The following is a 126,463-nucleotide window of genomic DNA, read 5'->3' on the forward strand; positions in this document are numbered from 1 at the left end:
CTAGCATCTGGTTAAATCTTACTTTAGTCAGACACTCTTGATAGTGTTGATACTGTTATTGTATGTTTTACACATGTTGGTATGGGATGTTGTATTTGTTTTAAATGTTATATACTTATGTGGTATGTGACTTTTGTTGCCATGATGCCAGGTCTCTCTTGGAAATGAGATTTTTAATCTCAGATTTTTACCTGGATAAATAAAGGACTAATAAAATAGTCATTAACAAGCTTCTGGCATAAGTCTTGATATTACTCTTCTTGGGAGAGTTCATTTAAACTGGTTGGTTTCCAGCACAGCGCTGTACTCAGCATTGTAGTATTTTCTAAGTGATGTCTCCCCCATCTTTTTGGTTCATTTCTCTTTCTGAAGTTTCTCACTCTGTTCCTCTCCAGTAGTTACAAGTTTGCCCCTCAACCCTGAAATTTATCACGCTGGAAAGCTTGCAAGTACTCAGAAGCAATCTTTTGTTTTGTAATCATAAACAGCTTCTGTGGCGGGGGCGTGGTTTGCTGACCTGCTGCAGAGGAGGGGTGACACAGTGAGCTCTCTGGGCGGCGGGGAGGCAACAGGTGTACGGGACTGCGTTAATGAGGGAGATGTCTTTTTGTGTTCCCACAGTGAGATGGACCAGATGATGCTGGCAGGGAGACGGGGTGGCTGCGTCCGAGGCGGGTGCCAAAAAGCCGCAGATTATTGTCAAAATAAAAAAGACGCCATGCATAACCCGTGTGTGTGTGGGTCCTGTGTCACAGCTTCCTAATGGCTAAAATCAATAGTGACATTACATATAAGTTAGTATTATAGATCAAATTACCTGGTGAAGTAATTTGCCAAGCTCTGTTTCTACAGTACCATTAGCTGGGGCTGCATACGCTGAGGCTGGAGTGGAAAACAGGCAATGAGGCTCACGTACAAGCTCCACATCCTTTGAGTTTGAGCAGAAATCCAACCCAAGTACTTCACAGAAGTCATTCCACAGGCTGTTAGAGGCCACCACGAGAGCTTGGCAAGGCCTCATTTTCTTAGAATAGACTGCAACACACTCTGGCTTTGGGCAACAAAGTGATTTAATACAAAAGAGTGCTATAAAACATTTACAATAATCAAATGAGTGATTCAGCTGATGGTGAAGGTGGATCACCTGACAGGAGCCACGTTGACACGTTGTTCAGCATTACTGAACGATAGGAATGATTGAAATCTGTACACAGCAGTGAAAAACTGCGGTTCTAGTTCATTTTGCTCCATCGACCATGAAGGCCTCCTCCCCGTTGTCCCTGGGCAGAGCTGCACAGAGCCAACTGACAAGCCTTCAGCTGGATGCCCGATCTCATTTCACATGCAACGGAAAAATGGACACAGGCCTTGTTAAGAGTAATTAACTGCACGCGTGCGCCGCTCTGCATGTGGATATTAATGCAAAGTCAAATGTCAGAGGAACACAGCTCTGTGGCTTCAGAACAAACAAGCACTTATTTACTTGTTCTTGAGGAGCGTCGGGCAGTGCCAGTAGATGACATGCCCGACACGGTTCACTGGTTTGAGATTATTCTGTCAACATGGTTCTCGAGCAGCCTTGAGGGTCGCAGCTGACACGTTACTTCTGCTCTTCTCTGCCTGCTCATTAAACAGTTTTATCTATAAAGTCGCTGATGAGCTGTGCTTTATGTGGTTAGTATATTCTGCTTGTCTTCAAAACACAAGCACACAAATGCACTTGTGCTGTGCGTCTACTGTCACATATGTTGAGCTGCATCAACTCTTTTTATGTTAAAGTCAGTGTTTGCATCCAAACATCAGGTTTGGTGGTTAATGATATCAAGACTGGCGGGAAAATCCACATTAGGAATAACAAAACTGAAAATGGAAAACTGCTCTAGTTTTACCTCTAAAATTATTACTCGTCCTTATGAGACGTCAAAAAACCTTCATCAGTTTTTTGAAAGGGTAACATAGCAAAGTAAAACTGAGTCACAAAGGACAGGAGCCGATCCCAAACTGAGCGGAAGTCAAAGAGGTCTTTCAGAAGAAATGCTTGTCCTGAGATTAAAAACCTTGGTATTTTTTAAAGCTGCATTTGGTATCTGCACATCAGCTGCACATGTGAGCAGAGCAGGTAAACATTTCTGAGTCGGTGTCACGGAGATGACATGAGCAGGCAGTGTGCGACTTTAAGCACGAGCCCAAGGGAAGCTCAGAGAGGAGTCCTTGAATGTCATCAGCCTTCAGGTGGAAAGAGTCTCCTGCAAACAACGATACGGGGTGTCTGAAACGAGAGAAGAACTCACCTGGAGTCTGACAGATGATTTCTCTTGAACTTGTAGAAGTTTGATGTGGAAATAAACAAGAAGTGCTTCAACAGTCCTCTCACACTTATTTACCTTTAAAATATTTGGACTTATTACACCTCTGGTATTGGCAAAAGCATCAGTTCTGATACTTCAACCGTAAGATCATACAAAAAGTTCCTACCATGTGTGGAGCAGGGAAATTATTTTACTGCTATTGTTAAATAATAAATATAATCTGGAGTTTATATTGCATTCAGGGGTTGAACAGTGTGTGTCTTTCAGAAAGGCTAAAAGTAACAGGACAGGAAACAGGCTTGCAGAGAGTTTGCAGAAGCAGGAAGTTATTTTGAGCAGCAGGCTAAGACGAGGCTTTAACAATGTAACAGATAGCTTTAAGAAGGCCTTAAGATGTTATGCATACAGTTATTATGTTGACCTTGTATTTCAGGTGCAGTTATGACTATTTTATACACAATGCATATCTGTGCTTATTAAAGAGTTGGAGCTCGGTCAATTAATTGGGGGTTGGAAGCTTTGTTCGGCGCGATGTCCGGACAATCTATTGTGCAAGTGACTTGGAGCCATAGAAGGAATTGCAATACATGCTTACAAAACACTTATATATCAGGTCATTTCATATTAAGGTTTAAGTAGAGGTTCTTGGTTAAAACATTTATTTAGTAGAAAACATACATATAGTCTCAGTGAGCCTCTGGTCTGGTAAAAGGTCAGAAGTGCAACAGGTGAATTGAGAAAGAGCATGTGGGGTCAACACACACACACACATGAGTTAGATTTATTTAGAGGAGAGATTAGTCATGTCTCGGCAAGAAAGAGGAACAATTCACTTTAAGACAAGAACGGAAAGTACCAGCCATGAAAATAGAAGATGATCTTCTGGGTCAAAAGTCATTGTGGTGTTGATCTGATCTATGTATAAAATGTATCTGTGACGCATGAAGGGGCGTCAGTAAATCAAACCCTGATGCTATAAAATATCTGTTTATGCTTTGATTAAGTCGGAGATCACTTGCTGTCGGCGTACAGAGTGTTCTTCCCACACGTGTGTAGTCATTAAAATCATTGTTTGACCAAGACCTTCTGGACCATGGGTGGTTTGTACTCTCCTTCCTCAATTTTGAACCTTAACATTTGGGGGCTCGTCCGGTGGTTGAGGAGGGAGAATTGGAGGTGTAGATGGAGAAATTTGGTCTTAGGTGGTCTGACGGGCAGACATGAATTCCAGTGGTCGAAGTGAGTGGGCATAAGCCGGCTTATCCAAAAGGTAAGGCACTACCTGTTGAATTATTTCCAAAGTGTGCCAAATTGGACATGATAAAATTTAAGTCTACTCACTGAAGTTACTGGTGGATGTCTGTTTTGATTTTGATGAAAAATCTCATGAGTTGAAGCAGTTAGAGTTCTGCTAAGAAGAAATGAAAGCAGTTAAGAGTCTGATAAGAAAAGTTTAAATACTGGGTTGAAGTCCCAAAGAAATTGAGTTCGAGTCTCAAGTAGTTTGGTAGGGAATTGGTTATTTTGTTGGATAGAGTCCAAATTTGGTCATAAGAGTGGACCTGAGCGGTCAAATTGACCACTAGGTTGCATCTGCCTCAGTCATACACTTGTGTTGGGTGTTGATTGTTGTTTCAAAGTATTATAAATTATTCTAGGACGGCAGTTCGAGTCTGCTAGGAAGCGCAGTTCTCGGAGGTAATGCTCCCTCCCGGCCAAGGACGCTTGGCCCTGACCTATCGGCGAATAGGGTTAGTACGGTTGGCAACCGGGGAGAACTTGGGAACCTCCAAAATAGCTAGGAGTTAGAGTCTCCTTACCGTTTGGAACGGTAGTCTGCGCTTTTTTGGACAGGAGAAGTTGGACTTCGGGCGTGTAACTTTAACCTAACACTTCGGGGTAAGCCTTGGCTGTGAAACGCCAAAAATAGAGCTTCAGGCAAAGTTTGGGTTGGTTGACGCTTTTAAATTGTGTTAGGGATTTTAGAGATGAGGCCAGAAACTGTTGGACAGATACTGGTGAATTGGTCGCAAAAAACTCAGGGAGTTTATCCGCTGGGCGGTTATTTTAAATTTGTCGAAATTGTGTAGGCGCTAAAGCTGACAGATCTGACAGTGGTTGTAAATATAAGACGTCGTTGTAATATAGAATAAGAAAATTTGGTGTGAGAGATCTCTGTGTGTCGAGTCAGTAATGCACTGACTGCCTGCTGCTATTTTTAGATGTGTGTGTGTGAGTGTGAAAATGCAAATTAGTAAGCAGTGAACTGTTTAAGCCACAGTTGGTTTTACAAATACTGCTGCAAACATTGTTGAGTGTGTGTTTAAGATGCCATTTATGTTTATTAGAGGACTATAAATAAAGTTTTGAGTTGCCGTAGTGGATGTATAGTAATTGACTGAGTTTGGATGCAGATATATAAATATATTGAGTGCACTGTATATACTTAAGACTAACACATTACTTTCAGTAGTAACTTTTCTCCAGCATTAGTTGCTGGTGTGGTTTATTTTTTCAATTTCTTGTGTGTGCGGTGAGAATTAATGGAGGTTTCAATTTTTCGTTTGTTTTTTGTTTTTGACTTGCTCTTTCTGATTATGACAAGCATGTCTAAAATACTCTTAGGAAAGTGTGTTTTGAGTTATATTCCTCAACTCTAGTCACAGTTTAAGTGTGAATGCGGTGACTAGAAGGTTTTGAATGATGAATAAAGGTGTGAGAGGTATTTCTTTGGTGATGTAAAGTAGGATGTTTTAAAGTTTGAAAGTGTTTTTAATTTAAGAGATGCATGAGTGATGGTATAAGAGTTTAGTTTATTTAAAAGGTGTGTGTGAGAGGATTATGAAATCATTGTGTGAATGATGCTACATTTTAGATCAAAAGTTAGTAGAATTACAGAGGGTTTGTAGATTGTAAATACAAAATAAGTTTGATTAGCCTGCAGAAACAGAAAAGCAGCTTGAGCTGCTCTGAGAAGCTGTGTGTGTGTGACAGGAAGTTACATGCGCATAAAAGGAAGTGACTGTGACGAGTGAGCACCCAGAGAGAGAAACAGATGAGTTAAACTTTAGGCAGATAAAGCGAATGGAGGTTTTGAGAAAAGAAATGAAAAGGATATTAATTGTATGTTTTAGTGTGTCAACACAGATTACAGATAAATAAAGGTGGACTTCTCTCAACCTGGAATTTTGAGTACGGCGCCAAAACCACTAGAGTAGCATAATTGGGAGAAAACAGGCCAGATTTTGGCTTAAAATTTTACAGCTTGACCTCGCACTTGTCCCCATCCTGAGAAGAAGCTCAAAGGACAGTTAATCTCCTGATGAAGACCGACAGAACATCGTGGACTTCAAGAATTAACAGCAGCCAAAAGACAGTGCAACTGACTTGTTAACACTGAAACCAAACTGACGGGACCAGCAGCAGCATGGAAAAGCACACGGTGCAACATGTACTGTAAATTACAGGCGGGGCAGTTGAACAGTGGGATATTGAGCTGTGGAAAGCACTGGACATTGATTGTCAGATTTGCCATGCTTGGAGTAATCTTGAAAGAGATGACTGAGAGGATCAACAGGAAAGAAGAAACCACGTGATGAAACATGCACGGTGGACAGCAGGCTGGTAAGAACAGTGTGACATGACTGTTTAAAGGCACTGAATGTGGTATTTTGCCAGGCTGGGACTTGATCCAAAAGGAAAATACTGAAGAGAAACAGAGAAGAAACAGACTGTGTTTGCTGGAATTCAAGACAACAAAAGGACACTGAGAGAAGAGGACAGTGACCAGTGAGAGGCGAAGCCGGACGAGTTCGACTGTGAGAATACAGGGTGTAATTGGATTGAAATGAAAGCTTGAACTCATGATGGTTTAGAGATGTCCACCGTCACAAACAAAGAGGTAAACAATAATAGAAAACATACATAGACAAAGTGTTACATGTGAAATTATTTCTGGAAAGAATCAGAAGTGAGATAATTTTGAATTAAGAAATCAGGGAAAAGATGCATGAATTAAACCTGACTATAACATATAGAGGCAATGAAGAAAGCAGCTTACACTCACTGAACATTAACAAAATACATAGGAAAAGCAATGAAGACCTGCTTACACGTATATACATGACATAAGTTGGGATTTCTGACCAGAGAGAGGGAAACGGGTAGTTTAAGTACTTATGATAATAATGAAAATGTCTCAGTTGTGTTTCTTTAGGGGCGAAACAGATCTGGATCAATTTTCCACGTGCAGCGGTCGGAAGAAACCTGTAGGTTAACTTGACTGGACATGCCAAGGCAAGTTTCTGGTTGAATTGTTCACAGCGCCATGTCTCCATAAACCTGACAAGTGGGCCCTAACTTCTGGCTGAGGAGCAGGAATGCTGTTAACAAGGTGGGAACTTAAAATTTGGGTTAGCAAATTTGGGAAAGACAACTGACGGCTTGAGTGGAGAATTGTGCAGGAGTCTGACACACTGCAAAAGCAACATATGCAAATTCACATACACAAACAGAAAATGCATTAACCTTATGAAGACAAGACAAGCTCATGGAGATTAATGCATAGACACTGATTAAACCTGGCTAAGAACACAAACATATGCAATGAAGAACAGCTTGCTATTTTGTATGAATGATACAATGGTGTGAATGTTTAATAAAATGCATTTGAGTTTGTAATTGAGGAATAGAAGAAGCCATATGACAAAGGGAGTGAGTTATGTAAATAAAAGTGATTAAAGTAGTTTTAAAAGAGTGACTTAGGAGTGCTCTCTCGTACTGCGTGATCAAAACCAGTGATCACTGTAGAAAGAAATAACATAATTTAATAAGTTGGGAATGTTTAAACATATGTTTCTGTTGTTACAGCAACTCATTGAGAGATGACTCAGTATGCAAATTAGTTGGAGTGAGTGGTGACGAAGGAACTTCCTGTGTGTGTGTGACTGAGGAAGTGACTTTCAGAAGAGGAAGCATAGCAGAGAAGAGAAGTACAGATTTGGGTAGGAAATTTATAGTTTAGTGATATGTTGTTGTAAGGGGGGTTATGTTTTATGCTGAATTGAAGTATGTTACAGAGCATAAGGGGGTGATTTTTGTGTGCAAATTGTGTGGTTTTAATGAGACTTTCGGTGTATTGAGGAGGTGAAATTATGTGGTGGCAAAACTTTTGTGTGTTTAAGGTTGTTGAGGTTGTTGTGGTGATGGGTTGATTCTGTCAGTTAGGTTCGGGTTGTTGTTGTTTTTGTTTTTAATAGAGGGAGTTTTAGGAAACATGGACATGTCTAAAATTGGGCCCATTATTTTTAACAGTGCACTTAAAGAAAACCTGTCAGGTGATTTTGTTTTGTTTTTATGAGCTAACAATCAGCTCTATTTTTTCCATTTCTGTTTTAAGCAGGCCTGCAACAGTGAATAACGGCGCTGAAAATCATCGGGAGGAGCAAATATAAGGGGGCTTTCCAGATTTCAATTGGCTGAGGAGAAAGCTACCTGGGGACTATTCAGGTCGTAAGTCCCTGTAAAAAGGATTTTATGCGAGTCAATCCAGTCCAAAAGCATAAAGAAATATTTTCCTATGGAAAATAAAAAATGACTGAGCTCATTTTGCTGAGGGTGGAGAATCTGACGCGGGAAGCTCCACTATTAGCAAAAATATGGAGTAAATGTGTGAGTGAATGTGAGGATGAATAAATGTGGACAAACAATTTGCTTTTACCAGAGAAAATTTCTGTTTTGTTTTGTTGACTGGGGTTAGATTATGGGATTATAGTATATTGTTGGGAGAATGCCAAATGTTAAAGGGGAAACATTTTGATGTAACTCAGTTACCATTAATTGTAGAAACACATGACTGATAATTGTTCTGTTTTAAGTTTATTTTTATGATATAGGTTGGAACATGAGTGGGGAAAACTGAGCATTTTAAGTTTTGTATAGTATCTTTAGGGTTTATTAATTTAATTGTTTAATAATTTAGGATCATTTTAGGACTTTTGGGGTTTTTGATCATTTGGATATGGTAAAACTGAAACTGTTATTTTTATGTTAAGGTTAAAGGATTAAAGAACTGAATCCTGTTTAGAAGATACAATACCAGGGTTCAAAGCTGTGAATAAATCTTAGAGGGAAAATTAGTGAGGGTTGAAGGAGTAGAACAGGTTTGATTTCTTTTGATTTCTAGAAGTAGTGGTTATAATGTAAGCTTACACATACAGATATTACATAGATTTATTTTTAGGATAAAGGGGAGAGCTTATAAATAGAAATGATTTTTATACATATTGCATTTTTTGATATGAGTTATTGAAGTTATTGAAGGATTGCACACGCTTACAGACACAGAGTTAAGAAACACACATGACAGTATTGATTCCAGGCAAAAGGCCTCAAATTCATTTAGCTTTTTGACTGAACTTAAAGAAGGACCAAAGAGGAAGGAAAGCATATATTTTGGTTAAGTCTGATAAATTAGAATTAGAAGGTATTGTTACATTAAAGGGAGCAAATGAAATAAAAAGGCTATACCAAAAACGGGTTATAACATAGGAAATGTGAGGTTAAAATGAAGTTAACACATAGGAGTTGTTTTTAGGCAGCATTTAGCTATGATGAAATGTATACAGGAGTAATTGCTTATATGCTTAAACTTAATTGATTAAAGTGGTTGTTTTCTTTTGGATCTTTTAGAGTAGAGGAACTTGCAGCAGCGACAATTTGTGCACAGGATGTTGATGATCAGATAAGGGAAAAATAGAGCGAGCAACCGGACGTGAAAGCAGGGCTTAAAGAGTTTTAAAGTGATGAGTAACGTTGAAGAATATACATAAATACAAGTCAATAAGTTAAGAGCATAATTAGGATCAGGCTTTTGATTAAAGAGTCCCAAATAGGATAAGTTAGGGAGGTGCAGGAAAAGGTGTTTTGTTTCCTTTGCAGAAGATCGATCTCAACGACCACAGGGAGGTCCGAGGCCGCAAGAGAGGGACCGAGAAAACCAAAGCTTACACATGGAGTGTTCTCGAAGGGGAGCTGGTGTTTATTACTGGACCAAATAGATGACATGAGGTTGTCTGATTTGCTGAGCGAGGACACAATGTATTGCGACCTCTGGTGTTCCAGAGGTCGAGAGAGGGAGTGTGGAGCAGGGAAATTATTTTACTGCTATTGTTAAATAATAAATATAATCTGGAGTTTATATTGCATTCAGGGGTTGAACAGTGTGTGTCTTTCAGAAAGGCTAAAAGTAACAGGACAGGAAACAGGCTTGCAGAGAGTTTGCAGAAGCAGGAAGTTATTTTGAGCAGCAGGCTAAGACGAGGCTTTAACAATGTAACAGATAGCTTTAAGAAGGCCTTAAGATGTTATGCATACAGTTATTATGTTGACCTTGTATTTCAGGTGCAGTTATGACTATTTTATACACAATGCATATCTGTGCTTATTAAAGAGTTGGAGCTCGGTCAATTAATTGGGGGTCGGAAGCTTTGTTCGGCGCGATGTTCGGACAATCTATTGTGCAAGTGACTTGGAGCCATAGAAGGAATTGCAATACATGCTTACAAAACACTTATATATCAGGTCATTTCATATTAAGGTTTAAGTAGAGGTTCTTGGTTAAAACATTTATTTAGTAGAAAACATACATATAGTCTCAGTGAGCCTCTGGTCTGGTAAAAGGTCAGAAGTGCAACAGGTGAATTGAGAAAGAGCATGTGAGGTCAACACACACACACACATGAGTTAGATTTATTTAGAGGAGAGATTAGTCATGTCTCGGCAAGAAAGAGGAACAATTCACTTTAAGACAAGAACGGAAAGTACCAGCCATGAAAATAGAAGATGATCTTCTGGGTTAAAAGTCATTGTGGTGTTGATCTGATCTATGTATAAAATGTATCTGTGACGCATGAAGGGGCGTCAGTAAATCAAACCCTGATGCTATAAAATATCTGTTTATGCTTTGATTAAGTCGGAGATCACTTGCTGTCGGCGTACAGAGTGTTCTTCCCACACGTGTGTAGTCATTAAAATCATTGTTTGACCAAGACCTTCTGGACCATGGGTGGTTTGTACTCTCCTTCCTCAATTTTGAACCTTAACACATGTGAATAACATGTGCACAAACAACCCGCGGCAGGTCGAATAACACTGTAGAATAATGACATTTTAATGCCTGTTTCATTTAGGTCGGGTTTTTATCTTTTTCAGATCTGGAGATGTGTGAGCGGAGCATGCAGGAATAAGCAAATAAAAACTGGCAGCAATAATAATGAATGCAGAGAAAATGTGGAAGGTCAAAAAAAGTTTTAAAGCCATTAATTGAAAAAGCATAAGCCAGCCAATGTGCCTGAAGCAAAAGCTGACAACGGTATATTTGGTTCACAGTTAATCAGACTTGAATAAAGCCTTTCAAAAGCAAAGTTCAGAAACATGCACACATAAAGAAGGAAATGTTGAAACTTAAAAAGAGAACCTTTATTGGTGATGATAATCAAAGTTCTTCAGTTTTTTCTGTGCGTTTCTATTAAAGGTTCTCTGTCTGAGACCACCCACCCATCCCTCCATCAGTCTTCTTATCTAGCTCAGGGTTGAGGGGATGCTGCAGCCCACCAGCTGTGACGGGACGAGAGGATAGTCTATCTCAGAGCTCAGACTGCATCACTATTGTCATATTTTAATCTGAAATTACAATGTGATTGATTGTGAGGTAAATTTATTTGAAGAGACACTTAAAGTTCAAACTGGTTCTTTTCACTTTCCCAGCATGTTTCAGTTTTGTGGGACTTTTCTTCCAGAATATAATTTTTGTTGGGCTTTCCTAAACTCTCCAGTCACCTTGTGTGCTGCCAACACTTTCCACCAATATTTGTTGTTTTAAGTTGTTTTCTTTTGTTTTAACTAAAGTTACCTTTTGGCTCATCATTCCTGGCTGCAATATCCTGCAACCTGCCTTTGGGGTCTCATTTTGACCTTACTATAATGGATTGGTGTGTCCGTCCCCCGTGTTCACAAATAATGAGAATTACACTGAACTGCTAGAGTTATAAATCCACTCAGGAGGGATCTTATAAAGCACTTCAGTGTCCATGATTGGTGGGTAAACTTTATAATCCAATTCTATAAACCGAGCCCCGAGCAGAAACACGCAGCTGCTTCCCACAGCTCTAAAGAATAAGACTGTGTTGCACTTTAAACTTCATTGTTTTCTTCTGGATACCAATACTCAAACACTAAAAAAAACCATCTCTAAGAAACAACAGCTTCCAGTGGAAAAGCCCAAGTTTGAAGTAAAGAAGCAATTACCAGACATGACCAGGTTCTCACATGTTATCAGAGTTGAAATGAATTGGAGTCCAGTGCTGAAAAAGCATTAAAAGCTATTACACGTCTGTGGCTCATGCACACTGTATTCCAGTCATGGCAGCCATCAGTGACCTTTTCACCCAAAATCTGCGAGCTGACAGACTCAACAGTGCAGAGCCTGCAGCTGTAAGTACTCTAAGCTGTTGTACCTCCCTCAAGAACAATAGGAAAGATTGCAGTGTAGTTATCTACTCAGTCAGTAAGGCTGGTACTGGGCAAGTCTGTCAGATACCTCAACACAATCAGGTACAATTCAGGACGTTCAGCTGAAGTTACAAAACAGCTCGTCGTTTCAGACTCATCAAAATTATTTCAAGTAAATAACAAAACAAACACAAAGGAACAGAACAGGAGCAAATCAAAGACAGACAACAAAGACAACCGTGAGCTGATCATTCATTTATAGTATAACAAAATCTGGTTTAGAAGCACATAAGTAAAGTTCTTCATAGATGAGTACAAATGTGTACAGAGACCTGTCATCAGATTGAGTAACGTGGCAGTTTCACCAGTGGATGCTTAGAATAACAGTACCTGTTATATCTTTCAAACAGCTTCCCACGACCGTCCAACTCTTTCACATTATGATTTTTACAGCAGCTTTGTTTTCGAACGCTCCAGCAGAACCTGTTCACCTCGGAAATTATTCAACCATGAATGTGCGCTTGTATATTTGAATGGTCAGTCTGCCCCTGCTGATGTCACATTCTTTTAAAAGCAGATTTCTTGTGATTTTTAATTGTTTCACAGAACAAGATGGCAACAAATACTCAAACTGAGGCTTCAGAATGGGACTAAAAATTAGCTGGTAATGCTAATGGCTATGCCCACCTTTGGTTTACAGTCTTTGTGCAGCTATCTGGCCTCTCATGGAGTAGATTCACATCTCTGGTGCGACAGCAGATAGGAAGAATATTGTTAAATATTCGTTGACATGTCTGTTAAACGTCTGATAAACATGTGCATTGGCACTCTAATTGCTCTTATGTGGCTTAAACATGGCCAACTGTATAGCATTAATGCTAAATAGTAAATGAAAGTATGCTTTTTGTAACGACTTACTGAAAACTGAGCATAACGTTAGTGTGACACTGAGCTCAGTCCCAGACATCAGCTGATTTTGGCTGATACCCTTCTGCACATCCTTCTGGCAAATCTCATCGATCTGATCTCAGCTTCTTCAGCTGCCTGTAGTTTTGCTGCCTCTGCAAGCGGCTTTGCAACTCACCTTCTTTTCAAGCTAGCCCTGCGATTTCTGCCATAATCAGCACTCTCTGCTCTCACCTTTAAGGTCAACAATCCTGTTTTGAGGTAACATAGCTTTTGTTCTGTATGTTTAAAGATTAGGAAAAAAAACTATTGTGACCAGCTGTTTTACAAAAATAATGAGCTGTTGTAAACTACATTTGGGGGGGTGTTTTTACAGATTATCAGTGGTGCCAGTTAGCCACATCAGACTAAGTCTGATATACAATTATATGAGAGGCCGACTTCCAGATTTTGAGGCATTTAGTGACTATAAGTTATTTTGAAGAATCTGAAGAATATAATTTTTTCACTGACAAACATCAGATTTTTTTATTTGCAGTATACACAATAACACCACGGCTCAGATAGCTCCATAGCTATATATACTTAAAGCTCTTCTATCCATGAGGTTATGAAATTGTGAATTTTCGTGTGATGCCCCTGATTAGCCATTATGGCACGCACACTTTGCCCTTAATAGTGGTCTAATATCAGGCCTTGAACCGTTAAACCTACTACAGCAGAGCAGAGGAGATAAGACGAGAAGGGTCTGGCTGCAGCCACTGTGGAGCTCCACAGTGGCTGCAGCCAGATGCTCTTGGATAAGACCCCTAATTCCAGATAACGACACGTCTTTCATGTAGCCTGTCAATAAGTTAGTGTTTGAAGAGTATAGTAAGCAGCTATCTTCTAACAGCAGATTGTGATAAGAAGACAATTACAGAGCAAAGATGTTTTGCTTACAGGCTTAGTTCTTCAGTCTGAAAGTTAAAAGACTTTAAATCCTCAAAATAGTTAAGCTGAAAATAATTAATGAAGAAGTTCTCCTGGTCAGTGTATGTTTAGCAGGAAGGGTGCAAGAATTTCATGCAGCAATTATTACAGTATTTCAGGTTTTTTAAGCACGTTGGCACATGTGACAGGGTGATAACAGCTGACTATTCTAATATCTGCTGTCTGTGGATGGGAGGGAGAAAAAGGACATTTTCAAGTTTGGTGCTGCAGAGATAAGCTGATAATAGCTGCAGGTGTACTGTGTGGCAGACCTTCCCAAAGTGTGGGGCCCCATTGCCCCAGGGGGGGCGCGGTATGAAAAGGGAAAAAAACAAACAAAAAACGCTTGGACACTGCTGGCACGGGCGCCCACACAAACTCAGAGCAGGAGATGAAGCATCGCTGAATATGTTTCCAAACCAACTTCATTCTAAGCCAAAGACTAGAAAATATGGTGAAGCAACTCTTCCCTTTGGTTTCACCTGCACAGGTGCTGAGGTAGGTCTCCCTGCAGGATTGGTCTTTCCTGTGTCTGGAGCAGCGCTGGGCTGTTTAGATCACGGACAAACAGGATCCCACATTCTTGATTTTTAGTTCACAAACACTTGTTGTAATGACTATCTGCTCCTGACATGTTGGAGATGTTTGCTCTTTATACAGTAAAGTTACAGCTGGATACAAATAACATCAGGCTGATCCTGCCACGATTTGTCCGCCCCTGTCTAAATCAGAATCAGAATCAGAATCAGAATACTTTATTGATCCCTGGGGGAAATTATTTTTTGTTACAGTGCTCCATTATAAACCAACATTACGACAAGACAGACAATACACCAACTAAGAATAGTACAATATATACATATATATACATACATACATACATAAGTCACTCATAAATAAATAGCTGGAAAAGAAACATGTGTAGTTATACCATCAAATCACAGACTAACAGGATCCCACAGCTGTTTATGTTTTTAAACCCATTTTGAACAGAGAGGCGTTTTTTGAAAAATGTATTGACAGCAATGTTGAACATTATTACACAGGAAAAAACAACTACAGGTAAAATAATGACACCGTGACGCCTCTGCCTTTGTAAATGGAGGGACAGTAACTGCGTGTAAAACCTGCAGACAGTCAGATTAACAGTATTTCGTCTCTATCATTCTGCAATTCATCTCATGTAAACAATAACGTGGCCACAGCGTGACGTGAAAAAGGCACATACCTTTGATGTTGCCAGACGAACTCTGTATTCCTCGTAAAATGCAAAAAACAAGTTTTTAAAATCTCCGTTTTCGGTGATTGGAAACGCCGTTTACGTAGACGAAACAGCTGCGCTTTCAAAAATACCCGTGTAGGTGCGGACGCAGCGTAAAAGAGTTAGTAGTTTCTTTTATTACCACCTGTAATTTATTGCAGATTACTTGTATTTGCTTAATTGTTTACTAAATGTTTGAGGTGTGAAATAAATCGCAATGGATGAATATGGGCGTGTGTGGTTGGAGGATGTGTTAGTGCGGGGGGGTGTCACAGAGGAGAAGAGCCCAAATGTAGGCTGGAAATTAAAGATACATCTGTGCACTGTACAGGAGGTTGTCGAAATGTTTGGAGAAATGCGCCATTATTATTTCTCTTTTGTTTTTGTCAATTTTGAACAGAACATTTTGTGAAATGTGTTTTCACTTTTTGTTAAAGTTCTAATCGATAACCAAAGATAAACAGCTCGGCATAAATGTCAGTGCAAGAAAACAGAATTTATCCCAAACTGTAACCACCATCCCCAAGAAGTGAAATAGAGTTACAGACCGACCGAAGCACACAGACCAAGTTTGCAGCAGGCTGTCCGTCTACAAAGCCACATCATTGTAATTGATTTTTGTCGTTTCCTCTGCCACTGCGTTGCAGTTTGTCACTTTGCTGTTTTCGTTCAGTCAGCGTGATGGTCACTGTAGCTACAATGTTTTCCAGATTTCATGGCTTTAGGCTTATGAGATGCACAGAAGCAGAGTTACTGTTTGCACTGTTTATAGTAAGCAGTGCGTTTCAGCACTGGACAGCTGACAGGCTGACAGATGTTTAAAGCTGAGATTTGGACATAGTGAAGCAGGAGGTAACAGTTAGTGTGATTCCTGTAAAAAGTCATCACAGCAGCTGAGTCCAGCTCTTAAAATGAAACTTGCATTCAGCTAAAAGTTGATAAACCAACAGCGACATGGTACCCGGGATGTCCTTTAGTTTGTCTTCGTTTCTTCCTGTGCCTGTTGTGATGATTTTGTTTACCTTCTGTGTTACTTTGAAGGTTAGTTTTGTCATGTCTCACTTTAAGGTTTTGTTTTTTCTTTGCTTTTCAGTTTTAAACAGATTTTGAAGGATTTCTAAAATAATGTTTTTTTGTTTTTATGAAAGTTGGTTGTTAAGCACTGTAGTTTCAGCTGCCTCTCAGCCACTCTCTAATGTGTGTACGTAGTCCAGTCTTTGTCTTTGTCAGATTGTCTGGTTTGTGGGTCCACCTCTCAGTTAATGGGCTTCTTTTGCTTGTTTTATTCTTTGAATTTTCTGTATATTGTATTCTTTGGTCGCCCAATAACAGTTTGCTTTTCATTGTTTAACTTGCCTATGCTCTGCATTTGGGTCCTCTGATGTTTGACTGTTTTTATATGGCATATACTACAGTTTGAGTTTGACATGAGCCTTGAAACTCAATGTTAGCCACAACTAACTTAGCTAATTATAGGCCAATCTCCAACCTTCCTTTCATATCAAACATCCTTGAAAGAGTAGTTGTCAAACAGCTAACAGATCATCTGCAGAGGTTTATTTGAAGAGTTTCAGTCAGGTTTCAGAGCTCATCACAGCACAGAAACAGCTTTAGTGAAGGTTACAAATGATCTTCTTATGGCCTCTGACAGTGGACTCATCTCTGTGCTTGTCCTGCTAGACCTCAGTGCAGCGTTCGATACTGTCGACCATAATATCCTATTAGAGCGATTAGAACATGCTGTAGGTATTACAGGTACTGTGCTGCAGTGGTTTGTATCATATCTATCTCATAGACTCCAGTTTGTGCATGTAAATGGAGAGTCCTCTTCACACACTGAGGTTAATTATGGAGTTCCACAGGGTTCAGTGCTAGGACCAATTCTGTTTACATTATACATGCTTCCCTTAGGCAGCATCATTAGAAGACATAGCATACATTTACACTGCTATGCTGATGACACCCAGCTCTATCTGTCCATGAAGCCAGATAACACACACCAATGAGTTAAACTGCAGGAATGTCTTAAAGACATAAAGACCTGGATGGCCGCTAACTTTCTGCTTCTTAATTCAGATCAAACTGAGGTTATTGTACTCGGCCCTGAAAATCTTAGAAATATGGTATCTAAGCAGATTCTTACTCTGGATGGCATTACCTTGGCCTCCAGTAACGCTGTGAGGAACCTTGGAGTCATTTTTGACCAGGACATGTCCTTCAATGCACATATTAAACAAATATGTAAGACTGCTTTCTTCCATTTGCGCAACACTCTAAAGTTAGAAATATCCTGTCTCAGACTGACGCTGAAAAACTAGTTCATGCATTTATTACTTCCAGGCTGGACGACTGTAATTCATTATTATCAGGAAGTCCTAAAAACTCACTGAAAAGCCTTCAGCTGATCCAAAATGCTGCAGCAAGAGTCCTGACAGGGACTAGAAAGAGAGAGCAGATTTCTCCTGTAGTGGCTTCCTGTTAAATCCAGAATTCAAAATCCTGCTCCTCACATACAAGGTCTTAAATAATCAGGCCCCATCTTATCTTAATGACCTTGTAGTACCATATCACCCTATTAGAGCACTTCGCTCTCGCTCTGCAGGCCTACTTGTTGTTCCTAGAGTATTTAAAAGTAGAATGGGAGGCAGAGCCTTCAGTTTTCAGGCCCCTCTTCTGTGGAACCAGCTTCCAGTTTGGATTCAGGAGACAGACACTATCTCTACTTTCAAGATTAGGCTTCAAACTTTCCTTTTTGCTAAAGCATATAGTTAGGGCTGGACCAGGTGACCCTGAATCCTCCCTTAGTTATGCTGCAATAGACGTAGGCTGCCGGGGGATTCCCATGATGCATTGAGTTTTTCCTTTCCAGTCACCTTTCTCACTCACTATGTGTTAACAGACCTCTCTGCACTGAATCATATCTGTTATTAACCTCTGTCTCTCTTCCACAGCATGTCTTCATCCTGTCTTCCTTCTCTCACCCCAACCAATCACAGCAGATGGCCCCGCCCCTCCCTGAGCCTGGTTCTGCCGGAGGTTTCTTCCTGTTAAAAAGGAGTTTTCCCTTCCCACTGTCGCCAAAGTGCTGCTCATAGGGGGTCATATGACTGTTGGGTTTTTCTCTGTATCTATGAAGCGCCTTGAGGCGACTTATGTTGTGATTTGGTGCCATATAAATAAAAATTGAATTGAATTGAACTGTTGTTATGTTATGTTCAGCTTGGGTTCAGGACACTGGAGACATGAGACTGATAGGGCTGGGTCACATGACCTTAAGAAGTCCTTCATTTATGTTGCTATAGCTTCAATTTATCGGGAGAAATAATAAATAAATACAAAAAATTGAGCGTTTATCCTTCCTTCTTTTCACTCCTCTGTAGATTTGAATGCTACTATTGTCAGTAGTAGTACATATATCAATAACCATGATTAATCAGCTTATTTCAGCCAAAGGATAAACTGCAGGCAAAGCCCAGTAAAAGTGAAATAACAGCGACTTTTAACAGTAAATCATGCAAAGCTACTCTAGTATTAGAATAAAAATAATATGGAGCAGGAATGACTAGGATATATCCCCTTCAACTAATCCTATGGCTAATATTATTCAGCCTGCAGCTGGCTGCACTTGTAAATCTGCAGCTTCTAAACTTAGTGCTTGCAAACATAGCTGCCCCTCAGAAGTTGTCCTTCTCGTATAGGTTCTGTTTTAAAGCAGCCATGTCTCTACAGCGCCTTTGTGTGGGAGTACTTAGAGCCTGTCTGCTGTTCAGGGATCAAAGGTTCGTAAGAAACTCAGACACAAAGAGAAATGTAGCTTTGCAGCTCATTCCTCAAAATCACGAAGCTTTAAGAATTGAACTGGAACTGATCTGGAAAAATGTGTGACTCAATTCTTTGCTTAAAATACAGAAAATATTCATCACTGTGCTATCAAGCACAGAGAAGACCTCGTCGCAGTATATCTTGTCTGGGATATTCAAAAAGATTAAAGTGTAAAGCACCACTTATAGTCCCTCGAGGGCGCAGAGAAGATGACACCACTGAGGGCAGCACCTTTATGACAGATACAAAAATCATCAGTACAAAACAGATGAGTTGAAGCTTTGCTTTCCAGTTCATCTGAAAGAGTGTTTGGTTTGATTTCACTCTTGTTTTTTTTTCTTTTGATGTGGTCGTTTTTTTAACCTGAGTTATTTTATTTCCATTTCACCTTCTCTTGTGTGACAGTCCTGGATTGACAGGGTCAGGTCATGAACGCACACCTCTCACTGTTCTCAAACATGTTCTGCACCACCGTCGCATGCTTCGCCGCCACTCCTGACTTCTTAATGCAGTCCCACTATTTTTTTTTATAATTGAAGTCTTTATTTGTTTTTAACATTTCACAACACGAAAACAAACAAAACAACCAACAAACAACAACAGAAAAATATATATATATATATATAAAAAATATAATAATAATAAAAAAAATTAAATAAAAAAAAACCCTCAAATCAGTTAACTCAAATCTTTAAGTCATTCCCTTACTTAGTGCCTACACAAACAAACAGTGCAGCAAGCGTACAACATGACTAAAGATAATTGCCCTGACCAAATAAGTTCCAACCATCTCAGCCAAAAACACGTCCCCACGATTTGTCAAAACCCTCCCTATCATCATTAATCCTAGCCAAGAGTTTTTCATACGACACCATTTTCAGCATATTTTCTTTCCACCTATTATATTCTGGAGGAGACGGTTCCTTCCATACACTGAGAATAACTCGAGCCGCTGCGATCACCCCCACCTTTATAACCACAAAGTCATATTTTGAAACCCCAGGTAATACTGACCGATCCCCTAATAAGCACAGTCTTGGTGACAGGGGTATCATCAAACCAATCCACCTTCCTATTTTGTCCAATACTTTTTGCCAAAAGGGATAAACTTTCCCACATTCCCAAATAGCATGTATAAATGTCCCTGGATCTGAACTACATTTCCAGCATACATTACTGGGACTAATTCCCATTCTATAAAGTTTGGATGGAGTGAAGTACCACCTGTGTATTAATTTATACTGAGTAAATTTACCCCTGGCCTCTCTTATATATTTATCAGAGAATGACAAAATTCTGCGCCAGTCTTCTTTAGAAATTGCACAACCCAGATCCCTCTGCCATATAATCCTCAAGTTTTCACATATCTCTTTTTTTGGATTGTTAAACAGTTTGTAGAAAACCGCCGCCCTATGTGCTGTACTGGACAATTCTAAAAACTCCACCACCATATTCGAGCTTTGAGCAAATTTTCCTTTGGTAACACAATCCCTTATTTGTAAATATTTCCAAAAATTATTTTCTCTTATCAAACCGTATTTTCGGGTTATTTCAGCAAATGACATAAACACTCCCCCTGAGTAAAGATCACTTATCCTGCGTATGCCTTTGACAAGCCATTCCTTCCAGAACACAGTTTTCCGCCCAATCCTTACAGCAATATTGTTCCATAGCGAGGCATAAGGTTGTCTTAGATGAGATGCTCCACACAACTTGTGCACCTCCACCCAGACAGCTTTGGAATACCCGAGCACTGGGTTATCATGAGAGTCTTGTCCATTAGTTGCCGCGCCCTGCGAGAGAACATCCAAAGGTGTGAAGGGGCTCGCTAGTTCCTGTTCGATCTTCATCCAGCTCAGCTCAGAGCCCGATCCTGTCCAGTATTTGGCCAGTCTTGACAATTCAAAAGCTAAATTATACAACTTCACATTTGGGAGGGCCATTCCCCCAATGTCTTTAGAGGCCCACATTTTCTTTATATTCACTCTCGGCTTCTTGTTATTCCACAAAAAATCTTTGATTAACTTCTCAATTTGACCAAATATGTGCAAAGGAATCCGTACAGGTAACATCATGGAAACATAATTGAACTGTGGGACCACCATCATTTTAATCACATTAACTTTACCCCATAGTGTAAGATTCAATTTACCCCATTTATCCAGATTTGTTTTTATCTTTAGGAGGAGAGGTTCCACATTTGAAAGCATAATATCCTCCAAGTCGGGTTTTAATAATATTCCTAAATACTTCATACCTGAAGGTGAGTACTTAAAATTGAATGGAGTAACGCATCCAGAATGACATGATGCTGACAATGGCATGCCCTCTGACTTGTCCCAGTTTATCTTATAACCTGACAACCCTGAAAATGACTCAACACACGTGAGTAGCGCTGGTAGAGACTGCATGGGATCTGTCAATACTGCTAAGATGTCATCAGCATATAGAAACAACTTGTGTTCCATACCCCCTGCATGAACACCTCTGACACCCCTGTTTGCTCGAATAGCCAAGGCCAGCGGTTCCAGAAATATTGTAAAAAGCAACGGGGACAAAGGGCACCCCTGTCGGGTCCCGCGAGTAAGATGAAAAAACCCTGACACCAATCCATTTGTCAAAACCGCTGCCCTTGGACTTGCATATACAGTTTTGACCCAATTACAAAACCCAGGCCCAAACCCGAACCTTGCGAGGGTCGTCATAAGGAAGCCCCATTCCACCCGATCAAAGGCCTTCTCAGCATCTAGCGAAAAGGCCGCAACCGGGGTTAGGTTAGATTCGCTTCTGTGCATGAGATGAAGAAGTCTTCTAATGTTATCACCTGAGGACCTATTTTTAATAAAGCCAACCTGGTCACCATTAATGATATCTGGTAATATTTGATCCAGGCGGGAGGCCAAAACCTTTGTCAAAATTTTGCAATCAACGCCCAAAAGGCTTACAGGCCGGTAATTTGCTGGGTCCGACAGATCCCTATCCTTTTTAGGAATAAGGGAGATCAGTGCTTCATTAAACGTACTCGGCAAGGAACCTATCTCCAATGCCTCAAGGTAAACTTTATGCAGGACTGGGGCTAAAATATCGATATATTTCTTATAATACTCAATCGGGAAGCCATCCAAGCCTGGCGATTTCCCATTCTTCATTAATAAGATCGCAGCCCTGACCTCTTCTTCCGTTATAGGCTCATCCAGTCTCGTTTTCTGTTCCCCAGAGAGAGTAGGTAATTGTAGACCTGAAAAAAATGTCTCCACCTCCCCTTCATCAAGCGCACCAGCAGACGTATACAAATCTTGATAAAATAATTGGAAAACTGAGTTTATTTCCTTCGATGAGGTTATCACTTGGCCGTCCTTCTTAATCATAGATATATTATTCAAATTATCTTGCTGCTTCAGTTGTCTTGCCAATAGTCTTCCACTCTTTTCGCCACCTTCATAAAATTTTGTTTTGAGCCTAAATAAGGCATATTCCGCCTTTTTGTTATAAATGTCATTCAACTGGTATTTTAATTTACATATAGTCTGATATTTATAATTTGAATATTGACTCGCTAAGTCCTTCTCCAACTCCCGTATTTCTTTATCCAAGGTTTCTACCCGTTCTAGATCACTTTTCTTAACTTTTGATGCGTATGTAATCATCTTTCCTCTTATATATGCTTTAGACGCTTCCCAAACTGTGGCTACTTTGTCTGTGGAACCCATATTGATTTCGAAAAAATTTTTGAGATCCTTTGTTAACTCCTCACTAAAACTCTTGTTCTGCAACAACATCGTGTTAAGCCTCCAGCGGCCCCTCTTCGTTCTATCCGTGTTCAAGTCAATTTGCAACTCTACTGTGGCATGATCACTAATAGCAATGGCACCAATCTCACAGTCTACGACTGACTCGACCAGAGACTTTGATATTAAGGCGAAATCTATCCTCGAATATGTTTTATGACAGTTGGAGTAAAACGTGTATTCCCTTGAACTGGGATTAACTAACCTCCAAATGTCCGTTAAGCAAAGATCCTCTGTCAGTAAATGAACAGCCTCTCTGTCCCTGGGTGTAGACGTACCCCTGGGATTACTCTTATCAATTATCCCATCCATCACCTGGTTGAAATCCCCAGCCAATATCAGCTGCCCCACATGATCCCCTATTATCTTATTAATTTTGTGAAAAAAAAACTGGCTCTTCCTTATTAGGTGCATAAATATTGCACAAAACTGTTCGAACCCCATTAATTAAGGCCTCCAAGCATATAATGCGTCCTTCGTCATCATTATACTTCTTCAGCAACACGAAGCTTAATTTCTTATTAACAAGGATCAATACACCATTTCGTTTACTCGAATATGAACTATGAAAAACGGAGCCCACCCAGTCTCGTTTAAATTTTTTCGCCTCTTCTTCCCCCGCAACGTGGGATTCCTGAATAAACACTATATCTGCATTTTTAGATTTTAAGTATGTTAGAACCTTCCTCCTCTTGATTGGGTCCCCACATCCGTTTATGTTCCACGATATTATTTTAGTATACCTGTTCATCGCTTTCTAACAGAAATGTGGTAAGGCACACCTTGTGCGCTTTACAACACAACACAAATATATGCATAGGCACTCAATATTACAAAACCCATCTGGTCTTATCAAACTAGCCGTCATTAAAAAACAACAAAAAAACAAACAAACCTGAACAAAACCAACACCCTTCTTTGCATAGCAACTCTGAACAACGTTGCTAAGCGCCCCCTCCCTCCCCTCCCACCCAAGCCTAACTAACTTTAGCTTGAGACCCCAAACTGCTCGTGGTCCGTGAGACACGCTAATCATCCAACAGCAGCACCACCGCCGCAGCCCCATTGTGCCCATTGTTTGTTTGTTACCTTATTTTAAAATCCACATACACTACTCCGATCTGTTACATCATGTCCCGCATTCCTCTAAGTCGACTCCTGCAGAAATTTCTCGGCCTCTTTTCCGTCTTTGAATGCTTTCTTTTGTCCGTTCCACGTGAAAACGAGCGTTGCAGAATACATCAGCCTATGCTTCACTTGTAGCTCCCGAAGACGCCTCTTCACCGGATTGAATGCCTTCCTCTTCTCCGCCAGCTCCTTTGTAACATCTTCAAAGAAGGAAAGCTTGGAGCCTTGCCAATCGACTCCACGCCTCTCTCTGGCCACCCGAAGCACTTTCTCCCTAGCAGATGAACGTAGAAAGCGGACATGTATCACCCTGGGAGGCTCGGTAGGTTCCGGCATTGGTACCGGGGAACGGTGGGCACGTTCAATTTCAAATTCACTTCCAGAAAGCTCAAATGCTTTGGCCAGTATCTCCATCACATATTTGTCCACGTTCCCGGGTGTCTCCACACCTTCTTTGAGTCCAATGATCCGTACATTATTCCTCCTGCTACGGTTTTCAAGGTCCTCCACTCGCGACCACAACGCGTCCATCCTCTTCTGGAATTTGTCCACTTTTGCCTCGGTAAGCACGCTGGCATCTTCCATGTCTGATATACGTTGTTCCGCCTCCCCTAACCTCACTTTTATATCTTCCACCGAATCTTTCAATTCTTTAGTGGCCTCTTTAATAGTGGTGACATCTTTTGCTACGACCTGAAGAGTAGCGTTCATCTTCTTAATTTCTTCAAAAATGTCTTTTTTGCTCTCGCTCGCTATACCGTCCTCAACTACTGGAGAGGCGGCCTCAGATGCAGATGCACTTTCGGGTGGTTCCGGAGCGAGGCTAATGCTAGCTTGCTTCTTCCTCGTGGTAGCTCCCTTAAAAAAGTTTGCTTTGTTGTTACCTGCCATTTTCCAAAGACGGTAATCCTTGAAAAGCTTCAAAGTCCACAAAGGGTGTCCAATTTACGACTACAGCTGGAGTGTATGTTTCCAGATTCAGAACATTAATCAACAGGCTTTAGGAGCGCCTCTAGTGTGCGGCCATCTTCTTCGGCGGTCCCACGTGACTCCAATGCAGTCCCACTCTTGACACAAACGCATTTCTCTAGATCCATAGAGAAACAGTGCAATTTCTTCTGGCCTCCTCTGTACTGATGCTCACTAATTGTCACCTTTCCCATAGCATAACTGTGACTCATCATATGGTTTTATGCAGCTCTGCACATCACCCTTGTTCTTAAAAACTGGAACCAGTACACTTCTCTTCTCAGAAGAGTGCAGCTGCGCGTCATTTCGCGCCAGTTTGCTGCACAGTCGTTTTCTAAAGCAGAAGCTGTCGGACTCGCTGAAGCAGTGGCTGTTTTATGACATGGACATATTCCCGTCTCTTCACTTTTCTGAAACAAGCAGACACGAACATTACAGTAATATGTAAAAACTATCGGCTGCTGTTAACAGCAGCAGTAATCTACTGAAGCGCCTGACACAGAGCATAGACGAACACTTCTGAGTGATCCTTGTTCATCATCCATAACACCGCGCAACTCCCGCTAAGCAGCAAAACCTGATTTTACTTCAGCAGCACAGAAAGCGTCTGAAGGTGAGCTTAAAAATGACTGCAGGCTACACTGTGGAAGAGATGCTGCCGCTGCGTTCTGCAGAGTCTCCGTCTTTAAAAAAAATGTATTTATTATGTAAAGAGTTTAATTTCTATTGTTTGTCCACTCAAGGTTTAGAGGGATTTTAAGAAGTATTTAGTTAAATTACTTATTGAGTAATTAAGTTACTTTTCAGACACAGTAATTAGATAAGTATTTTAAATACAATATTGATTAAGTAATTAGTAATTAGTAATTAATTACTTTTTTAAAGTAATTTACCCAACACTGCTCGGTAGCATATTTCTATCTCTATCTCAGTCTGCTGCTTATCCAGCTCAGTCTCTTTACCGAGCAGTACTTAGAGTCCTTTGACTTTGCCACATTTCTCTTTGCCAAACTCCTACAGTAGCTTACTCGTACTGCTGTCTGCTTTGACAGACACTATCTCTACTTTCAAGATCAGGCTTCAAACTTTCCTTTTTGCTAAAGCATATAGTTAGGGCTGGACCAGGTGACCCTGAATCCTCCCTTAGTTATGCTGCAATAGGCTGCCGGGGATTCCCATGATGCACTGGGTGTTTCTTCTTCACTCACCATGTATTAACAGACCTCTCTGCATTGAATCATATCTGTTATTAACCTCTGTCTCTCTTCCACAGCATGTCTTTATCCTGTCTTCCTTCTCTCACCCCAACCGGTCGCAGCGGATGGCCCCGCCCCTCCCTGAGCCTGGTTCTGCCGGAGGTTTCTTCCTGTTAAAAGGGAGTTTTTCCTTCCCACTGTCGCCAAAGTGCTGCTCATAGGGGGTCATATGACTGTTGGGTTTTTCTCTGTATGTATTATTGTAGGGTCGACCTTACAATATGAAGCACCTTGAGGCGACTGTTGTTGTGATTTGTCGCTGTATAAATAAAATTGAATTGAATTGAATAACTGATTCAGAGCAGTGAAGGCAGAGCCAGTAGCAGCTTGTCTAGCATGCAAGTCTCCCATTAATCAAAGACAAGATCTTTATTCACAATACATTTGTGCAAACAGTCAGATAAAGCTGCTGGCCTCTCAGGATGTGTCAACGCAATCAGGAGAAGCTCCATATTTCAGTGAAATCAGAGGCTGCTTCCTGATACAAACTGCAGACAGTAGTAGTTTGAAGTGTGGATGCAATAGCAGCCATTAAGAAAAGCTTATGGCTCTTATCACCCTTTGAGGTGAACGGAGATGGATCGCCTTCATTTGATTTTCATTGATGCCTATGTTTAGATTTGATTGGACAAGCAGTGCTTGCCTTGCTTGTCCGCACTGATCACCACTGGGTTACTAATAAAGTTTGTGGCTAACCAGGCTTGCTTACATTATCTAATATCCCTCTGAGGCAGAAACATTCATGTAGAAACAACAATTTTTATATACAGCATATGATTGCAAGGTCAAGAGTTTAAAGCCTATGCTGCTAGTCTAATTTCATTGAAGCTGGCTTGCTAAATTAAAACTGGCAGTAAGGAGCTGAATATAAACAACTCTGAGGCACTTGCTGAAAGTAGATGCTGTGATGTTGAAATGACTGACATTTTAAGCAGGAAAAGCAGGTGGTTCAACCTGGCCATGCTGAAGACTATATGAATGTGAAACAGGGTGGTGTTAAAAGTATATACACATGCTGGCAAACACTGCATGAGTAAAAAGATTGTCAGCTCTTGAAACAAGCCTCTTGAACAGCATCCTGGGAGCTGATGATTGGGCAATTCTGCTTTCAAAGACCTTTACTGTGCAGAAAGCCACCAAATAACCTAACAGAGAAATCTGGACTCTCACGCATAAGAGCTCCTCAATTATTGGCACAAATGATGCCTTTGATCACAACAGGCAACAGTTTGCACTGCAGAGATCATCCAGGTAAAGTTGTGCTTGCTTTAAAATGGCTCCTCTGCTGTGATCCTGCTCGTTCTGAAGACACATCTGACACAAGAGCAGCGGTTTTTCACTGAGTGGTATTTTCTTTTTGGGATTTGTTATTCATATCCTCCTGAGACCCAGGGAAAAAAAGTATTTTGATTTTGATTTTTTTCAGATAAATCAAGTGTTGGGATGGCAAAAAACACATTACAAAAACAAAATTAATTTTAACTAATTTTATTTTAATTTTACAACATGTGCACTTCAGTGCACAAGGGGAGTTCATTGATCACGAATGTGAAACTAACAAAATTCAAGAGCTATTTAAGAAAATTAAATGCTCCACTGAATTTTTTGTAAGCAGGATATTAAAACTTATTTATATAACAAAATCATAAAAATGTCGATCAGGGGTCAACTTAGAAGTCACTGACACTTCACTAGCTGTAAGCCATTGGTTCAGGAACAAGTGATTGCACTGGGCTTTCTATTTCACAAAAGTCAATTCATTTATGATATCTGAGGAAGTAATGTGATTTTTTTATTTGGAGACACAAAGCAACATTTGGCACTTCCCACATGTGTTTTACTGTTGCACCCAACCATTCTACAAATGAAATGCCTTGGACTGTTAACCATTTCAGGCAAGTGGAGTGAACCATATTTTGTTACACTCTCATCTGGTTGGGGCCTCCTTTTCTTGATTTTTGGAGAGAACTCTTCATTACTGGTATTAATCAGGTCTTGATCACATGTTTGTACCTGGTTTCTCAGCCAAGAGGAGCTTGAACTCCAGATACTGTGAGTTCTTTTCGCACATTGAGATCATTGACAACTTTTAACAACGACGTGATCTTGTAGAAACAATCAGGTGTCATGGATTCATCTATAAATGCGACTCTTATTTTTTACTTTACTGGAAAACATTTCTGCATTTTACCCATATTTTATTTTTAACTCAAAATCAAAAATTCCAGATTCTCCTACATGTTGGTTTTGGACCAGATAGGACGACAGATTTCAGGTGGCCCTGTGTCTTTCTCTATTACATCTGCCACTGCATCTTGATAATCTTCGTGTGGCTCCTCCTCGGTTCTCACCCTCTCCTATCTGGCTCACATGACTCATCTTCTGAAGAATCTATGTTTGAATCTCCCTCAATGATTCTGTTAATAATTCTCTCCGCCTTTGTCAAAGAGTTGTCTACTAAAAAGTGAAATAAATATAAGTACAAAGTCCCGACGTGCACCAGAGTACACATTAATAAATTAGTCATTTCCTCTGTGAAACTAAATAAGCTTAATTCTTAAAAAACCCTCAAATTATTTACTAGATGTTTATTTTTGAAAATTACTCAAAATCTGATTTTAAAAAACATTTTAAATGTAAATATCATGCTTACCTTTCTTTCTTCCATAAAATATTCTTGTGGGCACGCCAGCCATTTTGAAAAGGTGGGAAAAAGACAATTGGCAAGGCCACACCCCCACACATGTGATATCATTTTAAAGGTACTGTTGTCCTCTCTAAGAAACATCAGGACTTAGAAGAGTGGCAAGTAGAGTATGAGAGGTACAAGCAAAAACTAAATGTGTACTACAGTGCACAAAAATGAATTACTGGGTCTCAGGAGGATATACAGCAGAATACTATGTTACGCGTACTATGTTTGTTTGTAATGAAACTGAACACAGAATTGCCAAAACCAAGTGTGCTGCCATAACCTCCTGTCTGAAACGCACAGAGCAGAAATAATCAGATTTAAAGTCTGGTATAAAAATGTTCCTTTGTTGTGTCAATTTTTAACTCACCTGTTTAAATTGTATGAGGGCTTGAATATGCATAATTAAAAGTATGGCATCTTTGAATGGCAGGTGGGCGCTGTCAAAGGGTGCTCTCTGTCAGGCATCACAGGAGCTAAATGGAGTCAACATCAGAAATCATCTTACAGCTCTGTTAAAAGCTCTGTTGTAGCTAATTTCACTCTTCATAACAACTGAAACTGAGTGGAATACATTAACAGTTCAGTCTGAAATCAGTCGAATGTGACTGGCAGATAATCTCCTTCTGAGCTCTTCATGCACTACCCAAAAACTCATCTATCTCTGTACGTCTGGGCTTAAAGCTCGGCGTGTGGGCTACATTAATTCAAGTCTGCAAACTGGTTCTTTCAACCATGCTTCATGTGTTTAAATTAATACACAGTTTGCAGCCTTTCCAAGAATTCTAGCTTTGGTGAGTGAGGTTCTAGCATTTATTAGTCTCTTTCTTAGCATTAATTAGCAGGTGTCTCTGTTTGTGCGTTACACCTGTACAGTCTATGTGTATGACAAGCAAACTGGCATTAGCTGATGACTAAGTAGCTCATAATATTGGTTTGTTATTGCTTTTGGTGGATTTAAGTCCTAAACAAGATCTTGAGTTTCACCTCATGTCACACCGTCCAAATACAGCCTGTCATAAGGTTTAATATAACCTCTATGTTAATGTAGGTTCTTGATATATTTTGGTCTCCAGCGAGACAAGCACACCTCTGTTGCTAACAGAGACTGGCATAGCAAAAGGAAAGCTGACAAGACAAGCAGGAGACACCTATTTTTACCGGCTCTAATATTTAGAATCAAAGAAATAAAAGGAAAAGTCTTTACATAAAATAAGAGACTGGACGTTGACGATTGGATGTCACATGAAATCATCCTTTTCTTGCCAAACTAGTGTAGAAAGAGTTCAGGAAGAGATTGTCTGTGACACATTAGGTTCAGCTGAAGGAACAATGAATTACACTTCAGTTTTCAGACTCTTCTCTAAACTCTTTCAGTGGGGAGCAGTGCTGTCTGCACAGCTGTGATATAGCATTACATTATATATTATATTCTAACATTATTGTCATTAATGATCAGACGTTAAGAAACCTAAAGGGAGCGTGTGGAGGACCCTGGAAACGATTTTGATTTATGGGCTCCAGAAACAGCAGCACAGCCCCCGTCTTTGATTTATAGGCTGAACCAGCTGAGGACTGAGGCCCATGTTTCCAGCTGCTGTATCACACAACACTAACCAGAGCGTTTACTTTGGAACCTACGAGAAATCAATGAATACACGGCGTTTGGTAAATATTGACACACACGTGTTGTTTATTAAGCAGTATAAATACTCTACAGCTGCTGTTACAATTACTTTCAACTTTAAAGTCATTAGATGAAGTGCTATAGACAAAACAGCTGTCAGTAATTATTCAGTTAACTGCCTGTAAGCTATACATGGCCGCCGGTCATAAGTTCAGTAATTTTTTGTTTAAAAACGACCGTTTAGAGAGAACAAAAAAGATGTTTGCAGACAACGGTGTTCTCGTTAGGACCTCATCAGATCTGTGATATTCTTTCACATACAGCAGTTTCTGTGCTGGGATGAGAAATAACTCCTCACTGCTGCTAACCTCAGTGTGACAGAACTTGTGTGTTAGCAGAATATTAATCCTCCTGGGTCGTGTGCTGTTAAGCCTCCAGAGGCACTCGCTGCTTCACCACTGTAACCTGCTTCTGTCAGGATATTTATTTCAGTTTGGCTTCAGCTACCCTCCTCTAACAAGTGTTTTACATGAATTTGCTGCTACATGAGGAATAAGGGAAGGTTTGCTGAAGAAAATAAAGACAGCATTTAATGCCACATTTTCTTTATCAAGGCTAAATGCTGCTCTGAAAACATTTGTCATGTTCTTATTTACATCTTGAGCTTCTTCAGAAGATGAGTGCAAAAATCGTATGTATAAATTTAAAAACTACATAGAAAGGGTGTACTAAAAAGCTAAGGCTCAAACTGCGACCTCAGTACGACAAACATCTTGTGTCTTTTAGTTTTTGATGACAGACTGGACCCTCTTGGGGATGGGTGATACCAATCTCTCACACAAGGTTTTGTTGCTCTGCTTTCCACTTTGAAAAACACCAGAAGTGTTCAGATTCAAGCCAAATGACAGGTCGCACGTTCCCTCCTTTTAAACAGTCTCAGCTGTTTCAGTGTTTTTGGGATCTTTGTAAAAAATGATGTTCCTCTTCTTTCAAGCTTCATGAAACTACGAGGGGTTTTCCCCATTTCTCCACCATGCAATCCCACGTAAGCACACTCCCACCCGATGCTTTGCACTCAGCACAGTCACTGCAGTAGTGCCAGTCAGGTACCCGTTTAAGTCCAAAGTATCCTTTTGGTTTAATCCAACCGATGGTTCTGCTGCTCCATCACATTTGCTTAATCATGCTCCTTCGTGAGCAGTGGTTGTCTTTAGCATTAAACTCCATCACATAGGTGACAATCATTAAACATCACATCTATAATGTCATGCGCAGGTAGGTCTGTAAGCTTTTGGACAGTGAAACATTTGTTTTTTAATTTAGTTTCTTTACACCACTACAGTCGCTTTTAAAACCAAGTAATGAACACGTGATTGAAGACTTTCAGCTGGAATTTAAGGGCTTTAAGATAAGATAAGATAAGATAAGATAAGATAAGATAACCTTTATTAGTCCCACACGTGGGAAATTTGTTTTGTCACAGCAGGAAGTGGACAGTGCAAAAGTTATGAGGCAAAAATTAGAATACAATAAGAATAAATACAGTACACAACTGTACAGAATAGAATAAAATAAAATACTATATACAGTAGAATAAAATAAAATAAATATACAATAAGATAAAAATAGAATACAAATACAAATACTATATACAACTGAGTAAAAATACAACGATGCCAGAAAAGATTATTGCACTTAGTATTATTGCATATGTATGGATGTGTGTGCTTGATCAGTTAAAGTCTTTGTTGTGGAGTCTGACAGCAGTGGGGAGGAAAGACCTGCGAAATCTCTCCGTCCCACACCGTGGGTGCCGCAGTCTCCCACTGAAGGAGCTGCTCAGTGCTGTCACAGTCTGCTGCATGGGGTGGGAGACGTTGTCCATCAGGGATGACAGCTTAGCCGCCGTTCTCCTGTCACTCACCACCTCCACTGGGTCCAGAGGGCATCCTAGAACAGAGCTGGCCCTTCGGATCACCCTGTTCAGTCTCTTCCTGTCCCCAGCAGAGATGCTGCCGCCCCAGCAGACCACGCCATAAAAGATAGCAGAAGCCACAACAGAGTCATAGAATTTCTTCAGGAGTGGGCCCTCCACTCCAAACGACCTGAGTCTCCGCAGCAGGTACAGCCTGCTCTGCCCTTTCCTGTAGAGGGCGTCTGAGTTATGAGTCCAGTCCAGTCTATTGTTCAGATGAACACCAAGGTACCTGTAGCTGTCCACAGCCTCAATGTCCATACCCTGGATGTTCAGTGGTTGCAGTGGAGAATGCTTGTGCCTGCGGAAGTCTACCACCAGCTCCTTGGTTTTACTGGCGTTGATCTGGAGGTAGTTCAGCTGGCACCAGTCCACAAAGTCTTGGGTCAGACCTCTGTACTCCTTGTCGTCCCCATCAGTGATGAGGCCGACTATTGCAGAGTCATCAGAGAACTTCTGCAGGAAGCACTGGGTGGAATTGTGGGAGAAGTCTGCAGTGTAGATGGTGAAGAGGAACGGAGCCAGAACCGTTCCCTGTGGGGCCCCCGTACTGCAGACGACCCTGTCCGACACACAGCCCTGAGTCCTCACATACTGTGGTCGGTCGGTGAGGTAGTCCAGGATCCAGGTAGTGAGGTGATGGTCCACTCCAGAGTTCTCCAGCTTGTCCTTCAGAACCGAGGGAAGAATAGTGTTGAAGGCACTGGAGAAATCAAAGAACATGATTCTCACAGTGCTTCCAGCGGTCTCCAGGTGAGCGAGGGAACGATGTAGGAGGTGAATGACGGCATCATCCGCTCCAATGCCAGGCTGGTAGGCAAACTGAAGTGGGTCCAGTGATGAGCTTGTTGGGCGCCGAAGCTGAGCCAGGACCAACCGCTCCAGGGTCTTCATCAGGTGGGATGTCAGAGCCACCGGCCTGTAGCTGTTGAGGTCCTTACCAAAAGTGATGGATTAACCGAATCACCTGATCCTGGGTCACACTGGGAGCTCCGCTGAACCGCTACCAGCTGCAGCGTCAACACTTGGAACCAACTGTAGCTCTTTTCTCTCCACATTTGTTATGAAATAACAAAAATAAGGTAACAGGCCTCACCTGTCCCACAAGAAAATGTGGGACCGTCTAAAAATGACTGTAATTACCACACAGTTAAGGTGGAACTTAAGTCGATTGTAATAAAGCAGAAAGTGATGTATAGAAGAAAAATAACAAAAACAATCCCGGTGTCCAAAAAAATAAACAACTGGATCGAACTGTAAACTGTGCCTTCTGTTATTAGCAGTGTAGCGCTCAGATAGACTATCAATAAAAGGTAGACATGGCAATCATGATGTCAGCCATTGATTAGTGAAGCTCAATTCTGAAACCTCGAGCTGAGGATTTTCATCATCACCTTCTGGGTATATTGATGTTGCATGGACACGATGAGCAATGTGCAGATCTGAATATGAAACAGGCAGAAACTTCAAGCTTACAGTGCACCAACATTTCCAGTCACACTAAAAACACAGTCGACTTTACTGCATTTCTTTACCTTCAATGTGAAAGTCATTTACGAAATGGAAATCATGTTATATCCAGTAACTTGAAACTAGCAAGTGACCGAATAAATTCATCAGGGAAGTTTTTACTGAGGTCACAGGTCAAGTGAGCAGCAGGGAAACTTTCTTGTAGGCGTCTATGCAATCATACTTTGTATAACTTCCAGAGAAGTCGTCCCTGCAAAAGAAAGATTGCAGGTATAAGGATTTGCAGACCTCTGGGATCTATCTACAGTGATGTGGAGAAAAATCTAGAGGAATTAAGAGTAAGAATAAAGGTGCAGTTAGTCAAACCCATTGACAGGTGTCCTTCACCTGTAGATGAAAAACGCAGCAATGTGACATGTCATCAGTTAATATTCTTACTAAATATTTTTTTGATACCTCATTAAGGATAAGGATACGCTTTATCTGTCAGTTGCAGTTGCCTGCAGCTGAGATGACAGACCCAGTCGACCATACAGACAATATACAGACTTACATTGGGGAGACAGGTCAGGCGAGGCAGCAAAAAAAGGGATAGACAGTGAAATATGTAACATATGGGGGCAAAGTCAGGAGAAAAAAAGGGTTCTGCCCATGATGACTTCCAACCAGTGAGTCATCATGAGGAGAAAACACAAAAACTCCATAGCACATAAAGAAGCACAGATATCATCACACTGTAACGCCATGAAACACAGACAAGCAACATAAGGGCGGGGGTACGCCGATGTACGCCTCCAGCTGAGCGGGTGTCTCCATCGGTTCAGCTTGAGAAAGTGTCCTGTAGCCAAGAGCCCTGTTATCATGGGTCCGAATAAGTAGATGTCTTCAATGTCTTCGATAGACAGTCTCACCAGGACACGCCACTTCTGCCACCTGTCCATCGTGTATCCAGCAAGTGACACTCGGGCTCTCCCGAACCCAGGCTTCTCGTCAAGAATAGAGTGTCAATTGCATTAAGGGACCAGTTGATCAAATCCATAGTTCTTCTTTAGTTTTAGAGAACAAGAGTGAGAAAGAGACTCTCTCAGGGTTAGAGTCAGACAAGACAAGGACATAGAAGCAGCAGCAGGGAAGATAAGGTTCAAGGTTCAAGGTTCAAGGTTCTTTATTACTTGTCACATGCATAGTTATACAAGTATAACACACAGTGAAATGTAGCCTGACACGCTCCTCGACATGTGCAAAAATTGGGGGGGGGGGGGTGTAGAGGAAGAACATATATATATATATATATACACATATAGTATATACACTGGGTGAATGTGCAGTAGTAGCAGCAAGCAGGTGAATTCTGTACATTAATATGAATAGACATCTGACTATTTTACAGGATAGACAATATAAACATATTTAAAATTAAAGGAATTGAAATGTACATTGTGCCTTGGTTTAGTGTCTGGAAGAGTCCTGTCTCAGTCAATTATAGATGATGTGAGCGGGCGGGTGTGTGTGTTTAGGGCCCGGATGGCTTGGGGATAGAAGCTCCTCTTGAGTCTCTCTGTCCTTGCCCGGAAGATGCGGAACCTTCTACCAGATTGCAGAGGTTGGAACAGTTTGTTGCCAGGATGGGACGGGTCCTTCAGTATCTGCGCTGCTCTAGTCCGGCATCTCCTGGTGTAGGTGTCCTGAAGCGGGGGGGGAGCAATCCTGCAGCAGCGTTCTGCTGTACGGATCACTCTCTGGAGAGCTTTTTGGTCCTTCACACAGCTGTTCCCAAACCACGATGTCATGTTCTGTGTGAGGATGCTCTCCACAGCGCCTGTATAGAAAATCCTGAGGATCTTTGGAGAGACCCTGAACTTCCTCAGTTGTCGTAGGTGATACAGGCGCTGCCTAGCCTTTTTGGTCTGGACCTGAAAGTGGGCAGCCCATGTCAGGTCTGAGGAGATGTGGACACCAAGATACTTGAAGGACTGCACCCTCTCCACTGGAGCTCCATTGATGATAATGGGCTTGTAGTCTCTGTGCTGACCCCTTCTGAAGTCCACCACCAGCTCCTTGGTCTTGCTGACGTTCAGCTGGAGGTGGTTGTCCTGGCACCACGATGCCAGATTCTTCACTTCATCCATGTAGGCCGCCTCATCGTTGTTGGAGATGGCACCCAACACCACTGTGTCGTCAGCAAACTTCACAATGGTGTTGGAGCCAGATAAGGGAAGGAGAGGGTGAAAGATGCGTCCGCCTCCTCCAAGAGCCAGAAGATATATAATATATATATTACACCTGCTTTTTTTCTTTTCTTTCACAAATGAACAAGCTGATATTTGACAAGAGACACCCAGACTGGCTAATTGATGTCTGAATCCCCAAGGATCCCCAGAAGGCCCTGTCCCATCCAACTACCAGCCAATAACCTGCCTCAGTACCACATGGAAGCTCCTGTCAGGTATCATAGTGGTATCCTGTAGCCAAGAGCCCTGTTATCATGGGTCCGAATAAGTGGATGTCTTCAATGTCTTCGATAGACAGTCTCGCCAGGACACGCCACTTCTGCCACCCGTCCATCGTGTATCCAGCAAGTGTCCCTCCGGGACACTCGGGCTCTCCCGAACCCAGGCTTCTCGTCAAGAATAGAGTGTCAATTGCATTAAGGGACCAGTTGATCAAATCCATAGTTCTTCTTTAGTTTTAGAGAACAAGAGTGAGAAAGAGACTCTCTCAGGGTTAGAGTCAGACAAGACAAGGACATAGAAGCAGCAGCAGGGAAGATAAGGGAAGGAGAGGGTGAAAGATGTGTCCGCCTCCTCCAAGAGCCAGAAGATATATAATATATATATTACACCTGCTTTTTTTCTTTTCTTTCACAAATGAACAAGCTGATATTTGACAAGAGACACCCAGACTGGCTAACTGATGTCTGGAGAGTCCTGATCCCCAAGGATCCCCAGAAGGCCCTGTCCCATCCAACTACCAGCCAATAACCTGCCTCAGTACCACATGGAAGCTCCTGTCAGGTATCATAGTGGCTAAGATGAACACACACGGCTCAGTGCATAAGCGGGGCGCAGAAAGGAGTTGGCAGGAATACCAGAGGGGTGAAAAATTGGACCAATGAAGAGGCCGCTGGGAAAGCCGCAACCACCCAAGACCTGCAGAGGGTCAGGCTGAGGAGTCAGCTGAATGGATAAAACAAGATCTAGGGAATCCACACCTACGCCCTGCTGCTGATCAAGCACCCTGCTAGGATAGTAAGATGACCAAAGGAGGCTATAGAGGCCACTGACATCAAGACAGGGAAGCTCCTGACCAATCATGGAGAATTTCACCCCAAATAAAGTACCCTGAGACTTCACACTGAGCAAAACCACTGCCCAAGATGAGAAAACAAACATCCATGAGGACATCAGGAAGATCACAGACGACCATGTGATTCATGAATACCTCAGGCAAGAGGAAGAACCATCATGGAAGGACAGGCCCCCTCATGCTATGTACCACCCGCAGATAGAAGAAGTGGCTGACATCCAGAAATCCTACCAGTGGCTGGAAAAGGTGGACTGAAAGACAGCACAGAGGCACTAATCATGGCAGCACAGGAACAGAGGAAGACGGCCATAGTGATAGATGTAGCTATACCAAGTGTTAGCAACGTGAGAAAGAAGGAATACAAGAAGCTGTACAAGTGCCAAGGGCTCAGAGAAGAGGTGCAGAAGCTGTAGAGAGTGAAGGTAAGTGTGGTCCCAGTGGTAATCGGAGCACTCGGTGCAGTGACCCCCCAGGTTATGGGAGTGGCTCCAGCAGATCCTGCAACAACATCTGAGACCTCTGTCCCGATACTGAAGAACCTCAAGCTCCCGGCGCTCTGGTAGAGGGCCTGAGCTTGAAGGATAAAAGAGCGCCCACAGGCTCACCATAGCGTGATCGCTCTGTACTCACTTTTTTTGCTTCTGTTTTTTTATATTGGGTAACATGAGCAGCTGCTTTAATGTTTACAATTTTATAAATTGCTGGTGAACAGTGGGAGCATTTAGCAGCTAACAAGAAAGATATTTCCCTGAGGACCAGGCAGAGACTAAACTAGCTCTGATGAACTAGGACATGTTGATGTTTTAAAAGATTTGACTTGGCATGACTGTGATGGGGGGGAACTATGGATAAAATAAGCAGCTACAGCTCATCAGGAGCTGTGTAACAGTCTGGCAGTCGTTTGGACTCACAATATTTTTTAAGTCAGTTCAAAGCAGCTGCCTCACTTGTGTGGATTGCTGACATTTGAGAGAATATGGAGTATATGGTGTAGACCAGCGTGCTTTCACTCTTTGGTTTCTTTATTTCATGACTTGTTTGGTGTGAGGGGACAATGATCCCTGGTGACAGCAGTGTTTACTGGAGTTGTCATTTGATGTTGAGTCCTTAAAATCAAAGCAGGTTACCATAGAGAAAAAAATCAGCAGCACAATTTGAACCATATGGGAACAAAATGTTCTAAAATTATAAATATTTAGAAAGTCTTTATTACTATTGATCTAACTAACATGATTTGCTGTGAAAATCTTCGTACTGCATGCATTCATTCATTGCCTTACAATATTTTGGAGGTGACTCATATCTGCATTCATGTTAAATTAAAGGGAGGAGTGTCAGCGCTCTCAGGGATACACCGATGAAGCACGGCACTGAGAGGATGTTTGGTCACATCTGGCGCTCTGAAACAGGTGCGTCATTCCTCTGAAACATTAACATCTTAAGGATGTTTCTGTATAACTATAGCTGTTACTTTGTGCCATATTCTCTTAGATTACAGGATATATATAATATAATATGTGTATGAATAAGCTGTTTAGTCATGCACAAGCAGTAAGAGCTTGGTGTGCACTGCTGACAATAACATAAACTAGAATCATGTTTCTGAATCTCACAGCAGATATTTTCCTGTTGGCTTTATTAAACAGTGATCACTGTTTGTAAGTCAGCCTGAAGGGTTTTTATTGAGAATGCTCTGAATTCACAGGGAATTCCCACCCTAGGTGGATGCCAAAGTATAAATAACACATCAGCAGCTAGAGCACCATTATCAGCTGCTGTCAGAGGTGCAATAATATTGGTTTTGCATGCATTAGCCTTAGTCAGCAGGACTGTCTGCTCAGAGATAATGAATGAAGGATACCTGTAAAGGTAAGCGGGAAGCCTAAAACAGGTCAGGCCTCTGATGACAGCCAAATATGGCTGCACTGAACAGCAGGCTCAGCAGATCAAGCACCAAGAGAAGTCCTTTAAAATTATACCAAAGGCTTTGTTTGGTCAGCCCTTCCAAAATGATACAGGGTAGTGTTTTCACTAGGACGGTGTATTCTGTGTCCCAAATAAAAAAAAAATTGTCTTATTTTTTGTTTTAAGAATCTATTTTACAAGTTTGGTAAGTTTCAGAAAAGCAGCATTAAGCCAATAAAATCATTTTTCATCTTTATAAATCTTGATATGAATAAATGGACCAGATTTTTGGTTGTAAGAGCGTTTCTGACTTCTGCTTTTCCTCTAATAACACATCACATTTGACTGCATGGAGATAAGGGTCATTCTCAGGGTCATTCTCAGCTGCAAAAGGGTATGGGGTATTGTTGTCAACCTGCCAGGCGGGGAGGTGGCATGGACACTTTTAAGTTGGGATAAGAATGAGGCGACGCAGGACTGATACTATAGGAGCATCTACTAGGAGCTGAGGGGTATACAGTGGTGTGAAAAAGTGTTTGTTCCCTTTTCTAGTTTTTTGCATTTGTCACACTTACATATTTCAGATCATCAAACAGATTTGAATATTACACAAAGATAACTCAAGTAAACACAAAACGCAGTTTTTGAATCAAGAAATCTCTTGAATGGTGCCTGTCCGACAAAGTGAAGCAGACTAACAGATCTCAGAAAGCAACACATCATACCACGATCTAAAGAAACCCCTGAGGACCAAAGTCACTGACATCTATCGGCCTGGGAAGGGTTACGAAGCCATTTTAAGGCTTTGAGACTCCAATTAATCATGGAGAGAGCCATTATCCACACTGAACAGGGGTGAACCTTCCCAGGAGTGACCAGCCGACCACAATTACTCCAAATTTAGTCCAGAAGGTAACTAATTCAGATGGTCACAAAAGAACCCAGAACAACATTAAAGAACCACAGGCTTTACATGTCTTAGTCACAGTCAGAGTTTATAATTTACCAATAAAAAAGAGACTTGGCAAAAATGGCCTGCATGGCAGAGTTCAATGAGAAAATCACTGCTGACCAAAAAGGACCTCATCTCACATTTGCCAAAAACATCTGGATGATCCCCAAAACCTTTAGGACTGACAAGACAAAAGTTTAATTTTTTGGAAGGTGTGTGGCTCATTACATCTGGCGTAAAATTAACACAACATTTCACAAAAGGAATATCATAACAATAGTCAAATATGGCGGTGGTGTGATGGTCTGCAGCTGTTTTGCTGCCTCAGGACCTGGAAGACTTCCTGTGCTAAACTGAACCATGTTATTCTGCTGACTGTCCGGCAGTTTGTTTGTGACCTCAAGCTGAAGCGCACTTGGATTCTGCAGCAGGACGATGATCCGAAACACACCAAGTCTACCTCTGAATGGCTTAGCAGAAACATGTATGTGCGACTTGTATGTGGAGTGACGTAGTCAAAGCCCTGACCTGAATCTGACTGAGATGCTGGGGCATGGCCTTGGAAATGCAGTCCATGCTTGAAAACACTCCAGTGTTGCTCAATTACAACAATGAGTTAAGCAAAGATGAGTTAGACAAAATTCCTCCATGGTGCTGTAAAGACTCATTGCCAGGGCAACATCACACGATGTTTCAAAGCGGTGACAGGACCGCACAGGTGAAAGAAGACACTAATATTATGTTCAACTTAAAGGACCAGTTCTAGTCAAAACACTATACATAAGGTTAATATCTGTATCCAGTTATTTACAACTGAGATAGCAGACCATGATTGTTTCTGAGCCTTTACAGTCTATTAATATGTTTTTAATGAGAAAGTAAGCTACTGTGAATTCAAGTTAAGATAACCCTGGTTTGTGCCTATCAGTAGGTGACAGGCCACAGATAAGCACCAATTCCTCTAAAAGATACAGATCTGCAGGGTTTGGAAAACCCAGAAGGTTGATATTGTTGCTGGATATCATATCTGGATTGAGAAAAAAACATTCAGCTCAGAGCACAACAAAAACTATATTTGTAACCCCAAGGTCCACCTCTGCTTCAGAATCAAACCACAGCTAGCAGCCTGCTGGAATCCAGGATGGGAAACACAGATGTAAGCTGAGAACTTACTAAAAGAGCCTTTTCACAATGGAAAAATGTCACATATGGATGATGTGAATAGCTGTTGTTAGCTAGAAGCCCATGTAAGAGCACAAACTGGGGATAAACTGAGCTGCCAAACCTCACAATCTGAAGGTTTCCAATGATAAACATGACAGATGTTTTATAACGAACCAAAACTGCTAAATGGAAAGAAAAAAGACTGAAATAAGTCAAACAATAAAGAATCAAATGAACCAGAGCAATAATGTATGATATCAGTTTTTTGTAAGTGTGTGGTAAGTAAATTAATGTACAGTTCAGTAATAGAGTTTTATTTCAAAAACAGTGTCCTGAAATACGTTTTTTTGCATTTGTGATTTGTCTTTAAATAAAACAAAAGAACAAACAAACAAGCAAAAAACGAACAAAGAAAAGAAAAGAAAGCAACAAGGAAAACATAAACATTGAGATGCTGGAGTTGAACATATTACATTAACACTGTTTTTAACTCATTATTGTTTTGGAGACAGTGTATTTTAAAACACTTAAAACTTTGGGAAAACAGTATTTTCCTACCTGAGATTACATTTATCCGCATACTTACAATCTTATTTAAAAGTCATTCTTTGCTGTACTTTTTCTTTAGTTTTTTATATTACATTTTTATTATTATTTTTGTATTATTTATACTTTAAGGTATAATTTTACAGTAAAATAAAGTAGAATAAAATGAACAAAGTAAAATAAAATAAGATTAAATAAAATTATAATCGTACTGGATTTAGAAAAACAAGCAAGGACGCACGCTGCCAATCACGTGACGATAACACCGGTCTCCTCTGACGTTCTAAGATTAACGTTTCCGGTTTTTTTTTCACAATAAAGGGCTCTAATTATTTCATGAATTTTGTTCGGCCCCGAATGGTTTTATGTGGTGTAAAACAATTGAATATCAATGGTGATTTGTTTTAATTATATTTTAGCTTTACGTCAGAACATTTTCAAGGAACTGTGTTCTATATACATAAAAATTCAAATAATATTTATTTTATTTTGAAAGGTTTGCTTTCCATTTCCGGTCCAGACCGACGGAAATGTAGCTAGCTTAGCGTAGCTCCTCCCTGTCTGTTAGCACGTAGAAAGTTCAGCTGGACGGCTGAACTCGGTCGTTGGCCTCGGAAGTTTAACAGAATGGCTCCACTGAAGTTCTGTGCGAATATTTCGTGGCTGTTCACAGAGCTTCCGGACTTCAGCCAGAGAATATTAGCAGCAGCCGCGGCTGGATTTCAGGCTGTGGAGGCAGCGTGGCTGTACGATTCGGATCTACAGGAGCTTCAGAGAGTCAGAAAGGCCACAGGGGTGGAGGTCGTCCTTATCAACACCCCGCCAGGTAGACACTAGAGGGGGTCGCACCGTTACACGCAGCTGTTCATGTTAACTACCAATGCTGAAGAATGGCGTGGAGAGCAACTTCCTCCCGGGTGGGAGTGCACAACAATAAAAGAAAAAACCCACGACCTTCTTAAAACGATAAATATTAATTGTTTTTCTTTTAATGACAAATATTCTTAAATAAGCCAATTTGAAAATTAAAAATACAAATTAAATCCAATACAAAGCCAGTCAGGCCTGTGTCAGGTAGTGCTACTGCTCCACTACTACTGGCATGTTTTACAAAGCCAAAAATACTACATTTGAGCTATTCTAATGTAACTAATGCAGTTTCAGTACAGGGTGAGTACAGGACGATAGCGCTGCATTGTGTTTGTGTCACAGTTTCAGTCTGTTTGAGGATTGTTCCACCCCTAGTCTTACCGCATCCATGCATCATCTGCTTATCCAGTTCAGGGTCACAGTTGGGCTGGAGCCTGTCCCACATGTCATTGAGGGGGAGGCAGGGTGGCCTTATAGTTGTGGCTCTCTGGCGAAACGTGTTAATGTTTCCTCTCAGCTGACTGAGAGGTGGTTAATAAAGGGAGAAACTGATCATTTAAAATAAATAAATAAAATCTGATTGAAGTGTAGACTTTAAGCTATAATTCAAGGGGTTAACAAAAGTATTGCATTTATTGTCTTCTTTCGATATGCTGGAGCAGCGGCTCTACTCCACACTATGCCTCCAGTCATCTGAGCTCTCACCCTTTCTCTAAGAATGAACCCAGCCACCATACTGTCATTTCAACTGCATGAGTTTGCGACCTTTTGGTCATTACCCAAATTCCATGAGAGTTGGGACGTAGATGGACTGTCTCAGTCTTTCAACTTGGTGCTCTCATCACCTTGACAATTCAATACAATACCTGCAATACTGCTGATGTTGCACCAATCTGCTGGTCCAATAAGATTTCAAAATGCTTGAACTCTCTTGCTTGAGGCAGCGTCTCTTCTCCAACACAGTGGGCGACTTCCACTGTTTTTGTGGCCTCAGACTTGTAGGACTCAGACTCTGACTCCGAGGTGCTGACTCTCCTGCATGTTGTAAGGAGCTAGTTGAGGTGACTTGGGCACTGGTTAAGATGTCTCCCAGGCACCTCCCTTTGGAGGTCTGGGAACCCCCCCCCCCCCGGAGGGAAAATGTGACTGGGGAGAAGGATGTATGGAATACCCTGCTGCCAGAGGTGTCCAAATTTGAAAGAGGGGAACATAATGGATGGATGCAATTGCATTAACTTGTTTTTTTATGCATAGTCCCAATTTGGTCAAAAGAGCAAATCTGAGATATGAACATGTGTGCATTTCAATTCTGAGCTGCCCTTTGCTGTCTCTTGAAAAGCAAAGTGGGCCAAAAACAAACGAGAGAAAAGCCGATCAGCTGATCATTGATCAGTTTCATGATTGAAGTAGCAGCAGGAGAGGGAGGGGGAGGCAGTCGCTCCATATATCGGTTGTTAAGCTTAACGCTGGAATGCTTTACAAACACTCAGAGATGGACTTACACACTTGCTTTACTTCTCTGGGATCACTTCCTCGGAGATGAAATGCTGGTTTGGTAGCGAGACTCAACCAGACCGCCGACAGGTCTCGCACCACAGCCGCTCTATCACGTGACCACACTGCTCCGACGTGCTACGGTTATGAGCAGAGTTAGGCCATGTGGCAAGTTTTGTGAGGTGCTCTTGTGATATTTAATGGATCGGATTACATTTTTTATTTCTCTCCGATATCCGATCCAGTAATTTAGGTCAGTATCGGACCGACACGTAATATCGGATCGGTCCATCTCTAGTGTAAACACAGTATATTGATTAGAACAAGGATATGTTGGGTAGGAATCTGCCAGCATAGACAAACAGTTTTCCCTATTTTCACGGCTCTGACAGTTTGTGAATAGTTTTGGTTTTGAAGTCCTCATTTCTTCCTCAGGGTTTTATTAAAAGTAACTGTCGTTCAAGATTATTAATCACCCAGAGCAACAAGATCATCAGTTTCACTTACGGAGGCAGAGCAATGAAGACGCATCATAAACACTAACAATGATGTCACCCACTACAGCAGGCATTCAACACACAGAAATTAAGCTTAAGAGTGGTGTGTGTGTGTGTGTGTGTGTGTGTGTGTGTGTGTGTGTGTGTTGCAGGAGATATAAAGGCAGGTGATCTCGGTCTTGGAGCAGTTCCTGGAAGAGAAGCAGAGTTCAGAGAGGGACTGGATCTAAGTGTGAAGTATGCCAGAGCTTTGGACTGTAAGAGGTAAATTGAAATCCATTTTTTATCCCCTAACCTCCAACCTGAGAAACAAAGAAATTGCATATATTATTAACAAGCGTGTAGTCATACGAACGCTTGCATTTGTCTTGTGCTGTGTAATAGGGCTGCATTGATTCTTCAAGTAATCAGAATAATTACAAAAGGGAAACCAAGAAGTAATGCAGTCTTATATGAAAGACATTTCATATCCACATACTCGCATACACAGAGGGCCTCCAACACTAAAGAGACGTCCCATACAGGGAAACGCATAGCAAGGGGAGGTGCACTTGCTCTCACCCTGTCTGCTGCTTAATAAGCCTCAATTGTAGAAAAAAAAATGCTTTTATCCAGCAGCTCCTGCAGGAATGTCGAAATGGATAACTGGGATGGTCCTGGCACCATTCCTCAAAGGCTGCCCATTTGTAAGCATATGAGGCTCCTGATTGCTGCTACCATGCTTGGGGGCAGACCCTTAGCTGTCAAATTGAACCTGTCATCATGATGAACTGAGGACATGCGGGGCCGATGTGCTCTCTCTAGAACTGGAGATACCCCTCCCTGCCTGTTTATATAAGAGACCATCCTGACTTGGATATTCTGGCTCCTCAGAATCAGACGAAAATGCTTGAGAGCTGAGAACACTGCTAGTAAGTGATCGATGTGCAGCCTGTGCTGTGGTCCAGATCCCTCTCACTGATGCGCCATCACACAGAGCTCCCCACCCCATCAGAGAAGCAGTGGTGGATACCACGTTGTGAAACAACACTGCCAGTCGGAGAGCCCTGGTGCAGCAGCCAGGGCTCCCTCCAGGGACAGAGAGCTAACATGCAAGCTGTGGTTACCGTCAGCATCCTCCAGCAAAAGCTATGTCGTCACCTCCTCTGTTTAGCAAGTTACGAGAGCCCAGTGGTCCAGATAAGATGCAAACACCCATCTCTCTGAGGGGTGCTAACGCTGCCAGTGTGTTCATGGGGAAATGCATCACCTGCCTGGCCTGGCTCACTCGCTTGCAGGCTGAGCATTTGAATAAGCATTTTTCATTGATTGTAACACAGGACCGTGTACATTAATACAGTTTGTTGGAGACACCTTGGTGGGGCACAGCAATGAAACACAGCAGGAACACTTGATTTGGTCACCTGAAAATTCAATATACCCAAACTTGGAGTTACAACCTGAGAAATTTCGTGTGCAGGGGGTTTGTGCTTCGTAGACGGTGGTAGAAAAGTGCAGTGTTGTCTGGGGCCGACAACCTAAACACAACTTAAGTGGTGCCTCTTGGACAGCAACAGAGAGGGAAAAGCAGCATTTCCCTGCCGCTGGACCCATTCTCCACTCGGTCCCAGAGATAGGAGGGCTGAGGCTTGTTGGGCCCGAGGGTTTGCTGGTGTGGAAGTCGATACGGAGGCTGTGCGCTCGCTGCAAGGTCACCCGCAGCAGCCGTGGGCGCCGCTCTCTCGCAGGTCGGCAGAGGAGTGGCAGGCCTGTGAGAGCTAGAGCTGCTTCTTCCTCAGATCAAATCCAGCCTGCATTGCTTCCAGTGATGGTCCGAATAGCCCAGCAGCAGACACTGGTTCGTCAAATACACAGCCTTGTCCCTGTCTGGGAAATCAAAGAGCGTCAGCCACAGGTACCTCTGTGCCACTCCCATCAACACCATCCCTCTGCCAAGGCAGTGCTGCATAGGGTGCAGCACTCCATACCACTACTGCATAGCGGGGCGCACGAAGGATCTAATCAGTGGCGATTATGACCTTGTTAAGGAGAAGTGCCAGCGGGCTGTCTGCAGGAACCAGCAGCCCGAGCACCACCAGGGACATCGCCTGGTACGTCTGGAGCACTGTGACGAAGCGGCAGTGCCTGAGCCCGATAAATCTTGTCCAGCTGCGCGTGCTGAAGCTGCAGTGCGTGAACGGCAGAGTTGTGGGGCAACCGTCACCGTGGTTGTGAGACGGGGGCAGATAAGCAGCCAGGGACAGCTCCAGCTAAGCCAGCCTCCTCAGCACCATCCAGGTCCACAGTGACACAGGTGACAGTATTTTGCTGCATGATGCGGTCAGCTCAGAGACCAAGTCGGGAACATGGGACGCCAGTTTTTGGCCGTCATGGGCTCCGGTGGGAGGATAAGAATTACAACGTGTCCTGAGCTGGCAGAGGAGAGGGTCAGTCCACGGGAAAAAGAGACACGTCGTTGTGGCCGGCCGACGCAGCAGTAGCGGCGCACTGCGATAGGCTCTCCTGCTCATCCCTCAACAAACCACACGTCCAGCACGTCCTCGTCTCCCTGGGGGGCGCTGGCCACCTGCGTGGTTCCGGCTCATCTCTGGTTAACCCGTCAACATATTCCATGTCGTCAGCTCAGCTAATTGCGGGGACATTGACCACATACTCCTCGTCTTTGGACTCAGAGGTTTGTTCTTCGCAGTGTGTAAACTCTGGCTCCATGTTAGACCATCATCATCTCTGCTGCTGTGGTGTTGTCAGTATTGGCGGGCTTAATAAACTTAATTAACTTAACCTTTTGTTTACTTGCTGCTCCTAAGTTGTATTACCTGTATTGCAGTTCTGTTCTCAGTGGCTCACATTTCCAGAGCCGTGTGTTAAACGAAGCAAAGAATTTGTGTCGAGAATTTTTTACGATGGAATTATTCAAATTACTCGCTGAATGTTTGCAGTCCAACTGCATCTGTTACTGTGTCACTGCTGTTATACTATGATGCTTCTGCTGGCAGCTTGTGACATTAAATTCACACTAACAGGTCGTCTGTCATCACTGACAGTAGTCATCAAAACCAAGGTTTGAATTTCAGTTTTAGTTTGCACCAATAATGCTGCTGTTCCCAGCTGTTCGTAGCTTTTTTCAACAGTATTTTTAAATATTGTAAATATAAAAATGGGACACTATCACCCCCCCTGCTCTCTGGGGTCAGCTGTCTCTCTCAGTGAGCTGTACTGAGTGATGCTGGTTGTTCCAGCAGTGAGTCCAGGCTCAGCACCAAAGCAGACTGTTTTACACAAATTGCTGAACTCGCTCCCGGTGGACTTCAGCTTTGTGTACAAGCTTGCCTTTATTTAGCTGGATCCATTTACATGGTTTAAATTGTTGTATCTGTGCGCTTTCTTTATAACACATTGTGAAGCACTTTGTGTGTTTTGTTCTTGAAAAGTGCGGCATAAATAAAATTAACTTACTTACAGTTGCAAGTCAACCAGGCTCAGACGTTTCTCGGGCCATGATAGTAGAGCAGCTAGAAGAAAGGCACTTTAGTAAGAGGCATGGCTGCCAGCAAGAGCCCAAACACTGTCTGCTGAACACCAGGCAACGTTTATGGCCTAGTAATACCACTCTGTAAATGTAAGTGCTCCTTCACTAAGTAAAACATTGTGCTCTCAGCAGCCGAAACACATTTACTTTAAAACACAAAGACTGCTTTCTCCACATGGTGCCCACTCATTCTGCCAAATGTTATACAAAGTATAAGAAAATCAAAGGTAATTTTCATTGTGCTGGCAGTGACACAACCGCAGCATTACTGGTACATGCTGCGGTTGCTTTGGCAGGTTCAGCCAGCAGGTGATTTACTGGTGGATGTGTTGAATTGTTTTTGCATTTTATTGCACAGCCCTCATTTCCTCGAGAGTTGTTGTCATTTGTCGCTCCGTTATGTTATCGTCTGATTAAGTCACGACACACCAGCTGGTACTTAATAAAAGTAAAGCTCAGCAATAGTTGAACTTAATTTCATTTGATATCTCTTCAGCACCGTGCACAGATGTTCTGGACACAGTCAAAGCAGTTGGTTTGTAACTTCCTGTTGATTTTCTGGTTCATCTTCAAAATTTGCATTGAAGATTTTCTGGTTACTGGAAGCTTTCAGTCACAGCTTTGCTGGTTTTTGTGACTTTTTCATAAAATGCATTAACTGCCTGATATCTTTTGGATGTGTTATAATGAAGTTAATCACACTTCTGGCATCTGAGGCTACAGATTTGCCAACATATGCTGTCTTCAGAGGCTGCAGAGATTTAGCGAACAGAAGCAGCTGTGTGCAGCAGACACCAGAGTCCACTGTGGTCGGGACCAAAGTACCACCAGGAAAAGTCAATTCAGTTCCTGTAAATAGGCGTGACGTCACAGCAATCAATAACTCCGCCCGTTGGCGTTGTCCCCTGATACAATCGGAGTAATTTACAGGAAATTTCAGCGTAAGGTTCTTGATGACCGCTCTGGGGCGGGCTAAGCCTCTTAATGGTGCTGTCTAATGGTGCGAGATTTTAGAGAGGTCCGCCGAGGTTCGCTGATGCTCCGTAGATGTAAAGCAGAAATTTCTACTTCATGTTGCAGTGCTCTGTTCAGTTTCCAAAGTTTTGTTTTTACCAGTTTTAGTGTTTTACGCGTTTGCAACGACAGCGTGTGTTAAATAAACGAGCAGCTGGATGAATGACTGTGGCTCCACCAGTGTGCGTTTCCTTTTTGTCTTATCCAGTTACGGGAGCGTCGCGTTTCCACTAAAGGTTAAGTGAAGACATTGTGTGTTGATCTGGACTTAAAGCGTACATCATCCCCACTGCTTTGTTCATGTAGAGGATGCTGGCTGACCTGTGACATGGCGTTATGGTTCCAGATCCTCACTGGACATCATTGCGTGTTAGACTGACCACAGTTGCAAACAAGGAGACATGTTGCCAAATGCGAGTCATAAAACAGCCCCTTGTGTCCGAGCGCCCGGCTGTTCCCTGGAACGTGCTGGAAACGTCTCTTTTCAACATCTGTCGGCTCATTTTTCTGTTTTGTTTCCGAGCAGCTGGCAACGTAAATTTGAAAAGCTTGTTTGTCTCTTAATTCTTGTAATTGCCGCCGAGTTATCTCATAATTTGAGCCAGTTTGATTAGATGGTTGATAAACCAAACAAACGCACCTTTTGGAGATCTTTGTGTGTCACTTTTGTTCTCAGGTGTGTAAAGCTGCCCTGCAGGTACAGAGTTGAACAAAGCCATGTTGATTTGGCACAGTGTGTGAAAAATACAAATCCATTTAGCTGCTGGTGTTGCTCGTGCAGACTCATTGTCACATTTCAGCAGAACGCAGGCATTGTTAATGACACCTGCTTTAACCAGACAACGTGTCTGCTGCGAAAAAGGTCGATTCAGACCAATTTGGGACAAGCTCAGCTCCCTTAATAAGTCAAGCTCAGCTCCCTTAATAAGTCTGGCACAAAAGCAGTCTTTATAAATGTGTTTTAAAAGCTAGAATAGAGTAATAGATGTTCCTGTGTGCCATCTTTTCTACATTTCCTTTCCAGGATTCACCTGATGGCTGGGAGAGTTCCCGTGGACTCTGACAGAGCGACGGTTGCTAAGGAAATGGAGGCGGTCTTTGTGCAGAACCTGAAATATGCCGCTGATATCCTTTCAAAGGTAAGTGACCTTCTCTGTCCAACATACCACTACTGTCACGGCAGTGCAGTCATAAATCTTTCATGAATGCATTCCCCTTTGGGCATGAAAAAGGATTTAATCCCTGCACTCGAGTAAAGGCAGAGTTTCAGAGTGCACGTGATGAGCACAGCAAAGGTAAATATATGTTTAATTGAGTGGGTTGAGCCTACGTGGAGGCGGTTTGGTGTCGTGGCTGAGAAAGAGGATCTCCACGCTAACAACTGGATCTGTTCCAGTGGTTGAAGCTGTCGCACAGAGATGAGCTAACGTGAGAGTCACTCAGTGCTCTGTAGCCGTTTGCTTCTCCACAAACTTCTGCTTGAGAGCCACGCCCACTGCGACATCAGTCAGTGACTTTCCACCTCAGCTGGCGTCCCTGTCACCGCTTCCCAGCCCTCCACTCTCCGGTGTCAGACACGGCTGCTTTTCAGCAAAATACTCTGAAAACCGCATGTGCATCCACGTGGACGAGCCCCGACACTGACCTGCGACAGCGTTTGAAGCACTTCTGTATCGTTTCTAGCTGCACTGTTGCCAGATATGAACAGAGATGGAGCTGGGTGTAATGGCCTGTGGACAATGATTTTAGGCTATACCACAATAGACAGTTTATATCTTGATATTTCAAATATTTCATGCTCAATTTATCCCTTTAATACATACAGTTGCACTCGTGTGGAGCTTCTAGAAGTCATTGCAAAATAGACCTACAATAAAACATAATTGAATCCATTCTAGGGCTGGCACTGGGACACATTGGCTTTTACCAACTGTTTGCTGAAAGTAAGGCCATGATGTGAGGCTGTATATGTGCTCGTATACTGTAATTTAATAGAGACCAAAGCTGGCACACACTAAAACTCCAGTTTTATTCTTGCTGTTTCTCTGCTGAAATCCTGATTCTAGTAGTTGCAGCATTATCTGGTAAAATCAGCGTAAAAGCCAACAGCTGTGATTGTATTTGTTCCTTTGGGGGGGGCGGCTGCTATAGTTTTGTGTAAAATGACTCAAAATGATGTGTTTTTGTTGAATTTTTGTTGAAACCTTTTCCACTCTGCACTTACTGAGCAGAGTAAAAGCAAAGATAGAAGCGCCTCTGACAGGACAGCAGGGTCTGTGCTCGGGGGCGATATTCTCGACTCTTCTGTGGACAGTGTGCAGGCTTTTCCCCAAACGTTTGGATTTCTCGGTAACTATTTTTGTCAACAGTCACTACTTTGGACACCTGTAGTACGTTGTGGTGAGCCAGGTCTGGGATGTTAGCTTGGGCAGCAAAATATGAGACGCCCAGAGTTTGAAACTGGCAACTAGTAACCTGAAGGTTGCTGGTTTGAGTCCCTGTTAGGTACTAAAATGTGTATAATGAATGAAAAATATGATTCAAGTTACACCAATCACACTATCGCTCTTAGGAAGGAATCACTGGACTGATTGAACCGATCAACACCAGGATTACAGACCCCGGGTATTTTCTGGACTCTCCTCATCAGGGTAAGCCCGCCCACTCTAAACACCCTTGAACTGACATCAAGAAACACGTTATGTTTACTTTTGCATATGAATGATCAAAACCGCTGACCTGACCAAACTATGAGTTCAGCTGGAGCTTCAAGTAAGAGTTGACTGGTTGACTAGAATGATGATAATATCAGGGCTCAGTCCAGGTGTCATACTCGTGACCTTTGACCCTCTGGATATCATGTTAGATGCGAGTGTATTATATGTCCTTCATGCAGACATGCTAACACTATTTTGCTCCTGCTGCTTTGCTGTGTCTGCCTACGTCTTTTCCTGTTACCTTAGTTACCAGTTTCACTACTTTTGTTCTCCAAAGAGTCATAAAAGTCTCAGACATCAAAATGAATAATGGCAGTGGTTGCACGTGCAACCTGTAGACTTTGGTAAAGTTTTAAAGACTTTCATCAGTTTGTTTTTTCCAAATTAACTCGTGAACGTAATGATGCAAAAGCCTGTTTCCAACAGCAGCAATGAAATCTTCCATCATCGCTGAGCTGGACCAACCAAATGCAGTGGTCTGATTGGTCAGATCGGTTTATTCCGAGCCGAAAAATCGAGCTTGGTTAAAAAGTGAAATTACAGCTGCTGCATTAACAATCGGTCCAAAAACTGCACAGTTTTTATGCATCTGGTGTGTGAAGGCCTTCAGACTGTGTCATTAAAATTAGTCAACAGCTAAAGCGGGAAAATCCCAACCTAAATGTGAGCTGGTATGTTTATTCATCAGTGACCCTGAACCATGAACGGCGCGATGTTGTAATGATGACGTTCAGTATGTCGTCTCATTTCCAGCACATGTAAATGCTTCTTTTTTCTGTCTGCAGCATCTGCAATCCTGGAGAAGGTTGGAAAGCCAAATATGAAACTGCAGATGGTGGGTTCTTTCAAAATGTGTCTAAAGTGGAGACAAATAACGTAACAGCCGTCTACACTGTTTCAGGACATCTTTCACTGGCAAATAATGGATGGAAACCTCACACAAAACATTCAAAAGTATATTCCTGTCATTGGTGAGTATGCAAATGTTCATCTGGTATTAAAAACTCAAATCAGTTATAGCAGTCAAGACCTCAAATCGAATCCTTCTGGGTTAATATCTGCAGAGGCTGCCTGTCTTTCCTTCTCTTCTTTATTAATTTCTGCCGTCACTCACACTTCCGGTCTCTTCTATTCTGAAAGTGCTCGAACTCGTGGGGGTGACGGCGTGGTGGCTTGAGTTAGAGCCAGGAAATGGCCATAATGCACAAAAACTGGATGTGCAGAGGGAACTGACTTACCCTGCTGATGATATGAATCTGCTGTGGATGTGCTTTGCCTTTAAACAGCAGCTACAGAGGAAACGAGGTCCATCAGGTCGTTTGCTTCATCAGCATCAGATACTGACTGTAGGCTGCCGTAAATGACATTTTAAAACTTGAACCTTGTTATCGAGCAGCATGCTTTTTTCTTTCTCAGAGGCAGACTAAAGGTATCTGTGTCTTATCACACAAGTGGCATTAAGGATGTTAATTAAAATCACCTTGCAGACCTCATAATCTTGATATGGACACTGACCTCTGTCAGCTGCACTCAGAGAGGCTGTGTCTGCACTGGGCAGAAGTCTTTCTGTCTAGTTTAGTTCTGTGTGCAGCGCGACTGAAGTGTAGAAGTAACAAATGCACGGGCTGATTTTCAGCATCACTCTGACACATCATTGCACAGATGAAAGAGTCCTACGTGTTTCTTTCGTGTCTGTATTGAAGGACAAAAGCACTCCCAGGTCCTCCGTGTTACTGGAGGTAATCCTATCCACAGTAGGTATCTGGTCAGGCGCTGACTTCTGCTCTTTATGTTGCCCAACACAAATTTGGGCAGTTTCACACATAAAACCTGGTTTTATGTTTCGTGTGAACACATCACAAGATGATAGGTTGCCACGTTTCTCAGGTCACGTCCAGATTGCTCAGGTTCCCAGCAGAAATGAGCCCGACAGCGCCGGAGAGCTCAGTTACAGCTACCTGTTCGACACACTGGAAAACATCGGCTACCAGGGTTATATCGGGTGTGAGTACAAGCCGCAAGGTGAGTGTTCGTGTGATTTAAGGAATGATTATGAAAAAGACTTAGAAAACAGCCGTAATTAACTCTCTCTTTGCACTGCAGGCTCCACAGACGAGGGTCTCGGCTGGATCAAAGAGTACTGGGCTCACAGAAAGTGCTGAGAGGAGGTGACGGAGCATAAAGCTGCCAGAGCCCGACGGACCTCCACCTGCAGCACGCGGACTTTGCACAGACTCCTGTGTCCTCCTCTCTGAATCTGTTTCCACACTGTAGAAAGAAGTGAATACACGACTTCCTCCTCATCGTTGCTGGGTTTGTGCTTCTTTCTTCATCGGTGCACTCAGTTCATTCACAGCAGTGATTCAGGATGGCAATGTTGTTCTTTAAAAGTTCAAATCATTTTTTCCATAAGTTTCTTCGTAGCATCAGGTGGAAGGAACGTAGGACGGAGCAGGCAGAGCTGCCGAAGGCTCAGAAGTAGAAAATACTGACTGTGAGAGGCAAGCTCGACATCAAAGGTGTTTCTTAAGAAAAAAATCTTAGAGTAGCAGCCTGATGGAGCAAATGATTAAGAATTCGTTTTTGAATGAAATATTTTGACTCCTGGTACGACATTTAAAACAAATAACTGCAACATAATGACATTTAATAATGAACTAATGAATGTTATATTTGAAGTTTTGGCGTCTGAGAAAATGACCTTCAGGGCTGAAAAGTTAAAGTGCTGAAGTGGGTTTTCTTTCCGAGACGTGTAGCCGAGATATTAGAAAAATAAACTTTCCTTCGATGTAAAATAGTATTTTCAGAAATGAATAAACTTTCCAGTTTGCCCCAAACTGCATTAAGGTCCTCTCATATTTACAGCTGATTAAGTGCTTTGCTACTAGAAGAAGTCCAAGTAATGAAGTGTAAACGATTTCCTGAACATTTAGCTGATGAATTTGACAAACTCAGAGTTGGGACAGATTTATATATTAAAACAAATTTCTGGTACTTTCATTAAGTTTATTGCTTAATGTAACAGAACCAGAGCGTTTATGCTGTGATGCGTTGCTCATACCGAGGCTTTGGCTCTAGCCACTTTGCTATTGTTAGCTCCTGTAAAATGTTCAGCTGTGTGAGTCATTTGAAGTGTCTGATCAGGTTTATTGTCCTGGCTACCTTCAGTTTATTTGGGCGAACTTGTTTACATTGAGGAGATCGTAAGAATAAAAGAAGGCAACTGTTTGTCCTGCTGTGAGGTTTAATGTATGAACGCTCAGTCTCTGAGGTTTGCTGATACACTCCACGCTGTAATATAGAAACATACAATCATTCCTGTGGCTTGAGGCTGGTGAGTCCGCGGTGGTCGATCATCTCCGAGATGCAGAATGTGGATCTGACTCCACGGGTTTCATGTTTCGTGGTCTCGTGGTTTCTTTCAGCTCGGAGTCCTAATTACAAACGACACCAAATCATTTTCCATTCTGTCTTCTGGTTTGCTTCAGCGCGCAGCTCATTAGTGTTCATCGTCCTGACCCTCGTGGCCTGTAGACTTTACACTGAGATGATTGCGTCCACAGCAGCTTTTGTACACTTAAGAAATATTTCCACACACGGAGCCACTGGACTGGTGCACATACTGATGAACACTCAGGTAAATGAATGGTTTAACCGTCCATCTCACATTTCAGATATGTATTGATTATTAACACGTTATGTTAATAATCGATATGCCTCCACATGGACGCATTTCAGCCTCTTCGCGTCGTAACTTACGCGACGTATTTATGGCGATGGCGTCCTGTCGACTGAACGGTGAACCTGCTGCTTTGCTTTTGCACTCAAAGTTGAGAAAATGTTTTTCACGTGTCGAGCAGTCAGGTGATGCTTTGACTGGCTGCTTGTGCAGTTCAGCATCAAAACGAAGGAAGAGTTGATCGTTGCAGTGAGCAGTCACTCAGCTGTGTACATGAGCTGAATCTGTAAGAGGCAGCTACCTCGGCTCGTGCCAAGTGCTAATTGAAGGTCAGCCAGGACCGCGTGAGCGATTTGTGTTGCTATGACAATTGCATCACCAGAGACACCCACCAGTCTTTATTTACTGGCGTTACTACGGTGCTCTTCCTCTTCCTCAGGTGTGAGTGACACGGACGTGACACAATCCACGAGCTTGTTTCTTTTTTTCATCTTTGAGGATTTTCTGGAGACTTTTTTCCTGTTGTTCTGCTGCACGAGTAGATTTGAGAGCTTGGTTGAAGGTTCTTGAAGATGTTCTGCATCTTATCCGAGGCGGTTCCCATAAAGTTATTCTGTTTATCTGGATGTGGCGTTTTCAGTGGGAGAAACGTTTCTCACTCATCCAGGTGGCTTCTGCAGCCCCAGCTGACTGCAGGTTTCCCCTTATAAACAGGACATTTGCATACTGGAACTGTTGCATCAGGATGGGCAGCTGGCGTAAACTGTTGGCCAGAACATGCTGCTCATTGTGCAGAGAGCAAGCATCCTCTTTAACCCTCTGATGCATGAATTATGAAAGCCTTGGTCAAGATTTTTTTCTTAAGTGCTTTTATTCTTCTCAGGACATGAAAAAAAATGTTCAACTCTTTTTTTCCCAAAAATATGTTTTTTTATAAAGTTATAAACTTGTCCACTCCAGTGGACTACATGCACCTGAGCACTTAGCATGAAATACTGTGAATTTACTATAAAAATTAATTACCTTGTGTTCTATTGTAAATATACAAACACTTGTTTGCTTGTATCCTTTGAAAAACATCTCAGCAATTTTTTTTGGAACTTTCAACTCATAAGGCCCCAATGTTTAGACGTAAATAACAAAACCAATCAACAGTCCTAGCTGTGAATCCTACACCTGAATATGGCAAACTATCTCCAACAAGAGAAACATTTTTGAGTCTACACAGTTCTATAACGATGCAGGACAGTATTACCAAGCCCTTAGTAGCATGCTGGAAGAAAACACAAACTGACATCTTAGTCTCTGCATCTCCAAACACTTCTGTGTTCATCACACCTAGGCTGTCCGTAGTTCCTATGTCTCTGTTCTGCTCTGGCAGCCACTCTCATCATCACTGGACTTATCAATGAAATCATCATCACTGGAGCTGGATGGAATTTCCTGGACTATTCTGTACGCTGCCTTATTCTTTGCTGCATTTGAAGTCTACAAAATATGATAAAATAATTATTATAGTAACTCAAACTACAGCTGATCTGCACAGAAATATATATTTTAAATGAGTAGCTTATAAATGTAACAATTATATGCTTACTTATAACCAAAACAGTCCCAAAAAACAGTGAGACAATTTATGACTTATGTTAAAAAAATATAGTGGGTAATGCATGATGTCCACTACAGTGGACACATGGTTAATCGTAGTTTTCTACATATTAGACATAACAATTTCTTATTCCAAACAGATAATATCCTTCCCTAGATGTTACTGCATATCATCATATTTTTTTTACCTGTTGGGCTCTTTTAGCATAGAAGGATTGACAGGATATGCCAGCAGTGGTCGGCAGGGGTGACAGTTTGTCTGCCATCTTTGATTCAGAGGAAATTTACTTGCAGTTGCACTAACTGAACACTGAATTGACCTCAATGGAGCATGGCAGCAGAGAGCACTCTAAAGGCTAATATGCAGTTCCACCATAGAAACCAATGCATTAAAGAGATATGTACGTTTTAGTAGCTGTCCACTCCAGTGACCACTATGCATCAGAGGGTTAAAACTCTTCCACGGTTTTCAGTGGACTGGTTATTTTTTGGTTGGATGCTGGACGGTGAGCACTGAGACCAGGACTGTGCTCATAATTGTGTGTGACATTAATGGGACTGTGACCGAGGTCATTCCCAGGGTGAAACTGTGCACGTGGGTAAATACTCAGCTTTTGCACTGACACAGGCTTTGATAAATGAGGTGGGTGCAAGCAGACTTTCCTCAGCGTGACTTCATCTTAAAAATGGAAATGAAGTCAGAGGATCATCAATTTGACGCACTGGAGGAGATCAAATATGTACTGCAGAGTCACGTCCGAGAGAAATTATTTTTTAAATCTGCGTTTTTTCCCCTTCATTGCAGTCTCTAAACAAAAACACTAATAGTGGTGAAAAACAAATCTGTTTGATCCTGTTCTAAAGGTTGCAGAGATGCGCGTGTGAAACCTGAAAGAAGCTTTTTCTATTTCATCCCAGCTGTTGCATTTTAACCCAATGACCTCTGATACACACCCTTAGTGAACACATTTAAAAATAACACAGACATGAAAATGTGACATGGATGGCATGAGTGTCAAAACCACTCTGGATTCATTCAGTGAGACCACAAATCAGTACGTTTTATAGACATGAGCCAGAATTTGAATTGTTTTCACAAACTGGTGTTGTGTTGTCACGCCTGACTGACTCATGCTGACTTTGGTATTAACGCCTTCATTAAATCTTTTACTTGCAGTGTTCCCAACTAGCTGCGCCTTTTTAAAATTATTCCCACTGACTGAACACCCGAACTATAATAAATACTCTGACACACTGTAATAACAAACGTTTTGTGCTTTATGCCGATGATTCTGGCGTCTGCAGGATTGAAGATGCTAAAACAGGGGCGTCCGACTCCAGGCCTCGAGGGCCGGTGTCCTGCAGGTTTTAGATCTCACCCTGGGTCAGCACACGTGAATCACATGAGTTCATTAGCAGCTTCTGGAGAACTTCACGGCATGTTGAGGAGGTCATCCAGCCGTTTGAATCAGCTGTGTTGGATCATCTGAGACCTGCGGGACTCCGGCCCTCGAGGCCTGGCGTTGGACAGTCCGGCACTAAAGTTTTGTCCGGAGCTTCTGTCACGACACGAAGCTGCACAGTGAAGAACAGTTCAGCACACTCTTACTCTGTAACTTGTTTATTTAACTTTACATACTGTATAAAGTGTTCTGTATATACACAATATACACGACACAGGTAGTGCAGGTTTTATTTTACAGGGCTGTCTGCTTACAGTTCACATTTTGCATGATGAATAATCCAGTGTTTAACATTCAGTCCTCTTCAGTTGGTGAAGCTCAGACCTGTTTGGTTCCCTCCCAGAACGGGTGCGACTCCTACAGGAGCCACACTGGACACGGAGCCTTCCTGTTGTGATGTAACAGTCCTGTGCCAGGCTGAGGTATGACTACCAGCCACACTGTGTGAGAGTACACACCACCACCCCAACATGCTTTGGAAACACTCGGCGCTGATGACATGTGGCATGTTATTATGCAAATCACCAAAGTTAATATGACCAATCTTCCTGCTTATGAAAGGCAATTTTTGTCACATTTCTCCAAACTGACTCAGGCACTTTCGCTGCATAACACCAGCAGTGTGTTTCCACACATCTCCTGCCAGAGCGACAACGGCGTCACTTCACAGGTTTGGGAATGAAAAAAGGGAAAAGGGAGAAAATAATAAACAGAGAAAGGCACTTGAGGGCAACAGACATGGCAGTGGGGTTCAAGTGGAAACAGGTTTGACGCATTTGAACATAAAAGCCTTCCCACTCTGCGCACCGGCATCTGGGCTGTCTCTTCTTGTTTTAACACTGATGTGGCGTGAAGCTAAATACTGTCAGAAGGCACGAGATCCAAACCGACGCTGAGACATTAGTGAAGATGTGGAGCTTCAAATTTGTGCAGAATGCATGTAAGTGCTGCCTTCTGACCACTGACTCAGGCTCAATGATGTCAAACAGCCGCTGCACGCTCACGATGTTTCTGTCCGTACATCGACGGCGTCCTCGCCGTGTCATATCCATCAGAATGTGTTAAAGAGCACCTTCCAGGTCGTCCACCCGTTCTACCTTTGTGCCTTTGAGCACCGAATGCTCCGAGTTGTTTCCAGATTGACAGATGGAGCTGCAGCAGCTTGTGGTGGTGAAGGTATGTCCTTACTCTCAGCTATGACACCAGCTTTGGTTGGTGACCAAAAGCATCCCATCAAAGCAGCAGAGCTCTTACGTCTGTGATGACGAGGTTCAGGTCGTCTCCTCTTCGGTGATGTTTTCTGGGCACGTCCAACCAGGAGGAGACCCCGTTGCAGACCCGGGACACAGCTGAGCTGTTCGGGAACGTCTCATTATCCTCACTTCCTGGAAGAACTGGAGGCAGCAAGGCATCATCAGTTTGTGGTGCCATGCTTACTAGTACCAGTACATTTTTAGGGAGGTGGAAATACGTGAAACTGGTTCTGGATTTGGCACGACGTTGGTGGAGGTTAAAGGTTAAAGATATGAGCCCTGAAAAGCTGCAGATCATCTCACCTACTCAGCTCAGACCGCCCCAAGTATTTGGACTGAGTAGGACTCAGTTTGATATATGCTACATATTAAATTATCAAACTTAATCTTATCAAGCACTGCAAATGACCGCAAGTTCCTCGAGGAACCAGGAGCCAGTGATGCTGCTTTGGCCAAATCTTCATCCTCAGCCCCTTTTTGAATCTGTTCCAGGATGTGAGATATTTGCTGACATGTCTCACCTGCTACAAAGATCTAAAACATCACTTTTTAAACAGGATTTTGTACGTTGTGATTTAAAGGGACTGTCCCAACCCATAAGTGCATACAGCCTGCAGTTCTCTTTATCTGGATGTTGATCGCCCATCTGACTCTTGACAATAGTGGTAAGGAAGGTGCTTTTGCTGTGGCGTGGTCACGGTGCTGTTTGAAGGCTCGTACAGTAACTGCGAGGGAACCCATCGTAGTGTCTGCTCAACTTTATGATCCTCAACATTTAAAACTGTTTCTTGCACATGAGTCCAGTATGTCGCTGCTCCCACTCAGTGAGCTCAGCGTTATGCAGAAAGCTTCTCTTCTCATTTCCATTTGTCTCGTGTTAAAGACACGACTCGGGTCCGGGTGCTATAGCAGTCCGGTCCACAGATTGTAGCACGCGGTGTTAATTACAGACTCCAGGTGATGATACATGGACACCAGCTGAGGAGGGGGGCTGCTGCCGGCCTGCGGCTGCAACGGCAGCGGCTCCCGAAACACGACCTTTAAACTCTGCGGGAGGAAGATGAAATCTGAGAACTTTGCATGACTTTATTATAAGAAAAAATAAGTCAGACGTGTATAAGAACTCACAGTTTTTCCAGCTTGGTTGTCCAGAAATACCAGAACGAAGCAGTCGGTGAACTTTTGGTTCAGAACAGCCTGAAGTACAAAGACACGAGTGGACGTTAGCTGGAACGAGGTGAACAGGTGTGTGCAACACAAACGTCACCGTTTTAAAGTCTGTCTCCACAGATACAGAAGAAATATGTGTTACTGCAGTTCATGTGTTGGAGCTCTCACTCTGAGCTCGATGCTCCATCCTCTCGCCTGTAAGTCACTCGAGGTCTCTTTTACACTCTGACTCGACTGATCTAACAATCGAGTCTGAACGCGAGTGAGACTAATCAGTGTCGCATTACGTGTTGCAGGTGTTTCTAGCTCGAGTCTGCTAAATGATCCCATTTGTGTCCAGAGAAATGCTACTAGAGACTAACGGAGCTGTGCTTAGAGATGACGTTTGGGGTCGTGTTTCCAATATTTTTTAAAGGGATCTCGATGACCCTGAGCATTAAAGGGAACGCCTTCATTTGGTTGTTGGCTGGTAACGTTTTGCTGCCCGTTTGTGAAGCCACAGCAGAGGGAAACTCATGGATACAGGGGCCTGTGGGTTTGCCACTTTGAACTCTTTTTTTCTCACCAGATACTGGATGCCGTTGTCGTCGAAGTGTCTGCAGCTCTGAGGGAAGCGACTGAGCAGGACCTTGATGAGACTCTGGTACCAGGCTGGACCCATGGTCAGGAAACAGTCCTGCAGCAACACGTTCACACTACAGTTACAACACTGACCATCAGAAACTTTCACTGGGTTTCACCTGCAAAGTCAAATATTCAAGCTGCAGATGTATCATTTAAAAGCTCCTCCTTTAACTAACAAAATCCTGAAGCCTCCTGATGTGTTAGGAACATTTACCTCCCATTCACAGCTCCTGCTAACATGTATGTGCGAGCTGATGTTTGATCTGCAGGTCACCTGCAGCTGGCTGAGGTCACAGCGAGAGCCTGATCACCTCCAAATGTTTCTCATACTGTGGGAGCACCGATGCTTAGCTGTGTGCTGGTGTTGCTTTGCGTTTCAAATGACAGGGTGTCGAGCTGCTGGCGGTTCATTTGTGTCGAGCTGTGGTCTTAGTAATCAAGGTGTTTGGTATTGCTGATGTTTGATGGTCATAACTGAATCTTGATTTTAAGGCTAAAATTAGAGTCTCACCAGCTGCGGGTCGATTTCCCCCACTGATCGGCTCTGCACAGCCTCCAGCAGCTCCTCCAGCTCGCTGAACGACAACTTGGCCAGCTTCAGTTTATCCAGGGCCACATGCTCGCCGTGGAACAGCCTCCTCCACAGGTTGTCCCTGCGGCAGTGACCCATGGCCTGCTCCACGCTGATCTGGATCTGTCTGCGGGCAGACGCCACCTCGTTGTTGAGAAGAGGGAACAGAGGGGAGGCGTAGAGGAGCCCCTGAGCCTCTGGTCCACCGCCTGTCAGAGGGTAAAACTCGTTGCCATCACTTGGAGCCAAGGGTGCTGAAGCTTCAGACGAACCCTCCTCCCAGAGGTCCTGCTCAGAACCACGTGACCCAGAAGCCTCTGCTCGATCCTGGGAGAGCCGTCCCCCCAGCTCTCCGGGATCACGGTGGATCTGAGGAAGCTTCTTAAAGCGGCGCATGTCTGCAGTGAGGCGTGGGAATAGCTCCCGCTGACTGGTCATGATCACGTAGAAGCGTAGCCTATGAAAGGGGACGAGATGAGACTCAGCAAAAGTTTATCCAGTGCCTTCAGTGATGTACTGTTAACACATTTGTTTGGCCCGTGAAACGTCCACCAGTCCTCTTTAGGTTGTGTCAGGACATGTCAGATAAGACAAACATGGTGTCAGCCCAGATATGAGTAACTATCACACAGCCTCTGTGCTGCAGTCTGTAGATCTTACCTGAGCAGATGCCTCTCCCCGTCTGACTGCTCCTCAAACGGAGCAGCGTTGTGACACACCACCAGGGAAACATCGAAGTCATCGTGGTGGGGCAGACCGTCCAGATCCTTGTAGGAGCCCGAACTAAAGCAAGAGGAGCCAACAAAGGTAAAGTTAAGCCGCAGATATGAGGAGAGAAGGTTTATTCTGAGGTCAGAGCTGTTTCTCCACCTGTTCCACAGAGCCACCAGGGCATACTCGTGAAGGTCAGGCATCGCCTTCTTGTTGTCAGTGGCGACCGCAGCCTTCGACATGCGGAGCGGCTTCATGCCATACGTGCTGGCGTGGTCGGTGATGTAGTTGTAGAGCTGGTGAGCCGTTATCATCCCCGTGGAGATGGAGAAGCTCCCTGATTTACACAAGAATGACAGACGCTCAGAAGGACAAACACAGTTGTTCCTGTGCACACACAGAGCCTGAGAAGCTCTGATGGAAAAACAAATATCTGCTCATCGATCCAGAACGGCTCAGAGAGCGCTGCTGGTGACGCCCGAACGGAGGCGGGACACAGAGGGACTGAACTCGTCTTTCAGTGAAACAATTTCAAATATTTACTCTGAATATCATTTCAGTTGGTTTGCACTGACCACCAGAGGGAGCTGGAGAAGACGCTAAACATGAACACAAATTCACCTGAGTAGACTTCCAGTACTCGTGCTAGCAGAGGTTAGCGAATAAACTCTGTGCTAAATCAACCACGGGGGGGGGGGGGGGTAAGAGGTGAGCTAAAGTTGTTTATTTCAGAACAAAAAAAAAAAATTCATGAACCATCACTGTGGATGATTCAGATTTACCTGTTTAGCTACAGGAGTTTAACCCAAACTTTGTTTGGAGTTTGGAATTTAATCCAGACCACTTCCTCCCAAAGGTCTCGGTGCACTTATTTTTTTCTGCACGTCTGCATAGTTTAAGCCAAGACAGCAGAGTTTGTTTTTTAAAATGACCACAACTTCCATAAACGTGCTGCGAATAACTTCAGTGAAGTCACAGCACACGGACACATTTTCAGATGCAAGTCTTTGTTAAATGAAGCTGGTGGAAAGACTTCATCTCATGTATCAGGGACCATTAGGTAAAAGGGGGAAAGTTGAAAGCCGGAGGCAAAGAATACAAATTAAAGTTATAACCTTGCACTTTTTAAGGTTGGATAAACCTAATCGCACCATAAAAATGGGGAATGCCATTCGCACTTTAGTGAGGACGTGCAGCTATATGGTGGATATAACTGGATCCTTAGTTTGTATTTCCCATCAGAACCAGTGTGTGTTTGTGTGGGCACTGACCCACAGTCCAAATGCTTCTAATCACATGATGATTTTTGGGCCTATTTTTCATTTGTCAGTTTGTTTTTTTCTGGTCTTTGTTTCTGGTGAATTCGAGTTTTGTTCCCTTTAGTAAATGCTCTGTATACCGTTCACTGTGTTGCCATCTTTTGTTTACTTTCACTGGCTGCTCTGGCGGCTGCTGTAAGTGTTGAAAAGCTAGAAATCATGGCAGAATCAAAAAAACATTATCATCATCATCACATGAGATTCGATGCAGTCAGCAACACCAGAATCACCTTGAAAGACGTGGTTGCGGCCGAACTTGGGGATGTCCGGGTGATGGGAGATGAAGTCGTCCAGGAAGTCGGTGAGCTGGTAGCCTTGCCGTAGCGTCATGTGGCAGCCGACCAGGTACTGGTGAACCACTCGCAGGTGGAAGTCGTAGCTGAAGGAGTGAACGTGCATGGTGTCCCTGACTTTATCACACTCCTCAGTGAAGAGCATGGAGAGCTGCAACAGAAGGTTGTGAGACGGTCATCACCAGGACAGCATGACTCACTGACACAGACGGGAAAAGAAGGAGGTACTCTAACTCCAAACTCAGTCAGTCTGAATACCTCTGCAAAACTGATCTGGCAGACAGCGCTAACTCTGAATGTCTATCTGTGCGATCAGCCATGTATGAAACTGTTTTGCATCTGAAGGGGAAGGACCTGCTGTTCCAGCCACTCCAACAGAGACTGCTTTGTACAGCACACCTTAAGGCCCTGCTGCACTGTGACTCCCATCGCTCCTTACTGAGAAGCTTTTGTAAGCAACTTTGATATCAATCAGATTCATAATAATATCCTTTTTAATTAAATCCAACATCAAAAGGGAGCTGACAAAAGCAATAATTGCAAATGCAAATGGCTGCAGTGAGAGGCTGTGCTGTGCAGTTAATTACAGCACAATAAGAGTTTACAAGGAGCTCTAATTGCTACTCCTGCTTTTACTTTGATCTGGACCATTTGCCTGGAACGTGCACAAAAGCAGCTTCATTATATCAAAGAGCCAAGAAAAGACTGCACAGTGTTCTGTAGCTACAGACTTTCATCTCTTCGCCGTCTGGAACCTTTTCCTGCCTCGACACTTGTCCAGAAACTGGCAAAAGGGCAGAAGACTTTCATCAGCACCCTCACCGCAGAGATAAGAATGAGGAAGAATATTCTTTTGCACACAGGAATGAAAAGATGAATATTAACTTTTCTCTCCCCAGCGGTGTTCCTGCAGTCTGGCAGACAAATTAAGTGTGACCTCCTGGCCTGTTATCTATGGAGCCTGGAAGCCAATGGGACTGCGCGGCTCTCCTCAGTTCATAGGTAGTTCCTGTGTGTGTGTGTGTGTGTCCTCCTTGCTATCACGCTAACATTTATTATTTCCTAACCTGTAATCCCAAATGGTTCATGTTCTAGTTAATTAAACACTCCGTGTAACTTTGACAAGAACAAATTGCCAGTTTGAGTCGTGGGGCTGCAGCTCGTCTCCTGTCAGCGGCACTCGGTGGAAGTGAAATTAATGACAGCGGCTGCATTGACGGGAGAAGCTGCAATCAGCGAGGTCATACAAGAAGAAGAAAAAGAAGAGAATACAAAGCAAGCTGATTGAAAGAAAAACAAGCAGAGCGACGAGAGGAAAGCTCTCAGACTGACATCCATCGATGCGTCCCTGTGAGGCTCTGCATTTTCACTCCTGGAAAAAAGACTCACATTTCTGCAGTGGTACTATCACAATGCAGTGATCTGAAACCCAACAGGAGTAACAGCAGTTATCCAGCTGTGATGTGTGTATTACAACTGCAAATATACACTCACAGCCACTTTACCAGGTACACCTTTCCCCCTTCAGCACTGCCGTAGTGCTTTGTGGCACAGATTCGACAAGGTGCTGGCACCATTCCTCGTGGTTCACACTGACATGATAGTGTCACACGCATGCTGTAGATTTGAAGTCTCCTGTTACATCACATCCTAAAGGTGCTGTGTGGGATCAACACTTTGAACCTTTGATTACAGCAGAATCAGGTTCAAGAATCCAGTTTCAGATCATGAGAGTTTCCTGACGTGCCATGCTCTCCAGCTGGAAGACGGGTACATGGAGGAGATTCATCAGAGCAGATAAGCTTCCAAACTGTCCACTATTGGCGAGGCTGTGGAAATCGTAAGCCGTGGTCTCCTGGTTTTACCTGCACGCAGCAGCACTCTGTGTGGTCTTCTGCTGCTGTAGAGCTTCTCACTTGGTGTTTTCAGGGATGCTGTTCTGCATACCTTGGTTGTAATGAGCAATTGACCGAGTTATTGTTGGCTTCCCATCAGCTAACAGGAGCTTGGCCAATCTCCTCTGACCACTGGCATTTACTGGACCATCCTCTGTAAAGCCTACAAGTGTCTGTGTTGAAAAATCGCACATTCATCACTTAAATAACATTTGCTGATGCTCGGATTGAACTTCGGGTCTTCTTGACTATGCCTACATGTCTACATGCATTGAGTTGCTGCCATGTGATTGGCCCATTAGTATTTGCAGTGTTGGTGTCTCTAATAAAGTGGCTGGTGAGTGTCTGATTCTCTGCTTATGTATTTAGTACCTGATTTTCTTAACCGTAACACCCTGAGGATATGTTAGTGTGAGTGTTGCAGTACGTTTGCTTTCTCTGGCTGCTTGGTCAGGTTTAGGCACAGAATAATTACATACATTACTAATAATTCAGAAGACCCTTATGAAGAGAACATCGAGGGAACAGTTTACCCTGCCCGGGATAGGGTTACCGGGGCCCCGCCCTGGAGCCAGGCCTGGGGAGGGTGCCCGAGGGCGAGCGTATGGTGGCCGGGCCTTAGTCCATGGGGCCCGGCCGGGCACAGCCCGAAGAGGAGACATGGGCCCATCCTCCCGCAGGCCCACCACCCGCAGGAGGCGCCATAGGGGTCGGGTGCATTGTGTGCCGGGTGGCGGCCAGGAGGGGAGGCCCTGGCGGACTGATCCCCGGCTGCCAAGACTGGCAATAAGGACATGGAATGTCACCTCTCTGGTGGGGAAGGAGCCTGAGTTAGTGCGTGAGGTTGAGAGGTACCGGCTAGATATAGTCGGGCTCACCTCTACGCATGGCTTGGGCTCTGGAACCAGTCTCCTGGAGAGGGGCTGGACTCTGTCTCAGTCTGGAGTTGGTATTCTAATATCCCCTCGGCTTGCTGCCGGTACGTTGGGGTTTTTCCCGGTGGATGAGAGGGTTTGTTCCCTGCTCCTTAGGGTCGGGGAACGGGCCTGACTGTCATCTGCGCTTATGCGCCGAGTGGCAGTTCAGAGTACCCAGCCTTCTTAGAGTCCCTGGGTGGGGTGCTGGAAGGTGCTCCACCTGGAGACTCTGTTGTCCTGCTGGGAGACTTCAATGCTCACGTGGGTAACGACATCGAGACCTGGAGGGGCGTGATTGGGAGGAATGGCCTCCCTGATCTGACCCCAAGCGGTGTTTTGTTATTGGACTTCTGTGCAAATCACAGTTTGGCCATAACGAACACCTTGTTCGAACATAAGAGTTTGTCCATAAGTGCACGTGGCACCAGGACGCTCTAGGCCGCAGGTTGATGATCGATTTTGTAATCGTATCACCAGACCTGCAACCATATGTTCTGGACACTCGGGTAAAGAGAGGGGCTGAGCTGTCAACTGATCACCACCTGGTGGTGAGTTGGATCAGGTGGCGGGGGAGGACGCTGGACAGACCCGGTGCACCTAAACGCATAGTGAGGGTGTGCTGGGAACGTCTAGCAGAGGCCCCAGTCCGCGAGATCTTCAACGCACACCTCCGGCAGAGCTTCAACAGCATTCTGAGGGAGACTGGGGACATTGAGTCCGAATGGACCATGTTCAGCGTCTCCATTGCCGAAGCTGCTGCATTGAGCTGCGGCCGCAAAGTGGTTGGTGCCTGCCGTGGTGGTAATCCCCGAACCAAATGGTGGACACCAGAGGTGAAGGGAGCCAACAGGTATTTACAGGCCAAGCGGAATGCGGCTCGGGCAGTGGCTGAAGCAAAAACTCGGGTGTGGGAGGAGTTCGGAGAGGGCATGGAAAAAGACTTTCGGACTGCCTCGAAGAGATTCTGGCAAACCGTCAGGATGGGAAAGAGGTGCTCTACCTGCACTGTGTATAGTGCTGGCGGAGCGCTGCTGACGTCGACTGAGAAAATTGTCAGGCGGTGGAAGGAATACTTCGAGGACCTCCTTAATCCCACTGACACGTCTTCCGAGGAGGAAGCAGAGTCTGGGGATGAGGGGAATGACCCGCCAATTTCCGGGGGCGAGGTCACTGAGGCAGTTAAACAACTCCTTGGTGGCAGAGCCCCTGGTGTGGATGAGGTCCGCCCAGAGTTCCTGAAGGCTCTGGACGTTGTAGGGCTGTCCTGGTTGACACGCCTCTACAATGTTGCGTGGAGATCAGGGGCAGTACTCCTGGACTGGCAAACTGGGGTGGTGGTCCCCATCTTTAAGAAGGGAGACCGGAGGGTGTGTTCCAAATACAAGGGGATCACACTCCTCAGCCTCCCTGGGAAAGTCTATGCCAGGGTGCTGGAAAGGAGAGTTCGTCCGCTAGTCGAACCTCGGATACAGGGGGAACAATGTGGTTTTCGTCCTGGTCGCGGAACACTGGACCAGCTCTTTATCCTCTCAAGGATACTCAAGGGCGCATGGGAGTTTGCCCAACCAGTCTACATGTGTTTTATGGACTTGGAGAAGGCATTCGACCGTGTCCCTCGGGGTGTCCTGTGGGAGGTGTTGCGGGAGTATGGGGTGTCTGGCCCATTGCTACGGGCCATTCGATCCCTATACAACCGTTGCAAGAGCTTGGTTTGCATTGCCGGCAATAAGTCGGATTTGTTCCTGGTGGGTGATGGGCTTCACCGGTTCTGTTCATAATTTTTATGGACAGGATTTCTAGGCGCAGCCAAGTGGCGGAGGGCTTTCGCTTTGGTGGCCTCAGAATCTCATCTCTGATTTTTGCGGATGATGTGGTTCTGTTGGCTTCATCGGTTCCTGCCCCAAGTGGAGGAGTTCAAGTATCTCGGGTTCTTGTTTGCGAGTGATGGGAGAAGGGAGCCGGAGATCGACAGACGGATTGGGGCTGCAGCTGCAGTAATGCGGACGCTGCACCGGTCCGTCGTGGTGAAGAGGGAGCTGAGTGTAAAAGCTCTCAATTTACCAGTCGATTCCGGCATGTCCCACCGGGAGGAGGCCCCGGGGCAGACCCAGGACACGCTGGAGAGATTATCTCTCGGCTGGCCTGGGAACGCCTTGGTGTTCCCCCGGATAAGCCGGAGGAGGTGGCTGGGGAGAGGGAGGTTTGGGCCTCTCTGCTCAGGCTGCTGCCCCCGCGACCCGGCCTCGGATAAAGATGGATGGATACTAATAATTATCAAATACTCAAACTTAAGACAGATCATTTCAAAATCTAAAAAAATCTTTTTCAGCTCACGATAACCTAATAATCACAATCTGGATGACCACACAAGCTTGTAAAGTTTGTGCACTTTCAGTGATTTATTTTCATCCTTTGACCTTTTTCTCCTATAAACTTTTTTTTAATGATTGTTTTAAAATCTAGAATATAATATTTAAACAAACTCCTTGTGGCCGCACCCTCACAGCCTGCACTTTGCAACCTACCATTATACTGTTAATTAATACTCGACTCAAGCTCATTTAGCTTTACATTACAAAGAAAATATATCAAAATAGTCTGAAAATATTAGAAGAAAAATCAATGAAATGAGTCATTGATGGCATGATTCAATTGTAGCTACCATCACGCTGCTAAACATGCAGCATTTAAGCAGAAGTGGCCCAATAACTGAGCCTTGGGGAACAACATATACTTACTCAGACATACAGTTATAAACACCCAGTGGTCACTAACAATTTAAATGAATTAATAGTTCTGTATAAATTCTGTATAATAGAAATTATACAGAATTTTCCAGTATTGTATCTGTAGCAGCGGAGCAGCAGAAGCAGCAGTTTACATTCTGTGTAATTCAAAGACTGAACCTTCACACATGAACACAGACCCTAGCTCCAATCACCACCTGGCTGCTAAAGAAGAGGAAGAAGAGGAAGGGCAAAAGAAAAACATGGTTGCATAAAAAATTAGCTCCAACACCCAAAACACCAAACCAACAACCACAGAGAAGACAGCCTGTTGAAAACAGAAAAGGAAAAGAAAATCATAGAGGTGCTTGGCCCTCACCTGATCCTCAACACAATCAGGTATAAATGCATCATTTTTATTGCATAACTTAAGTCTGAGTCCCTGCCTTAAGCTAAAGATGCGTTTTTACAGTCAAGCTGTAGTTTGCAGCAACAGTAGCTCCCACAGTGCACTTGATTTAACATTAAACCCAATCATTCCCACAGAGACAGGCAGGTAAACTTGAAAGGAAAGAGACCAGGACTGATGAGAGCAAGCATAGAGTGGCGAAGAGGGGTGGAGCCTGATTGTAGTGAGACACCCCTCCCTTGAGAATGGCTGGGACATACCGCACAGTCAGATACTGGTGTGGCATCTGGAAACGGCTTGCAACGAGGTTTGGTGAGGAGGCTGCCCTGATGGAGAGATGACATGAGGTGGGACTAGGCAGACACAGAGACACAGACAGATGGATGGAAAGGAAGACTGAAGATGTGCTAAGAGATCAAATAAAACCATTTCAGACTACAAATATCCACATTACATACACACTCTAGAACTGTGGACTTGGATGTGTTTATTGTTTTTAGTGTGACACTAACCAGCTAAACACTCAGCTAATCTGACTAGCTGATAGTCACAGTAATATGCATCTTGGTTAGTAGGAAACTACTTGTGGATAATACGACTTCAGTAAAGCATCATAAGACTGATATATCCATCGATCAGCCCCAACATTAAAACCACCATCCTGTGGTTAAGCTGCACATCCTTCTGTTGGCCTCAGGATCAGGTTAGTTCCCACAGATGCACCGTCAGACTGGGATAGGCGTGTTAGGAGGCCAGCTCAACGACCTGGGCTTGGACTTATAATAATCACATGATATGTGGTTCTAATGTTGGGCTGATCCATAGCTGTTAGCAAACTTTACGCTTCATTCATTAAGTTGGTGTCACTTCACTAACAAGCTGCCTGCTATTTCTCAGTATTTACCAGAACACTGTCAAAGCAGTAACACATTAAGTTTAATGCACGCTGCTGTAAACCCCAAATACTAATGCAACTAATTTGTGTTTATTTATAAAGACATTTTATACTGACAGCACTAACAAGTGCTAACGAATGAATTACCACAGTCCTCGTCCTGAACACCGTCTGAAACTTTGCATGTGTGCTGGGCAATTAAATTCACTGATGATCAGAGGAACACGAGAAACAATATTTGAACAAATTAAAGTAGAAAAAAATCTGCATCTTAAAATGGAAAAGATTCCACAGTATTTTCACATTTAGGAAAAACACGGAAGTGTTGCTATTAAAGGGGAAGAGTTCGTTTCTGCATGCAGCCTATTATGATGGCGTATTGAAACACTGTTCCAGACGCATTTTTCACCTCTTAGATCTGAATAAAAAGAATGAAACTATTTACTCTGATATTATTGTCTCAGGCACAGATCAAGCCCACCTTCCAATCAAATCTTTTTGCTTATGAGGGACATCCAATGAGGAGAAAGATGGGAGGTTTTGTCAGACGGATGATGAACTGAGGGGTTGCACTGATATTATTGATATTAACAAGGCTTATTCTGCAAATCATGCAAAGCTACTGTAACAGAGCCAAAGGACAAAGGCTGGAAATAAACAGGTCCCCTTTAATGTGGCCAGCATGAACATTCATTCTTTTTATATCTGTGTGTTTCTCACATGTCAACAAGTCTCCTGTTTAAAGTGTTTCAGCAACATCGTCATTTAAATGTAAATCATATTCTAAACTGTTTAAAATTATCTATTAATTAAGAAGCAATTCATTGCTTTTGTGTATAATGTTTGGGCCAATGTGAAGAGCCACTTCAGAACGTGCTCTCACCTGTAAATACTGACTGCAGTTATGACTCCCTCTCTAACACAGGGAACACATCTCTGGGCTTTACAGAGATAATTCATTTTAAACATAAAACACATTGTTTACGCTTAATTTACTCAATGTCAAGCTTTTTGTTGAGGATTTATGGACATCTTTAATTCACAATAGCTGCAGCGAATGCACCTTTCTTCCTTTCTCAACACTTAAACCCTTTGGCCTCCCCACTGTGCTTAGAGGCACAGTCAACCTCTCACATCACTTTGTAGACATCCTGACAACACCACCGGGAGGGAAACAAACAGCATGACATCTTTCAAAACATCTTTCTCTGCCTTCGTCACATCAAAGTGCACCGACCCCCTAATCTGAAAATGGATCAGTCACAAGTGGGAGAGATGTTCACCTAATATAGAAGCAGAACAAGGACCGAAGCTGCTGGCACTCGGGATAAGAGCTGAATCTTCAAGGTCGGAAATTCTTCAAAAATCCATAAACAGAAGTGAAAAAGCACCTCTGCTCATGCACAGAACAAACAATCGCAGCTTTGTGCACAAGGGAACACCATGAAGTTGTACTTTGGTACTTCCTGTGAGCCATCCTAAAGTAGAAATGGCATTTATACAAGATAGAGGACATTTCATTTAAGAAGTCTATATAAACAAAGTTTAGCAGAACTAATGGCTTACTAATTAGCTTATGTTGTCTTTTTTTATTGAATATTGCTGCGTCTAACTTGGCTTTAAAATTTATGCCTAAGCTACGAGGCAGATTAATGCAGGTCTCATTATTTCCCTTCATGTTTACACGTCCTGTTACTCGATATAAAAACTGATGGTTTGATTCATGACTCCACCCAGAAGTATTCTTGTAGGATTTTCATTTATTTATTTTTTTATCTCTGGTTGCCGCTGGTTACCTTTTCTTCATGTTTTCCTGCTCCTGTCTCCTTCACAGTTAAATTTTCCACTGACACCATTTCTGATCATGTAGTCTTGAATCCTCCATTTATCTAATTTCCTCAGTATTTTTAAGAACACACTGCACACCATGCCAGGCACCACCCCAGTGTGCGGTTTAAGCTGCAGCTGCTCTAAAACAGCACTATTGCTCATTAAAATCCTTTTTGACATATTTCTGTAATGGTTAGTCCACCACTATGTGCAAGTTCTTTCATCTAAATGATCATTTTTCACCAAAAAACAGAAAAAAATAGTGAAGTATATTATGATCTTTATAAGACGCCAAATTACAGATAAATACTTGATTAAATAACCATAAAGAAGTCCAGTGTGCTAGTTGTTATCTGCCTTAAAAAATAACATAATTGTTTGGTTTTAAGCTTTGATAAATTTCTAAAATATTTGCATTTTTTGATTTTATCACAGTGTTTGTTATTATGTAATAAATGCATTCGTATGCAGCTAACAGCTCTTTGGAAATCCATTTTTGGAACAAACCCCGCATGTTGCACAGATTCAGCTGCAGTAACAGCTGTACAAGTGTAAGGCAAGTTTATTTACAGCAAGGTGATTCAAAGCGCTTTACAGAGACATTAAAAAACAAAAACAAATAAAAAGCATGAAAAAAATGTAAGTTTTGAAATTTAAGCTTAAAAGTAAAACAGAGCAGATTTGGTGCTTTATTCAAATGCAGCTGAGAACAGGTGAGTCTTCAACCTGGATTTAAATAAACTGAGTGTTTCAGCTGATCTGAGGCTTTCTGGGAGTTTGTTCCAGATATAAGGAGCATAAAAGCTGAATGCAGCTTCTCCGTGTCTGGTTCTGACTCTGGGAACTGATAAAAGACCGGATCCAGATGACCTGAGGGATCTGGAAGGTTCATACTGGGTCAGGAGGTCATTGATGTATTTTGGTCCTAAACCATTCAGAGCTTCATAGACCAGCATCAGAACTTTAAAGTCTATCCTCTGACGGACAGGCAGCCAGTGTAAGGACCTCAGAGCTGGACTGATGTGGTCCACTTTTTTGGTCTTAGTGAGGACTCGAGCAGCAGAGTTCTGAATGAGCTGTAGTTGTCTGACTGATTTTTTAGGTAGACCTGTAAAGATGCTGTTACAGTAATCAAGCCTACTAAAGATGAATGCATGGACTAGTTTTTCCAGGTCCTGTTGAGACATCAGATCTTTGATCCTTGATATATTCTTGAGGTGATAGTAAGCTGACTTTGTTATTGTCTTAATGTGTTTTTCTAAGTTTAGGTCTGCATCCATCACTACACCCAAACTTCTTGCCTGGTTTGTGGTTTTTAGATGTATAGATTGAAGTTCTCTGGTGACCTGTAATCGTTTTTCTTTGGCGCCAAAGACTATTACCTCAGTTTTGTTTTTGTTTAGCTGGAGAAAATTGTGGCACAACCAGTCATTAATTTCCTCAATGCATTTACCAAGAGCCTGTACAGGGCCTCGGTCTCCTGGTGACATTGTGATATATATTTGTGTGTCATCTGCACAGCTGTTTATGTGATATGTCAAACAAACAACGCTGATTCATCCTTTGAGTTTAGTAACTTTTGTATGTTTGAATGATTTATAGTGAAGCTGCCAAAAACTAAAAGGATGCTCCTCTGACGCTGGACCAGTACAACAACTAATCAAAAGGCTGTTTGATCATCCTTTTGTTCCTAAAACTTGGAAAAGGTTCCACCTGAATTATTTCCAAAGTACTTTTGTTGTTACTTTGACTCTGGTTTCTTCAGGCTGTGTTGTAAGCATATTATTTTATGCATCAGACAATAATACATTTGATAAATAATGCATCTTTAGATTAAACCACGTGGAGTATGCTCTAACAGACGAGGTGAAATGAGATGGGAAGTGCAACATGGCTGATAGTAAAATACTGTCAGGGGGCCGAGCTGCAGGCTAAAGCCACACATTGTCAGAAACAGTCCACCAATGTTGAATTTGCTTTAACATATTTGGCGTCCAGATTGATGGCAGCAACTGTCACTCGTGCATGATCGGAGGAGACCTCACAGAGAGGAGAACTTGGACTTATTTCTCCCTTCAGCTAAACATCAGCAACTGTTAGAAACAGCGGGTCTGAAACTGGAGGCAAATTTAAATAAAAATAGAAATAAATAAAAACCAGCTGACTGTTTGCAGAACTAAACAGCTCTGCAAACAGTTGAATTAACGCCCACTTAGATTGAAATGGGCTTTTAAAAAGTTCCACTTCACTTTGTCGCTAAAAGCAGGCAGGCCATGTGTGCCTGTTCTAAAATACTTTTCCTCCTTGCAGTAATACATGTTCGGGATGCACAGCATGAAACAGCACGGAGCGGCAGACCCAATGAAATCTGAAAAGTGACACAGTGTGAAAAACACCCTGGATGGTGAAAGTACTGGAGCAAAGTGATTTTCTTTCCAGATGAACAGTCGCTGCTGGACAGCGTCAGGATTTCATCTTCACAGGCAGTTACTCAAAACATGTGAACTCAAAACAGAAAATATACACACCTATGGATGGAAACAACAAACAGCTGTTAGCTTTTATGTGCAGATCAAGAAAATGCGGATATATTTTTAAAAATCATTTGTGATTGAATCCTGTTTCAGAATTTTACAGCCGCTCTGTCTGTTCATAAATAAAACACATTTAAAACGAAGACAAGACTAAAGCTCGGGACTTGTAAGACACGAATGCTGTTATTAGGTCCGATTCTTTATCGATCGCCTCAATATTTCCAGATTCATGTTTCATTATCTGAGTCTCAACAGAAAGAAAAAAAGCTTCATTGTTGCTGCTTCTCCGACACCAGCTTGATGCCATTTTTATGCAAATATCAGAACATAACATGCCAGCACTGATAAAAGGAGTCGATAAGCTTGGAGGTGCACGAGTCTGCAGAACTGGAACATTTGGAGCAGTTTCTTGTTTCCTCCCTCTGTGGCTGAGAAGTTTAGTTTAGTTTCACGAGCCTAAAGGTGGGTTAGGCGAGTCCAGGAACATGTTTCTCATTTCACTGTGCTCCATGATGCTGTCCCTGCAGCTGAGACTGCCTGTGGTTGTCCTGTGACAGCACAGACAGCAGGATAAACGCAGGACAGCGGCACCATTTTTACTTAACACTACAACACAAATTTGTCCACTCAACTCAATTTAAAGTTGAGAGACTGCTGCTTACACAGGAAATAGTGGGACTTCCACAGAGAGTCTAAAACAACCAGACTGATTGGTCAGAAGTGCTCGACAGGATCACTTCCTGAACTGGCTGATGTCCTTGCTACTGTACTGTGTTTTGAATAAATGCCACTTTCACTGACCTGTTGCTCTTTTTGCTGACATTCTACTTTGGTTCTTGTGTCCACACATCCTCTGGAGGAAGCTTGTGTCGTGCTTTTTCGCAGACTCGCATTATTTTGCTCGTGGCCGTAGGCAAAGGTGTGATGCTGACTGCCATACAAATCTACAGTTCTGCCTTCATACTCTGTCTTTACCACAGGGTACGGTTCTACTCTACTCTACTATGTGAAGGCCTTGAAATACTACATCTCCTTCACAGGTGCAGCAACCTTCTGAGTGGGCTCTACCTGCTTCCAGCTGATGGCTGAATGATGCAGCGGTCCTCCACCCAGCCTGCAGACAGACATTATTGCCTACATGCTGTAGTTGTTTACTGTCACCAAGAGAAACGTGCCCCCTGCAGTCTCCCGTGTGAGCTTCTCCTGCTGTAGGTTTTTTAAATCTTAGGTGTTTTTGTTGTACTGCTGCACTGACACTCATTTTTTGTTCCAGCACATTTCCCATGAAACCAGCATTGAATCTACACACGTCATCATCCACATCAGGCTACATACTGTTGGGTCATTGGAAGCCAGCATGCCTGCATTTGTTACTTACCGCCATGATTAAGCTCTGCATACACAGATACCTACTACTGCCACAAATCCTGTACCATAAAAGGGATTGGAAATTTAGCACTTTCAAGTCTGAGGCCTCAGACTTGAAAGTGCTAAATTTCCAATCCTAGGATCCTCCCACTTAGAGGTCAATGAAACCAAGATAAGCAGGTCATCTGCTAAAAGCTAGCATAGATAGATGCTCTTCAACCTGCAGCTTCTGTCCATGAAAGCTATGAAGAGAAGTGATGTCAGAGAGCAGCTTTGGCTCCAACAACGAGTGTTTGAATAGCTGTAGCCTGTTTGGTCACTGCAGTGTAGTTTCTCATAGATGGTTACGGCCGACACTTTTAAGTTGCGCCACCTTATGATGACAAATTTACCCTAGTTGGACCTGACATGACTAGGAGATGTGAATTAACAGTGGAGGTTATTCTGTCTCAGCCAGAGGATTATTTTCAAATCTGTATCTGCTTCTTATTTATTAATAAGTGTGTTTCTGCTCACGGTGGATAAACAGACAAAGGGTGGAAATTACATCGGACGAGAAGTAAAGAAATGGGCGAACACGCTGTAAACCAGACTGAACAGCTGCTGTTGACCACGTGGCTCTTAAACTGCATCAGAGCAATAATAATATTCAACTGCAGCACGAACAGAAGAGGCAAAATAACACTAAACTACAGTAAAGCTAGCATAAAAGCTACGTGTGGTTCACCTCTTCCCATCATGCTGTCAGGAACTGGCTGCTTCAAATGATTATTTTATCTTATTTTTTATTTTGCTTTACTGCTAACAGCTGGGAAAATGTAGTCAGAGTGATAAAGTCTACATGTCGACTCACGTGAGGCACTAATGGTGTGAAGGGCTTCAAAAAATGTGGTTTTTAAACAACTCAGACTACAAGGAATTTATTCAGCATTTATATTGAAAGAGTTTAGGTGTTTTAAAAACGGCTTTAATTTCAAGTATATCAGTTCCTACAAAAACTGATTTAAACAAAGATTTAAGGATTTAAATTTGACTGAGCCCATGATCATAAAGAGCCCAGCAGCCCAACACCAGTCAGAACCCCAAACCTACATGATGCACACAGATCGGCACTCCTGCCCTCCCACTGTGATCATTTGTGTTCTGGTTTGTGTTTCCTTTTCACTCTTTTATGTTCTTGTTGAGGACACGGAGCTCAGTGTTGTGTGTCCACACAGCAGTGCAGATCAGTGTCAAGCATTTACCTGCGAGTTGACGGTCTGGCCCATGGGAATACGGGAACACTCCAGTGCATACTGCTTCACACAAAAGTAACAGCCCTGGTGGAGTGACACAAAGACCACAAGGTTACTCAACACCAGAGTAAAATAATCCGTAAGACTGCACACAGGGAGTCAATGTGCTGTTTTTCAGGAGAGCTGAAGGCTTGTATGTGGAAAAAATCTATCCTCACCATCACAACAAACAATATGTCGAAAGGTCAAAACGTTTCACGTGTAGCTAAGGATGAGCAAACGGCAAAAACAAACACATAGTGCCAGGATATCAGACCACACACACAGCACGGGGCCAAACGCACAGCGCTGCGACGACAACATCACAGCAGTGATTACCCACTCCTCCCACTCTCAGTAATAGGTTTTGGCAAACACTGTGGCTTATTTCACTCGTCTCACACCAGTTGTGTTATGTCTCGTTGTACGTTAAGTGTGGGACACAGTAAACAAAAAGGTTGCCATAACAACCTGGGAGGAAGACCTTAGCTGAACACGACTGAAGGCCTAACGAAAGATGCTAGTGTGGGAAACACCAGTTACTCAGTGGGACCCACGATGCAGGCTGATACTGATTCACTCTGAGTGTTTGCAGTGGCAGCGCTGCTGACACTGAGACACTGACCACAGGTACAAATGCTTTACTGGGGATGCTCGAGAGCACTCTGGCAGCACAGCGTTTCACTGTCTGACACACTCCTATGATACAGAAGTACCTGACACCAACTGCCTGCTGTAGACGCACTGCAAACAAAAAGTTCCTCCAAGCATTATTTCCCTTTCACTACTGTAAGAGTTTGGGGCTTTAAGCAGGTCATTACTGTTGAGTGCTACCAGTAGGATGTGGCTGTTGGTCAGTGTGTCGCGCTCTCCTTCGCAGGAATTTGACAGCAAGGTGAAAAGTGACACCAAGCTCAGCGTTTTTATCTGAAGTTGAACACTTTTCGACTTGCTCAGCACCTCTTCTCTTCTCACTGCTGCCTTTTTTAGCATCTTTCAACACTGCAGCAGAACCAACACGACTAGAAACAAAGTGTTAGAAATGCTGGCGTTCAGACCGGATCTCTCCAGGATGAACAGAATAACTGTGAACTTTGGAAACGATCCCCATCAGCGTCACATGGACCTCGTCTGAACAGCCAGTTGGCCGCTGATCGCTGTGACCCATCATCCCTTTAACTATTTAACATTTAACCATCACATTAGATTTTTAATCATTATCTAAACTAAACTGTTCGCCTGTCTCAAAGAACTGAAAGAATCATACCACTGTGATTTTAGCACATACAGTGTATTAGTGAGGACAGCGCTTCTCACCTGAAAAGCCAGTTCCATCAACACGATTCCTCCTGGCAGCGCCCTCTGCAGGTGATATGCGGTGGTCCCAGACGCCGCAGTCTGAAGGTCACAACAGTCACAGTTTGTAACTGTAACATTTTAAATGCGCACCACCTTTATGTGTAGCATAGTACTACTCCAGCACCCTCATCAACACTAATGTTATAATGGTAGATATTCTTTATTGTAACACAATATTGTTTCTAAAGATAAGATAAGATAAGATAAGATAAGATAACCTTTATTAGTCCCACACGTGGGAAATTTGTTTTGTCACAGCAGGAAGTGGACAGTGCAAAAGTTATGACGCAAAAATTAGAATACAATAAGAATAAATACAGTACACAGCTGTACAGAATAGAATAAAATAAAATACTATATACAGTAGAATAAAATAGAATAAAAATATACAATAAGATAAAAATAGAATACGAATGCTATATACAACTGAGTAAAAATACAACGATGACAGAAAAGATTATTGCACTTAGTATTATTGCATATGTATGGATGTGTGTGCTTGATCAGTTAAAGTCTTTGTTGTGGAGTCTGACAGCAGTGGGGAGGAAAGACCTGCGAAATCTCTCCGTCCCACACCGTGGGTGCCGCAGTCTCCCACTGAAGGAGCTGCTCAGTGCTGTCACAGTCTGCTGCATGGGGTGGGAGATGTTGTCCATCAGGGATGACAGCTTAGCCGCCGTTCTCCTGTCACTCACCACCTCCACTGGGTCCAGAGGGCATCCTAGAACAGAGCTGGCCCTTCGGATCACCCTGTTCAGTCTCTTCCTGTCCCCAGCAGAGATGCTGCCGCCCCAGCAGACCACACCATAAAAGATAGCAGAAGCCACAACAGAGTCATAGAAGGTCTTCAGGAGTGGGCCCTCCACTCCAAACGACCTGAGTCTCCGCAGCAGGTACAGCCTGCTCTGCCCTTTCCTGTAGAGGGCGTCTGAGTTATGAGTCCAGTCCAGTCTATTGTTCAGATGAACACCAAGGTACCTGTAGCTGTCCACAGCCTCAATGTCCATACCTTGGATGTTCAGTGGTTGCAGTGGAGAATGCTTGTGCCTGCGGAAGTCTACCACCAGTTCCTTGGTTTTACTGGCGTTGATCTGGAGGTAGTTCAGCTGGCACCAGTCCACAAATTCTTGGGTCAGACCTCTGTACTCCTTGTCGTCCCCATCAGTGATGAGGCCGACTATTGCAGAGTCATCAGAGAACTTCTGCAGGAAGCACTGGGTGGAATTGTGGGAGAAGTCTGCAGTGTAGATGGTGAAGAGGAACGGAGCCAGAACCGTTCCCTGTGGGGCCCCCGTACTGCAGACGACCCTGTCCGACACACAGCCCTGAGTCCTCACATACTGTGGTCGGTCGGTGAGGTAGTCCAAAATCCAGGTAGTGAGGTGATGGTCCACTCCAGAGTTCACCAGCTTGTCCTTCAGAACCGAGGGAAGAATGGTGTTGAAGGCACTGGAGAAATCAAAGAACATGATTCTCACAGTGCTTCCAGCGGTCTCCAGGTGAGCGAGGGAACGATGTAGGAGGTGAATGACGGCATCATCCGCTCCAATGCCAGGCTGGTAGGCAAACTGAAGTGGGTCCAGTGATGAGCTTGTTAGGCGCCGAAGCTGAGCCAGGACCAACCGCTCCAGGGTCTTCATCAGGTGGGATGTCAGAGCCACCGGCCTGTAGCTGTTGAGGTCCTTGGGGCGTGAAGTCTTTGGCACTGGTACAACACAGGAGGTTTTCCAGAGCTGTGGGACTCTTCCCAACCTCAGGCTCAGGTTGAAAGCAACAAACTGTTCCCGCTGTGTGGACTGACTGCTGTGCAGGTTTGGAAAGCAAAGGGAAGGACTGATATCAAAGCGAGGGCTGTCATCTCAGCCTAATGGGATTTAGGTCTTATTTATGCACATATGTGGTGTGGACCTCCATCTGTGCACAGAGGCTTTCATGGTCTCCGAAACACCAGGGCGCATCCAAACAAAGCATTCAGTGGAGGGGGGGGCAGCACCAAACATAGCTATGCTACCGAGCTCCTCGAAGCTGACGAACATGATTATTGTGCTCTTGCTTCCCACAGGTTTGAAGCCATCTGCCCGTCTCTCCGCTGTTTCACAGAAGGCTCATCTAACCTGTAGAGACGTCCGTCAGGTTCATGCTGCCCCAGTGGAGCCAACGTGCTTGCTGCAAGAAGCATGCGATGTCACAGGAGGCACACCTTCACTCCGCATTATGTTTTTGTTTGACAAAAACCCACCGGTGTTGGATTCGATCATTATCCAGTCAGACGTCCCTGCCGTGGATTAGCTCAGACATAAACAAAGCAAATAAACTTTCATGGCCTGATGTTGTGACATCACTCACAAGGAGACACTTAAAGGTCTTAATTTCTAATCTAAAAGCAAAGTTTTGTTTTAGCATCTCTGTAAATCTGCAGACATGGAGGGGGGCGACGAGTCAATAAATATGCAAACGAGTCCAAAGCTCTGTGTTGGACAGCATCACGGCACAGATTTGAAACTCCTGACTGATGCAGTGAGTGAAGGTCAGGTTGATCTTTGTGTGGCTGCAAAGCCAACAAACCATGCAGGTAACTTTCCAACTGCAGCACGTGAAAGGTCCAGTGCATAAGAGCAATTCAGACCTCAGCTTTGTAAATAAGAGACAGATGATCAGGCCTGTGGCTGATATTGTAAAATCTGCCACTGCGAATCTTTTTCATTTCTCTTTTTACGTAGCTGGCTGTGGTTTTCATGTTCAAATAGCAACGACATAGAAGGTGACGTCATTAAAAGCTGGGACAGAAGGGATCCGGATTTTCCGCCTGCTGTTGCAGGATCACAAGTGATGAAACTGAATTTTGTGATTTCTCACTGTGGCCTGTTTCAGGATGCAGGTGTGCATGTTAGTCTCACCCAGCAGGTAAACAGGTTTATATTTGCCCAATAAGACGTTACTGTGTCTGATTATGTGCAGCTGCTGGTGCCTAAACAGTGTGATTATTTACAATAAATACACACAATGAAAGGACAACATTTAAACCTGCGTCACATTTTGTTTCCTACTTTAAATCAGGCTGATGTTCCGTTAAATCGAGGAGAGCGTCCATATTTGCCAGGTGCTGAAGTTGTGCCACAGAGGAACTTTTTACACGCCATAACTCATTAAAGTTAGCAGCAATGAAAAGGTTACCACTGCCTGAGTACAAACAAAACAGCTTCTTGACCCCCTGAAGCAGCGCTGCAGTCTTTTTCCATTGTTGCATCATTACACACATGTTTACACCGTCTTTGGGAACTCGCATCTGTTTTTTAAAAATACAGAAAGATCTAAAACTGTCAACTTCTCAGCGTGCATGAGTACATGAGTCTTCCTCGAGTTTGCCTCACCACAGCTCAAACCATGGCTGTGGCAGCTCTTCAGTCAAATCTGATAAAAAAAGTTTAAATCAGACGTAGAGGAAATACCCGTCTCTGGAGATGCTGGAGACTTTAGTTTTACTGACACATTAGAAATTCACTGGACCCGTTTTCCCACAGCACAGTCTGACTTTATCCCCAAGTTTTGTGAATAAAAGAGCATTTTCAAGGTGAACACTAACCTTAGGGCTGTCCTCGCTCTTCTGCTTCACATAAGAAAAAGACATCCTGCCTTCTGATGACATAGAGTTCAACATGGCAGCACGAGCGCGGGCGATGCTGCAGGACAGGGGGTGGGGGTGGAGTGGGGGACAGGGGTCAGTAAAGATCTGCTTAAACTATAAAAAACCCAACAAAGGCTCATAGAGAGCCAGCAGCAAATATCCAAGCAGGAAGACAATTCAGTGCGAGTCACACACAGACTGAGAAAGTGACAGCAGGCAGGACGCTCAGGCTTCCTGCCTCAGTGGATGGAGGTCAAAGGTCAGAGGAGAATCAAAACATATGCGATTAGATGACTAATAGACAAGTATGACACACGACAGTGCGAGAGAAGACTGGAGGTTAATGATTCCTGATTGTCTTACATTTTACACACTAAAGGGAGAGAAAAAAACACCCGTTTACTAATTAAACAGTTTATGAAACTTGTTTATTCTTATCTAATAAACATAAATATGGACTTACACATGAAAGCCTTTATTTTAACTGCTGCCATTAGACATGCCCCAGTTTAGATGCAATCACTCACAAGACACTTAAACATGTGCCCAACCCTGGACATTACATTTCTTTCATTACCATTTAATACTCGTACAGCTGCTTTTGTTCCATATTTCTTCATATTCTCTTATATATTTTCTATATTGTGTATTTTGTTGTACAGTTATTTTATTTTTAACTTTAATTTTTATATTTTACTTTATTCTTTCCTAGTTAAATTTACCCTTTATTTTCATATTTATTTCCTATCCTATTCATAGTCGTTTATTTTAGGTCACGAGCAGTTGTTGTGGGGATTCAGAGATTCTTTTATTGCTACCATATAATCTGCCTTATGAAGAATGTATTAATAACATGTTTCACAGTATCATTTATCAGTAATATTTCCTGCAGGGTTTATAAAATTGCATTGAATATGTCTGTCATCACATTGACCTTTCTATTTTTACAGGTTGAGTTCATTTTATACACAATGCATAAATGTGCTTGGTTAGAGTTGATGTTCCATTCTAGAAGGTTTTAAGCTTCACTGGTGAGAGTGTCCAGATGATACATGCTGAGGGGAGATGAGAACATAGCAGGTTAATTGCATGCACGCTTACGATACACATATTAATCTAGTAGCAGGTTTGAGTGAAGGCCTAAGCGTCTTCTGCTTCAGTTTGAGACTGGCTGCTAAAGTACTCTACTTAGTGATTAATGACGAGGGTCCATTATTAGCTCTCAGAAATGCTAAGACCTGAAGTTATTACCTTGAAAGGCAAGTAATGTAGAAAGGAGAAGTTATATGTCGGTGTAAGGTTATATGTGCGTGATGAACCCTTGTCTGCACGAGTTGAACTTTTGTCCGTCTGTCACCATGTATTTTTGAACTGTATTGACGTAGGTGTGATATTTTGTCCTATAAAACCAGAACCCAGTGTATTCTTGTCAGAGCAAAACAATCCGTATGCTGACGGTTGGTTGTTCTCCTGTGATAATAAAACTCATCGTTTGATTGCACTTTTCCGGAGCCTCCATCGTTTGTTGTCTGGTCTAAAGTTGATCGATCTCGCAACATTGTCTAAGCACTTCACTGTGTATGTGACAAATACAATTTGAATTTAAATGGGGGCATTAAAGAGAAATCTCTGAGAACAAGCAGCCCGGATTCAACGTAAAGTTCTGATTAACACGTCTGAGCTCATGGAGGGGGACGCACAGGTGCTGAAAGGGTTGAGGGTACATTAGAAGGAAGCAACAGCTGAAAAGCACACATCCAACACACCTGCGAGCTGGAGACTGAGGCCGGACCTGCACCAAAATGAAGCCCATGCTCTGCAGGTATTGGACATACTGCTGAAGGAAGGTGCTGGAAATTTCAAGCAGCCAGGACTCTTCCTTCAGTCGGCCGGGCAGCATGTCAGCTGAGTCTGTGCTGTAGCTGCGGTCCCGACCTGATGCCGTGGAATCACTGGAGCGATGCCTTTTCTGACACACACAGTTTCAGAAGAATTTATAGTACAGTGCACATGGCCTGAATACATATCAAAGAAATGAACCATGTTTGAATACAAAATTCTAAAAGATGACTGAAAATCACAACTTTCATTTTGAGCCTGATGAAACAAAGAAGCCATACGTCTGAGCCGTGGAAGAATAATCCAGATCAATGCACCACTAATGGAAAGAGCATTTGAACTTTGATGAAGGCCTGTTTAACTTGAAAAGAGCGACATGTGCAGAGTTAGAGCACACAGGCAGAAAGACAGGGGGCTGCTGTCAGCTCTGACAGGAAGCAGGAGCACCGGGGCTCACATGTGGAAATACACGTCACAAACTGATCCACATCCCAGAATCTGTCTGAAGCCTGTCGACCACAAAGTGCTCCATACATACAACATGTTCCTGTACTGAAAATGACCAAAGTGACTCCGATTGTGAGATTTTTCAGATGAAAGAAGCTGGAATCCTACAAAACTTCCTCCTGAGGTTTGAAAGGAACTTCCAGGGAATAAATTTACAACACTAACATAAAACATGCTGGAGTGCTGTGTAAATCAATACTCCTTTCACAACAGAACACAGAAAACATATCAAATGTTGAGACATTTTACTCTTTCATGAAAAACCATTTCTCGTTTTGCAGCTGAGCTCATGTTGAGGAAGTCGGGTGTCCACAGCCCCCTCCTCATCTGTCAGCATGACAACAACACGAGGCTGGTGGGGTAAACCAGCCGGAGGAGCATTTTGCAGCTAACTGGGTTCCTTTAATACAGGTGAGTAAGATGTAGAGAGGCACAGAAGGTGATCTTCAACTAAGCAAAGCTCATTTAAAATGAACTGAGGCAAAATGGAAAACTGTTTTGTGATCAGATGAAGCAAAATTTGAAATTCTTGTTCCTCTGGACTAACGAGGAGAGGGACCATCTGCTAGTTATCAGTTCAGAAGGTGCTGGAACTGGTGGCTTGCACTTCTGCAAAGGTACCGTCAATGCTGGAAAGCATATGCAGGTTTTAGAGCAACACACGCGCCCAAGCAAACACTTAGTATGCTGAACTGAAGTGTCTGCAGACCTTTCGTCAACTGAACACATTTGGTGGGTAATGAAACAGGATGTACAGCTCAGCAGCCTGAACGCCACATCGAACACTGCACAGATGATACTGTCGTTGTTAAAGACTTAAGCAAATCTAGTCACACACTTTGGGGCCAGACTGAGATACTTTAGGAAACATCAGGCTCTGAAATAAATTCCTCTAAAACCTTCATTGTGTTGTTAAATAACAATAAAAAGGCTTTAAATACTTACAATTAACTAACTTCATCAGTCACTATCTATTCCCTCTTTGACCATAATAGAAAAACTAGTCTTCTGGGAAGGGGTTGATATGTAAACTATATCACTTATTAGCAGACGAGTCCTCTGAGTCTTCTGTAAAAACACTGCAGAGGACTAACACGACGATATTCCCAGGAAGAGTGGAGGAAGGCATCCAAGGCTCATTCAAAAACACATTCAACGCATGTTTTAGGCTACTGCAAAAATAATTGGTTGACATGAAACTATGGAGCACCAGAGCAAAGAATAGCTTCATTTATGCTTTAATGTGGAAATAATTAGCAGTGTGTTTGAATAAATGCATTCTGGGAAGCAGTAGGAGTTTGCATTCAGGATCTCGTCTCAGTGAAAATATCTTCTGGCCCTTAAAGGTTTATATCCAACAAATGACTAACAGGACTAATATGAAAGCATGTTTTCTCCTCAGCTAAAGGGTTACCCGCTCACTCGTTTAGAGTATTTGAGGCCTTTTCATAGAAAGAACAAACTGGATCTCAGTGTTGGAAATACTTGATGATATGAATAGCCTTTTGTGATATGATGCTCTCAGATGTCTTATCTGTGCACAATAAATGGATTAAACGGAGAGTTGCCCATCCTCACTCAGCCCTTTTCTGGTCTTTACAGATGTATAATGCTGTGCGTAGGGAAAGTTAAAAAAAGGGACCAAAATAAACAACAGCATTTGTTTCCAAAAGTCCAGCAACTGGTGTCCTCAGCTCCAAGTCTATTTATGGACTGTTGTTAAAAGAAGGGGCGATGCTACACTGTTTACACGTCGCCCTGCTCCAGTTTTGTAAACATTTTTCCTGCCGTTGAATTGAAAATGACTCTTCTGGACCAAAATGATCCATTTTCTCAGTCTAAATATTTGATGTGTTTTCTGTGTCGTCGTTAAAGCAAATCCTTTTGTAAAAGAACATCTCAAATCAAGCATGAATGTAAAACAGAGGATTCCTAACCTGGAGTCACTGCGTTTACCATGAAGTAAGAGAGGAACATTAAACACAGGATCAGAAATTGAAGACTGTATTTATATTCGGTCTTCATATGAATAAAATGTCTAAAGTGAAAAATGAATCTGCCAGTAACTTTGCCTTTAGCTGCATGGAAAACAAACCTTTTCTAGAGGCTGAATAATCTGTTCCTCTTGGATCTGCTTGCGGAAGACGGGGTCAAAGAGCAGAGGGGTGGCACAGTAGTGGACCAGTCGGGACGACTGCTTCAGAGTCTCCAAATCTGTCCCCTGCAGAGACAGCCAAGGTAACTCTTACTGAAATGGTAAAAGTATGAAACTGCAAGTGGGATGACATAAAAGACCACAGCAACATCAAAGATGACACCAGGCTGAACGTTTAGCAGCAGATCAGCATTCAAACTACAGCCAACAGGTAATTTAGCTTGTTTATTGCACTGGACACGGGTCCTGGCCCCGACAGACTCAGCTCAGGCTGCAGACCTCCTGCTGGATGTGCTTCAGTAAGAGCACCATGTGGGCGACTGCTGAAATATCAAATTTGTAAATTTAATGCCACCGTGTAACCTCTCGAGATGTCACGGTGTCAGATAGAAACCTTTTTAATTAGCTCGGATATTCCCCACTTTGAAACAAGGTGATGCAAAATGATTTCCCCGAGGAGTGAGCTGTAACTGAAGCCCCTCAAAGACATGAAGCAGTGAGACGCTGTTCCCCCGGGTTAGTCGAGTGCAATTAGCTCCATCTGAGATTATGCTGCTTGCACAGGGGAAGAATTTACTGGTCAAATACAATTTGCTGTTTATGTTTTAAATATCCATCATCATTATGAACTTAAAGGTGCATTTTGTGATTCCCCTTTATGAACGTTAACTAAAACTATCACCACCAGGGGGCAGGCTTTTCAGAAAGTATAACGACACGTGTGCTGCTTTTCTTTTAACTTTCTTTTGTTTTGCATTCCTCACACTCCACAGGCTCCATTATAAGAAAAGCTGTCTTTAAGGCTACATTTACTTACGTTGACCCTGCTGAGCCGCTGCTTTCAGGAAGCGTGGGAATTCTTTCAATTGAGCAACTGGTTCAGGAGTTATGGGAATTACAGATGTTTAATAAAAACATTGCAGGTGCCTGTGTGACCCCAGCGACCGGCTCTAAAGGGTTAAACACTGTTGAAAATACTTACTGAAATGGGCATGTTGGACTGTGCTGACCTCTGCTGCCAGGTCACGAACAGGTTCTCTATCTTCATCTGCTTCTCTAATTCTGTAAGAATAAAAACAAAGCCATTAATTTTTCAAACTGACATCATGTTTAATGTACAGGTCAAACTATTCACCTCTCCGCTCAGCAGCTTTGATCTCCAACAGCTGGCTGCCATGTCGAGCCACCACATCTCCGTCCATCAAAGGCCGAATGGTGCAGACGTCCCTCAGAGCTTCATCAAAGGGAAGCAACTCGGAGGGAAAGTGGAGGGGAGCAAGACTTCGACCAGAGTTTCCCAGTCTGCCCTGCTCTTTACTGGGCAGAGGAGGGACTGCGCTACGCAGCAATGCATCAGGCTCCATGGAGGGACCGAGGAATGGGTTGGGATCCTGATCAAGATAGAGAATAAATCAAATACCTCGACAATTAATGACGCCATCACCTCACTTAGCAGCTAAATACCTCCTGAGTAACCTCAGGAAACCACTCTTATTACATAGTTGTCGAGTGAATCGCAGTTTCCTGTCTGGCCAAGCAGGCTTTCACCGGGCTACTGTTAGCAAATGCTAGCTTATATCTGAGCCAAGCACAGCACAGCAGCTTTTAAAGTCACCACTAAAACACTGTCTGAAGCCACAGGTTGGCGTTTCTGTATGAGAAGCTTGTGTTGGAGGGTTTGATGTTTGTGGTGGTGACTGCTGGGTGTCATCGCTCAGACAGTGCTGCTCACAGCAGAAGAGAAGTCTGGGCCCAAGTCCTTCACAAGAAGTCATTTCACAAGCAGCAAGAGGGAACTCAATAATCTGGAAAGGTCTTGTTTTTGTATGGTCCGTTAAAACTCATCTTAAAAGAGTTTAATACGTGAAATCTTAGTCTGTGTTCATCAGGTGATTAATTCTGCCTTAACCTGAGGATGCTCAAGCCTTGGACACCACAGACAGGAAGCACATTTGCATTCTTCTATCACATGACGCAGCGACGTGCTGCAGTCACCGCGCTGCATATTAGTTTTGTCTGTTCTTCTCTTTTTGCTGTTGACAGGAGCTTTTGGGTGAGTTTGCTCAGCGGAGCAGCTCAGGGCCCAGATACCCTCGTGTGGCAGTGCTGGCTGCACCATGCCCACAGGCTGGGGGGGTCACACCGTGCACTGGTGCTCCCTCTGCTTCTCATCAGGACCTTGACAGATGAAGTTCTGTTCAGGCAAATTTTCTGCTGCTCTGACTCTGCCTTCTGTCCGCACTCATTAGTAATGCCGTGATGAAGAGCGAGGCCATCGGAGGGAAAGGAAAAGTTTGCTTCTTTCTATTCTTTGCGCTTGTTTTGTTGTTGGCCACAGGGAGAAGACTGAAAGGGCATTTGGTGTCATTCTCGGCTGCAAAACGGGGTCTAATAAGTCCCTTCGTCCGTCTGTTTTGCTCACACTGTGCATGACATTTTGCTGGATTTTACTGAACTTTCATTCAAACTAAAACAGCATTACATGATTTATTTAAACAACACCATGGTCAGCTTGACATGGTGGGGAAGGGTGGCACTCTTTGCTCTCGGTATACTTCTCCATACTGGAAAAGTACTGTATGCTGATTATCCAACCAGTGATCTCCGATCTGAGCCAGAAGAGCCGAACAGTCACCAAAGACCTCGTCCCTTAGTGTGTTCTACAGACGCATCTACTCCAGGAGTTTTCCTCCAATCGAACGATCCCAAAATACTCGCTCCCCACTGTAGCTGGGCCTTTGGCTAGTCTGCGTGGACAGCGCTTTGGCTCAGATTAGGACTCTTCCTCACATCTACCACCACCAGCAGGGGGCCTGTTCACAGAGGTTTTTGTTTTACAGTTTACAGATGTCCCCTAAACGAAACAATTCAAAAGTTCTTGTTCTGAAAAGAAGACATGAAAAACATGGCTGTGCAACATGAGGTGGCAGCTTTTTAAATAATCACTCCTTCAATAATATGAGAGGGTTTCTGAATCCATTCGTCACAAGGTTAGACCAGCGGTCCCCAACCCCCGGGCCGTGGACCGGCACTGGTCGTTTGGTACCGGGCCGCGAGAGTTGAGGCTCGGGTTTTATTTTATGTTGCTGTATTTATCCGCCACACCTTAAAGGCCGGTCTGTGAAAATACCGTCTGACATTAAACCGGTTGGGGACCGCCGGATTAGACCATATTTAAATAAAAGTTTTTGACTGTGCCTCGTTTTTCATGTCTCTTCAAATCCTTTTTCATGTTTATACAGTAGTCTTGCACATCTGTGAGGTTCACATCTGTAAACAAACTAAACTTGATAAACTGCAGTGTCCTCACATCACTGTTTTCTCACTCACTATGTATTAACAGACCTCTCTGCATTGAATCATATCTGTTATTAATCTCTGTCTCTCTTCCACAGCATGTCTTTATCCTGTCTTCCTTCTCTCACCCCAACCAATCACAGCAGATGGCCCCGCCCCTCCCTGAGCCTGGTTCTGTCTGAGGTTTCTTCCTGTTAAAAGGGAGTTTTTCCTTCCCACTGTCGCCAAAGTGCTTGCTCATAGGGGGTCATATGATTGTTGGGTTTTTCTCTCTGTATCTATGAAGCGCCTTGAGGCGACTTATGTTGTGATTTGGCGCTATATAAATAAAATTGAATTGAATTGAATTGAATCACAGGTTACAAATCAATGTTCCATCTACGCCAATGCTGCACGATGCAAGCTAGTTTTAATCCATTTTTGAAAAGCTCTGTGGCTTGATGGCTTTATCATTTGCATGATGTCTCTTGTATTTTAGCAGCAGTCGCTGATGCCGTCACTCTGCTTTCTCTGCCTACATTTTTCCAGATGTTCCAACACAGAAGCCTTTTTAGTCGCCCAATTCTCAAGCCATCTGTAGTACACTATCACGTATGACACCCCCTTCATCTCACCAGGAAAAACGATTGTAAAATCAATCAGTAGCTGTAGAAGTGGAGCCTTCTTGCACTGCTGTCCTCAGAGCAGCGAAGCTGATGTGACAGCTGATGTGTGAGAGTGGGAGGGAAGATGGGATGTAAAAGATGCTTTGCAAGCAGTTATTAAACAGGCGGCACAGCAGACTACAGAAACCTACAACCCAAAGCCCTCTGTGTGAGAGAGGATCATAAATAATCGAGGAGGATGAATGGAAACTGACAGAGGCTAAATTGCACTGAGGTGGTTAAGTCCTCCATTTTGGAAAACAAGGCCGCTGATGTGACAGGGTTATATTTCCAGGATATGATCCGGACAACATAAGAAGACAGCAGATAGAGAAGGGTAATAATCAAGGAGAATAAAAATGCTTAGTCGTGTGGCTGAAAAATCTTGTTTTGGTTTCTGCTGCCAACACCATCAACTGCATATTGATCCAAAACTCCATATTTAATAAAGGGTGTCCAGCAGTTTTTGCTGAGACACGCAAAACAGAAAACAAAGCTGAATCGAGCCACAGCGAGCTTTGATGAAGCTGCAAGTGGCATAAATATGGAAGAGGCTTCAGTGACAGTCTTTGCCTGCCAATATTTACACAGGATGTCAATCGACTGAACTGAAAACAGTTTGCACACTGCAGCATCTCCCAAATATTGAATATTTTACACGAGATAAGTGTAGTAGGGGCGACTAGTAGCAGACCAAAGTTAAAAAACACCTCTTTTATCTAAAAAGCCAAACTTTACAGTGATCGTACAGAAAATGCTGCAGGAGGACAAACGGAGCAAAGCAGAAATGGTTCTGATGCAAAAGCAAGAAATGCTCATTTAAAAATGACACTCACACTCAGATAATCTAAAGAAGGGCATCAAAAAAGCCAAACACCATTACAAAAAGAAGGTAGAAGAACACTTCTCCAACTCCAACCCCCGACGCATGTGGCAAGGACTCCAGACCATCACAGACTACAGGACCACCAAACCCTCCCCCGCATCCTCTGATGTCTCCTTCCTCAACGAGCTCAACAACTTTTATGCTCGTTTTGAGCGAGGGAACCCCACAACCACAACCAAAGCAGACATGACGCCAGACCACCAACCTCTGACTCTCTCCCCCACCGATGTAGGAGCGGTGCTGAGCAGGATCAATGTCCACAAGGCTGCAGGCCCTGATGGCATCCCCGGGCGTGTTCTCAGAGCGTGTTCTGGGGAGCTTGCAGGAGTGCTCACAGACATATTCAATCTGTCCTTGGCCCACGCTGTGGTACCGGCCTGCTTCAAATCCACCTCCACCGTCCCGATACCCAAAAACTCCAACCCATCTTGCCTCAATGATTACCGCCCAGTAGCACTCACCCCCATCATCACTAAGTGCTTAGAGCGACTGGTCCTAGCACACTTCAAATCCTGTCTCCCCCCCACCCTGGACCCCCACCAATTCGCATACCGCCGGAACAGGAGCACAGAGGATGCAGTCTCCATCGCACTGCACTCTGTCCTCTCACACCTGGACAACAACAACACCTACGCCAGAATGCTGTTTATAGACTTCAGTTCAGCATTCAATACAATCCACCCCTCACAACTCATCAGGAAACTGACAGACCTGGGTATCAGTTCCCTCATCTGCAAATGGTTACTGGACTTCCTGACCAACCGCCCCCAACATGTCCGGCTGGATAACCACTGCTCATCTAACATCACAATGAACACCGGTGTACCACAAGGCTGTGTGATGAGCCCTTTCCTCTACTCCCTCTTCACCCACGACTGCAGACCTGCTGATGGTTCCAACACCATCATTAAGTTTGCAGATGACACCACGGTGATTGGCCTCATCAGTGACAACGATGAGGCCGCCTACAGGGAGGAGGTGGATCGTCTGGCTGAGTGGTGCGACAGAAACAACCTGCTGCTTAACACCGAGAAGACCAAGGAGCTCATCATGGACTACAGGAGGAATGCTGACCCACATCCACCCATCCACATTAAGGGGACGGCTGTGGAGCGTGTGAGCAGCTTCAAGTTCCTGGGAGTCCACATCTCCGAGGATCTCACCTGGACGACCAACTGCTCCAAGCTGGTCAAGAAGGCTCACCAGCGCCTCTTCTTCTTGAGGACTCTGAGGAAGAACCACCTGTCCTCAGACATCCTGGTGAACTTCTATCGCTGCACCATCGAGAGCATCCTGACCAACTGTATAACAGTCTGGTACGGGAACTGCTCTGCCTCGGACCGGAAGGCGTTGCAGAGGGTCGTGAAAACTGCCCAGCGCATCGCCGGAGCACCACTTCCTGCCATAAAAGACATCTACAGGAAGCGGTGTCTGAAAAGGGCTGGGAAAATCATCAAAGACCCCAGTCACCCATCACATGGACTCTTCACCCTCCTGCCCTCTGGGAGGCGCTACAGGAGCCTCCGGACTAAGACCACCAGGTACCGGAACAGCTTCTTCCCCACAGCTGTCAGACTCCTGAACTCTGCCTCCTGACATCTGACCCACGTTAACACATGGACTGAACATACACACACCCACAATGGACAACTGTACCCTCAAACACACAATAATAACATGGACTGAACCACCACTCACAACCACTAGCACTTTATATAGCCTCTGTAGAAACTATCTACACCCTCACTTATCTTAACTGCACTACTGTATAGCTCTGTGTAAATAATCATTCTGTACATTCGATAATCTTTAATCCTACAACTGTTTACAACTTGCATAGTTCCCATTTCTGTATAGCTGTATATCTCAGATTCTGTAAAGTTATTTATTTCATATTCTGTATAGTTTTTCATATTTATATCCTGTTCATAGCCTGTACATAGCTTGTACTCACTACAGCCTGTACATACTTATAGTTATAGAATATTCACAACATACTTCATACCGTGTACATTATACCATAATAGACCCATTTCTGTAATATACTCACATATCTATATTATTGCTAATATATATTGTAATATATCTATATCACTAAAGCACTTCTGGATGGATGCAAACTGCATTTCGTTGCCCTGTACCTGTGCATGTGCAATGACAATAAAGTTGAATTCTATTCTATTCTATAAATCCCAAACCTCTCGGGCTAATTACGTACATGCTAAGAGGTGGTTATAGTCCCACGGCTACAACTGTCATAGCCTAACATTAGCATTTTGTGTGCATGTTGCAAAAATGATAAACGATGCTTATTTACTGTAATAAGCCGCGACGATTTCAGCTTTTTGTAAGAGGAACCACAGAGATGCAGCCCTGCAGCTCTCTATACAACTATTGTATCATAGTACAAGATGAAAACACATTACTGTGACACATCGTCACTGAAACTCATAAATAGCACGAGGACCACTAACAGGCTGGATCAAGTAATGACATCACCATCCATGTGGGAGTCACACAAATTCGTCCTCGGGACGCAACAGCTGCATGAAGTGTGCTCCGGGAGCTGCTGCCTCCTGTGACAGCGCGAGTGCAGATGCTACCCTCCCAGGCTGATTCCACCTGAGCTAGCATCCTGTTCTCCTCACCAGCTCCCCACCAGATGCAGCAGAGCAGCAGAAACAGAAGGTGCAGCCGTGCTTTTTAGAGGCAAGTCTGAGGTCTAAGGGGGAGCCTGAAAATGCTGCCGAGGTTTTTCTGATGTCATTTTTTATATTGCTGTTATAAAAAGAAAGAAGGCTGTGATTATTCTCCCAGAACAATCATTGTGGCAGGACCACGTCTGACATGTTAAGCAGCGTTAATCGTCCTGCTTTTATATGAAAAACACCCCTGTGCAGATCATATTCCACAGTTGCACAATAACTGAGCGGCACAGCCTGTCATTGCAGAACTCAGTTAACACAGCGTGTCATTACAGGAAGCACGCGGTGACTGCCACAGTGCTGATGCCATATAACAACCTCTGCAGTGAGTTTGACACTGGTCATTTGCTGTCACCACATGTGAACACATGATGGCCGATCGTAGTCAGCTGCCTCCTTTCTTTCTCTAATGCAGGACAAGCACAGCACTGACTGTGAGAGCTGCTGGTGACTCAGCAGCTGCTGAAATACCATGAATAAAAAATACGCCCTGGGTTCCAAATCAAATACTCGAATACTACTTTCAGTCCATACTGCAGCTTCTCTCATAAAGTCAGTATTACTGGAGCTGGAACTGATTCCTCTGTCAGAGCACTGTACCTTCAACTTTGACTGCTTTGACTGCCTTGCATACATATATGAATATATATGTATGCACACATACATAGAGATCAATGCATTTTTGATACAAATCTGTTGATATGCTTTTTGGCCATTAAGCACTGACTTCATTTGTGTGTGTATGTATGTATGTATGTATGTATATACTAGAGATGGCACGATACCACTTTTTTATGTCCGATACCGATACCGATATCATAAATTTGGATATCTGCCGATACCGATATGAATCCGATATAGTGTTTTTTAATCAACAAAACTGTTTTTTAAATATCTTGCTGCATTTTGTGTAAGTTCATACTCAAGTTTAAAACAACAACTACACTAAAGCTATTCTGTTATACCTGTATACAAAAAAAATATTTCATAGTTCAGCAATACTGATCAATCTAATAAACTTAAACCTACACCATCCTCCCTATTCTGGTATTTTAAAGAGTACTTAGCATAAATATTAAGCAACCTAACTAATAGGGTTCCAACTCCCAGCAACAACAAAAATAAATAAATAAAAAATAGGGAACCACCCCTCACGCTCCACCTCATGATGCTTAATCGACGTAATCAACCTTAATTTGATGCAGTGTGAAAAAAAATGCACAGAAATCAATTATTTTTCAAGAAATATTAAATAGATTCAACATCTTTCTTCAACAAAATTGCAGACTGCACAGATGGTACCTTCCCAAAGTAAAAAGTACTATAGCTTACTAGGGTATATTAGACTTAACAGTTACTATATGCAGTAATGGACTTCTATTCATTTTACATCAAATTAAAACTTTGGGTGTCAGATAATTATTTATTAAAAGCGAGACATTTTAAATGAGAATAAGAAAGAAAAGTATGTCTTTGTGCCCCCTTTTCCCTGTTCATGCCCTATCGGCCCCCCTGGCTAAACTTTGCTAGATCCGCCCCTGCACAGTTACCAGCCGTCAGCTACGTAGAAAAAGATCCTCGAGTAGAAAGTAATATTAAATAAATTCTAACAACAGCTGATCAAGCTTAAACGTGCTGCTGTTGTTCAGCCGCTGGTTTGCTCTTTCTGGCGCAAAGTGGACCAAAAACAAACGAGAGACAGACTCGCGACAGAAAAGCCGATCAGCTGATCATTAAGCAGTTTCACGATTGAAGTAGCAGCAGGAGAGCGAGAGGCAGTCGCTTGTTAAGCTTAACGCAGGAATGCTTTACATTCAGAGATGGACTTACACACTTGCTTTACTTCTCTCGGGGATAACTTTGTTGGAGATGAAATGCCGGGTTGCTAGCGAAGCTCCACATGCTATCCAGACCACCGACAGGTCCCGCATGCCACAGCCGCTCTATCACGTGATGCATACTGCTCCGACGTGCTAACGTTCTGAGGTGAGTTACGGCGTGTTGCAAGTTTTGTGAGGTGCTTTCGTGATATTTGATGGATCGGATTACATTTTTTATTTTTCTCCGATATCCGATCCAGTAATTTAGGTCAGTATCAGACGGATACCGATACGTAATATCGGATCGGTCCATCTCTAGTATATACACACACACACACACACACACACACACAAATGACGTTAGAATAAAGTATGCGATATTGAACCCAAAAGAAAACTCCAGGGCTAAAAAATGAAGTCGGTGCTTAACGGCCAAAAAGCACATCAACAGATTTGTATCAAAAATGCGTTGATCTCTATTTTTAAGAATCGAAAGCTTTGACTGACAGGTGAGGGCAGACTAAGCTGCTAGACACCTGCTGGGGTAACTGGACCGTAAACTACATTTTGCTGGATTTTGTAGGAAGTGTGCAACTGTACAGTTTAACAGTTTGATGCTGCGCTCCAGTCATGCAGTGCAATCTACCCAGCAAAGCATGTTGGGGTGGCACAGACAACAACAGGACTGTTTGGGCACCTGTAAATATCAGAGGAGACTGAAGTATCCTCAGAGACGGACTTTGGTAACGTATATGTAAACAAAACAGTCACCAAAAAGTATTTTACATTGTTTATACACAGAAAAAAACAATGTAGTAAGCTTTCATTTGTGGGTCTGACTGCCAAGTCTGATTACCTGATTACTTATAAGACGACAACTTGCTCATAACCTAAAACCTAAGACACAGTGAGGCTGTCCTGCTTTTAAAACGGGCATTCAGCAACCAGTTAAGGCCATCTTTGAGGTACAGTTTATGTACTAAATGGTGCTTCAGTGCTTAAACCCTCTGTGTGCTCTCTCTGACTCAGCTCTCACTGAGTACAGACATCACAAAACGTCCCTCACAAATAACTAACAATGAAGTGATCCCATGATGCTTTTCTTCCTGTACTGCTGTTGGCCTGCTTACAATACACCAGAGTGTTTTCACCTGCTTGGAGTCTATTTCATGGATGGGAGCATCGGAAAAGCAGTAGTGATGGAAGAGACCCATCTTCTGATTGAACAGGCAGTGGACGACGTGAGCCCTCGCATTCTGCCACTTCACCAGACGCACCAGCTCGCGATTCAGAGAGGCGCCCAGATCCACGGACCAGTTGTAGCTGTACAGCGTCACCTGAAGAACCAACGGTGAAGTATTACAATCATGTTTTAAAGAGCACACTTGTACTTAGAAACATAATCCCACAGCTTAATTATGAAGCACAATGAGGATATGTGTGCTACCTTTTTGAAAAGATATCAGAGAAATTTGCTTTACAGAGAAATGACAGCATTTGGCTTCAAAAACACGCTAATAAAGGTAAAAAACCCAGAGGATTAAAGATCTTTGGGCTAGTAACCTGGCTACCACGTAGGCTTATATGTCACACATTTTCATTATTGTGGGCAGCTTATACACATGCGCTGTCAGAGCACCATCTTTATTTGCTCAAGCACCCACTGACAAAAATACATCTAAGGACAAGTTCATGTATTTGAAAGCCATTACAAATGGGACCCTTTGGGATCTTGTTCTCTGCCCGGCCTGAGGGATATACAGAGTGTACAGAGGCCTCCGTATCCCAAATCACCTCTTTGTCCAGGATGCTGATAAAGAGGAACCTCTGGCGAGGAGCCATTCCCACCCCAGCCTGGCTCGGACCGACCGAATCGCTCTGCTCCAGAGCATCGAAGCGCTGGAAGCCTTTATGAGCTGGACAGAAAAGACAGAAAGTCAGTGCAACAGCAAAGCAATACAAGTCCAAGCTGCCCAGCAGGCTGTGCTATGTCCTTCAACAAAGAGTCCCAGCTGACTCTGATCACAATCTTTACTGAACTGTCAGATGAACATAACTGAGTTTTAAATACAAACGTACTGGGCAGCTGCTTCGCAGGTTTTTCACTTCCTGGGAGGTTTTGGGGTTTCTGAGGTTTGACTGACGAGAGCGAAAGCTTTACTGTGATGCTGCTTCTGAAATCACAGCGTTCGATGGACCACAAAAACAGTGTTGGCTTGATTATCAGGAGTGAAGAAACGTGGTTATTTTTTAAAACCGATGTAAACCTGTTTGCGAGCGGCGGTCGTGATATCCCCGCAGAAAGGAAGCAGAGAATGATGAAGTAATATCATTACCACAGAAAGGTCAAACAGCATTTCAGCTTCAAGATGATTTAAGGTGCGCTTAAACAAAACGTATTGGTGCTGCAGCTTTATAAAAGCTCATGAGTGCTATTCTCTCAATGTGTGCGTTTTATTCTCCTCGTCAGTGTGAGACACAACGTCACGGGGCTGCTTTTACTTCACTTTGGTTTGTGGCAGGTTTAGTTATTTATTTGTTACCTCAAAGTATAAATTAGTAATATTCAGCCCCAAACTATGAAGCTATGGAGAAACTATTCAAGAAGAGAACTGCTAACATCATGAAGCCATGTAGTGTAATAAGAACCGGACATGGGTTCCAGTGCAGGGGACTAACTGCAGAAATAAGTCTGATTGTAAAGAAGTCAAAAGTAAAAATACATTTATTTTCTAAATTGTGATCGAGCTGTTAGCCAATGAGCATCGAGTATCCCGCGGCTTTCACAGTCGTAGCTCGAGGATGAACAAGAGGACGTCACATGAATAGATCCATGTTTTCTATACAGTCCACATTAAAAACTTTGCTATCACAGCATAACAATTAGTCTGATTAACTGATGTGTTTTAAAGTGGCGAGGCGACATAGTTAGCATTCGTGGTTATCGTTTTATGATGGCTCCGTTCTGTAGCTTTGTTACAGGGTGATCGATACAATTAAAAACACGACTGAAGTTAATGCAACTTCAGTCGTCTTTTATTTATAATGTAAAACAAATTTCATAAATCCAACTAAGTTTGAGACCCATTAAAAATGAATTTAAGACATTTTAATGCCTTAAATTCAGATCATGGATCTTAAAAAACTGCAGGTCTTAAAGAACCAGTAAAAATTCAGTTTAACTGAAGAGGCGAACACACTAACATCTTTTTATCACACTGACTCTCTAAGACTTTCATGTCAACATGTGAAGTATTCTGCTGTTCTCTGTGAAAGCTCGCTTACATATATTTCAGCTGTTGAGAATATAGAAAAACAAACAAACAAACCAATATATTGACAAAACGCAGCCATAAAGAAAATCCCATTACCATGAAAGTTGTTGGTAAGCTGAGGAGCAAACTTACGTGTGAACCTATTTAGCACTGGGCTGTTTTCCTCATCTGAACTGTCTTCTGTGGGTAAACAGAGGAGGTACAAACAGCAAGGCGGCGTGGACAGTGAAACACAGCTCGACACAAACCGATGTAAGCAAAACAAAAATAAGACAGATGTTAGAGAGCAGCGAGCACGGACAGAGAAACACAGAATCAAAGAGCAGCGGCGGCGGCGGCGAGGACAGAGCACGTTCAAAGCTTCAACAGGAAACACGTGGAGCGTCTCCTCCACACTACTCATGGTGTTAAAACAAGTGTTAGCAACATGCTGCAGACAGGTCTATGCCAGCCTAATATACCGAACAGCTTTACCTCAAGAATATCCTCACTAGACTAGCAGTGTGTGATTAGCTGCTGCGACACAAAAGCAACAGAAATGAGGCCGAACTTTATTTTGCAGCAGTCGAATAAATGAGAAAAAACTAGAAACAGAAGCTCTGCATGAGACAAAAGCAGACTTCACTCACTGGACACCTGAAAGGACTCATATGTTGTGCCATAAGATATAAACTACACTACAGTTAGACATTAATATCTCAAATTAAACTGCATTTATGTTTTATAGCCATCATGTTTGTTGACTTTGTTATATGTAAATTATAGTTTTATTCATGTTGATTCTTTTTAGTTTTTGGTAATTATTTACTATAGTTTATAATGTAGCATTTTATTCAACTATATGATGTTTAATCAACTTTTCAGAGGTTTCTTTTTTGTTTGTGTCATTTTGTTGTGTTTCCATCCTCTGCTGCTTATAGTGGAAATGTTTGACATAATGTTCGGTGCAACCAAACACAGCTTTCATTTACCGAGTCAACCACAAACTCCTCACCCAGCAGGCATCCAGGTCAGATGCCTAAACAACCTCGATATCAAACAGCTGCTGGTCTTTACCCCATGGCCAAGTTACTCACCCCACTCTGAGGGTGAGACAGACACACACCCTTCATTTCCACTACTTGTGTTTTCTATGGTAGCCTCACCCATGAGTAGGACCGTAGACAGACCAGGAAGCTGAGAGCATTGATTCCACACTCGGCTCTTTCTCACCAGGATGGACGGTCTGACTATACGTTAGTCTCCCACTCCACTCATGAACAAGACGTTAACATGAACTTAAATTCCTCCACACTCGGAGCGCACGTTCCTTCCTGTTCCACCGTAGAACCACAACACTGGACTTGGGGCTAATCCTCATTGATGTGCTGAACTCTGAGCGCGCTTGTATTTAACGTCCTTTTATTCCACCTTCTGTTTGGTTTCAGTTCGCTTTGTCTCATCGTCGGCTTCTCAGTCGTCTGTGAAGCTCTTTGAACTGCACTTACTTGCATGAGACGAACTACAGACTGAAATGTGATTGATTACAATAATGAGGAAACAAAAGAACATCACAGGATAATGTGTTTATTGGACTTCTATTTTACTTTATTATGGGGTCATCTGTTGCTCATTAGAAGCAACGAATGACTCGAGCACATAACAGGCTCACAGGACCAGCAACAACACTATACATGGACTTCTTTTTATGTGATGCTTTTTCTCTCTCATTGTCTTTATAAGCCTGTTTATTGTTTTCAATTATTCTTGATCATTTCTCATTAAATGCTTTTATTCTGTTGTTGACATTTATCCTGTGTTTTGCATTGTGCAGTCTTGTTGCAGCTCGTTCTCACCGTTACCTTCATCTTGTTTTGTTTGGCCTTGATTCTGCTCATCTGTCAACTGACTGTTTGGTAATTAAGCAGGAGGGAGACAAAGTAATTAACTTTTATTCTAAAAACTCTGGTACTTTGTAGATGATAAAATATAAATCTAACAATGTGTCATTTGAACATATCGCCATCCAATAATATAATGTGGTGGTCGCCGTCACTGGGTTTAAAGCTGGGGGCCAGCTGGGGTCAGCGGGAGTTTGCATGTTCTCCGTGTGCCTGTGTGGCTCTCCGTGAACAAAGACACGTATGTTAGGTTAACTGGTGTTTCTAAATTGGTTGTAGGTGTGAATGAATGTGTGAACGTCTCTCTATGCAAGTATGGTGGCCTGTCCACAGTGCGCCCCACCTCGCACCTAAAGGTCAGCTGGGGTCGGCTTTGGAAAACTGATGGATGACACCGATGTACTCGTACTTGAACGGCTGTTCAATTCCAAACATGGACTCTTACAGAAAGACTCATCACTTACTACATCTATATCAGGGCTGCACAAATCTATGAACGGCATTCATTTCTAATCAAATATTCTGATTTCCTGATGAATTGGAGAAAAAGGAAACAACCATAACAGGCTGTTTAAAACACACTGGAGCTGAGGTAGTGATGCATAGCCTGTGCAGAGGGTAAGGTAGTAAGGGGCTAATGTGAACGGCTGGTATTGCAGCGGTTACCTTGCTCTGTGCTGTAGTGCCACTGATGGAAGTTGCGGCCGATGAGAATGAAGCTCCTCACAGCGTCCGGTGGTTGGCTGAGGTTCTGGCCAAGAGGGAGCGGCACAAAATGGTCTCCAGATGTGGGGCAGCTGCAAAAAGTATAATACAGGTGCAATATTATAGAGCTGAACGACTTTAATGGCAGTGTGCAGTCAGAGGGCGCCCACCAGGTATGGTATATATCCTGTTAACAGTTTCCAAAAATATGCCTTTCTACTCTCTGAGCTCTCAAAGTGCTTCATGCAACATGTCTTAATGTTTCAGTCCCATTCATAGAAGCACTGCTTTCTATGGCTAAGTGCATTGGATGCATTCCAGTGGATGAAGCTGAGAGAAACCTGGGGTCAGTATCTTGTGCACAGACATTTGGCATGTAGACTGGAGCAGCCAGGCATCAAATCACCAACCTTCTGATTAGTGGATGACCTGCTCGGCCCCCTGAGCTCAGTCTAAGTGTTTCTGAGTGTGACCCGAAGCTGCAGCTGTTTGCTCAAAATCCTCAGTTTAACATTTTTTTCTATTTTTGAAACGTCACCAACGCGACCTGCTCGTCAAACCTTTAGTTTGTGAGGGGCAGCCAATCACAATAAATGCTGCAGTAAAGGGAGAGAAATAAAAGGCCTCATGGCTGACAGAGGATGAACTGGGGGTGGTAACCCAAAAACAGCGCCTAACTTCTATAAGGTAAAACTGTGTGTCTATAGTCGTGTTCATTGATTATATGTCTGAGAAGTCTAAAGGAGCACTGATTTTCGAGTGCGATCACAACAGTGACTCGGTATCTGTGTGGCAACAATCAGGAACGAAGAAGTTGTCTGGCTCCAGAGAGCGCACACTTCTTATTCACAGTGTTTTCTAACGAGCAGGCTGCTAAGAAGTCTGCGAGAACAATTTGTTCGCTTTCAGGGGTCTGCACTGAAAGAGATGACAGCAAGTTGGACTTATAACCAATAAAAGTCATTCAAATTTCAGCTGAAGAGTCAAAATGACTCAAAGCATGAGGAGGCTGAAAGTAGCTGGAATGCCATTTGATGAAGTGCAGACAGCAGTTGGAAGATCAGCTGCAGAGATGAAAGTGAATGAAAGCTGTGGAAATGTCATTTGCATTGGAAGCAACAATCGACATTTGAGCTGAAGCTGAAGAGTCTCAGCTGAGGTGTTTTTGAATGTCAGAGCACAACAACAGCTTTCATGCACCTCGGCAACAAAAAATATCACAACTCAGTGTTACTTTTTATTGCTCTCAACATCAGGAAGGTAAGAGTGATGATCGATTACCAAGAAAAACACGATGTAAAAACTCACCTCGTCTTTCGAAATGTCTTCACTGTTGTGTCGGCGGCCAGCGAACTGACCAAACTGACAATCTCTGCCAAGATGGAAGGCAGCAGGAAGTGTGAGGCCGTTTTAGTGGTACACTGCTGAATGGAGGGGCAACCTGAGAGTAACACAGAGTGTGAGAGCTCGCAGAATATAAACCCCCAACTTCTCAAATAAGTTTTCAGATTCTGGATGAATGTAGAGATAAAACTTACCAAGTTTGGCCATGAAAGTTATCCACGGCTGGCAGATATCTTGGTAAATGGGGTCCAGAGTGCCTGCATCTCCCTCCTCAAACTGAGACAGCTGCCTCCTGCACAGCCACAAACCCCCCCCACTTCATTAAACCACATTTCTATGGGACTCACAGCAGAGAGAAAACCTGTTTTGGTGGTTTAAAGGCTTGTTGCCTGCCATCAGTGATGCAGTGGTGGTCAGGCAAGATTTCTGCTTTCTCAGCTCCATATCTAAGACAGAAATGACAATACTACCATACATGGTAAAATATTTAATCTTTAAATATGAAATGGACAGTACTGGCACTGTGACTCCACCCACTCAAGCATCATGCTGTCTTAGCCTTTTCTGAAACCAGGCATCGTGATCGCGCTGGAAGACATCTGATGTGAAACCAAGGACACCGCACACTAACCAGCTAACAGCCTGTCAGTCACAGCAACTTGCTAACCAGTCTTGCAAGTATTAGCTGGTGTCTTTCATCTGTAAATACAGTCACTGGTGAGTCCAAAAGGCAACCACAGCAGCAGCCAATGATCTAACAGGCATCAAAATGCCAATGAAGCTAAATGGTGACGATGCAGCAGCTGTGTGCATCTATGTACAGTCTGAGACTGAAGAGCCACCAGCAAGATTGTGCAGCAGCTTACATACATAGTCCATACATAGTGCAGACCCACCTGCTAGGACCAGGCGTCCACATATGTGGACTTCACATTTTGGGTTGTCTAGACCACAATTATTCACCACTGTTCTATCGAGATATAGAACGAATGTCCTCATATGTGGATCTCATTTTTCTCAGACACTACATCAGGTAAAAAGATCATTCTTTGCTTTTACATCCAATCAGCCTAAACAGCAAAGAGAAATTAAAAACGCCATGAAGGAGTTCGTGTCTTAGGAGGTTAAATTTGGCACCAAAGACCGTGACCATCTTCTAAACCATACCAGAATGATTTCAGCTCTTCTTGCTTTCCTCTCGATATAAAGTTTTAATGCGCTTTAGACAAGCGGCTCTCAAAGCATTAATGTCCAAGTGTTAACCCAAGGGGCCAATATATGATTGAGGGCCACACAGGAAAAATGCTGCATATATGATGTGTCATGTAGCTTTCATTAGTAATAATTGGTCTTTTCCTGCGATATCACACTCTTACATGAAGTAGAAGGAGGAACTGCACAGCCCACGCTGTGTCCGTATTCTCTCCAAGGACTGCATAAGGGTTCAACTTTGTATGATTTCTAGCTCCCTGATGCAGTTAGTGTTCAGTATAATAACTCAAAGTGGCTTCAGTGAGTCCCACCTCTGGGTCTGCTCTAGCTCCACAGCCACCGTCTTGTCCTGGCTCCACTGCTGCTTTACATTCTCCGTCTTGTGTCTGCGGCGCGCTGCTCGGCCCTCCTCGCCTTTCTCCTGCACAATGTCGTCTGTCGTCTTGGGGCTCCCGAGCTCGGCCGAGTCTGGCTTACTCTGATGGAGGGAAAGAAACATGCTTACTTTCATACGTGTCTGTGACGACACGTCTGATCTGTCGAAACTAGACGAACAGTCAATAAGCACTGGGAACTGTGCAAAAAAGGAAAGATTGTTTTTTAAATGATCACAAAATGCTGACGTAGAAAGCCAGTAACTGACCAGTATGTCCCAGAAGCTGCGGCGAGTGCTTTTGCCAGTAGGCGTGGTGGACTCGGGTGTGCTACTTCCTGTCGTGGGGGCGCCTCCTACAGCTTGGATTAAGCTGATCGGAGATGGACTGGTTTTAAAAACCCTTGAGCCACTGCGCTGCCTGGGGCTGTCCTTCACTTCTCTCGCCTCAGCCAAAGGAATCAGCAGCCCTGAAGAACATTTCACAATCAAACTTCAATTAAAGTCTTAAACGTTTCCCAAGGATGGCTGCAGTGAGATCCTCCATGCTGTTCTGCTTTCTGCCACCGGGTGTCACGAACGCCCGCATCCAAATATCCCACACGCTTCTAGATTATTCGTTTAGTCTGTGAGGCAAATAAGCCTGATAATAGAGTGCTTTCATGACCAATTACATGAGGGTCAAACATAACATGGGAGGGAGCTTTACTACATTCAAACAGGAAAAGGAAATCAGTCTGTCGTACCAACGTGTTAAAACTTTACCTTTCCACAAAGGCCCTGCAGCTTCAGTGTGTGCTGCTGCGTCTCCTACATGTCATCCTCTGATGTTGGGTTAACCAAAAACAGATTCCATGCTTGTGGGGTATCTGACAAATTCCAAAGTGTGGGGTAATCTGGAGTCCTTTGTGACCCATCGGTCTAAGTCTGCTTGTGCTGATATTATCAGCTCAGAGGACAACTTGCCAATTTTCACCATCACCATCATTAAACCTCTGATCTGTGTCATGATATCAGTGTGGAAGGCCACAAACAGATGAAGCAGCATGAATATTGGATTAATCCAGCCAAACGGGCCATTATGCAGCAGCAGGTAAACCATCTCACTGAATATGTACAAAGGCCAGCAGTACACTCCATGTTGGTAACAAACAGAAAATCTGTCAGCAAACAGAATTCTTCGCCTCGCTCTGAGGACGGCATTGATAATGTAGGCTCAGCTAAATTTGTGGCTTTGTAGTTAAAAGGTTAGCAGGACGTCCCTTTGATACCAGAGAGCAGTCCTGGAGGGACAGCTGCATCCATTTTTGAGACCTACTCAAACACCATTTGGGTTGTGTAATTATCCGCTGAGTTGTACCAGCTCAAGATTCAAGCATTAAACTAAAAAACTGAAAAACAAATGATGGGGGAAAAAAAAACCCATGGCATAGTCGCCTACTACTCCGAAAGAGACTCGCGTTTAGGAACAGGACTGTCTGCGGGTCAAGAAAGCACAAATATAGAGTACACCTACACCTGGCTGTAGCACCGCTGCTTCTCTGTCGCCATCTTACAATGCTGTGATTGCAGCCAGCCCCCAACTCTCTGTGAACGCCACTCATGGCCACTGATCAATGATCATGACAGTTCAATGATAATGAAACTGACCTCACAACCCACTGTTAGTCAGTGGTGCTACTTTCAGTCATTATGTGAATGTACTGACTGTAAGTTTGTGGAAACCTGAAGGATGAGAAGGCGACGTCCAGATGAACAGAATCAACCTTCTGGTTCATCTGCTTGTAGTTTTGTCTTGCAGTGAACGTTTGTTATTTGATTTGCTAAAGACAAAAACATTGTAACAACATGAAACTGCTGCTGACTACAGCTTTCATGTAACACCGTGCACCGCACAGCAACAATGTGTCAAAATCATTTTAGAAAAATAAACCTCTTTGGCTATTTTGGCTACATTTGCTTATGTGACCGTTTCAGACCCATTATCAAACTTTTAGGACGTAGACAGAGCCAATTATCTCTGCTGCTCCTCGAACATAAGCCATGACATCATTGTTTTTGTTGACACAGTGTCAGAAGTGTGGTGAATGATATTACACTGTAAAGCATTGTTTTTATTGGACTGCTTGGTACAATCTGATTGCAAATAGGTGCAGACACAACAGACCCAGCATACAGATGCAGTAATGAGCTCACCTTTTGCCTCTTCTTTCTGAGCTTTCGTTGCTGGGCAGAGGACCCCGACACAAAGAGGGTTTGGCAATACTCTCAGCTCCATGACAACATCACACAGTGCGTGGCGCAGTGCCCCCTGCAGTTTGTCACTCAGCTGTAAGGGGCTAATGTTGCCTTGCTCCCAGATGTCGAAGCGGACATACAGCTGTGGTTCTGTTAGAAGCAAAACAGACAAATAAGTGAAAAAAGGGAAAAAAGCAATAAAAAGGAACATTTTGTTGACTCACACCACAACACACACATCCCACAGAGCCAGAAAGATATCTGACATCAATCTGTGATATTTTGTTGAGCATAACATCTCATGGATGGATGGACGGACGGATGGATGGGTGCATGGATGGATGGGTGGGTGGATGGGTGGGTGGGTGCATGGATGGATGGACGGGTGGATGGGTGGGTGGGTGGACGGACGGACGGGTGGGTGCATGGATGGATGGATGGGTGGGTGGATGGGTGGGTGGGTGCATGGATGGATGGACGGGTGCATGGATGCATGGATGGATGGACAGACGGACGGACGGACGGACGGACGGGTGGGTGGGTGCATGGATGCATGGATGGGTGGACGGACGGACGGACGCATGGGTGCATGGATGGATGGACGGGTGGATGGGTGGGTGGGTGCATGGATGGGTGGACGGACGGACGGACGGGTGGGTGCATGGATGGATGGATGGATGGATGGATGGGTGGGTGCATGGATGGACGGGTGCATGGGTGCATGGATGGATGGACGGGTGGATGGGTGGGTGGGTGCATGGGTGCATGGATGGGTGGACGGACGGACGGATGGATGGATGGGTGGGTGGGTGCATGGATGGACGGGTGCATGGATGGATGGATGGATGGGTGGGTGGGTGCATGGATGGACGGGTGCATGGACGGACGGACGGACGGACGGACGGATGGGTGGGTGGATGGGTGGGTGGGTGCATGGATGGACGGGTGCATGGATGGATGGATGGATGGATGGGTGCATGGATGGATGGGTGGGTGGGTGAGTGCATGGATGGACGGGTGCATGGACGGACGGACGGACGGACGGACGGATGGATGGATGGGTGGGTGGGTGCATGGATGGACGGGTGCATGGATGGATGGGTGGGTGCATGGATGGATGGGTGGATGGGTGGGTGGGTGCATGGATGGACGGGTGCATGGATGGATGGACGGACGGACGGACGGATGGATGGATGGATGGGTGCATGGATGGATGGATGGATGGATGGATGGGTGGGTGCATGGATGGATGGATGGATGGATGGATGGGTGGGTGGGTGCATGGATGGACGGGTGCATGGATGCATGGACGGACGGACGGGTGGGTGCATGGGTGGGTGGGTGCATGGATGGACGGGTGCATGGATGGATGGATGGATGGGTGGGTGGGTGCATGGATGGACGGGTGCATGGACGGACGGACGGACGGACGGACGGATGGATGGGTGGGTGGATGGGTGGGTGGGTGCATGGATGGACGGGTGCATGGATGGATGGATGGATGGATGGGTGGGTGCATGGGTGGGTGGGTGGGTGGGTGAGTGCATGGATGGACGGGTGCATGGACGGACGGACGGACGGACGGACGGATGGATGGGTGGGTGGGTGCATGGATGGACGGGTGCATGGATGGATGGGTGGGTGCATGGATGGATGGGTGGATGGGTGGGTGGGTGCATGGATGGACGGGTGCATGGATGGATGGACGGACGGACGGACGGATGGATGGATGGATGGGTGCATGGATGGATGGATGGATGGATGGATGGGTGGGTGCATGGATGGATGGATGGATGGATGGATGGGTGGGTGGGTGCATGGATGGACGGGTGCATGGATGCATGGACGGACGGACGGGTGGGTGCATGGGTGGGTGGGTGCATGGATGGACGGGTGCATGGATGGATGGATGGATGGATGGACGGACGGACGGATGGATGGATGGATGGACGGACGGACGGATGGATGGATGGGTGGCAAAATGAAACTGAGATATCATTATTTTCCCTTTAAGGGCCACAGCCTCATGGCAGCATTTAATGCTGTCATCAGCGGACGTTGTGTTACAAGTATGTAAAACAACTGATAATGAGGCTGCTCTTAATGCCTGTGCTGTGTGTCCTTTAGCTTAACCCCTGTATCAAAGGTGTCTGTATCCACTGTGATATCACCCACTGGTTTGCAAAGCCTAAGACTGAGCCCTTTCATTGGCTTGGCCTCATGTCACCCATGCATGAAAAGCACAGGGCAGGTCTGACTGTGACACTGAGGGATCATCAACCACAGGACAGGCCCGCCATAAAGCATACTTTTCTTTCTAAAGGTTAATCAGGTCCAATATATTTAATATAAACATTTTTAATAGATCCTAAAATAATCAGAAAGTATTTACTGAGGTCATCGAGTTAGCCAGCAATAAGGTTGTTTTCCTATTCATTTCTAATCATGTGCAGTCGGACTTTTTATCCCCCAGTTCTGCATTGGCTTCAACTGTAGCTGAAGCCAATGCAGAACTGGCTTCAGTAAAATTCAGTAGCTGTAGGATGTAAACGGTGAATGGACCGGTTCTTATACGGCACTCTCTACTCTATTGAAGCCCTCAAAGTACTCTATACATCATTCACCCATTCACATTCATTTATTCAAGCACTGTCCGTCTAACATTCACACACATTCATACTCTGATATCAAAGAGCATTTTGGGATTATTGTTAGTAAACTGTAAATTTATTACATCCAGGGATCGAACCATCAACCTTTCAATGAGTGGATGAGCTGCTCTGCTGCAGAGAAGTCATAACAACAAACATCTTTAAGTGACATCAAATGTTACGGCCAATGAAAAGGAAGCACTGCAGACACCAGCTGTCCCATCGTTCATGCTTTTTGATATGTGATCACCTATGATGTGGACAAACATCCAAAACTATGAGTTTTCCTCCAGCACACAGTTTCAGGGTCTCATAATGATACCAAAATAACAAAAGAAAACCTTTTTAGTCACTATCCAGGGCCCTATTTCAGGAAGCCGGTTTAGTGCAAAGTCTGACTAAGTATACCCTGAGTTAACGAAAACTCTGGTTTTTCGGTTTCACAAAGCGAGTTCAGCTGAAGCCTGAGTGAGTCACTATGACGACACACTCCGTGAAGCTAACCTGCCCCCTAGCAGGTTTACTTCAACTAACCCTGACTTTCTCCGCCTCTTTGTCGGAAACCTGACTGTAGGAAGTGTCAGACATGGCGTGTCCCTTCCTTGAAGAGCCAGTAGATGTTGAAGCCCAAATTCTCCGCAGAGCTCTCCGCCGGGAGAGAGTGATTAGAGCGCGTTCGGACATTTTATCATTTCCTGATGATTTCCTGTGTGAACGTTACCGTTTTTCAGCACAATCTATAATTTATTTGAATAACATCCTCAGGCCTAATATTGCTCATGTGACACATCGCAGACATTCTCTCAGTTCTGTACATATTATTTGTATTGCACTTCGGTTTTTTGCAAACGGGAGCTTTCTGTTTTTACTGTCTTAAGTAACCAATAGTGTGTTTGTGCCCAAAGCTAACTAGATACATTTTAGTGTCTTAACCTAAACAAGTAGTCTCAACCAATCCAAACTGAAAAGAAAATGAATCATATAATTTGTATTTACTCACAGTACTGGTTATTTTCACAGGGCAGCAGTGAGGTGCAGTTTGCAGGTAGGACAAAATACCAGTTGCTGTTCTTTTAATGTAAGCTTATGCTTCCCAGGCAGTGGCTGTAACGGTCGACTGAGCTTTGTCACCTAAGTAAGGGGCAGTGAGAGGAGAGGTGAGCTTGTGCTTCGCTTTTAAAGCTGCAGTAGAAACTTTGTCACTGAAAAATGGAAGAAAATGGGAACAAGGTGTATTGCACTTCAGTTTTTTGCAAACGGGAGCTTTCTGTATAATATTGGTGATGCTGAGCACGTTTCCAAGGCTACCGTCTGTCGGGCAGTCAGGAATGTTACAGTTGCACTGAAACGTCTCCTGTACTCATTTGTGGTGTTCCCCGGTCATAGACCCACAAGATTTATCAAAGAGGGATGCCACAAAATTGCAGGTATCAGGATGAACAGAACTTAATTCATGATGTGGTGATACTTGAACTACTACTTAAATTTTACATTTATTTTCACAGTTCCCAGGCGTGATTGGCTGTACAGATGGCACTCACATTCCAATCATTGCTCCTTCAGTAAATGAAGGAGACTATGTAAACAGGAAGTCTTTCCACAGCATTAATGTACAGGTACATAGCTCCCTGTAGCATTTCAAACTAACAAATTATTTCATTATAGTAATGGATGCTAATTTGTGTTCTCTGCACTGTGAAGATCATATGTGATGCTGCCAACATTATCACAAATGTGGAAGCCAACTGCTCAGCCTCTGTGAGTGGTGGTGGTGGAGGACCCCCACCTGTTTTTCGGGCCTCCGCTTTTTTTCTGTTGGCTATAACGGGTCACATTTGAGCATACAGAGTAAGCAAATATGTACTTGTAATGTGCTCAGATAATTTCAATAAGTGCTTACAGAGGGGAAATTAATGTAGCCTCTAACTGCAATTGATTTACATCGGACAAACAGACCAAGCACTATGGCTCATAATACAATTACACCTTACCTGTTTGGACTATATTTTTATATTTCATTTTTACTTGCTGCCAGGAACGTTTGGGGCCTGTTGGGTTGCACCTGCGCTCACATCACATCACAAAATAAAATGTATGAAATAAAAAATAAAATAAAATATAATAAAATAACGTGTTAAATGGGTGGAAATCCCTAGATCAATGTTTATATTAACACTCACGCATTGACTCTGTCGGCTATGTTTTGCCATGCATGCTCCCTTTCTTTTGTAGCTGAGGCTGTGTTACTTTTTTCCGCGGAATTTGCATGTTATCGCCCACCCCCGTGACATCACGCTCCAAAGCCCTATACTGCCATCAGAATTTCGGCCTCAAGCGCTGTAAGATACATTGACCGCGCCTTCTTTCCCTCCGTCTCCATGGTGACTCGCTTAATCTGTGCTCCACTAATCAGGGCTTTATGTATCCTCGTGCGTGCGCTTAACTTGGGGTTAAAGCAACTCCACGTTTGTTAGGGAAAATATTATAAAACACTTCTTCAGTAAAGACTTCAGAGAAGAGAAACACAGACAGTTTTACTTGTTGCTTAGCAAGGGCAGCTCTGAGCTCTCGCACGAGAGTGAGGGCTCAGGGACTCGCGCTCAGAGACTGCCCCGGTCTTTATTTTATAGTTCCAGTGTGTGTGTGTGTGTGTGTGTGTGTGTGTGTGTGTGTGTGTGTGTGTGTGTGTGTGTGTGTGTATATGTGTGTGTGTGTGTGTGTGTGTTGCTGATCAAAGGGTCATAAAGCACAAAAGGTACATCCTTGGTCAGGAGAAGGGTGACCCCCCCCTCACCCTGGATAACACAGTGAGGAAGTCCTGCAGTTCATCTAAATGTAAAGAAGCACTTAAACTAAAACAGACATAGCTACGTTAATCCTACCGTAAAACAATAAAACAAGGTACGAGCTCTTTCCCATGCTCCCAGGATGTGGGGGTGAACCAAGCCTGCTGAAAATCACACATCCTGTCACTACACAATTGATTATATGCCTCTAAGCATACATGGTTAAACATTTCCTAATACAAATAACTACATGCAGTATTCTACCATATGCAAACTTATATCACTAAAAGATTATACTGACTACTAAATACAATTTTCCATTGACAACGTTGACTGAACTAATTGTTATCAGCCTTTCTGAAACCGAATATTCCGAGTTGGACAGTTCGGGGTTACTCAACCCTGAGTATCGTTTTTCACTCTGAGTTTTCTAAACCGGCTTCCTGAAATAGGGCCCAGATATCTAAATACTTCATTTACATGCACAAGCTACTTATATGGAGAGACTTCAGTTTGAAATGGTAACACCTGCATCTCATGCATGAGGTGTTTACTGGAGTGACAAAACTGTAAAGCCTGTTTAGATGTTTTGCGTAGACACCAAGCCCCTCGTCTCTCAGTAATTTCCACGAGGCTTCTGTCATTTTAAATCTTAGGGGTTCCTACACAGAAAGGGTTGCTCCTTATAATCCAGGTAGAGATAAAAGTACCAACACTTAAGCTTTCAGAAGTAATCAGCACACGTTTCTTAGAGATGTGGTCTTAATATCAGGTCAGCTGTGGCACCATGTCGGACTCAGATAAGGGCCATTAATCATCTGCACCATGGTGTCATTTCTCTCACAAGGATCATGATTAAACTGTCTGTGATATATCGATGTTAAAAACAGCTCATGGTAGCGCACAGTTTAAATTACATTGCATTAACGATTAGCTAACACATCCCTCTCTGTCACTTCTACACATCTATTCAACCTAATTGCAGAAGGTGATGAAGAATAAAAAGCACCTGCTCAGAGGGACGATGGCCCGTTATGTTCAGATGCTTGTTAGGGACACATCATATGAACTCTGTGGCCTCTGTTCACTGCTTCACACACACTTCATATTTCAGCAGAATTCACTGAACATGTCATGAAACTATATAGAAACCATGTAATGTGAAGGTTATACTACACAGTTAAACCTACAGCACTGACGATGACTATTTTTAATGCCTAAAACAGCTTGGTTATTATTTCCCCCATATTTCACCAATCCCAGCAGCAGAGTGTGACTAACACTTTATATAACAACAAGCCCCAAATATGAGATTTCGTTTTGATTTATGGCCGTGTGCTGCAGTGTCACACTGACAAATTTAGCTTCCGTAAGTGGCTCCGTAATAGACTCGTATTCATTAACCGGCAGATTTACTTGTTCCGATTTAGGGGCATTTCATATTTGGACACTAAATTTAACGGCTGGACTGTTAACCCCAGCACAGTTTGATGTTTATGTTTGCAATTAATCCATTTTAAAATGAGTGGCGTTTACATGCCTCCTGGGACGTGCTGTAACCTTGTTGCATAAACAAATCCAGCAGTGAAACGATTCTCCAGAGGGTGAAGAATAATGTGAAAACCAATGAGCCCAGTCTCTGCTGGAAACATTAGTTTGGCATTGTAAAAGTGGGCTGCACTGATTTTCACATGTTAAATTCAAGTCGTGCTTAATCTACGCAGACTATGAAAACATCTGGAGACCAGGTTATTACCTCAGTTTGGGCTTGGACATCTGGATCTCAGTGATACCTAATATTAAAATATGCTCTGGAGCAGATGAAGAGAAAGATCACCCAGAGCCACATCTTCTGTCTCAAGCTGCATCAACATAAACTCAGCACACCTTTAAGAGAGTTGTGCATTGCTACAAACCTCTCATCACCTCCTTTAATAATGTCAGACTGAAAGAGGCTCTAGTCTACATCCTGCACATCAAAGTGGCTCCTTGTCAATATCAAGCTTCACCTGAGATACAAATTTGTTTACAGTCTGCAGCTCTGATTGGCTGCTGGGTTTTCAATAAAATATCAGCAAAGCTCAGATAACACAGACGCTTATTGAACTGCAGAAATACAAAGGCCTGTGATCTCGAGTCACTGTGTGTGGACAGCTTCTGCAAAGACACAGTTCAGGTTCACCAGAAAGGCAGCTTCACAATATGGAGATTTTTAGAACTGCAGCAAATGAAAAATAAAAGTGCAGCTATGACAGTGACAGCTGCATCAGCTGTTTACAGGCTGCATCAGCTGTTTACAGGCTGCATCAGCTGTTTACAGGCTGCATCAGCTGTTTACAGGCTGCAACTCTGCAGCTTGTGAGTCGTCACGTACATGCGCGGCTGCAGGTTACATTCAACAGATACTTTACATCACTGAAAGTTTCAAAAAGGAGCAAAGTAACTGAATATTTATACATTTCTTTTCCCTCTCTCCTCGGGGCATTTCACTCGGTGGTTAATTTAAGCTTTTATAGGAGCAATAAAATTCATTTCTGAGGAACACAAGCAGGCATTTTTTCATTTTCATTGTAAATCAGTTCGTCTTCCTCAGAGGCCAAACCAGCACTGTTGTGTTGATGAATTCTTGTTTCCAGCATCTCTTCAATAAAGCTTATTTATGGACCCACCGAGCACCAAACACCACTCACAGCAGTTTCCTGCTGCACGAATCTTGTCGACCTGTCATCAACATTGCTGCTAATATTTTTATTAAAATGGCAAATTCTTTCCTTCTGATAAACACGTGTTTCCTTTGTTCTGCTGTGACTAAAATATCGATACAACATTTACAAATGACTGCGATTTCTTTTTGATTACCTGAGCCGCTAATGATGGACTCCACTTTGACGACAGCGGTCAGCTCATTAAAGCGATCCGGGTGCAGGGGGACGGAGCAGTTCTCGGACTTCTGCAGGGCGGCACCGCCCTGAGCTGGAACTTGAAGGGGCCGACCGTGGGCATCGACAAAGGAGAGGGCGATGCAGGCGATACCTGAAAGAGCAGGGAACGTGTTCAAACGACCAACTTCAAATCACCAAAGTCTGGGTCGCTCATTAGTTTTCAATTCATAGTCTCCTCATTTCATGTTTATTTGAAATTTCCCAGCAACTTTGAGGTTTTCAGGCCTTGTTATTGATCATCTCATACTTCCTGACGCATCACAGTTGTGCACAAGCTTCATCAGAAGTATAGCTGCCACCACATGTCTGAGGATGTTATACTAGTTATCAAAGAAAGCTCCTGAGCTAACACACAGCTACATAACCACCACGTATGTACACTTTATAAATTCAATAAAGTACTGGGAGTGAGCTGAACCCATACAAGCTGACACTCCCTGAGAAATACTGTGAAGCTTAAGGAAGGATGAGTGAGGGCATCCGCGGCTGCGTTCTTTCTACCACGGTGTTTAGTAAATGAAAACTTACGCAATCACATGTAGCAGTAATTATTCCAAGGCAGTAAGAAGAAACCAAACTCACATGTGTTGTTAGATCAAGCAGGTTATTCAAGTATTGGCCCGTTTTTGTCTGTGAGCGTGTTTCCGTGTTAGTGGCCTATGTTGGGTCAACACGAGGGTCAAAGTCAACAAAGACGACAACAAAGCTCACGCTACTAAACTAAGACGGCAACAACTGAAACCCTCGCGCAGCAGTACAGGTACCAGCCGAGCCGTCACTGCGAATCTCCAACTAAGCTCCTTTAAACTGCAAGCTACTCTGCAGCCCTACCTCCACCCTCCACCTCCGCCTTATTTAATATCATGTCTGCTGCCACCTGTGCCCGCTCTGTTCTGTACTGGGAGATACTGGACCCTGCTCAGAGAAATAGGAAAGTCCCCATGGGCGAGATGACTCTTATTTTTTAAACAATTTAAATTGCTAATTTTACTGCTTATCAAAGTGAATCTGCATCTCATATTTGACTATTCATTGCAATGTGCATGCAGCCGAGCATGCTGTATTAGCCAGTTACTGATATAAGCTTCCTGTAACTGGCTCTTCATGATGGTGAGCGAACGATCAAGCTGGGAAATGAGGCCTGTGTGTCTAATGGGCAGCCACAGAGTGACTTCAGGCTCCATTCTCAGGGCACATGGCCGTCCTCTGCACAGTCTATCAACACTGACACTGGTTGGTGAGCTTGACACAACAAATAAAAACGAAATCATAAAATGCTCCCCAGGACGAGACAAAAGTAAAATCCCATAAACCATTATTTCCTTCACAGCAGAACACAGAAAACATTTACATATTTACACTGAATTTGTTTTCTTCTGATTTAACAGCAGAAGTTCACCAGTGTGCAAAAAAACTGCAAAATGTTGTGCAACAAATTTAGAATAATGTTTTTCAAAAGAATAAAAATGGGCCGTATCATGCAATAATGAAGCTCAATGTGAACACGAGGCAGAAAAATGATCCAAAAGACAGACTGAGGCCAAGTGGAAAAGTGCTGTGAGGTCAAACAAATCCAAATTTTAAATTCTTTATGCGCAACATGCACACTGGATCCTCTGGCCTGCAGAGGAGAAAGACCACTGGGCGTGTTTTCAGCGCTCAGATGAAAGCCTGCTGCTGGTGCGACGGGAGTGCATCAGTGCCCAGGGATCAGGCGCCATTAAAGGGCACAGTTAGAGACCGTGTTTAGAGCAGCGTACGCTGCCTTACATATGACACTTCTTCAGGGAAGGACTTGCACATTTCAACATGATAATGTTAAACCCCACACTGCATCTATTATATAGTAGCATAGCTTCATAATACAAAAGTCTGAACTGGCCCGCAGTGAAATTAAGTGAAAGGGACGACAGAAACACAGGACTGTCGAGCATCTAGAATCCTCCATCAGACATTCCTCCCACAAAAATCCAGCAACCAGCGTCCTCAGACATTTACGGGAACTATACATGTGTTTAACTAAAGCGGTCCTGACTGACTAACAGTTCTATAAAAGCTGGGAAGCTTAATGAGCATGACCCTGTTACAACTTTTTCATTTCTCAACATTTTAAAATGTTTTTTTTGTTCTGTTGTGGAAAAAAATGGTTTATGAAATTTGCAAATCGTTTCATTTCTGTTTACATTTTACACAGTGTCATACTTAAAGTGTATGTTCTTATATTTCAGGTCCATTTCATTGTGGTTGTGTTGAACTCTTACTAATGTCCGTAAGCAGAAGAGACCCTGGGAACACCGCATTTCATGCACCCTGCAAGTCCATGCCAAATCTTAAGCCAACTAAAAGATGGATGCAGCTAACAATAATAATAATAACAACAACAACAACGATGTATATGCTGATGGAAGCCTAACAAAGGCCGAACACAGTGTTAGGGCACTACAAAGAAAATAAATAAAAGGCCACGAGCAGCAGCAGCAGCGCAGGCTTCAGTCGACACAACCAGCAGGAGTGAAACGGGCAGGTACCTTTAAACTGAGAAGGTGGGAAGAGATGCTGAACCAGCTCCAACATGGTACCTGGGTCAACATTAAAAAGACCCAGAGAACAGAGAGTATTAGGGATGCAAAACCAATAACATTTTATTTTTATCCAATTTAACACCAGGAAACTCCAAGAGGGGGTGGCAGTTGTTGGGCACCACACTAGTAAAGCCGACCCACTGGCGGGATTTTGCTTGCAGTAATATTTGCAAGCAAAACATGATTAGCCAGCTAGCTGCAACTTCACTGTCTGCTGATGTTTCGGTGATAAACTCATTTATACATAGCCAGATCAGCCCAGGGAGTCATCCAGCCTTATTCTCAGTATCTGGCTTCATGAGACAGTTTTCTGTGTTTGTAGGCACACTAGCATTAGCCAACATTAGCTTAAAGAAAGAGGGTTGTGAGTCAGATTTGATCCACCAAACCAAAACAGCCTGCCATGTTGTTTAATGCCCAACCCAGCAGCCAGCTGTCTAACCATAGCTTGCTTATGTCATTACCAATAAAACTCGTTGCTTTGTTGTGTTTGTGTGTTGGAGTTTGTGCTGGTTACTGCATTTCTAAGCTACCATTAACTATCGTTGCTTAGTCCTGATGCTGGGAGCAAAACAGTCTCCTGGGTGCTTAAAAAGAGGGGAGCTACATGTTTTTAGGTTCGTGGATATGCTTCTCATCCAAGAGGCTTCTGCAGTTCTAAAACTGTTACCAAGCCACAGGTATAGATCCCCTGGTGGGGCTGACCCCTTGTACGGGGGCCGGATGTTCGTACACCTACTGTTAATAATATACACATGAGCCACGGTGTGATAGAAGGTGAGCATCACTGGGGCCAAAGTGTGAAGACATCGCCCCATTTCCACCCTCATGTGAGCTGTCGAGGTCAACTCAGGCCAGGAGTGAGCGTGGGGTTTAAAGAGGATCTGGAGGCTGCATTGTAGGTGCCTCATAGCTGACAGTTGAACTGAATAAGCCTCTTGGATGAGAGGCAGAAGCTTTTCACAAACCTACTGAAGTCCAGCTGCCGTCTATTTAAGCATTTAAGAGGACTGAGAACCGACAAAGACACGAGCAAAGGAGAGGCACTCAGGCAAGACACTCGGGAGTGGGAATTGTGTGGATTTGAGAAAATCCAAGAGCTTCTCTCGGAGGCAACCAACAGAGTCATTTGTGGGTATAGTTTAGTTTTTAAAGTATTGACACAAGCACCTGTTTAAACTGCAGTTTAAATATATATATAAGTTTTATCTAATGTATGTTTAAAGCCCTGCTGAGTGTGACCTCTCACAGACATTTGAACTTTAACTTCATTTACATTTCATTACAGGTAAACTCAGTGTGTTGAACACATATGAAAAAGCATAAAAAGCTGTGCAGTTGACAGCTCCGTGTCAGCTGAGCCCTACACGCCTTACTAGATACATACAGTGCTTCATCTGATACTTTTAGGGAGCAGTGGCAGGGTGGATGTTACTGATGATGTTTGGCAAGAGTGCATTAAGAATACATATTGTAGTTCTGTAAATGCTAGACATAGTCTGAGCCAATTTAAGGTATTTTTTTCTCCCACTAAAGTGGAAAAAATATACAAGAACGTTTCAGCCCTCTGTCTTAAGTGTTCAAGTGGTCGAGGAACTTTACCTCACCGTTTCTTTCAATGCCAAAAACTAACTTTTTTGGAATCATCTGTTTGATTTTCTGACCAAAGCCTTTGGCAGGGAGGTCCCATGTTCCCCTTTGCAGCATTGTTCGGGGTGTCTGAACCAGGATGGGCAAGGGACAAGACAGAGACGCAGGTTGTGTCAATGACCACACTTGCGGCAAGAAAGCTGCAAGTCTGATAAACCTCCTACCTTCGAAATGTGGTTGAGAGAATTTGGAAATGTACTCCACCTGGAGAAAATCAGGTTTACCTTGTCTAACCGAGAGAGAGTGTTTTATAAGATTTGGCAACCAGTCATTAGCCTGATGGATAAACTTAAGTGAAATGTGCTCTGTCTTAACATTTATGTATGCTGTATTACCACCTCGTTGACTTGCCGTCCACCTTCTATTGTGTTCTTTTGAAGGTGATTGTTGTATACGGCTCAATTATAAAATCAATAAAAATATATTGAAAAAAGAAGAAGCTGTGCAGGCTTTCACTGCACTGAGAGGTGAAATAAAACAAAGCAACAGCACCTGTGAAGTCTAAGCCTGTGTGAAGAAAAAGGTTTTCAGTTTGTTTGTAACTGAGCAGGTTAGCAGGCAGCTTGTTTCCAAGAACAGGACTCAGCACGCGAGTTTTACTGCTGCGTCAAATCTACGCCGTAAATTACACCCCAACCAAAACCCTACTTAACCCTACGCTGCAACCTCCCACGTAACCTGACGTGCACTTCCTGAGAAATGTAACCACAAATCGGTCGATGCAAACCAAAATGACCTGACTGGAAGTTAGAAAAAGGTCTTTATAAGATGCTTGCTGACATAATTTACATGTTAACAGGACTTCTTAATAAGGTATTATTGTTGATTTAGAATATGAAGGCAGAGTTAGTTGTTAAACACAATAAATAAATAATAAAGTATCATCACTATTAAGCATAAGAATCTATTTAGAGTCTTAATGGGTCTATAACATGTAATAAACCCTTGTGTGATATCTGATGCCACATTTGCATATTATTAACAGCTAGTGTGTGTTAATAAGCGCTTTATAAGGATGTTATCTATTAACAAGTGTTGATAAGGCCCGTGACATTTAAGTGCAAATAAAATCTGAAGCTACAACAGAAGCTGTTACCTCACAGCTAGTTTGGAAGCCGATCCTAATTTAGTCAGCTGGGATTCAGACGATAAACGACTGAGCAGCAAAGAGTCATCAGAGAACATTTCATTAATTAGCAGTCAGGCAACACAGGTGAGAGTCAGGGTATCTCTCACTTTGCAACTTTTCGAGCTGTCTGACACTCGGGAGTTATTTCACACAGTGAGTGGGGGCTTGGATATCATCATATAACTTGAGGACCTCGTTCCACAGCTGCTAAGACTAATGAGATTCAGTCAGAGCTTTCCTGCATAGCAATTAAAAAGTAGTTAGACGGCAAGTGGAGCGAATGTAGGAGCGAGGGACAAACTCTTCACATCAGCCTTGATGTTTAGATTCGACAGGCGCGCAGAGGTCAGTTTGAAAGAGACTCGAGGAGGCCATCTCCAGAGCTCCCGCTGCTCTGCAGCTGGAAGCAGCGCTGTGTCTGTTCACTGGAAAGTTACTTGGTACCAAAACAAATAAATCTTGGCTTTTTTATTTTTAAAGAAGCTGATATGCCAGGAGAAGTTGTTGCTGATCTTGGTTTGATACTGATCCAATATTTGGTGCAAAACTCTACAAAACCAAAAACCACACCTGATGTAAATTTGGCCACTTTCCCCTTCCAGGCCGTCTCCTTGGCCACCTCTTCATTTGATGTGCTTTTGCTTTTTAATACTTGCAACCAAAGGTCTGATTATATACAATATCTTTGTTATTGGTTAATACAGGAAGTGTACTTTGGGCGGCACAATGATTCTACAAATGAAAATGAAGCAGTGTGATTAAGAGCCAAACGTTGAGTTGTATTGACAATGGCAGGGAACGTGTCACAGAAACAGTAATTATACATAAGCGCTTCAATTCAGTAAACTCATCATTTACATTGATAATTAGCTGCCCTTTGGTTGGAGAGTTATACATTCGCTTTCTCGCAGTGAACTAGCTAACCTTTCAGTTACAAAGCAGCAGCACTCCCCTTTAACTGGCTTCAAATGCCAGTAGATGACATTAGCATATTGATAAACAAGAAAGTATTGCAATGTGAAATGGAACTGATCAGTTCTGCAGGAGAAAGCATGACAGCAAAGTGGAAAAACTTTGCAGAACTTCAGCTCGATTTGAATGAAGGAGCACAGCTAAATGAGGCACCGTTGACATGAAGCAAACCAATTTCTACACAAGTGTGAAATTACATTCATGAGTGCATAAAGCACACTGTACAAGCTGCTAGCTCAAGGTTTGTGCAGCTCACAACAATCCACATAACGAGCAGGACAGCTGAGAAGCTTTCCTGCAACAGGCAGGTCACCGCTGGTTAAAGAGCAAGTTAGGCTCCCAGCTTAATGCACGTGCACGCACACACACACACACAGACACACACAAACACAAGTTTCAGGTGCATGTTAAGGAGGGGGAAAAGAGAGCCGCCTCAGGAAAACAAATGTGCTGATTCTCATCACAGAAATTAAGAGTGTGCAGCAAAGGGAGGACGAGTGTGATGGTCTCTGTTATGCCAGACAGGGACAGGGAAATGTCTCCTGAATTTAATGTGGGAGTTATAAATAGGACAAAAAACAGAGAATGTCAGCGAATTTGACGATATCACACTGACTCCACATCTGCAGCTTAACAAAGGAAACGGAGCCAAGAGCTGAGGTTACAGCAAAGTTTCCAAGTCATTATTTGTTCACAGTAAACAAGGAGAACTTGTCAGTGCTGTAAAGCAGTTTATGAAAATGGATCCGTGTTTAAACAGGCCATTTTCTGCTTCCGCTCACATATATGTGGTCACGGCAGTGGATGCCCACTTAAGGCCTAAGGTTTCGAATAATGAGGACAGAGGACTGAAAGGTCACCCTGTGAGCCGAAGCTCAGGCTTCACATTGTTTTCAACACTTTTTAGTTTCATACTGCTTTTTCTACTCTGAGCGTCCACAAGTGCAAACATGCAACGTGCAGGCATCTGAGGTAGGAAGCTGTGTACACGCCCACCTGCAGTTCAAAGCTTCTTGTTTTGAGGGACAGCCAATCAGAAGAAAAGGTGGCCTGCACCTTCAGTTAGACACAAAACCTTTGTTTAAGCCGTGAGACCAGTTTTCCCGTGATTCACTCGCGTACGTCAGTTTGAAGAGGAAAAAGAACTCCACGGGACTCCGATGTGAAAAGATGTAACAAAAAATTTATTCCACAGTTTTTGCATCTTACAGGAGTGGTCAGGTTTAACTTGTCCTCAACAAAATAACCTACTACGGTAGGAAAACCGTGTGGCTCTGTTCTACCCTGCTGCCCCGTATAGCTTATGCCGTGTTAACTCCTTTTCTCTCTCTCTCCCCCCTCCCGCACCGCATGCACTAATTTGCATACATCCGTGATGCCCGGATTTTACTATAAACACGAGTCTTTAAGGCACATGTATTCATGGTACTACGTAACCTAGTTTCACCATAAACATGCATCTATTTCCTAAAATTATTAATTACACAAACAAGCTTAACAACAGCGAAATATAAATACTAAAACATATGAACTATCTTAACTTGGCTCCCACATACCGGCCCCTAATTGTGACCCTATTACACAATTACCAAATTACACTTGTGGAGCCAAGGTACACAAACTTCAGTCTCTGCAGTTGATTACTTCAGTCCGATTCCTGCAGAAGGCAAATCTTCGTAATGGGCCTGTCCAGTACACTCGTTTTGGTTTTGATCCTAACCTGCCGCACCATTCCTGCCTTGTCTGAGATAGCATGGATTACTTTCCCTGTAATCCAAGAGTTGCGTGGGGCTGTATCGTCAACAATAAGCACAATGTCTCCAACCAAAAAGTTGCGAGATGGACGGGTCCACCTTTGCCTCTCTTGAAGTTGTGGTAAATATTCCCTTGCCCATCGTTTCCAGAATATTTCCGACATGTATTGCACTTGCCTCCATCTTCTTCTTGCGTAGAGATCTTGCTTGTCGAACAGTCCGGGAGGAAGAGATGGTTTGTTCCTGAGCAGCAACAGGTGATTGGGAGTGAGTACTTCCAGATCATTTGGATCACTGGACGCTTTGGTTATTGGCCGACTGTTAATAATGGCCTCCGCCTCACACAGAAGTGTATGCAGGCTCTCTTCATCCAGTGTCTGCAGCCTCAAGGTAACGTTTAGGATTTTCTTCACTGACTTGATCAATCTCTCCCAGACCCCTCCATGATGGGGTCCTGAGGGAGGGTTGAACATCCACTGAATGCCTTGTTGTTTTAGGTGGTCTTCAATTTTGGACACATTCCATTCAGCAATGGCTCTTTTAAGTTCACGCTCTGCACCAATGAAGTTAGTTCCATTGTCAGAATGAAGGGTCTTTATCTGGCCTCGTCTGGCTATGAAGCGACGGAGAGCATGGATGAAGGAATCTGTGTCCAGCGAGGCTGCCATCTCCAAGTGTATTGCACGAGTGGTTAGGCAGGTGAAAATGACTCCATACCTCTTCACCGTACTTCGACCACGTTTGATCTCGAACGGACCAAAGTAGTCCACTCCGCAGTTAGTAAATGGAGGGTCATCTGGCAGAACTCTGTCTCGGGGTAGGTCGGCCATTTGCTGCTGTCCTGCAACTCCATGCTCACGCCGACAGGCAATACACCTAGCGAGTATTTTTCGTACTGCAGAGTTGGCACCGGGTACCCAAAACTTTGTTCTCAACTTGGAGATAACATGATTGCGACCACTATGAGCCAAGTTCTCATGTATTTCTCTGAGGATAAGCTTCGTGACGTGAAGATCCTTGCTCAGGATTGCTGGCCGCTTAGCCTCCTCGGGTAGTGCTGCTCTGCTGAGTCGCCCTCCGACCCTAAGGATGCCTTGTTCAAGTACTGGACTCAGTTTGAAAAGACTACTAGTCCTCTTCACCCCCTGACCTTTAGAAAGTGCGCTGATCTCCTTAGGAAATGTCTTTCTCTGACAGTAGCGAATGATTGCTTCTTCAGCCTTCGCAAGGTTCTCTACCGTTAGCTTGTTGGTGTCCCCTTGAAACAGGCTGTCCTTGAAACCTTCCGTATCCCTCTCGACTTCAGGTTGTGTTTTAACAGCACACAACTCCTTCCTTTTGCGACACAATTGCAGCAGAATGCTCTTGACTTTAAGCATCCATGCCACTGCCCTGATAAGTTTAAACCAGGATGAGAAGTAGTGCAGGAACTCCAGCACTACATCTTCACATTCCTTGATTGTACTAGCACACACCAGGTTACCCTTTACCTCTGGGTCATCTGTAGTCAGGCCTTCAACTGGGTGCACCTCTTCTGGCCACTCTTCCATGGGTTTGGTGAGAAAATCCGGCCCCTGTAACCATGTGTGGGATTGCATGAAGCTCTCTGCTCGGAGCCCCCTTGATGCAAAGTCGGCAGGATTCAGTGAGGTGTTGATATACCTCCATTGCTCTGGACTGGAGCATTTCAAGATTGCATCCACACGGTTAGCAACAAAGGTACGGAATCTACTTGTTTGATTGCTGATATACTTGAGTACCGTGGTACTATCTGACCAAAATACAGATGGTTGGAGCGGAAGCTGCAATTCAGATGTCAGAACCCTGTCTATGCGTGCTGCCATGGTTGCTGCGGTAAGTTCCATGTGGGGAACTGTAATGGGCTTAAGTGGGGCCACTCTTGCCTTTCCCAACA

At 43.4% G+C, this 126,463-nt stretch overlaps 2 protein-coding genes across 4 annotated transcripts; one reads left to right on the forward strand and one right to left on the reverse strand.

The window, feature by feature from the left end:
- Nucleotides 1–42,127: 42,127 nt before the first annotated feature.
- hyi (hydroxypyruvate isomerase) lies at nucleotides 42,128–55,246 on the forward strand. Of its 3 annotated transcripts, XM_085372932.1 has the most exons (8): nucleotides 42,128–42,384; nucleotides 44,572–44,683; nucleotides 49,987–50,101; nucleotides 51,535–51,613; nucleotides 52,465–52,514; nucleotides 52,581–52,650; nucleotides 53,567–53,701; nucleotides 53,783–55,246. In XM_085372932.1, exons 1-8 carry the CDS (start codon nucleotides 42,186–42,188, stop codon nucleotides 53,839–53,841), a joined length of 819 nt encoding a protein of 272 aa, XP_085229058.1. In that variant the 5' UTR covers nucleotides 42,128–42,185; the 3' UTR covers nucleotides 53,842–55,246. The 3 variants fall into 3 exon arrangements, with proteins under 3 accessions (XP_085229058.1, XP_085229057.1, XP_085229056.1); XM_085372931.1 differs by lacking the exon at nucleotides 53,783–55,246 and having other exon boundaries at nucleotides 53,567–53,776; XM_085372930.1 differs by lacking the exon at nucleotides 53,783–55,246 and having other exon boundaries at nucleotides 52,581–53,626.
- Nucleotides 55,247–58,473: 3,227 nt separating this feature from the next.
- LOC146618059 (KICSTOR complex protein SZT2-like) lies at nucleotides 58,474–119,035 on the reverse strand. Its single transcript, XM_085373359.1, has 25 exons — nucleotides 118,990–119,035; nucleotides 116,379–116,552; nucleotides 108,041–108,232; nucleotides 106,115–106,314; nucleotides 105,783–105,949; nucleotides 104,454–104,551; nucleotides 104,224–104,356; nucleotides 102,877–103,007; nucleotides 98,850–98,971; nucleotides 98,207–98,392; nucleotides 88,839–89,094; nucleotides 88,686–88,765; nucleotides 87,644–87,769; nucleotides 84,969–85,171; nucleotides 83,161–83,257; nucleotides 79,536–79,616; nucleotides 78,189–78,263; nucleotides 70,578–70,643; nucleotides 64,308–64,521; nucleotides 62,918–63,095; nucleotides 62,708–62,830; nucleotides 61,988–62,504; nucleotides 61,418–61,528; nucleotides 60,811–60,879; nucleotides 58,474–60,729 (listed from the first exon to the last, which is right to left on the reverse strand). The coding sequence occupies exons 1-25, from the start codon at nucleotides 119,033–119,035 to the stop codon at nucleotides 60,586–60,588; spliced, it is 3,789 nt and encodes a 1,262-aa protein (XP_085229485.1). The 3' UTR covers nucleotides 58,474–60,585.
- Between the last annotated feature and the right edge of the window lie 7,428 nt (nucleotides 119,036–126,463).

This window comes from Diplotaxodon limnothrissa, linkage group LG15, assembly GCF_057381915.1.
Source record: "Diplotaxodon limnothrissa isolate DT_005_m linkage group LG15, D_limnothrissa_male_GT1.1, whole genome shotgun sequence".
NCBI classification, from domain to species: Eukaryota; Metazoa; Chordata; class Actinopteri; order Cichliformes; family Cichlidae; genus Diplotaxodon; species Diplotaxodon limnothrissa.

Excerpts from the sequence above, each read along its gene's own strand:
- LOC146618059 (XM_085373359.1), bottom strand. The coding sequence starts at position 119,035 with ATGTTGGAGCTGGTTCAGCATCTCTTCCCACCTTCTCAGTTTAAAG. Across the intron at positions 89,095-98,206 it reads ATGAAATAGACTCCAAGCAG|GATCCCAACCCATTCCTCGG; the intron begins GTGAAAACACTC and ends TATCTTGATCAG. Across the intron at positions 87,770-88,685 it reads AGTCCAACATGCCCATTTCA|GGGACAGATTTGGAGACTCT; the intron begins GTAAGTATTTTC and ends CTGTCTCTGCAG.
- hyi (XM_085372930.1), top strand. The coding sequence starts at position 42,186 with ATGGCTCCACTGAAGTTCTGTGCGAATATTTCGTGGCTGTTCACAGAG. Across the intron at positions 42,385-44,571 it reads CCTTATCAACACCCCGCCAG|GAGATATAAAGGCAGGTGAT; the intron begins GTAGACACTAGA and ends TGTGTGTTGCAG. Across the intron at positions 51,614-52,464 it reads TCTGGACTCTCCTCATCAGG|CATCTGCAATCCTGGAGAAG; the intron begins GTAAGCCCGCCC and ends TTCTGTCTGCAG.